The 120966-nt window shown below is 36.6% G+C and overlaps 1 long non-coding RNA gene and 1 pseudogene across 1 annotated transcript; both read right to left on the bottom strand.

Annotated features, from left to right (window-relative positions):
• Positions 1-32138: 32138 nt before the first annotated feature.
• Positions 32139-43216, bottom strand: LOC140604341 (large ribosomal subunit protein uL30-like; annotated as a pseudogene).
• A 17179-nt stretch (positions 43217-60395) lies between these two features.
• Positions 60396-117270, bottom strand: LOC140603361 (uncharacterized). Its single transcript, XR_012006339.1, has 3 exons — positions 117107-117270; positions 78635-78693; positions 60396-63041 (listed from the first exon to the last, which is right to left on the bottom strand). It is a non-coding gene; the product is annotated as an uncharacterized lncRNA (long non-coding RNA).
• Positions 117271-120966: the final 3696 nt, after the last annotated feature.

Below are 120966 nucleotides of genomic sequence, written 5' to 3'. Positions count from 1 at the left end.
GGGATCGAGTCCCAAGAGCCCCTTCTGTCTCTGCCATTCTGTCTCTCTGTCTCATGAATAAATGGATAAATCTTTAAGAAAATAAATAAACTCTGTGATGGTTGATTTTATGTGTCAATTTGAGTGAGCCATGGTATGTGTAGATAAAACATTGTTCAGAGTGTCTGTGAGATGTTTCTGGATGAGGTTAGCATTTAAGATTGCTGGACTCAATAAAGTAGACTGCCCCCCAATGTTGGTGGGTAGAACAAAAGGCAAAGGAAGATGAACTTGGCCCTTTCTTCCTGCCTCAATGTTTGAGCTGGGATATCTCATCTCATCTCATCTCATCTCATCTCATCTCATCTCATCTCATCTCATCTCATCTCATCTCATCTCCTGCTCTCAGACTAGGAGTTATTTCATTGACTCCTCTGGTTCTCAGGTCTTTGGACTCAGACTGAATTATGCCAATGGCTTCCCTGAGGATCCAGCTTGCAGATGGCAGATCATGAGGCTTCTCAACTTCCTAATTGTATGAGCTACTTCCTCATTCTCTCTGCCTCTCTCCTCCCTCCCCTCTCCCTCCCCCCTTTCCCCCATCTCCCTCTCCTTCCTCCCACTTTCCCTCTGTCTCTCTCCCTGTTTCTCTGGACAACTCTGACTAATATGAAAACTGTATAGCAATTTTCCACAAAATTTGTTCCCTAGCCTCTGAGGTCTGAAGGAAACTATAACATTCTATCTGGAAAAGAAAAGGTTTTGTTGTTTAATGAGTTTAGGAAACACCAGGCATCACAAGACAAAGAGGCTTCTTTACTTCAGCACCTTTTGGAGGCTCTAATAAGCTAACTGTGCATGGGGACTCTCATAGAGGGTAGATCTCATGTGCAGCATTCCCCTGGCTTCTTTTTATCACCAGAGTTTGAATAATGGGCATCTTACAGGAGTACTCTTCCTTAGAACACATTGTGGGAAAAGGCCGTTGTAAGGCCTTCAGAGAGTTAGTAGAGCAGGACTTACAGTGACATGCTTGTTTTCTTTTGGTTCAGACATTTAGATTCTCCAGTAGGTAAATAAATTCTGCAGCTCTAAATTTCTAAATTCATCTGCTCCACTTTCTTGTTTACTGCCAGCTCAAAGTTCCATATAAAAAAGTCATTATCAAAATGTCACATTCTAATAGCTTAAAGCAGTTCAGAAAAAGTCTTGTAAAACTATACACATTTTTAAGTTTGAAGTAGCCAAGAAATATTTAAAGAGAAATAAAGTTTCAAAAACATCTAATTCTACTCCTGAAACCAATATTACACTACATGTTAACTAACTAGAATTTAAATAAAAACTTGAAAAAAAACCAAACATGTATATGTATGTATGTATGTGTATATATATATATATATATATATATATATAAATTTTAAAAACAATATACCTTAATTATTTGCAAGTTATTTGAAATCATGAAGGTAATATCTGTGGTAATATTATGATCTCTAAAGTATATTTGGAAGAGTTTCACAATGGTTTATACAAAGAGCAGAAATGATAGCTCTTTAATTTATATTCCCACTAATGATGAATGTAGAGAGTGAATTGATATTTTCAACCTTAATGATTTTTGAAACAAGTCAAATAAAAAAAATCTGCATTTTCACAGTGAAACTCAGAAAGAATACCTACCCAGGTAACTTTTTGAGTTAGATTTTTTTCTTACTGAGAATTCCCTATAAATGATCTTTGCATCTTTACAAATATAAGCCCCGCTGCCAGATAGTTGCACTTTTTGGGAATTTTACTTTACATTTCATTTATTCATATATTCATTATTCATATGTAATGACATGCAATATGAATGAAAGTTTTATTAGTATACCTTCTTGGGAGTTCAAAAATAATCATTTCTATCAACTAGTGATAGCATAATTTCCTCTTCCTCCTGTGAGCTGAGAATTCTGAATTACAGAATAGGCACTTACAATCTTTTTGTGGCCTTACTACTACATTAAAAAAAATTTTAATAAATATAAAATTGTACATTTACAAAGCTTCAAGTAAATTGATGTTATATGAACAACAAAAGAAGATCCCAAACAGCTCTTATCCTTAACATCCCAGTCTTCAGTCAAGTTCTTCCTTTGGTTACAGCTGCCTGAGAGGGAGAGAATACTGCCCATCCTGTCCAGCCTGCTAACCAGTTCCTTGGCATGCCGCTGATGGATCACTCCTCTCTGCCTTACCTTCTCTGGAATCTCACTGTGGGAATCTCTTCCTGATGTGTAGGTGTTCACAGCCGGTTACATCAGTTGGCACATGGTCTTAGGAATTATTCTGTTCCTAGGATTATTGTATTATCTGCTCATCACGTACTCTTAACTCTCAGCAGAAATGAGAGGAAAAGTCACGGCTTCTGTCTCTCTAGATCACCATTTCACTTACAAGTTTAGATTTTATTTCCTCCTTTTTAAGTTCCTTCCTCTTCAACCATCTACTCTTTTCCGCCATGATATAATCATTTCTGTTTTTTGTTTCTTCAAAGGTATGATAGGTTAGCAGACAGAGCAGCCTTGGAATCAGGTCTGGACTTGAATTCCAGTTACAACTCTTACTAGCTAGTTGGTCTTCGAAAATAACTTGGAATTTGTTCCTTCTATGGCAGAATTATAATGATCATACGAATTTCATAAGGTTGCTGGGAGTATCAAATGAGATAAATATCTATTAAAAAACTCGCACAAAATTGGTATTCAATGCATATCAAGCTCCATGGAAAACTCTCTTCCTGTGCAAACTCCATACACTTTTCTGCAATTGTTTCCTACTTCCAGTGAAAATAGCAGTCAAAACTATTTGCTAGTCATTGCATTGGACTCTTCGGTGCAATAAAACAATTAGGAACTAATTTATTTAGCAAGTATTTAATGCAGAATCCTTGTGCATTGCACTGCCCTAGGGGGAGTATAAAGAAATTTAAGAAATGGCCTCTACTTTCTAGAAGAAGTACTTCACGTATTTGGTTAGGTAAGAAATGAAGCAGCAGAATATCAATTCAAAGTTATATATAATAATTGCAAAAATGAGTGCTGTGGAATTTTTTTGGTTAGACTAGAGTTCTCAGTGTAGGAATATTTGGAGAAGGCCTTTTGGAACTAGCTGAAAGCTAACCACCTACAAAAGGATGCTTATGATAAAATGATCCCACAAGACTATTTCTGTTTTCTGTTTCCAGCTTAATGTTTTGAAGTATTCCAGGTTTGATATTCCGAATATTTTCTTCAATTTCCTTCATGACAAAGTCAAAGGATTGTTTCACAGATGGCTTTTAATTCTATGGGAAAATAACCACCACTTTAACCACGAAATAAGAGATCGTTTTAGATATTGTTTAAGTTATATAACAGGCAAGAAGCTATAGTAGTTGGACATACAGTAGCTTTTAAATAACATTTTTAGGATAATTATTTTATAATGAAGTTATTTATTATTATAAGTTAGAAAGTATCATGTTTAATGAAATAACTCTAATTCCTCTTTGATATTTGAATTTGTCCACTCAATAGATACTAGTAAGTGTCTTTCATGAATCAGAGGTAGCTCCTGCCCTCCTGAAGCTTACAGTTTAGTCAAGGAGATAGGGATTTACATCCCAATATATAACTATGAATAATCACCAGTTTTGATGAATGATAATAGGGAACAATAATGGATACTTTGTGAAAGATAATAAAAAGAGGGACTAAACTTAGATATAGGAAAGTGTCACAGAAGGCCACTCAGGAGAAGTGACTGCTACACTAAACCGAAAGGAGAAGCAGGAGTGAACTACTGAAGAGTAGAGGATGGGAATTCCAGGCACAGGGAACAGCATGTGCAAAGGAGCTCAGTACAATGTTTGAAGACACTTAAACAGGTGACTTAGGATAAAGAAGATGTGATATATATGATGGAATACTATTCAGCCATCAAACAACGAAATCTTGCCATTTGCAATGACATGGATGACACTAGAGGATATTATGCTAAGTGAAATGAGTCAATCAGAGAAAGACAATTATTATATGACCTCACTCATATGTGGAATTTAAGAAACAAAACAGAGGATCATAGGAGAAGAGAGGAAGAATAAAACAAGATGAAATCAGAGAGGGAGACAAACCATAAGAGACTCTTTACTATAAGGAACAAACTGAGGGTTGCTGGAGGGGAGGTGGGTACTGGGATGGGGTAACTGGGTGATGGACATTAAGGAGGGCACATGATGCAATGAGCACTGGGTTTGTATAAGACTGATCAATTACCGACCTCTATCACTGAAACCAATAATACATTATATGTCAATTAACTGAATTTAAATTTTAAAAAGGTGACTTAGCTAATACACAAAGAGCAGGGAGGAAGGGTATGAGATGACACTGAGGAGGGTCTAGGGGTGCATGGCAAGGGGTTTGGGTCTTACTCAGGTAAAAGAGAAAGCCATTGAAAATTAATAGTTATCTTTATATAGTGACTGTTATGTAATAGCATGCAATAAATATAATATAGTAGCATACTGTCTGGTTCTTAGCAAGTGCAAATAAGTGGTGATTCATTATTATATCATTATCAACACGATAATGGATTAAATTGATCAAAGTATTTTAAATCTGGGAAATCAATTCTAAGGAATTTCTTAGAATTTTGTATTGCTATTTCTGAGCCTTCAATTCTACATGTTAATATGACCAATTATGACCTAGTTAAATTGAACCTTAAGGAACTAGTTCTTAAGAGAGTCCAGTATCCTCAAATCTCAATGTCATAGAGATACCAAGATTCTTCAGTAAGTCAAGAAATTATTTTTTTCAATGATAATATCAACTCTTAAAATACTTTGGGAGTATATTTTTTAGAATTCAAAAAGTTGAGTACTGTTATTATCAACTATATATATATATATATATATATATATATATATACTTTTTTTTTTAACACATACTCTGTCTTAGTACTTGAGCTGTAGAAGTATATAAGAAATAGTCCTGGAGGAGTTTGGAGTCTAAAAGATCATGTTAAAAATGCAAAGGAAAATATAGGAACAGATTGGCATGTTGCAGGAATTCAGACAGAGAGGTAGCACCAAGAATGGACACAATCTGAAATTTCTTTCTGGCAGGTAAATGAGCTTAGAACTGGAAAGAAATCCAGTCTTTCAAACAGTACAAGGGGATGTCCCTAAAAATACATGATGTTATATCACTGTAAGATATTAAAAATATTGGTGCCAAATGCATTATTTAGAGAAATGAGTCCCCTTCCTACACTTTTCATCAGTGAGAAAATCTAAAATTGGAGAAATTCACCCAGATCTAATTAATTAACTCAACAGAAATTCCACACTTTTATTAGAAGCAGCAGCAAACATGAGAGGATCTATTTTAGACCCAATTTTAGCATGAATAAAGGCAGAGTCTTCCAAAAATGACTTTTAAAAAAGGGTCCAGCAATGATAATATTTCATCAAATACTAGTGTTGTGTTTATAGCCACAGAATCGTTTAACAGGTTTTATTTTGCTTCAGTTTTATATAATTGTGTTAAATTCAATGGAGCTTTTCTCTTAATTTCCTAGATAGTAAATACATAATTGATGTTACCTGAAAATTTTTTTTAATTTTAAAAAAAATTTTATTTATTTATGATAGTCACACACACACACACAGAGAGAGAGAGAGAGAGAGAGGCAGAGACACAGGCAGAGGGAGAAGCAGGCTCCATGCACCGGGAGCCCGACGTGGAATTCGATCCCAGGTCTCCAGGATCGCGCCCTGGGCCAAAGGCAGGCACTAAACCGCTGCGCCACCCAGGGATCCCTGTTACCTGAAAATTTTAATTTTTTACTTACATTTTGAGTTTGCTCCATCTAAATAGGTATATATTTAAATTTTTCTAAGATTACTTTTTCAAATTTCAAGAGAAGTTACCTTATCTAGGCTCTGGTGATCAAAGTGACATCCCCTTTATTTATTACCTGATGGAATTTGCTCAGCCAATTCTGGGGAGAGAATATTGTCCACTAGAGAAAATATAAAATACATTATGGGAAACTTTTTTCAAGAATGTATTTATTTATTCTTTTTTTATTTTTTAAAATTAAAAAAATATTCATTTATTCATGAAGAGACACAGAGAGAGAAGCAGAGACATAGGCAGAGGGAGAAGTGTGCTCTATGCAGGGAGCCCAATGTGGGACTTCATCCCCAGACTCGGTCTCATGCCCTGAGCCAAAGGCAGACATTCAACTGCTGAGCCACCCAGGTGTCCCTATTTATTTATTCATTCATTCATTCTAGTGAGAGAGGGACAGAGAGAGAGAGAGAGAGGGCATGAGCTAGGGGAGGAGCAGAGGGAGAGGGACAAGCAGACTCCATGTTAAGTGCAGAGTCCAATTCAGGGCTTGATCTCAAGACCCCGCAATCACAACCTGAGCCAAAATCAATAGCCCAACACTCACCACCCAGGTGCCCTGACAATGGGATTTAATTGACTTTTTAATAAACAGACTCAGAGCTAAAAGGAGTCAACCTATTGTCATTTCATATTTAAAAATTAATAGACAATTTTTAAGAGCGTTTCAGGTTTATATAAAAAAAGTACAGGGAATTCCCATGTGGCTTTCCATCCTTCCCCTTCTCATACACAGCTTCCTCTATTATGAACTTCCTGCATCCCTGTGGTACATTTGTTACAATTGATGAGCCAGTATCGTCACATTATCATCAACTAAAGTCCATTGTCTATGTTGTGTCAACTATGAGTTTCGGCAAATATATGACAACTATCTCCTATTACAGTATCATACAGAATAGTTGCGCTGCTCTAAGCATCTCCTGTGTTACACCTATTCTTCCCTCCTTTCTTCCCTCAAACTCCTGGAAATTGCTGATCTTTTTACTGTTTCCATAGTTTTGACCTTTCCAGAATATCATGCAGTTGGCATTATATAGCATATAGCCTTTTCAGATTGGTTTTCTCACTTAGCAATGTATATTTAAGTTTCTTCCATCTCTTTTCCTGGCTTGATAGCTTAGTGCTTTGTATTGCTAAAGAATATTCCATTAGGAATGTTCTGCAGTTTGTTCATCCATTTACCTACTGAAGGGCATCTTAATTCTTCCAAGTTTTAGCAGTTGTGAATAAAGCTGCTACAAACATTTGTGTCCAGGTTTTTGTGGACACACACACACACAAACACACAGGTGTGCACATGTATACACAGAACAGTGCCTGATCCATAGTAGGTTCTCTAAAATGGCTAGTTCTTACTGCAATTCAACTCACAAACAATTATTTCACACACACATTATCAAGAAAATGTGTAAGGGAACCATTATCTGGAATCAAAGAAGCTTTGAATTTGGTTTGCTAAATCCTCAAGAAAATTACTTTACTCTTCTTTCTAGGCACACCCCCAAATCTGTTTCACGGTCTCCTTTGCAGTCAGGTGTGTGTAAATGCCTGGATTTTAGCCAATGGAATGTGGGCAGAATTGATGAGTGAAGCTTGCTGAATAAAAACCTTCCCCATGGGTCTCCCTCACTCCCCAGTCTTCTTTTTATGGCTAAGATGGCAACACCAAAACAATCTTGAAACTCTTGGAGTGGGCAGGTCAGCCAACAGTCTGAGCACCATATAGCTGTGTGTGGAGTTAATCCCACCAAACACAACACTTGAGCCAGACTGTTACATGAACAGCAAATGAGCTTCTATTGTATTTGACAAATTTGGGGGTCAAATTTGTTACAGCAGCTCATATAAGTCTAATAGCTGATTGCATTATCACCACCAAAAAAAAAATTGTTGTCATTTTATAGAAAGGGGCAAAACCAAAAGAAATTAATATACTTACAAACTACATGTTGTTTGGCTTGATGCTTCACAAAATGTCACTTAAGGAAACAATATGATTAAACACATTGTGATCGAATATATTAATGGTAAACATAGTTACTTGTATTTTTGTTTGCCGTTCAGTTTGGATTGTATATTAAATTTTAAGTAATTTTCAACAGAGTGATTTGATCTTTTTGAATTATGGTTTTGCCACTTAACAGAAACATTACCCGTATTCACATATATCATTTTAATAATTGCATAATCTTTTATTTAATTGATATCCCAATTTTCTTAGCCATTCCTTTACTTTTATACAGTCAGGTGGTTTCTGAAGTGTCATATAATAAGTATAGTGGTACAACAAATATCTTTTGACCTTTTTTCCTTTAGAATAAACCCTTAAATATAAATCATTAGGTCAAATTATAAGACAGTTTCTTGACTCTTGATATGTTTTTCCAAAATAATGTATTAAAAAGTTGTTCCAAATGACTACTTCACTCAAACAAGTTAGTTGTTAGACAATGTTCTCAGCCACTTCTCCAAAATTAGGACTTCAAATTTCAAAAGGAGTGAGATACATTGATCTGTGGTAATGACCATGAATATGAGGTCACATTTTTTGTATGTTCACAAGAATCAAAATTTACCTAACTCAGTGTCTGGTATATTAAAGTGCTCAAAGAATACTTGCTGAATGAATGCATAAATGAATGAGTAATGAATAAGTAAGTGGAGAAATATAAAAATGAGTAAATGGAGTCATTTGTTTTAGTTTTGATATTTTCTCAGTATATTAAATGTTCTGAGATTTTTTTTTAATTGTTCATTATGAGGATTGGATATGTCCTCATACTAACACCCTGGTTAAGAAAGTAGAACTGGATCTCCAGCAATCACATCTGATGTTGTTGTTAATCACTTGAGGCAATACAATGTAGGAAGAAACAGAAAAGAACATCTGAAATAAATTCTTTTCAAAAGAGCCAAGAGGGGAGCTGGAAGGCCAGTGATAGGCACTGAGTTGAAAGGCAGTTATATGTTCCTATGACTGTGACATCTTCCTCATTCCTGGGCACAGTTGATTGGTTTATGAGTGGACACATAAGCCAAGTTGTATGAAAGAATCCTTTTCAAGAGACTAGGGGGGAAAGAGAACATGAGATCAGTTTTTTTTTTTCCCCACTGGAAATTGTAGTTCTAAAAGTCCAGAAGTTGTGGGTGTATGACTGTTCTGTCAAGGGAAATATTATATAAAGGGATTTCAGGAAAATGGAGGAGCAGCTATTTGTTTCTTGAGAGGCTCCAAGTTAATTTCTGAGTTATTGCTACAGGAAAGCAAGTGAAAGGGTCAGCATACTGAAAGATAACTCTTGGGATGCCAGGCTGGCTCAGTCACTAGAGCATGTGGCTCTTCATCTCGGGGTTTGAGTCTGAGCCCCATGTGGGGTGTAGGGATTACTTAAGGTAAACTAAAATCTTTAAAAAAATATAATACAAGAGATAACTCCCAGTCAGATGTGTTTTAAAACTTTATTAAGTCCTTTTATTGTCTTGAGAAAAAAAATGCAATAATTTAATTCTTTGCTCATAGCTTCTCAGATTCTACTTGCTAGCTTATTCTCTTGTTTGAAAGATTCAGTTGGCATTCAGTTAAAACTTCCTCACTGTCTCATCAACTAGCTGTTTCAGAAGGAGAGGGTGGACCAAAATAGAATATTTATCATCACATGCTCTGGGTGTTTCCCATCACAGAATCTCCCTCTTGAGATAAACTATCTTTCTGTTTCATTCTCAAGATGATTGACAAAGATTTTAGTCTAATGGGTTATATATATCCCCCCCCTCAAATTTTGGTGACTCTTTCCATCTGGCTCTTGTCCACCAGGCTTTTCCTTGGTGTTCCTTCTTGTAGGAATCAGCCCAGAAGGGAAACACCTGGCTGTCTGGCTTTGGAGGGCGGTTCTCATCGGAGACAGGGGCAAATGCATCTACAGAACCAGCCAGGCAGAGCATCTACCCCGCATCCCCCATCCCTGAGGAAGCCCAGGTGACTCCAGCTGTTGCTACCCCCTGAGCACCTGTGCACTCTGCCTATTGAGCCCAGCCTGCAATTGACCCAACCCTCTGGCCTGTCATGGGGGCCCCCTGTGCTGTCCACCCCTGCATGGGGTACCCAGCTCCTTGGAATTACCCATAGGTGCCCATTGGCAGTCCTCTCTGGTTAGGGCATCCCCCTCCAGCTGCCCCAGCACCTTCAGTCTGGCCCTGGGGCTTCTCCAGCTTTGATCCCCAAGTGGGAAGCCAGCATCTGGCCACCATGGCCTCCAGGGGATTTCCTTGCATCTGGAGACCTCCACCCCCATGCTCCTCAGTTCCTCTGGCTCTGAGCAGGGATGCCTCTGGCTACTCTCCCCAGGTGGGGTGGCAGGCTCCTGCCAGCTCAGCCTTCCTGGCTGCAGTGGGGAGACCATCCAGAGGAGCTCCTCACTTGAAGAGGTGCCAAGCCCCTCCCTCAGAATGGGCTTCTAGGTTCAGCATTTGGGCCCCTGCACCACCCTCCAGCCCAGAACTCTGCCCCCTGCCCCCAGTACAAACTCTCCACCTGAGCCCTGCTGTCCCCACTGCCCTTGGCCACCCTGCAAGGCCTGCCGCTGCCTCTTCTAGCCCTGAGGTGTTGTTGGGCGCCACCCACTCCAACATTTAGGGACTATTCTTCCTGCTCTTGGCTATCAAACTTGTCATGGCTTGTGTTAGCCAATGGAATATGAGCATAGATGATGTATGCAAGATTATGAGAAGTAAATTTAAGAACAATTTTTTAAAATTTTTATTTATTTATTTTATTTATGATAGTCACAGAGAGAGAGAGAGAGGCAGAGACACAGGCAGAGGGAGAAGCAGGCTCCACGCACCGGGAGCCCGACGTGGGATTCGATCCCGGGTCTCCAGGATCGCGCCCTGGGCCAAAGGCAGGCGCCAAACAGCTGCGCTACCCAGGGATCCCAAATTTAAGAACAATTTTAAAGTTCTGTCATTGTTCTTTTCCCTTTGCCATGAGAATGGCACGTTCTAGGTATAAGCTACTCCTTTACCCTAGAACTTAGAGCAGGAAAGACACTGGGCAAAGCCATAGCTGACCTCCAGGCAACATATAATGCAGACAAGAAATAAACTTTGTTATTGTAAGCCACTGATACTTTGGAATTGTTTGTTACCCTAGGGAAACAGGGAAAGCTGAATATAGTATAGCCAGTGATCATTTTTTCCTTTCTCACTTGGGGCACTAGAGACAGTTTTCTATTCTATAATAGAGAGAGCACAAAATAGTTACATGCAAAAATTCTTAGGATATTGTGAAAGACAGAAACATTAAAAATATCCTATGCTTTTATTTTATTTCCCCTGCTATAGATTATCTAAATTATTTTCTACTATAATAGACCATCTTAATGGTGTTTTACCAATACCATATGTTCAAAAAAGAAGGAAATAGAGCCACATGACAAATAGCTTAAATCTCTCAGTCTGATATGGCAGGAATGGCCAAGAGACCACGGCATATTCCACATCTCAATTTTTTTCCTATTGATTGTGAACAGATGGGAGCAATCTATTTAAAGAATAGTAAATCCTGGTATTTGGCCATTATCCAAAGCAAAGTGAAAGAAGGAGGTGGCATTCATCTGGCTCAGTAGCAGAGACAACTAAAAATAGGCACCCAGCCCAATCACAGCGAGGCTGAGGGTTGCTAGGCAAGAGTGCACTTTCCTTAGCAGTTTAGGGTCATCCATTCACAAGTTTTAAATTGCCTACTAATTTGTTAAATATATTTGTTTCATTGTTATGTTCATTTAACATTCATTTTTATGTCCTCTCCATTTTATATTAATGTAAGATACAGATTAAGATGATTTACAAACTGAAACAAGTCCTATTTTTTTTTCTCAGCCCACTAAGTTCAAGTGCTATACTCCAAGTGTGATACTCTGTGATTTCTATCCAAATACTGTAACTTCAGTCTCAAAAGCAACATTTCCTTTAGTTATAAGTTACGGGTCTCTATAACTGAAGATGTGGTCCTCTGAGGGTTACTGATATTAACATTAGGTGCTTTAATTACGTTGTCACTCATTTCCTGAGCAATTAGAATTGGTAAGTCTTTTCCCATAGATAAGAGTCTGGCCTACTAGAGCAAAGCCAGATATTTCTATCTAGCCTGCAGTGATTTTTTACTTCCAATCAGAAGAGTAAAACAGGTCACTGGAGACTAGTGTATAGGTAAACATAGCGCTGATAAGTGAGACAGTGTATTTATTGGAAGATCAAAAATGTATTGGCCCTCCAAGACTTATAAGTGGCTGTTGTACCATTCTCAGCAGATCTCACTTCTTTATACACACTTGAGATGCTAAAAAAAATTTTACCCTAAATAAAATAAATAAGAACATGAAACCATATGGAGGAAACTCACAAATATAATACTGAACAAAATAAGCCAGATACAAAAGAATACATGATTACAATTCCATTTATAATGTACAAAGCCAGGTGAAAGTAATCTATAGTGTTAGAAATCTGATTGTATTTGTAGAGGAGCAGAGGCTAGACATTGCATAAGGACATGAGGCCTTCAGCGATAGTCATGTTTTATTTCTTGACTTGAGGGTAGTTACACAGATGTACTCTATTCTTGGTAACTCATCAAAGTATGTACTTCTAATTTGTGCATTTTTCTGTAGATATGTCATATTTGAATAAAAACAAAAAAAATCATACTCCAGAACTAAAGACACAGTCTTCAGGGTAAAGTCTTACTAATGTATTTTGGAATTTTTTTCTACTTTGTAAGTCCGTTAAATCAAGTTTTATTATTTTGCTAGCTATTTCTAATCAATTAAAAACCTCCATCCTTGAACATGGACAAAGTCTGACTCACAATTAAATGTTGACTGTCTATAGTTGGTCTCTGGTAATGGGAATTAAGTTTTTTTAGTTTGTTCAGAGAGCCTTGTGAGTGATTTCCAGATATGCTCTAAATAGGGATGAATGGCTTTGCTTTCCAGGTTCCGTAGATAGCCATGACCAGGGAAATTTTAATAAATTAAATCCTAATGGCAGCATGATCAAGATTAGCTTATCATAAGAACGAACAGGATTGGGGACCCAAACTGGAAAAGTAAAACTTTTATCAAATAGAAATTCTTGGTATCAAATAATTTGGTAATTTAAAGTTATATTTTTCTTGTACTTGTTCAGTTCCAAATATAGTTTTTCTTAGACTCTTAAGCATTCCTTCCCCCCCCTCCCAGAATTAACCAATAATTTGCCTTTTATTTGGTCAAAGGAAGTTTTCATTTTTATTTAATATTTTTGGTGAATCATAAAGTCATGGGTCTTTGATTTGATTTAATAAGTGAGGAACCTCATATTTATACTATTTTTCCAAAATCTTTGCTACTATTTTCACAAATCATATATTTTTTAAATAAATCCAGTAAACAAGTAAACTTAAATTTTATGTCCGCTTGGGCTTCAACAAAGAAATGTCTAAGTCTTTCATTTGTAGTATCTTCCTGGTAGTTGTGACAGAGTATGTAACTGGAATGAGGGGGTGATCAAGTTTATTTCCTTCAATTCATTTTTCCCTATCCCTGGGTCTTATCTGCTGGGAAGCAGATGATTAGGGAGATAGCACCATAAAGGCTGAGTCCATTAGGACTGGTCCCAAAAGGGAATTTTCATGAACAGACCCAAACCTGCCAACATTTCAGATTGGTGAAGATTTTGATCTGGGTCTTAAGCCATTTATTCAATAGTTCCATATGTCCATTGCTTGGAGGTGAGAGTAAGGTAGAAGTTTCATTTTATATTCAGATTATGCTCCCTCTCATAGACAATTCTAGTTGTGAAATCTATTCCCTAAGCAGTTATTTTGGGACCAGAGATCCCTAATATTTGAACAACATTCTACATAAGACTACTAATGTTGTCTGCATTAACCAGAAAAGTAATCCCATAACCTGAATGAGAATGACACACAAATCTATTTTTTATGTGGATGGCATAATATGTCCCAGAAATAGACATGCACGTATTGTTACACATATGGAAATATACTCAGCTTCATTCATGATAAGACAAATGCAAAATGCAACCAAATTGAGATGCTATTGTTTATATACAAGACCGGCAATGTCAAAATAGTTAATAACTTTGTCAATGAGGGATGGAGCATAAATTTTTACCACCTCTATGGAGTGTAATTTGGCAATACCTATCAAAATTATGAATGCATTTATACTATAACCTAGCACTTCTCTTTCCAGAAATTTATTTTATGGATGTGCTTGCACCCAAAATGATGTGTGTAGATGAATATTCATTAAAGTATTAGTGCTGTTGTAGTAAAAGATTAGAACAACTTAAGTGTCACTTAGTATGAGAAAAATGAAATGTGGAATGGTACATTCATACAGTGGAGCAACATGCAGTCATTTAAAAATTATGAGGAAGCTTTTTGTGTACTGAAATGGAATGATTTTCAAGATATGTGATATTAAAGCAAGATGCCAAACTGTGTGTGTAGTATATGACTGTTTATGCAAGAAAGGGGTGAAGCTAATAAATGTTTGCTCATGTAAGCATAAAACATCTCTGGTGAGCTATGGAGAAACTGGTAACACTGGTGGCCTCAAAGGTAAGGCGATGGGGAGCTGAGGAGCAGGAGAGAAGAGAGAGTTTTTATTTTATTTTTTTTTAAAGATTTTATTTATTTATTCATGAGAGATACAGAGAGATAGAGAGAAGCAGAGACCCAGACAGAGGGAGAAGCAGGCTCCATGCAGGGAGCCTGATGTGGGACTCGATCCCGGGACTCCAGGATCACGCCCTGGGCCGAAGGCAGGCGCTAAACCACTGAGCCACCCAGAGATCCTGAGATAGTTTTTAGTACATGTCTTTTTGTATGTTTTGAATATTGAAACTAGTAAATAACTCATCTATTCAAAATATAAATTCAGTTAGAAAAAATAAAGAAAAGAATGTAAATTTATTTTCCTGATGAGAAATCTCAATCAAGATTTAAAATACCATCTTAATATCAGAAATAATGCCAGGCTCAGGACACCTGTAGTGGCCACAGTCTCATTTAGCTTTAGCTTTCAACAGCAGGACCCATCAGTCTTCATATTAGACCAAACTGGCTATTTAAGGGAAGCATTAGTTGGATGGATAACCCAGTTCCTCCTTTTTTTTTTCTTCTTCAAATTTTAGCTGTGATTTCAATTGCTCTGGGTCCTGGTACAGTTTATTTGTGGTGGGGGGAGGCGGGATACTCATATGCTGTTATCCTTTTATCCTGTACAATATCCATGTTATACATTCAAACCAAAGCTCCTCTTCCTGCCATGTTACTATGAGCACACACTAAAAAAGAGGTATATCCACCCCAGGGAATACCTCTAATCCTCTACAGCCAACAACAAAAAAGTATAATTCAAACTCAGAATCCCTGCATCTCCAGCAGCTTCCAACACTTATCCTGGAATTAGTGCTTCCTCTGAACCTGTATCTTAAGGCTCTAAAATTCTTGTATTTATATTTTTTCTCCAAAATAGCTGGACTCTGGCATAGGAGTAGTGTCTTTCCAGAAAGAGTCGATACTATATATGGAGAAAAGAAAATTGAGCTATTTATCCTTTTCCTTAGGCTGCTTAGGTTAAATAGGATAAATTGAAATTTGTTTACCTTAGCATTCCTCCTTAAAGTTGGAAAAGAGTTCTAGTAGGGTTGATTATTAAACCACTTTGCCTGTTTCCAAGTTATGCACACACATGAAGTCTAGAAGAACATGCAAACCTTTAATTCAGCCTCAAGAATCATATTATTAGGGGCACCTGGGTGGCTGAGATCTTGATCCTGGGATGAAGCTTGCTGTATGAAGCTCGCTGTAGGGAGCTTGCTTCTCCCTCTGCCTATGTCTCTGTCTCACTCTCTCTCTCTCTTTTTCTCTCTATGTCTCTCATGAATAAATAAATAAAATCTTTAAAAAAATAAAACCACATTATTAACCCATACTGGGTGTACAGGAATTGCGCAGACTGGTGAGGTGGGGAAAAGATATGATAGGGTCTGGAAGTGGCTTTTCTGCTCTTTCAGTTTCAGGGCACATCAGATGAAAAAGCTAGGGTGGGTCAGGGATCATTGAATATTGCCGGTGGACTATCAAAATAATCATGCTTCCAACACTGAGCCTCAAGATGGTCTCTCATGATATGAAAACAGTCTTTTTCTTCCCCTGCCTTGGCTTACAATTCTAAATGCTGTTTTTCACTCAGTTTTAGTAGGTGGTAGGACTGGAGACAGGAGGAAAACCTCATTCTCTATCACTTTTTTAGGACAAAGAGGAATCCAACATTGAACCCTAAAGGTATGCTTGTTTAATCTAGAGTCAGATTAACTGGATATCTTTAGTTTTGGCTACCTCTGACTTCTCCCTGTTCCTGATACTTCTGTTTTGTTCAAGAAAAGTATCTATCTTCTTTACCAGCTTTTCCTTGACTCAGCTCCTTGCTTAATATGAATAATTAAAACTATGCAACTAAGAGTATCAGAAAGCACACAGTCAAGCTAATTTATTTTAATTAAAATTGGATTCACAGAATTCAAAGTGGTCCCACTAGGCAAAAATATGCAGCCAAATTCAGAAGATGCTTTGGGAGCCTGGAGAAGCTCAGTCAGCATTTCCAAGGACCAATACAGGTTTAAGATCATTAAAATGACCTTAGAGAAAGTAAATGTTAATTGTGAAACAGACACAGATATTTATGTATATTTCAGTGTTTGGTGTGGTGGGACCAAAGACTCCTCTGGGCTTCTAAGTTGATAGATATTGACAGGCCTGAAAAAAATCATCTATAAGTATCTAAAAAGTATGCACATAACTGTAAATTTGGGAGTCCAAATTAAGGTTAAGGTAAAAATGGGTATCCTGCATTCAAGAGCAGGAATAGTATGCCTTCATTACATAGAAAAGAGATGCCTTATTCTATCATTCTAATTCAACTTGAAAAGATCCATTTCTGTAGTAATTATATATCAGAAAATATCAGCCAGTTACTGAAGCCCATATTATAATAGTATCATGTTCTAGACTTTCCATTTATTTCATTCCAAATCCTTATGGTAATGTTAACCAGTCAAACAGCCAATTCTCTAATGCTCTCAGGCACTGCCTACTAGCTTAAAGCAGTTTATGATTATTTTAGGCCATTTAAAACTGTCCATAGTGAGGAAATCTTTCTCAGCGATGGCATGCCTTGTTAATTTGCCAGTGGCTGAGTAACACTGCATCTTCTCAAAATAGCTGTCTCCACCTTCGATTGAGTGGAATCTCCTAGGACTGTTGACTACATCCTATTTCGAGCAGGTTATTAGTGAAGGAAATGAACTAGATGTTGAACACTTGCCATTCCTATGGGCTTCATTACGATTCATGGCATACAGAAAACATTAAAATAATATTTCTTGCATGAGCACTGAATGAATAGTTGATGACAAGCATCTGTCAATTAGGCCTCTGCTTTATGACTTCTGTTTGACATTCTGCTGGACGCTGTGTCTATCCTTTGTATTTGCTACTGTTCTTTAAACTATTATAATACAGTTGCCATACCTTCCTTCCAGTGGGGATAGGACAGGATAAGAGAGAGAGACAGAGACAGATATCATAGCCACAAATTAAAATATGGATTTCCTGAAATTGCCACCTATGCAAAGTTCACATTTATATAAACCCCCACATGCTGTATTTTACTAATGAGGAAACACATAGTTGAGACATATATAAAGGAAAAAATAATAAGAGAACCAAATAAAAAAGGGAATTATGGTTAATTCATTTTTAAGCATTCTTCACTCTTGCAACATCAGAGAAAGTTCAGTCTTTAGCTCTAAAAAGGCTTTAAAGATTTTAACAAAGTTGAAATTATAATCTTTACTGAAATTTTCCATTTAGAAAGCCTGATTTGAGGCGCCTAGGTGGCTCAGTTAAGCGTCCCACTCCTGATTTCAGCTCAGGACATGATCTCAGGTCATGATATTGAGGTCCTGCTTCCAGCTCTGTGCTGTGTGTGGAGCCTGCTTAAGACTTTCTCTCTCCCTGTCCCTGTGCCCCTAAGCCCCCAACACACATGTGCAGGCTCTCTCTTTCTCTCTCTCTCAAACAAAACAAAACAAAACAAAACAAAAAACAAACAAAAAAAACCTGATTTACAGTTATATAAACTAAAAAGTTGCTACTGCAGGCTAGGTTGGTGTGTGAACTAATTTGGAGAAGACCTACCAAGTGGATTTTATCCCTCCAAAACCATACCTTGTTTAGGATAATAGATTTGATCTATCTACTTCACTTCAGTCCCAGGGCCAACATTATAACTTTTGTAGGTGCTCAGCATTTTTGCATATGTGGGTCTTTTTCTCCATAAAATATTTAAAACTCTGTTTTTCAACTGGTACAAAAGACAAATATGTTCGTATAATATATTAAAACAGTTTCTCAACCTAAAAATTATTTTTTTCCCTTCTAAATTAAAAAATAAATTAAACTCTTTGTGAGCCCCTAAAGGCATTATGGCCCTAGGGACGATGCTTACTATGCCCCATGGATGGTTCACTTTGTCCCTACCAGGGTGCCAGCTGGGAAGAAAGATTACTCAGAGTTTTGGAGCTAGAGGGATTTTCAAAGTAGAAGTTCAGGGGCAGACTGGGAGGCTCAGCAGTTTAGCGCCCCCTTCAGCCCAAGGCCTGGTCCTGGAGACCCCAAATCGAGTCCTACCTCAGGCTCCCTGCATGGAGCCTGCTTCTCCCTCTGCCTGTGTCTCTGCCTCTCTCTCTCTCTGTGTCTGTCATGAATAAATAAATAAAATCTTAAAAAAAAATAAAGTAGAAGTTCAGTGTTTTCTTAAGTTCTGGGCCAAATAAACACTATATTGAAACAAAAAACACTATTGGAACACATCTAATTTGTGCAATTCAAGGATGGACAGTCTATCTTCAGAGATCTTAAATTTGAATTAAAAGTCAGAGCTTAAAAAAAAAAGTCAGAGCTTTACAAAGGGTATGTGTTGACAAAATATCAACACCTTTACAGTAAACATTGTATTGAAATACAACATACATGCAGCAAAGTACACACATCAAAAGTGAACAGCTCAGTGAGTTATCACAAAGTTAACATTCTCAAGTAACGCTACCAGAAAATGCTACCAATATTTCAACATGGAGAATATACAAGATATTCTTTAGAATTTGGGGCTGCAAATATAAAAAGCATGGTTTAATATATACTTTCATTCTAAAAATAAATGACTAAAATGAATGTATAAGTGTTCCATTTTCTTTTATGTTACCAATCATGTTTATTACAGATATCCCTCGTCGTGTCTTGGAACTCCATTCCTAATTCTTGACCCTTACCTATTCCTGAGCTGTATATCATTTGTGACCTTCCCTCGCGTCATCACTGATGTGCCTAATCCTGAGACTTACCCTGTCATTCATTCATTCACAAATATTTGAGGACCCATAATGTACTCAACACTGTGTTAGGTATTGGGATATAGCAGTGAACAAGTCTAGACCATCCTGGAGCTTCGAAGTTAATACAAGAGTCATAGACATTTCATGAAAAGTTATTAAATTTAATTGTGATAAATACTAAAAGGAAAAATATAACATGCCATGAGAGTGAATAACAGGGAGACCTAATCTAATTTTGGTGGTAGTTTATTCATTCTTTCCCTTTTTATTAGACTAAAGATGGTAATGATCATACTAATGACTATGGCAGCCAGAATGAGTATGAGACTTTGTATAAGAGGCATAAACAGGGGCAGCCCGGGTGGCTCAGCCCTGGTGGCTCAGCGCCGCCTTCGACCCGGAGTGTGGACCCGGGATCGAATCCCGTGTCAGGCTCCCTGCATGGAACCTACTTCTCCCTCTGCCTATCTCTGCCTCTCTCTCTCTCTCTCGTGTGTGTGTCTCTCATGAATAAATAAATAAAATTTAAAAAAGAGGCATAAACAGTTTCCTGCTAAATAATGAATGAAATTGTTATAAACCGTTATGCTATATTTTTTTTGTTGGTGTTAAAATGTTCGGATTTTTATGCTTCAGAAATGCACCATCAAAACAATAGCATCTTTGTGTCCATGGTATCCAAATCACTGTGTCAAATGTCCTTTTATATGTTTGTTCTCTCTCTCTCTCTCTCTCTCTTACACACACTCACGCACCACTGCCCCCACTATCGCTGCCACCACCACCACAGCAGATCCCCAAATCACAGTTTTAAGTAATTTCTAGATCTCTACATTTTTTTCCTCTTGATTTCAACAGAAACACCAGTTTATTATTTTTATTTATTTATTTTTTTAACGATAGTCACACAGAGAGAGAGAGAGGGAGAGAGGCAGAGACATAGGCAGAGGGAGAAGCAGGCTCCATGCACCAGGAGCCCGACGTGGGATTCGATCCCAGGTCTCCAGGATCGCGCCCTGGGCCAAAGGCCGGCGCTAAACCACTGCGCCACCCAGGGATCCCAGAAACACCAGTTTAAAACACTTGGCCACTTAAAAATTTTTATGGATTTGTATCAAATGGAATCAGAAAGGGGAAATCATATCACTGCCTAGTTGATCCCTTTAGCCAACATTATTTATACGTGTCTGACAGGAGCTAGCTCACAAAATCACATATGCATTTCATCTGTTCTTGCGTGCCTAGGTTCTGTTTGTGCGTCAACTGCTCAGTGAGCAGGTAAGGCGGGCCAGTTGGAATAGTGCCACTTTCTATGCATATAGTCAGTTCCTTGTTCTTAGAGACAAATGTATTTTCAATTTTTCAATATATGTATTTTTCAATAGGCTAATGGGGTTATACTTTATCACATCCTCGTCTTGTTTTGCCTATATCAACATTCTCTGTTGAAATATTCTCCAAGTCTTTGTGGTTGGCATTCCGTGGTAAATACTCCTCTACCTCAGAGACATCTCTAGCCTCTGTTGACAGAGAGAGGATAGAAACCTACAAGAGATCAACCTAGCCACCTCTTTTCTGTATCAGGGTAATTCATTTCCTCGTCTGGCCTATCACACAATTTCTTCAAGCTGACTGCTGCCATTTGGGGATACTCCTTCACTGCCTATTGGGTCTTCTTTCTTCTCACCAAGCTTCCTACTTACAACTTTTCTTAATGATTTTACTTTTAGTCCTTGAGTATACGTGCCTTCCTGTTCAGTTTCAACAGGCTTAAATTTTGGCCCTAATTAAGTGAAAGACAAGTACATGACTCCACCATTCTCTGAGGCATAGCTGTGGCAGGGAATACAAACAAGTCCAGAAAATCAAGGAGGATTTAAGTACAGCCATGTCAGTTTCCCTTTTTTCACCAGATATGAAATTGAGGTGCTTGAGTTTGGGAATATTTGGAAATGTCTCTTTTTTCCCTATCACCTAGCCTAGCACCTGACAGCTAGCAGGGACTTAGCAAATGTTTGCCAAGCGAATGAGTTTCTTTTCTTTACTGTCTCATGTATTCCTTGGGCCAGCATGATTTCCTCTGCAGAAATAAGATGGACTTAGGTTAGAAGCTTACTGTGTGCAGTGGCTCAACCTTTGACAATGGTGCAATGGCTATCCTTTCTATAGTCTCCTGAGGAGGCTCTTCTCATCCCATGGAGAGGGTCTCATTGGCAAACTCTTTTCCTCTAGCATCATTGTATTTATGAAGAAAAGGATTTTGTTTTGTTTTTTTGCTTTGCATTTTGGCTAACATTTCAACTATTTCCTCCTTGGGTTAATTTAAAATTTTCAGGTAGCTACCATCTGGTCTTATGGATTTTTCTGCATTTAGTTTGTTCCTAATTTCCAGAATAGCCTGGGCATTTGCCAGTATTTTCCCAAGCTCCTTGTACCTGTATACTTCAAAAGCAATATGGGAGTGGATGACTTAACTTCTTTCCTAAAAATGTTGACATATAATTTGTTTACTCACTGTCATATTATTTTCCTTTAATAGGCCCTGCATAGCATGAATTTCAAGTGGTTGTTTTTTTGTCTTTAAAGATACAGCTTTTGAGGTACCTGAGTGTCTCAGTTAAGCACTTGACTCTCGGCTCAGGTCACGATCCCAGGGTCCTGAGATCGAGCCCTGTATCAGGCCGCACTCAGCACAGAGTCTGCTTGAGATTCTCTTTCCCTCTTCCTCTCCTCTCACTCCCTGTCTCTTTCTCTCTGTAAATCAGTAAATAAAATATTTAAGAAAAAATAAAGACACAGCTTTCATATTACAGTCCCTGCAAGGTCCTTTTTGTCTTCATTTCTCATTGATACCACACCACTTACATTTGAATGAGGTGAAGTCTTTGTACTTTGCCTAGATTTTTTTGGAAAAAGGAAGAGAATATTTCCAACATAACCCTTTTAAATTTTCCAGCTAAGGATGCCAGGTTTTTTGCTGTTGTTGTTTAAATATGTAGTCATTTTGATAATATCTTTAATCTCAAGATTCATATCAGCAATCTTAAAGAACTTCTAGAATTATTATAGATTAATGGAGCTTTATGTAGTTTCATTGAAATTTTCTACATATGTACCTTTATTTATTTATTTATTTATTTTAAAAATAATTTTATTTATTTATTCATGAGAGATACAGAGAGAGGCAGAGACATAGGCAGAGGGAGAAGCATGCTCCCTGCAGGGAGCCCAATGTGGGACTTGATCCCAGGACTCCAGGATCATGCCCTGAGCCAAAGGCAGATGCTTAACAGCTGAGCCACCCAGGTGTCCCTATTTATTTATTATTTTTTAAAAAAATATTTTATTTATTTATTCTTGAGAGACACACAGAGAGAGGCAGAGACATAAGCATAAGAGGTAGAAGCCAATGTGGGGAGGCCAATGTAGAACTCAATCCCAGGACCCTGGGGTCACACCCTAAACCAAAGGCAGACACTCAACCACTGAGCCACCTAGGCCTCCCTGTACTCTTATTTATCAAATACCTACTTACAGCGGTATTAATATATAAAATGGATTTGAACACGAAACATGACAAAATGTTTGATGGTATAAATATAAGCAAATAGAGCACTGGGATAGATGATTATCATTATCTGAATTGAGGAGTTTTAAAATGGAAAAATTGTCCTCCTACCTTGAACATAGCAAGCATGAAATAATTAAGAGATTGAGTCAAACTTGAAGAAGGTGCCTGGAGTCAGGCCACAGGGCTCTGTAATTGACTTTATGCTAACCAAGCAATAGTTCACAGGAAGAATTGATGTAATCTTGGGCTACAAAAATAGTAGTATAAAAAGAAAAAAAATCAGCCTGTGTTCTTATCACATCTATTGTGTGTTCTTTCTCCTAGGTATCAGGACATTGTTGTTTTTTTAATATAGGAAGGACACTGTCAAACTGTAGTATAATAGGGTGAGCAATACTAAATGCCACGTCTTGAAAACAATGATAAAAACAAGACAAGGTGGCCAATGAGGTAACATGAACCACGACTTCAAATATTTGTGGAATATCACATGAAATAGGGACTTATTCTAATTTAGCTGTAGAAAAAAATACCTAGGGTCAACACTTGGAATTTAAGAGGCTGCCAGCTTTAGTTCAATATGAAAAGTTTTTGAAGGTCATGCTAACACAGTAGTGATGTAGCTTTGTCAAACAGTAAGTTCTCTGTTGCCAGCTGTGAAAGCAGATGTTGGATAAAACTGTCAGAAATCCCATCAGACTAGATGTTAAAATAATTCACAGTTTTCTCCTCTAAATCAGCAAAGGTTCCAGTTTGGCTAATTTTGCTGTCCAAAACCAGAGAGGTAAGGCTGAATTTTAAGTGCTGAGCTCACCTTCCAAACCTATTCAGAGAAAACTCCCCACACTTAACCGGTCACAGTAATACCGGTGACCCAGATAGTTGTGGGCTAACATCCCCTGTGTTTTCATTTCTAGAGAAAATGTTAAGGAACACAACCTACCCACAGGAGCCTGAACCTGCACTTGTGAGATGGATGCTGGCCATCTTCCTTCTTTATCAGTAGATGTAAACATCTGCTGCAAGAGGGCCATTTATATAATTGGTAGTGCTAGGGAAGAAGTTGCGGGCAGGCACTTTTGGTTGGCTGACCCGCCTCTCATGAAAATGTTTCAAAATGAAACTGTTTCTCCTAACTTCCTTCTGGACTGTCATCAAATAGAAGCAGAATCCTTCAGAGATTCCCGGAAAAGCCTTTTCTTTCCTGATACAATCATTGCCACTCCCTCCTTCAGGACTGAATCATAAAGGAGGATTGAATCACTGTCCTGACAGTGGAGCTGCAGCAGCTAATGTATAGCCATGAGCAAAAGATTCTGGAGAACTCTAAAGACATCAGCACTATCAACAACTGAACAACAAACACTCCTTCTATTTATTTAAATATTTCTGCTCAGAATTTTTTTTTTTGTTGCCAGCACTTGAAAACGTTCCTAACTAAGTCATGATCCTTCATGATTCCCCTCTTGGCAATGGAACATTTCTAGTCGTGTGATTGCTTGAGTATCTTATACAACTAATTCCTTAAAACAACCTTCATTTGTAACCGAGAAGTCTGAGGAACATATTAGATGTTTATGGAATCATAGAATCTTGGAAGGAAATTTCAGAGCTCATTAAATTAGAAAAGATCACAAGTACAGGAGTTTCCTTCTAAAAGATCCCTGATAAATGGTCATTCATTAATATGGTAATTCATAAACTGTTTCTGGAGTGGCTACTATATTTGAATACCTTTATTAAGAGATCTCAGTACAAGGGTGCCTCAGTGGCTCAGTTGGTTAAGCGTCTGCCTTTGGCTCAGGTCATGATCCCATGGTCCTGGGATCCAGTCCTGCATCAGGCTCCCTGCTCAGTGGGAGTCTACTTCTCATCCCCTCCTCACCTCTCCCTCTACCCCCACTCATGCTCTTTCTCTCAAATAAATAAAATCTTTAAAAAAATTTTTGAAAAGAGTTCTCAGTACCTATCAAGTTAATCTTTGAATAGTTCTAATAGAAATCATTTCTTTAATGAACCAAAATACTTTGATTTTATGATGGATATATTTTTTATTATTGTTTTTAAAGATTTATTTTTATTTTTTTATTTGAGAGAGAGAGAGCCAGCACTTGATCAGGGCTAGGGGCAGAGGGAGAGGAAGAAGCAGACTCCCCTCTGAGCAGAGAGCCAGACATGGGGCTTGATCCCAGGGGTCCTGAGATCATGACCTGAGCTGAAGGCAGGCGCCCCACTCACTGAGCCACTCAGGCACCCCTAAAACTCTTGCTTTTATAGCATAATCTCTGAAATAGTTATTACTGTAAGTTACAGAATAACTTATTACGGTATAAACTACAAGATCTTTGAAGCAGAAGGTAACAGTTTATATGATCTGCTGACATTACTGTTACTACAGTATGACGTTGGGCAAGCTATTTGTGTTAGTAATTCCCTATTTGCCCTTACCTTTCCCAACCCTCCTTACTCTCTCTCTCTGTGCTGAACTTTGCAGAGTATGACACCCTAGGCTCCCTTTCCTTCTGTCACTGGGAGGGTCTGGCCAATGGGTGGCACCTCCAGGAGACTGGAGGGTGGGAGGAGACACAGTAACAGTAGAGAGGTCAGAAGCTATTCATTCCCTTACTAGACTTCCTCATTCCCTGTGGCTCTGCCACTGGCCGCACTGATCTGGAATTCATCTCCTACAGGATGACTTTCTCCCCTCACATCTTCATGAGGCTCCAGTAACATCCATCTCTCCCCTTTTCCTTTCGGATCTAGGTGTAAACATGACTTCCCACTGTTGCTGGTTCCTATCGCCATTATTGTACATCCTTTCTCTCTACTTTACCATCCTTCGTAGGTTTCCCTAGCCATTCCAAGCTTTGAAAATTGTCCTTTTCAAATATATCATCTGTTTCCTGTGGCCTCTCAACTGCTACATTTTTAAATCTCTCTGGACTTCAGTTTACCATGTACATGGGGATATTAATAGCTACCCCATTGAGTCCCCATGAGGGATTATATAATATTGCCTCTGTCATCTAGACCAATGTCTGGCACACAGTAAGTGTTCCATAAATATAAGACCTTATAAACATTACAGCTGAAAACATAATGAGCCTAGGAGGGTGTGCACCAAGATCATTCTTCCCATTTTTACCTACTTGCAGGAGCCTTTTTCTGATGCAAATATAGCCCAACATGCAGGAGTAGAAGGAACATGAAGTATTATCAGTGGCTGCAAGTGTAACAAGGAGCATTGCTTCTTTTAAGATCCTCATTCTCCCCTACCAAGCCCATCTATCTTTTTCTCCCTGGGTGTCTATTCAGTCAAGAATGAATAATAGGTAACACTCACAGGTTGAAAGTTGAAAGCAGTGCACTACATTCACTTTATGAGCAGTATAATTGCCTAAGAACAATTTAAAATACCATATCCCTATTGTTGATTCTGTTTTTATACATAACCAAATTAAGTGCTTATTAGCATGTCATATAAAGGAAATCTTTATGCACATTCTTTCTAATGTGTATCTTCTTTCCTTAGAATTAGCACATACTTCCACATATTGCTTATGAAATGGTTTTGTAGTTGGTTGCTTGCATATTGTTCTTCTCTGTGGCACATTTTTACCCATAGCACCTTGCAGAGTAGCCTGTCACTCAATAAATATTTGTTGAATGAATGGCACATATAAGTTAACAGGGACAATTGCTTTTATTTAGGATCCAGAATAAGATGCAGATGGCTTGGCAGATGGCATGTAAGGTCATGCAATGCCTTCCCAGGGAGTCTGAAGTAATTCACAGAAAGCCATTGCGTCACCACTGTGAGCAGCTTGAGCACTCCTGTGAATCTTAGCAGACACATTAGCTTGCGAGAGGATGATTAGTGGGGGGAGAGTGCAACATCCTGTCCCCTGTTTCCAAGAGACAATACATAAAAGTAAAAAATAATGGCTTGAGGATGCCAGCATTGGCCATTGAGAGAGCCATATCTTAAGTTGAACCACTGTCAGTGTCAACCACACAAAAAAATGATGTAGTTATTTCTTCCTGAGATCTTTCAGGTCAGATGTTGAATATGCTAAGTAATGGACAAACAAAAAAAGATGATTACAAATGATTTGAAGTCATGGTTGAAAATATGCCAGCAAACAAATCCAAGGTCTATTGAGAATTCTTTCATTGAGATCACATTCTTTTATACTGACTGCTGTCAGCATATTCAAAAGATATGCAGTGATTTAAACAGTATAGGTACTTGATTTTTCACAGTGCAAAGGAAATAGGATTTGTAGTCTTTACCCTGCAAGTCTTTGTTTCTGATGCAAAACAAAAACAAAAACAAAACAAAACAAACACTTTAGCATCAAATGCTTTGCAGCATAGTGAACATGACATGCTGGCATACTTCTTTATGGGCTTCAGCCACTGCTATACCCCTGTCTCACATACTTTCCTCTCCTTTTTATCTACCTAAATATAAATGTGAAGCCTTCCATGATTACATTAAGGACAGGATAATTACCCTTCCCATGTGCTTCCCCTATGAAAATACCTTTGCACAGTAGACTTTGTCAGTAAACTGAGTAAATAGCATCATCAGGCAAACTTACATATCGTTAGTTAACATTATTTTGAAATAGTTGTCTCATGAGTTTCCTCTGGTCTTCCATTATTTTTCCCATCACTCCCAGTAGAACTAGAGGTGCCCCTAAGAGATTGCCTGGCTCCATTTATACTCTTCCCTGTTCCCAATGTGAAACAGATACATTTCAGGGGATGTTTTGATGTACTCTATGAGACACGAAGAGTAGGCCTTATTCACCTAACTTCTGGTGGCACTACCAGCAGACAACCTCTACCTGTCAAGCCTCTTTAGAGATGGCTTCAACTGAAGACAGCCTCCTGGCACAGTTGGCTTTCTGTGGTGAGCCAGTTGTCTTTTTCCAATTTGGGACACTGTGAAGGGTTGTTCCATCTCCCCATAGGAGATGGACTCCCCATAGGATCAACTGAAGCTTTGTTTGAGGCTACATTGCTATTCTAATTCTCCATATGCCCAATTCTGTTTGTTTCCTTCCCTCACCCTTTCAGTGGTATTGAGACAAAGAACATCTCCTAATAAACCTCCTGTATGCAGATCTCTTCTCAGAATTAAGGAATTCAATCTGTGAATGGGATGAGATTGATGTCCTAGAAATCTTGAATTCCCAGATCTCCTTGCATCCTATGGGCCTTCAAAGAAAGGCTTATTTCTGTTAAAGACTATGTTCCTTCCTCCATTTGGAAATGATGCAGAACCTCTCCCCACAAAGACATGTGTCCTCCATTTCCCCAGGATCTGCCATAAGCTCCCATTTGTCCACCAGGTTATAACAAGGGTTGAATTATAACATAAACTCAGGCAGAGACCTGCCGAGCCCAATAAGGAAAGGGGCTGCATCTCCAAATTGCTACAGGGTCTGCTAACATGCACCTTTGGAACCTGGAGAGTACAGAGGCCTTGGATTTTGGGAGTGCTTGATCAGTGTAGGCAAAACATAAAGGCTGGGAAATGGAGGATTTATTTATTTATTTGAGATCACTTTGCTGAGATAGACAATTGAATACCTTGGCAAGGATTTGGGGAGATGGTGAGGACAAACTACTAGTCACTGAGCACACATGAGGTATGAATGCCAGAATTTCCAAATCATAGTGTGAGAAGAAATGAGAGAGCTCAGAGACGTGAGTGTGGTAGAGGGAATCTATTATGAATACATTATGCAAGGGCCAAAGTCTCATCAGAGGACTATCGTCCACGAAAGAGCCCAGAGGATATACTGTTCGCTGAAGCAATACAGACTGTCTTGGTGAGAGGGGTACCAGCATGAGTGCCAAGGTCAGAGGAGGGAGGCTGAATAGCAAGATTTGTGGTGGAGAGGCAAGGGCCTTAACACAGCAGAGTTAAATAGCAGCACTTAATGATTAGAAATCAGATACATTTTAATAAGTGGAAGATTTGGAAGGGCTCCTAAGTGGGGTCTGACTGTCGAGAGTCATGCAAGTGGTTGAGAGAACATGGTATCTCTAGGGGCAAATAAATGGACAGCTAGTAAAAGTACTACTTAAGCTGTGCAATTAAAGGAAATAAAAAATGAATGATTGGGAGCCTGAGGACAGTTGGCCCCCCAAAGTTACGATACCTTGCCTAGACCTGAAATAGCTGCTGGACTTGGAAACTACTGGCCAAAAAAGAGACTTGATTCCCAGAAGTAAGGACCTTGATGTACCCCAGCAAGTGTGCATATTATGATTCTTCTGGGTTTTTCCCAGTCCTTAGTTTTAAGCTGCTAAATCTGGGGGCAATTTGTAACAGCAAAAGATAACTAACACAGCTACTCTGGCTACTTTGTGCACAAGCCCACTGAATAGCACAGGGGTGACTGGGGGAAGACCCAGAGTGAATCATCTTTCCTCCTAATTATGAAACACTTTTTCCAGAGTTGGAGCCTTTGGTGACAAACATTACTCTTCATACACTGGATCTGGCCATAACATTTCCCCAAACTTGTTGGTCGCTGATCCTCACCTTTTTTTTTTTTTTTTTTTTTTTTGCCCCCAAGCCCAAGACCACCAAGTCAAACCACTAATTCTTTGCAAGATGGTGTAGTTCTTGATTTTGGAACAATTGTCCATTTAGGTAAAGAGAGCAAAGATGTCTACTGCCTAAAGTTTTGCCTACTGATAAGACTTACCTTATCCATTGCCTTTAAAGTGATGCTTAGTGTGGGTACAACTCTCCAGCAGCCCACTTTCAGTTGTTACCAGCAAACTGAGCAGAATTATCTCTAAATTACATGGTGGTGGGTGGAGGAAGAGAAGGTGGTATTCCAGGAGGAGACACACATGTCCATGCCTTTAGACAAGAACTTGGGGTTTGAGTATCTCATTTGTTTTTTCAGCTGACAAGTGTTGTTAACAGCCTACAATCTACTTCACCTTACAGTCATTCAATACCTCATGCCCCTCATATGCCATTGGTGATACTCACTTCTGAAACCTTGCCTTTGGTAGATATTTCATTCCAAGGGAACCCAGGAGATAGTTTTATTAGATGTTTTGTCATGGCAGGTCATGGGCGACCACTTTTCTGTTCCTGAAGAGTGACTGCATGTTCCCTACCTCCCAGATTTTTTGACAGTTCTGTGCTATAGAACCTGCTGGTACCATTTTTTATAAAGTCAGGATTCTTACTTAACTTAATCGACATTGGCTGAATTAAACTGAAAAATAATTTATTGAATAAATAATAGATTGCTGAAGAATTTTGGCAAAAAAAAAAACCAATGAAGCAGTCAGAAAATGGGCAAGTATGAAAGGGGATGGCATAGCCAGAATCAAAAAATAAAACCAGTTTTGAGAAGCAGACCAGTGAGAAGACTAGTAATAATGCCACCAGACATGAACGCTGCAGCTTACACCCACACTGTGATTGGCACTGGGCACTGGCTATCACCATGGTGATATTGCCAATCCTACTTCCAGACACTGATGTTTTTGCTGTCGTGTCTACAGCAGAAATAATTCCCCTGATTCTTGATGTCACTAGTTCCAGACTACAAATCCGAGTCAGATACATTTGATTGTCTGAGCCTGGTTCACAATCTCAACAGTAGCCTCCACAAGAGGCTCAGAAAGCAACAAACTGGCCTTTTTGGCTTTTATAGGAGAAGGACTCCAGTTCCTATTCACACTCCTGTTTAGAGAATTTCTGAAACATAGAAGGGAGGTCAGGTATTAGGGAAGCAAAAGACAAATGGCCTCTGTATAAGATCCCTCTGCTCTCTTGATCCCTGGTACACATCTCCCATTATATTTTATGTCCATTTTCTTCGGGAATTCATTTGTGATAGGATTTGAGATAATACATTTCCTTAACTTGAACATGCTAACTGAACTTCTGATGAACTACAAAGCTGAATAACAAAAAAAGAATTACATTTTTTTCAAATAAAGAAATTTGTACAAAAGAAACTCTAAGTTACAGAAACATGCAAATGTTTGAGAGTTATTTGTTTTAGTAACTAAAAATCCATAATCAGTTCCAGAGTATTAGAAATTGGCAATGTATTATATGCATACAAATGAGTTATGAAAAAGAATTGCGTCAGAACCATTAGAAATGAAGTTAACAAATTCAGATTCATAAAACTGAGTGAATATTTTGAAGGTATTAGACTCTGAACAGAAGGTCTTTCACAAAAGAGTGAATCATACCAAATGAAAAATAATTTTACATCTTCTGAGACAACTTCAAATGAAATGTTTAAATATAATTTGGCCTCTGGCTTCCTTTTCACAGATGAGCCTTGACTAAATACAGAGAAGACATGAAAACCTGAATATACACATTACAGAAGACAGACACAGTAAGTTTAAAAGACTCCTTTTACCCCATGACTGATGGCATTAATGACTAAAAGAAAATTGCCACAGACTTATCAAAAAGACTTGGACTTGTTTCATCATCCTATTCCAAAGACATATGTTAATGAAAGTTATAGGTAGGAAATTTTTTCTGTACGAATATGTGAAGTGGGTGGTTGGGTTTTGAGCAAATCTGGAAAGGTCATGGTGCCTGTCCAAACAATTGCAAACACCAAAGAGGGGGTCTGAAATACGGGTTCTAACAAGAAATATGCAAAGTAGACATGGATGTGCAGGAAACATGCTCCAGAGAACATGGAGTCTCCAGGATGATTCTTCAATCATCCTGGCCCAGACAAGCAACCCTCACCAAATTCACCTACCAGTGACACTTTCAAGTTGGTGTACTATCTATTCTTTAAAAGATTCTCTACTATTTTTTTTTACAAAGAAATTAATCACAAACAGAAGAAGTATATTATTTACCTTCATGCACCTTCATGAAGGTGCACCTTCATGCACCTATTTCCCAACTTCAAAAAGGATCAATATGTGACCATTTCCACCGTTCTCATATCATTTTGAAGCAAATACCTAACCATGTACTTGGATCTGCAAATGTTCTAGTACATATCTCTAGAAGTTAACAACTTAAAAAAATGACTGAAATTCCATTATTACAAATAAAATGAACATTTCCTTAGACTTATTTTTTATAAAGATTTTATTTATTTATTCATCACACACACACACACACACACACACACACACACACACACAGGCAGAGACACAGGCAGAGGAAGAAGCAGATTCCACGCAGGGAGCCTGACATGGGACTCCATCCTGGGTCTCCAGGATCACGCCCTGGGCTGAAGGTGGCGCTAAACCGCTGAGCCACCTGGGCTGCCCTTTCCTTAGCATTATTAAATATCCAGTCGGTGTTTTAATTTCCAATAATCTCATAGATGTCATAAATATAAGCATGTTCTCTTGGAAGGTAGTGGGATCAAAATCCAGATGAGGTTCATGCATTACGATTGGTTGATGTATTTCTCTAGTCTTTCTCCATCCATAAGTTCCCCCCCTTTTTTTCCCATTTGAAAGTAGTCATTTATTAACTGACCATATTACAAAAATAATCATGTGGAAACCTTAGTTCATCCTTCTAATAAGCCTATTGATCTGGTCTTCCCTGTTGCCAGCATCTCCACCTTCTACAAAATGGGTGGTCTTTTTCTTCATTCCCCTGCATGGAGAAGATAATTTGAAGGCCCATAAAAAGTTGTTTGCTTCTTTGAAACATTTTCCAACAGTATAGATCTCGTGAATCAGATCCTCCATGCAGATGATGCCATATTTATCAAGAGATCAGGCAATCAATGTGTTATGTGTCAGGACAATTTGCTTCTTGTTGATCTTGTCATAACCATACTTGTAGATCAATTCATTCACCTACTTCAGCTTTGGGTACCCCCATGCTACAATCCTTAGCATGTTAACTAGCATGAAGTAACTAGCATGAAGCCTTGTTGAGCTTAACAAAGGTGCCATTGAAGATCTGGCAAAGGCAAAGAAGCTGTAACACCTTTCGAACCTTTGGGCTCACATCATGGATACCTCTGATCCTGACAACAAATGCCAATTTGGGTTCTGCAGGCACGTAGAAGTTGCCTGCTTTTCTCGTCATCCTCGCTATTCAAATCACAGTTCTGTACATCTGCCTATATTCCTTGTGGTGATGTTCAGCTTCTTTTTTTTTAAAGATTTTATTTATTTATTCATGAGAGACACACACACACGCAGAGGCAGAGATACAGGCAGAGAGAGAAGGTGGCTCCATGCAGGGAGCCTGGCATGGGACTTGATCCCAGGACTCCAGGATCACACCCTGGGCCAAAGGCAGATGCTTAACCGCTGAGCCACCCAGGTGTCTCAACTTTTTTCATAGATAAGCTCCCTCCTTGCCTTTTGAAGCATCTTTTGGGCAAACTTTTTTTCTCAGACATTTGATCTTCAACTCTATGAAATTCCTTCGCTTTTTCTTAAGGGTTGCTGGCATAGTAGGAACCTTCTTTTTCTTCTCTTCTGCACCCTCATGGTTCTAGCCAAAAAAGAGGCCATAAGTTCCCCATTTATCTTTGTTTTTCTGTTCCCCCACAACCTCCACAACTTATTTGTGGAAGAAATCAGGTCATTTGTCCTGTAGAGTTTCCCAGTCTGGAGCTGTGAATTTCTGAAAACAAAAAATAGCAAGATAGGAAGTGTGACTATTCCCAGTTCTGTGCTCCTGGTCCCTAAGAGAAGTCTGACTGAGCCATGTAAATTCTTTGGGATTTTGTGCCACAGAGTCCATGCAATGATACAGAGCAATGAGGATGGGAAATTTGCCTCTAAAATTGACAACATATACTTGTCCTGGTGCAAGGAGGAAGGATTGAAGGTAAGAGACAGAAGAGGGAAAAAAAAAGAAGCACTGGAAAGAGATTCATCTGTGCCTGTGAGGAGCTGTAGATTGTGAGGTAAAATTGGGAAAAAAAGAGGCCAGGGGGAATTGCTGGTATTTCTATGAATAATGTTGAGGTCACAGAAACAGAGAGAAGCTTTTACTTTTTTATATAAGTTAGACACATGCTAATCTTTCCCCCAAACCTTTTGGTGTTTTTTTTAAGAAGCCAAAGAAATATTGGAATTACTTTTATTTGTGATTATTTTTTCATAAGACTGGTGTGTGGGGTTGTTTTGTTTTGTTTTAATGTGACACTGAGCAGAAGTTGGAACACATGAATTCCCAGTTCCTTCCCTTTGATCTATTTCCTCAGGGTTTTTCTTCCAGAATGAAGTGCAGGATGGTATTTTGCTAGCTGGAAGTCAATGTCTGTCCTTTCCCTCACTCCACTTTAGTAGGGCTTTTATCATTTGGTAAGATTTTGGCTGCAAGTAATAAAAACCTTACCTTGAAGTTGCAAAAATAAAGCAAATTTAAAATGTCATATAACAAGGAGCTGTGAGGTAGAGCAAATTCTTCATACACCTTCCATCTGTTTGCTCTCCAATAACTCAGTTTTGCCCTTCTTTAGCAACTCTTGGTTTTAAGATGGCTGCAACAGTTTTAACAATCCTCCTCAGCAAACAATTTCCAGAGGCAGGAGACATTTTTTTTTTCCTTCTCTAGTTCTCTTTCAACGCAAAAAAATCCTTTTTCAGAAAGTGTAGCTCATTTACCAGCCTTCCTCTCTTGTCTCATTCTCCAGAACTGGGTTTCATGCCTTTTCTTAAGCCAATGATTGGCAAGAGAAATAAAATTGCCATGATTCTATTGGCTAGGACTAATCAAGATCCACACTCTTTGGGCTGGGAATCGTAACACTTTCCATGAGTGCAAAGTTATGTGGAGAGCAAATATTAGAACAGGCTCTGTCACCATGGAAGGGTGAGGTGAGGGGATCCATTCCATAGTGTCTGCTATAGGCCTTATCAGGCACCACACAGGGGAATAAAAATAATACTGTAGAAATAAAGATATTCATAGAGAAGAGAAAGTTTCTTTTTAAAGACTTATTGGGCCCTCCTTTCCCCAAACTCCTGCTCCCAGATATCCCCCAGCTTCTCACCAAATACCCTAAAACTATAGAATCGAAAATATTTTATTTATGGGAATGAAGTGACTGAAGAGATTATGAAATGCCTTCACTTTTATCAGAGTAGCACTGCCGATAAGCCTCAGGAAAGCCTGCTAGGCTGGGACATGAGAAATTTCAGCTTTGGCAATATTTTTATTCTTTAGAATCATAAGGGTCAGAGCTGGGCTCAGAGGGGAGAAAGCAAAATTAAGATGGGTGATTCTCACTTCATATCATGCTCAGAATGGCAGGGATTCTGCATAGACAGTGTTATAGGAAATGGAACAGGTACATTTGAAAGGAGTATCTATTTTGTTTTATCTATTAGAACCTTGGCATAAAAGTTAGCAGTGGGATAAGAGAGAAAACAGGTAGAGAAACGGAGGAACTGAGTCTCCAATTCAATTGTCTAGAGGCTTCCTCAGAAGAGTGGCCAAGGGAGAAGGAAGAAAGTTTTAACAAATAGGCTTGATCATGTAGGCCTCTGGATTCTAGAAATAAAATTTAACATTTTATCATTCATTCATTCAACAAATATTTCAAACTCACCCCTTTACTCCTTCTGCTTTAGCTGTACTCAATCCTGTTAGCATAGACGAACCATAGACTATTTCAGCTATAATCTAGGAATATACTTGTATCTCGTTCTTCTCTATGTATAACATTAATTACCTCTTTGGTCTTGTGTAATCACATGGTGTATTGAGACACAGTTCAATTTTTTATCCCTACTGAGGCATTCAGACATGTACTAAATAAGATTATTTCTTCCACTATCTCTTTTCTCATGCTACAGGCTTTTCCTGAATAAGTTCACCTATTCCCAGTCTTTAAACTCCATTTACATTGATGACTTTCATCTTAGTATGTTCTGCCCAAACTTATTTCCCATTATTAAACCTTATACCCAACTTCTACTTGAATATGTAGATCTGAAAATCTCATAGGTTTCTAACATCATCTATCTCCACCAAAATGGATCTCTTCATTTTGCTCCCTGCTGAACCCTTCTCAGGTAATCCCAATATAAAACATTTGTTGACTCATTTATTCTACCAAGCCTGGTCCTGGGTACTTTGAGTAATCAAATGATGCATATGCCACAGTTCCCTTAAGATATTATTCCTTGGGGTTTCACCTTCTAATGAAATAGGAGAGGAAAAAAAAGTCAGTGACAACTCCTTTGTCTTCTAAAATTCTGCATTCTTGGTGACATATTTAAAGTGGTATATGTTTTAACAGTGTAGGTTTTAGAAAGAACACTTCTGCTTTCATTTCAATGGATGTGGCTGAAGTAAGGGATTGGGGTTATGCCAAATAAAGTAAATGACTTAAAAGCCAAAATGGCATGATGAAGCAATGTTATTTTTATCAAGATGATTGGTCTGATTGGTGGTGACCTTGAAAGCTTTCATGAAGGTTTTAAAATGACATGAATTAGGGGGACAAGATGGAGAAAGCAGTGACTCATCCGTATTAAATGAAAAAAAATGTCTTAGCAAGAGGAGAACTCAAGTGGACAGAAAATGAATTCAGAAAGAAGACTTGGCTCACATAATTAGCTTTCAGAGACTCAATCTACTTCTCATCTGATAAAATCTTTCATGATTATATGATATAAAAGTCTGTATTCTCTGTTATTTCTAAGTATAAAACGTTCCTGTAGTCTAATTTCTTGATGAAGATGATTTGAGAGTAATGCCTAAATTGTGATTTTTGTGAAATGTTTATACATATGGGTTAGTGATGATCATAATACTGACATACAAAAAAATTAAAATGGTTAATGTGGCTAAATAATCACTACTAAGAAAAAGTGAGTGTTTATTATGTGGTCCTTATGTTACAGATACTGCCCTTTAATCAAGCAGGTTGGAAATTTGTAGGGAAGTGAGTCATACGAGCTTCTTCTATGCGAGGTAAATATTGATAAGTTCTGCAAAATATAAGCACAGAGCTATGGGAATTCAAATAAAGAGAGTTCATATATAATAGTGCTAACAAGGAGGTCTTCACAGAAAAGGAATCCCTTGAGCAGGGTCTGCCTGCTAGATCATGATGCTGGTCTATGAAGTGTGGGGTAGCAGGCAGGAGCAAATGAGCATGAGGAGCTGGACAGTATGCAGTGGCAGTGTGAGATAGCAAATTCCATCTCTTTTAAGGCTAGGTGATAAATCAGGGTCATGATAGAAGAATAAAAGAAGGAACCAGAGAAATAAGTAGGGAGTATGGTAGTAAGCTGATTAAAGGGGGTCTAGATAAAAATAAAGGATAGATATTTGTGGTGACCTCTCTTTGGATCTCTGTGTGGGTTTCTATTACTGAGTTGTGTTTATTTCAAGAAGTTCAAAGACAATAGGTCAGAGATTTGTTTCAAATAGAAGGGTATGCATTATACCTAAATTTGGATAAAGACTTGACTGTCTTGAGAAGCAATAACAGATCCAGTTTAGCTGGTATTTAGTCTATGTTTAGAGAAAGAGAGATATTCAGACAGGACCCTGGAGGATAGTTGCATTTAGGTATTGGAAGGAGGAAAAAGAGCCAGAAAATAATCAAGCAGTGGTGAACTGTTGCAAATAAATATATACAAGAGATACACAAATGGAGAAAAGACCTTTGAAAGACCAGTTTCACTAAGGAAAAAGCTAAATTTCAAAGTGGATCCCTTCCACTGGGGATGTGCATAAGCATAGTAATTAATAATGCAACTCTAACTATGCTCACAACAGGAGCCATTTCATAATTCATCCTTATTTCATTCTTGATAGTTTCAAAATACAAAAGGGGGACACCTGGGTGGCTCAGCAGTTGAGCATCTGCCTTCGGCTCAGGGTGTGATACCTGAGTCCTGAGATGGAGTCCTGCATCAGGCTCATTAATGAGGAGCCTGCTTTTCCCTCTGTCTATATTTCTGCCTCTCTCTCTGTGTCTCTCATGAATAAAATTTTAAAATCTTTAAAAAAATACAGAAGGAATAGATTTTGCTAATTACTATATTTACTTGTTTTGAAAATGTTAACTTAGAAATTTAGGATCTTGGACAAAATTACAGATCATCCTTGCTCTGGAGCTCTCAGCCTGGTGGGAGTTAACAGAATTGATATATGGGAGTAGAAAATAGAACCATGGGAAATTTGCAAAACTAGGACTAGAAACAGGGAGGCAAAGATAGATGAGGTCTTTCAGTGTCAATATTATCTCCTTTATTTATAGCTGCATAATATAGCTCAAAACTTAGTGGCTTAAAATAACTACCATTTTATTCTGTGGGTTGCCTGGGCTCAGCTAGGTGGTTCTTTTGCTCCACATGAGATTCGCTGGGAATGCAGTCATCTGAGTCTATTAGATGCAACGTCTAAGGCTTTTATTCATGTGGCTGGAAGTTAATGCTGGCTCCCAGATGGGTGCTTACCTGGGGCTTTCAACTGGAATATTTACATATGACCTTCAATGTATTTTGAGTGTCCCATAGTACGGTAACTAGATACCGAGATAAAATGTCCCAGAACAAGCATCCCAAAAAGGAGGAAGTAGAATCAGCCACCCTCTTAAAAGATAGGCTTAGAACTGGCACAGTGTCATTTCTACCATGCTCTATTACTGAACAATTACAGGACCAGCTGTATTCAAACAGAAAAGAAACAAAGCCTACCTCTCGATGGGGAGAATGAGTAAAAATTTGCAGCTGATTTTAATATAGTACGTGCAAGAGAATCAATTAGGTAGTTAGAAAAAAACCAAGGCAGATAGCTGTTTTGCTGTGAATTTGTTTAGTGTTTATGTATATTATGTATGAGGGATTTACTGAGATATCCAAAAATGCATGGAAAACTCACTTAGGTAAATATCATATCATGCCTAAACCAGATTTGGTCAGGAATGGAAAGATGCCTGTACCTAAAGGAGCGGTTTTATTAGAAGAAAATATGAGGCTGGAAAAGAAAGTTTTTTCCCCACCACTAGAGGGAGGAAATCCTCAGAACAAAGATTCTCTGTATATAATAATTTGGCTGAGCAGATTGGGTCTTGGAATTATTTTAAGATTTGCTGTCAAAATGACGTTGAGAAGTGAAACAATATTTGATGTGATTTTTATATATGTATTTCATTTCTAATTGTGGGTTAATATTTTCTGCATGAAAGTAAGGCATTGCTATGGCAAATGCACTGAAGAACATTATTCAAATGAAATGAAACCATGAATAGAATGTTCCATGTGGGAGTAAAAATAATTAGCCATTAATAATGTCACCTTTTACCTTCTGCGTTTCATCATTAAAAATATTTCTAAGATTGAAAATTAGAACAGGAATTTTTTTTTAAATGGAAAGATCTACAAAACTCACTCATTAACATTTTTAATCTTTGAAAATATCTTCAGTAGGAAAGATCCAAATTCAAACCTAGAACAATTGAATCCTGAGACCTTCAAATAGTCAAGCTTGGGAATGAAGTCACAAAGTACATTGGTTCGGAAAGTTATCACAAAGATTTACCTCCAAATTCAGTAAGAAACTGAACTTTTCTTTTTCCCTCCCTCCCTTACTTGAAGTTTCAAGTTTTTATTGTGCACTATATTCCATGTACTGGACTAGCTCTAGGTGTACATTGGTGGGTGGAAAATAAGGACTTGTTTCCTGACTTCATAGAGCTTTTAGTCTGTGGGATTCAGGCCACAGAATCTGGATATGTTCTGGATATATATGGATAATAACACAAATAATTATAATTAAAATTTTATTTAAAAGGTCAGGCCCAATTTCAAAGGAAATTGTGTAAGAACCCCTAAAGAATGAAATTATACCTTTGCTTCCTTTTTAATCCTATTTCACACTTTGAAAATCTTAGAATGTTGCATTTGTGAGGACAGTGTTCTCTGTAGGATACCCAGACAGAATTTTTAAAAAGTTTGTCATCTTTGTTGCATTTGGAAATCTATCACCTCTTCAGCCTATCCTCTTCATTATCTAGAGTGCTTGACACCACCTCAATTTACTTAAGTGCATTTGTGCCACTCTTTTCCCTAATGACTCCACTCATTCTCTCTAAAACCTACAGAGCACTATCTGTTTATTTTTAATCATCCATCTATCTCATAGTCTTTAGGTGTAGTTAATAAGAAAGAAATGTGAGGAGCACCTTTAATTTGTCTGAATAGATGACTCTTGAATATTTATTTCCAGCTCACTTCTCCCCAGTAGTCCACTATAAATCCAGCTGCTTTTATTGCACATTTCCATCTGAGCACCTTGAACCCACCATTTTAAAAGCTAAGCTGACTTCTCTACAATACTTGTGGGTCTCCTAAGATTCACCAGGTATTCCTTGATTTTCTGCTGCAGTCTATGGAGTGTGCTACTAGGTTCTAATCAGATCATATTGTCACTGATGCATTACTTGTCAATCTCCATTTCTGTGCTCTGATTTAAATATCATTGATTTTCCAGATCCTAATGCAGATTAGGAGAGCACTAATATCTATGTCTTAAGGCTTTCTTGAAAACAAAACAAAACAAAACAAAACAAAGCAAAACAAAACAAAACAAAACATGAATGGTTCTTCAGAGCACTATTCCTCTGAAGGTTCCTTGCATTTATCATCTCCCCCACCCCTACTGTCTTCAGTATTCAAACTTTGCCATTTGCAGTCATCTTCAGTTTACATCTTCAGCATCTGTAGATCTTGCCTAGATCATCTATTTCTATAAGATTAGTAATTATGTTGATTGTTAAGTGTCTATTTTTTCTAATATTATATGGATATTTAGCAGTAGCTTCTTACAGACTAGATCACAGAAAAAAATGTTTAGCTACTCTGTATCAATAAGGGACAGGTGCTCCTAAAGTGTCTCCATGAAAATAGCTTTAAAAAATGTATCTTTAAGGGCCCAGTGTTGTGCAGGCCTATCCATACAGATGAAAACACAATCGTAAAGCCTAATAAATGACTGGAAGAATAACCCTACTTTCAAAATGTGATTCTCAACAGGCAAAATATAGAGAAATAGCAAGAAATTGGAAGCAATCACTGTTTGACTCGTAATTTCATGACTTACATAAAGGTAACTTGTTAAAGTTCTTATTTGAAATTCTTATTTAATTTGCTAAAGTTCTTCTTTACATACATTTACAAATGAAGTGGAAAGAATATTCTTTTCTTTGGTTTACTGGTCTATGATTTACTTGTTATCACTGAAGACTCTTCATTGACATCCATATTTGAGGAAGGATTGATTGCTTAATAAGAACCAAGGCTGCTTTTGACTCCCTGGCAAGATATATATGGAAAGATTTATAGTTTAGATCATTTACTCTGATTGTGAGAGAGTTAAGTGTCTTGGAAGATTACGCTGAAGACAATCTTTGGTACAATTTAATTTAACCTCTTTATTTTACCAGATTTAAAAAAGGAAATGAGGGCTTAAGTAATTAAGTGACTTATCCAAGTTGACCCAGCTTTATTGGAGACATGTGGCAGATTTAAAGTAGGCCATAGACTATGAAGTAGAAAGTATGCCTGTTTTACTCACTATTGAATATTTAGTGCCTGACATATTGACTTGTAGAGAATTACTATTTAATACATATACATTGGATGAATGAAATAATCAATCATTAGCGATATTGATCTTTTCTATACTTTTCCAAAGTTCCTAAGTATATGACGTCGCTAACCTCAAATATATGCATTTGTCCTTCTCTGCTTAATTAATTATTATAACTAAGGTTATTGGTTTTTTTTTAGCAAAATGGTAGAATAAAGGAAGCTTGGCCAAAACCTAGAGACTATTCAGACTGTATGAGGCAAATCAAGTGAGAAATAAGCCCTACCCACGGGAGAAGGAAGAGACCATTCTGTCTGCATCTGAAAATCCAGCAGTCAGTGGCACACGAGTGATGGGTGGGAAGGCAGTGCTATAGAAAACAAGTTTGAAGGTATTTTGCTTGGTAATGTGTAGAACATGATACAAAAGATATTTGAAACCATATGGTAGGGTAAAAGCCACAAACCCGGGTTATCAGCTGACTGTTCAGCTCCCTGGTCATTCTTCTGGTGTTCAGGGTCAAGAGTCACCTCCAAAGAACCATGGAAATCCCTGTGATTATCAGGGAAGATAGGAAATTGCAATTCTAGCTGATCAAACCAGGGCTAAGAATTGTGTGACCCAAACAGGGATTGAACTACTGAAAAATGATGAAGTTATTATTCCTGAACAAACTAAACGTGAAAACTCAAATTAAAAGTAGGTTAAAGTTTTCACATAAACTTTGGGCTCCTTTGGAACATTATTCTTTTTTGGTAGCATTTTCAACAGAACATGTTCACAGGAAGGAGCCAAGGTGTTACCCTTGGCATAATGTAATATTCAGTAAAGAGGAGATAAAAACTGGCAGATTGGTGCCCAGCATTACTGTTTTCTTCCTCCATTTATTCCTGTATTTATATCAAGGGTCCTCGTCAGATACCTTAAGAATTCAAAAAATTTTTATTTCTGTCATACATAAATTTACAAAACGTTTTTAAGACGAGAATCTTGCCACAAGAATTCTTTGAAAGACAAAATTAGAATGTTCCAAAGGAAGTTCTGTGCACATATTGTAAAATTTAATGCTTATGGGAAGATCAATTAATTTAAAACTATTAATTTATTGTCGTGGAAGACAGACAATAACAGAAATTGGATTGTAGATCCTTACTCATTCTAGAATAAAAATAAGCTTAGACACATATGCCAAGGCCTCAATTGAAGGGCAACAGACCAAATAGCCAAGCAGATTTTCCATTTTAGTTTTTTGGAAGAACTTGGGATATTAACAGTAAATTTCAAGGGCAGGAATTATATCTTTGAAATGGATTCATGTAGAGCTAGTACAACACACTATTAATATGAAGATTTACCAATTAATGCTGATTGTTGATGAAGTAAATGGCAGTGGTTGGTCTAATATGATCTAATAAGATGTCTACGAAAAGTAGAAAACTATAACAGAGATCCAAGATACAACAAAATCCCAACTTCACTGCTCCCTGATTATTATCCGATAGCTTAAGCAAGTTGAATGATATAATTCATCTACTTACTTTTCCACTCCACTTTGACGCCGGAGTTGCAGATGTAGGCTGGGCAAGAGTTTTCAGGTTAGCAGCATAGGAGAAATAAAAAGGAAGAGATTTACATGCTCTTTACCTTTGAACTCTGTATCTTCACAGATACCCCAATTATTCCCATCTTGGGCTTAGCTTCAAACAAGGTTCAGAGACTATTTCTCTGTTGTGATTTAAGGAACTCTAGCTCAGCATTTCGGTGGATAAGAATTCAACCAGCTTCATAGATAGGCCTGCTCTGACACTATCTCCAGCTCCAGAACTTAAATTTTCCATGTAGTCTTTGTGAATAAGCCCCCCACTTAACACTGTAGTTCTAAAGATACTAGTTCCTGTGGTATATCTGCTCATAGAAATAAAAGTGAGGGCCAAGGGACAGTAACAGGAACCATGATCTAGGGCAGGAATCATTTTAAGATTTTAAGGACTAAGGTGATATTCCAGTTGGTAGAGCTGGACATGATTCTGTCTAGGCAGAATTACTGGCATATTTTATCCATACTGAGTATCCTGCCTGAGTATTGAAAGGATCTTCTTTAATCCCTCCTGTGGTGAGGAATATAAATGGGGCATAAGACAGGATCAGTTATCTCAGTAGTGAGGGCAGGAGACAGTAGTTGGGCTGGTAGCCAAACATGCACTAGTATACTTGATACAATGCATATTTTCAATTATTTGTTGGGCTGGAAAGTGGCAAAAAGATTGGGAAAAATATTGGTATTATTCACCTAGGCTACGTAAGTCAGTGAAACATCAGTAAATGATTGAACATGAAGCAAACCCAACATGTCATGTTTTTAAAAGACTGCATAGAAATTTGGCATAGCCTTCTAGCCAGCAACCATGGGCATAGTTCTGAGACATCATTTTGATTGTGATTTCTAGAGTAGATTGTTTATGGACATGTGTGCATGAGCATGTGTGTCTCTCCTTGACAGAAATCTTTCATCTGAAAAGAGAGATTCTGTTTAGAAAAACTCTGAAAACTGGAATATCTTAAATCTGAGTCTTTTGATCCTAGATCTCTGCAGCTCTGCCTATCAAATTCTATGCACTGCATTTCCAGCCTGCCTTCTTCCCAGGCCTTTCTTTTTCATATTTCATGTATGGGTTTTCAGTAATTCAGAGAGCCCCCACATGTGGTTATAGTAAATGTTAAGTAATAAAAACAGTCTGAGGCCAAAAGCACTTAGGAAATGCTGGGCACAATAAAGTTGAACAATTTTCTTGTAGCATGTTGCAGAGACACAAATTTGCTAATAGCTATTAATCTCTGAGAAGAATGTTGGATCTTTATTTGAAAATAGACCCTCCTCCTCTATGTTTTCTCATCCATAGCTCTGGAAACTATTTTGTATTTGAGCGTATTTTGGGAAAAGCTGCTATGGAACACAAAGCAAAAAGCTATTTAAGCCTTTATCCTTTCAAGTTGATTCCTCCTTTGCTTCTCTAAAAAATCAGGAGGAAATAGTTCTTGTAAGTCAGATTCATTGAGATGAGCAAAAACAGAACTTCCTTAGAGTTTTAACTGTGCATTCCCTGTTCTTTTTTTCTGGCCCCGATTCCTTTGCTTTAGGCATGAATTTTCCTTTCCTAAAATAGAAAAGGTTGCTGTAATCAGTGAAGCACAATCATGGGTCTGAAAGGCATATTTTTAGATACTATTTGTATCATAGACATGACAGCTATATGCTTAAATCTACTGGAGACGTGTTTATAAAAAACAACCCTTGGCAAGGTAATATTACTAGATGTTGGACATATTTATTTTACTTACTAATAGTACATAAAGTAGTATATACAATAAATAACAAGGAGATTAAAGTGTATGGTATGAGCTATAAATTAATGTTAACTAGTTTTCATGGCAAGAAAGGGCATGCTTGTTTATAAACTAGTATAATGTAGAAGTATGAGAAGGTTATTAGGGATTTTTGTAGAATTCATAATCAAACTTTCCACTTTATTATTATTATACCCTCTAATCTTCTTTTTCCTTTTTTTAATAAATTTATTTTTATTGGTGTTCAGTTTACCAAAATACAGAATAACACCCAGTGCTCATCCCGTCAAGTGCCCCCCTCAGTGCCCGTCACCCATTCACCCCCACCCCCCGCCCTCCTCCCCTTCCACCACCCCTAGTTCGTTTCCCAGAGTTAGGAGTCTCTCATGTTCTGTCTCCCTTTCTGATATTTCCCACACATTTCTTCTCCCTTCCCTTATATTCCCTTTCACTATTATTTATATTCCCCAAATGAATGAGGACATACACTGTTTGTCCTTCTCCAATTGACCTACTTCACTCAGCATAATACCCTCCAGTTCCATCCACGCTGAAGCAAATGGTGGGTATTTGTCGTTTCTAATGGCTGAGGAATATTCCATTGTATACATAGACCACATCTTCTTTATCCATTCATCTTTCGATGGACACTGGGGCTCCTTCCACAGTTTGGCTATTGTGGCCATTGCTGCTATAAACATTGGGGTGCAGGTGTCCCGGTGTTTCACTGCATCTGTATCTTTGGGGTAAATCCCCAACAGTGCAATTGCTGGGTCGCAGGGCAGGTCTATTTTTAACTCTTTGAGGAACCTCCACACAGTTTTCCAGAGTGGCTGCACCAGTTCACATTCCCACCAACAGTGTAAGAGGGTTCCCTTTTCTCCGCATCCCCTCCAACATTTGTTGTTTCCTGCCTTGTTAATTTGCCCCATTCTCGCTAGTGAGGTGGTATCTCATTGTGGTTTTGATTTGTATTTCCCTGATGGCCAGTGATGCGGAGCATTTTCTCATGTGCGTGTTGGCCATGTCTATGTCTTCCTCTGTGAGATTTTTGTTCATGTCTTTTGCCCATTTCATGATTGGATTGTTTGTTTCTTTGGTGTTGAGTTTAAGAAGTTCTTTATAGATCTTGGAAACTAGCCCTTTATCTGATAGGTCATTTGCAAATATCTTCTCCCATTCTGTAGGTTGTCTTTTAGTTTCGTTGACTGTATCCTTTGCTGTGCAAAAGCTTCTTATCTTGATGAAGTCCCAATAGTTCATTTTTGCTTTTGTTTCTTTGGCCTTCGTGGATGTATCTTGCAAGAAGTTACTGTGGCCGAGTTCAAAAAGGGTGTTGCCTGTGTTCTCCTCTAGGATTTTGATGGAATCTTGTCTCACATTTAGATCTTTCATCCATTTTGAGTTTATCTTTGTGTATGGTATAAGAGAGTGGTCTAGTTTCATTCTTCTGCATGTGGATGTCCAATTTTCCCAGCACCATTTATTGAAGAGACTGTCTTTCTTCCAATGCATAGTATAGTCTTTCCTCCTTTATCGAATATTAGTTGACCATAAAGTTGAGGGTCCACTTCTGGGTTCTCTATTCTGTTCCATTGATCTATGTGTCTGTTTTTGTGCCGTACCACACTGTCTTGGTGACCACAGCTTTGTAGTACACCTGAAATCTGGCATTGTGATGCCCCCAGATATGGTTTTCTTTTTTAAAATTCCCCTGGCTATTCGGGATCTTTTCTGATTCCACACAAATCTTAAAATAACTTGTTCTAACTCTCTGAAGAAAGTCCATGGTATTTTGATAGGGATTGCATTAAACATGTAAATTGCCCTGGGTAACATTGACATTTTCACAATATTAATTCTGCCAATCCATGAGCATGGAATATTTTTCCATCTCTTTGTGTCTTCCTCAATTTCTTTCAGAAGTGTTCTATAGTTTTTAGGGTATAGATCCTTTACCTCTTTGGTTAGGTTTATTCCTAGGTATCTTATGCTTTTGGGTGCTATACCCTCTAATCTTGATTTGTTTTGAAAAATCTACTTATTTTATTTTCTATCAATGACAATAGTAGTTAAAATTCAATAGAACTTTACATATTCCAAGGAAAGGTAATCTTAGTTACTTCCCCAAACTCTGTGAGGTATGTATAATTATTAATTCCCTTTCAGAGATGAAGAGGATAAGTAAATAGCTCCATTGTAACCAACTAGAAATATGTCTTAGATCCACTTATTACAATATCAAATCCCAAGTCCAAGTGCCTTATCTGTGCTATTTGAATAGCTTAATAGCTCAATGTCTGTATTTAATGTATGGGATGATTATATGTGTAGTCCTCTGAATCTTCACCTAAAAATATGTGAGCAAAGCATCCAATTATATGATTGGCAATTACATTTCAATTAGGTCAATGGTAAATCTTTTAGATTAGGCTTATTTCAAATTTCCTCCTCCCTATTCCCCTTGGTTTACCGACTTTTTCCCCATTTCAGTGCACCAGAGACAAAGCAGTGAACATTCCACAGGAGATGATAGAGAAGGTATTCATCTAAGTTGCTTGTAGAATCTGCTGTGTAACTTCACAGAATACCAGGGTTACATATTGGGATGTCCAGCATTCCAGACAGCACTGGGAGAACCAAACACATATTTCTACAACAAATGCCAGAAACTTTCCAGGTATGGAAAGGTGTCATGCACCTGATTAGATAAGCCATTTTGTTATATATTTGGTCTCTGGTTGTATCTATCCTCCTTTAAAAGGATCAAACTTAACCCTGCAAGCCCATGTTAGGGCACCTAAAAATCCATTAGTGACAATTCTGAAATGAGGTATTGATACAAGCATACTAGGATCACCACAGTCGACCTACATCATATGGCTAGACATTAAAAATGTACTTTGGTTTATTTCAAGCAAACTACCACTGCTATGTTTTCTTCTTTACCACACATCCTTTTCCAAAGTTTTTCAGGGGCACCCATGAGATATTATTTCTTCCCATTCTGACTCGAGAATTTGATCTTGCATTTCTTCCTTTCCCCACTGTTGTTATAAATCCTTATATAAATGAGATGATGCTTTTCTTCCTAAAAATCTCCTGTCAATGACAGCATACTCTATAGTTGTTATTAGATCATAAATATACAGTTTGTTTTGAAATATTTCAAATGGACTCAAACCTACCAGGCTTACCTGCATCTACTAATCACAGTATCTTTTTTAAAGATTTTTATTTTATTTTATTTTATTTTATTTTATTTTATTTTATTTTATTATTTTATTTTATTTATGAGAAACAGAGAGAGAGAGAGAGAGAATGAGAGCACGCAGCAGAGACACAGGCAGAGGGAGAAGCAGGCTCCATGCAGGGAGCCTGATGTGGGACTCGATCCTGGGTCTCCAGGATCACACCCTGGGCTGAAAATGGTGCTAAACCGCTGAGCCACCCGGGCTGCCCAATATCTTTTTAAAGAGGATGTATATAATTTCCTGCCTACTGTAACTTCATTCTGAATACCCTCCCAGATGCTTAGTAAAAAATAATATACATTAGATTCTCTTCAGGATTTATTAGTTTTCATTATATTTATTCTGATTCTTTATAAGACAAAGACACTTGCGCCATAGTATATTTCCATACTTATCTCTAAGCATAATTTCACTAATTTAGAAGATATACCTTCATCAAGTGGCAAATAATTTTATGGATAAGAATCCATAAAGGGGTTAAGGTTAGCATAAAACCACAAAGCTTGAAATTTTTTCAAGGTAGAAACTGAATTTTTTTTCTACTTTTATATCCTTGTTCTGCTTTTGATGTTCTGATGTTTGACAGAATATGGGAAACAGGGTAAGAACAATGAGTACTAGACTTAAATTTAGGAGCCTTGAACTTGAATCGTATCTCTGCCAGTTACTAGCTGTGTAAAGGTGGCAAGTTATATGCCCTCTCTGGGCTTGTATTTCATTATCTGTATGCTGGAGAGAATGCAATTAATGTAGAGAGTTTGTAGAAGGATTAAGTGAGAGAGCATATGTGAATGCTCCTGGCATCAGGAGGCGCCCACTAGCTGCTAAGCAGTATTGGTAGATTTCCAATAAGCAGTTTCACTGATGGGAAAATGACACTATCTGCCTCATTTATAGATCTGACATTGGGAAAAGTGCCTCTCCCATCAATAGGATATGGGAGAGGCATTTTTACTTTAAGACAAGACTGACAGCATCCCAAGAATGTAATACTCCAGTATATGGAATCCTACAGTATCAAAACCATGCCCCATAAGGATAATGAGGTTGAAACTAGCAGAAAATTTGAAGTTCATCTTCCAGAGAACTGTTTCCCCCTAATCAGCTATTGCATCTTTCCAGACCCCACTAACAAATTCACTAGCTGTCTCTGCAGAAGCCAGGACTCAAGGTCAATTGATAATGGTGCTGATATGGTGATAGCTCAGGAACAAGCAAGGCTCTGCATTCCTTACCTAACACAAGGAATCCAAGACCCTATCCATTTATACCAGCTCTCAGAGCATGCCCATAGATCCTTATCCTTATCCTAAGATAACCTCCTGATGTCAGGGGCTAATTTTTGCCTCCTTTGATGTTAAATCCCCACCCCAAAATGCACATGGGATGTATGTTATATATATGTTTGCTCAATGCACATGCTCTATTTTTCCTCATGAGTAATAAGTTTCCCTACCCCTTTCATCAATATGTATATAATTTCCTACCCTGAACTTCCCCTTTAAAAAGCCTGCTCCTTAACTCAGAACCTGGAAGATGATCTTTAGACATCAGTCCCCCATCTCCCCAGGTTGCCAGCCTCTTGAATAAAGCAACTTTCCCTTTCCAACCAACACTTGTCTCTCGAGTATGGCTTTCAAATAGTGATCAGTCTTACTTGTGTTTCAGAAACAGTGAACAAGAGGAAAATATCTGTGCTAAAAACTTTCTTAATGTAGAGAAAATTGTCTGAAAAATCCACCCCAGGAAATGAGGCCAGTGCACTGAGCAATTTAATTATAGCCTCAAATAAGGAAGAGGGAAAGGAGAAAGGAAAACTCACAAAAACTCTAGGAGAAGGAGTACTTTTTGAATAAGGGAAAGAAATTGATAGAAACTGGATCGCAGGATGGATTTAAGAATAGGGGAGAGTCGGCCCAAAGAGAGAATTCAAAAGGCAAAATCCTTAGACAATAATATCAGAACAGACTGCCGTATCAGAGCAGAGCAGACTCTAAAGTGTTCCACTGTCTACACTGGAAACCTGTGGTGAGCTTCTAGTCTGCACATGCCCCCGCTGTTAGAGTTCTCATTACAAGGAAATGGCCTTGACTCAGGGGTTTTTATGTTGAAGTTTTACTGACTCTTCTGTGTCAAAAAGGTAAAAAGAATGTGAAAAACTGGTCTAGAAATATGGTCAGATTCCAGAGCAAGAGCAGAGAAAAATCAGAAATAATTAATTCAGAAAATTTATGTGTTAATTATTCAGCAAAACTTCCTTCTTCTGGGATTTGATAACAAAAGCATCTAATTTTGTTTCTATTGTGAAACTAAGGCTTGCATTGGTAGCATTTATAATATGGAAGTACGGTAGTTCCACTGGACCAAAAATTGGTGAGCAAGGGATTTTTTTTTTTTTTTTTTTTGAGCAAGGGATTGTTGATTGTGAGTCCTTCAGAGAGAAAACAACGAGAGATTGATATCAATGAGAGAATGACATCATCGCAATGTGGCATCACACTGTCATGGAGAATAAACCCCATTTATGCCAAATTGTACTTGAAGTTGTAAGAAAATCAGGGAAATCTAATCTGCTATTTAATCTTCAATAGAATCATGTATTGCTTCCTTTTCCTTTCATGATGTATTTTAAAGCCAAATTCAAACTATGAAGAAGTTGGAAAAACAACCCAAAATCCTATTCCCTTAAATAAATTTTATTTTAAGCAGGCATTTGCACAGTTCTGCAGCATAACCAACAATTTATATAATCTCTTGTGAGTCACCAAGGGAAGCTGGCATGATTGACCTAAATGCTTTTGATGTGCAGCAAGGGAGACTAGGGAAGTAATGGAAATGCATCTGGGACCCCATGGGAATGTTTACTATTTTGAGAGGATTCTCTCCCAGGTCTCCTCTGCAAGACTCACTTGACACTATATTGATCACATAAGTGACAATTAAGATTAAAATGAAACCCATTTTTCTCTGTTCTCTTCATTTTGATGTTTGGGAGTGCATTTATTAAGAGTATAAAGCAATGATGTCTCAAAGCTATAACAAAGGAATAGAATATAATAAATCACCCTATTTAAGGTGTATTCCTATAAGAATTTTTTAATTTTATTGTTTTCTCATTATTGCTTTTTGGTCCAAGGGGATGTCAGTTTTTTCGAGAATGCATAAACTTCCTTAATCTGACAGTTTGCAGGACCCTTAGGGATTATCAATTAGGAAGTACTACAAAAAAGATAAAAATTTTAAATTGTGATAGGTTTCCAAAAAAGTTACAACATTTACAAAGTTGTAAATGTTTCTTACAAATAATTTAAACAATTTTGAAGTATCCACAGTAAGAAGTGAAAATCTTGTCCTTAATCTCCTCATCTCTCTTGAGAGTGTGGTATGAATTCTTTAGGAAGTATTCTCAGTGTTAATCCAACCATATACAGTAGCTTTGTTGTTGTTACCAAAACTCAAAATAGATTCAAACTAGGTATTCATTTCTTCCCAGAACAACATAAGCTTTGAAATTGTTCCTTGTCAGAATAGAGAGAAACATCTTCTTCTTTTTAATGACTACAAAATATTCTGTAATATCAATCTACTATAATTCATTTAATTTATCCTCTTGTGAAAACCACTTATATTTTCTAAATTTTCTATTTTTTCTTTTTTCAGAAATAAATATTTTTACATATATGCATAAATAGTACTGAAAATATTTCTGTATGATAGATTCCTAGATGTGAAATTATTTAATAAAAAGATTATTTTAAATTTCGATAATTGTCCCCCAAAAGATTGTGTTGATTTGCTTTCTCATTCCAGTGTATGAGAATGCTTGTTTCCTCACCCATGCTTGCCTACTGTGGGTGATATCATTGTTCTTAATCTTGATAATTTAATAGATGATAAATGATATATCATTCCTGTTTTAAATTGCCACAAAAGAAACATCAATGCTTTTCTCTTTGCTTTATTCACTTATCCCTTCTCTTGATCAGTTCTCAGGATAGAATCATTTTATACCCACGTATTTTAAAATCTTGCTATATTCCCACTGGATGTATTATTATAGAATTGTAGCAACAAAATTGTTGCAACAGAATATTATAGAATTGTTCTCAGAGCAACAGAGAACTCATAATCTTCTGAGGCAACCTATTGCATCTTTCAATGGTCTTGCACTGTATGAAAAGATTTTTCTAAGGAGCCAAAAGCTCCCTCCCTGTAGTTTCCACCCGTTATAAAGCTCATGACCTTTTAATATGAAATCTAACGTGGGTGGTTCCCTCTTGCTCTAGCAATTTCACCTTGGAAGGGGGTACTTTTCCTAATGTTGTTTTGCATATCTAATAATTAGCTTAATTAATTGCTAAATAGAAGCCTTGCTTTCATTCTCTGGGACACTTCAAATATCTCAGATTAGAGGTTTATTTTCTTCTTAGGCAACCAATAGTTATGTGCTGTCTCCATTTCTATGCCTCCAATCATTCTTATTGTGACTTGAGACATGATAGCATCAATGTACACATTTTGTGAGATCAAGAGAATAAATATGGCATTCATAGAAAGCTATAAACTCTCTTCTAAATGATATCAGTTACAGTTAGATTTGTTACTTGGGGAGTGGATAAAAATTAGCTAGACTGGCTATGTTACAGAAGACCTAAGGGGATAATATTAAAAAATCAATTCTCAGGTTTGGTCTAGACTAGGAAGTAGGAAGACTTGTTGTTTTCTTTTTCTTTTTTTGGCATTTTAAATTCTGTGTATTTTATGTTTTCTTATTTCATATATTTAAAATAAGACATATTTTTATCTGGGTTGTCATTGCTTCTTGTTTTTCCCTTTTTTTATTTCCAAATTAAATTGGGGTATTTAACATATACATATTTCAGTCTCTATTCTTGGAGTCAAGGAAGGAGGCCTTCCTCTCACTTGGGAATCAAGTGGGAAGGGGAAGTGGGTGGTCCTAACTCTTTTTTTCCTTTTCTGAAAAGCAACTTTTGTCAACCAACTACAGGGCACCTGACTTGATAATTGTAGTTGTGAGTGTCTCCTTTTTCTGTTGCTTGCTTATGCCATATTCTAGGTGAGTGGATTATTATTAAACCTTTAGCATTGGATGAAACATTTTCAGATTTTGTCTGTTTTTTCTTTTTCTTTTTTTCAAATTTAAAAGCTACATAAAGGGAATCAGGTGGTTTGGAAAGCAAGCTCCTAGAGAAATTTTTAAATTAATTCAGTACTTCCAAGTTGCTTTCCGACCACATTTGGATCAATCTGTAAAAAGACTGCTTAGCTGGGAGAACAGGTGGCAAAGTTATTGAGATATAATGAAGTTTTTTAAAAAGCTATTTTAGATTTTTTCCTAAAGAAAGTAGGACTAGATTCCATTTCTATTGAAAAATCTTTTTATATGCATAATAGCAAGGTACAAAAACTCAAATAGAAAAGGAGCTTTATTTAAGCTTATCACTCTTAGAAATGCCTTCAGAAATAACCGTTTGGGAAAAAAAAAAAGACTTTCACATATTGTATGTGATGGTTAGTACTATGGATCAGTCAGAAAGTTTCAAATAAAATTTATTTATTTATTTTAATTTTTTATTTATTTATGATAGTCACACAGAGAGAGAGAGAGGCAGAGACATAGGCAGAGGGAGAAGCAGGCTCCATGCACCGGGAGCCCGACGTGGGATTCGATCCCGGGTCTCCAGGATCGCGCCCTGGACCAAAGGCAGGCACTAAACCGCTGCGCCACCCAGGGATCCCTCAAATAAAATTTAATACAGACTGTTTGGATATAGATATAGATCAATATTTAAGCTGTGTCACTTGTTGACTCTGTAACTTTGGAGAAGTCATTAGATGGACTCCTAGCCTTATTTTCCCTAACTTTAAGATGGAAATAAGGATAGCACTTCCTATAGGAAATTTTCTGGATTTGTGAGAATTAGAATGTATGGCTGTGAAGGCAAATGAGATAAATGATGTAAAAATAATAATTCTGATCAAGTTATATCAATGCTCAAAACAATCTAAAGATTTCCAATTATAACTAGATTAAAATTCAGATACTTTATCTTGGCTTGCAAGTTCCTATGTGATTTGGACCAAAGATAGTTATCCAGGTTTTTCTTTTATGTTTGTTCATGTTTCTTATAGTCCAGACATGCTGACATTTGATTTTTTTTCCCTGACAGTTTCTTGAACATAAAAACCTTAGAATCTCTGAATTTACCTTTCCATCTTTCTGCAATTTTTTTTAATAAATATTCCAGAATGGATTACATTTAAGAAATGACATAAATTCTGTCTCCTCAGAGAATTTTTCCAACTATTTAAAATAGTACCTGTACTTCTAAGTAGGAGGATAGACACAAGTGCCAGAAGTCTCTCTAGTACTGAATGAATTAGCTGCCAACCCAAGATTCCATATCCAGTGAAAATAGTTCTCAAAAATGAAGGTCAAATTCGTATGCTTTCAGATGAACTAACCCAACCAATTTGTCACCAGAAGTCCTGCATTAGAAACAAAACAAAACTTATTAAAAAAAAAAAAAAAGCAATATTCTAAAGAGAAATCTTCAATCAGAAGGAAAATAATTTCAGAAAGAAAATTAGAAATTTAAAAAGGTTATATTGTGTATAAACGTTGATAAATATTGACTATATAAAACATTAATTGAAATGTCTTGTGGGGTATGTAGGTGGTTTAGTTGTTTAAACATCCCACTCCTGATTTTGGCTCAGGTTGTGATCTTAGGGTCAGGAGGTTTAGCCTTATCATGGGAATCTGCTTGATATTCTCTCTCCCCCTTGTTCCTACCCTCCCTGCCTTCTCTAAAAAAGAAAAGAAAGAAAGAAAGAAAGAAAGAAAGAAAGAAAGAAAGAAAGAAAGAAAAAGAAAAAAAGAAAAAAGAAATGTTTTGTAAATTTTGTGTACAACAAAATATGTACAACAAATATGCATGTGATAACACAGCAACTACAGGAGGGGGTAAATGTTTTTTAAAAGTTTCAGTTTCTTCAAAATGAATATATAATTAAAATTGTATATATTTAATTAAAAGGAAAAAATAACAATTCCATAATCAGATTTGGAGATTTCTTTTTAAAGATTTATTTATTTATTTTAGAGAGAGATGGAGATGGTGGAAGGAGAGTCTTCAAGGAGACTCCCCTGCTGAGTGCAAAGCCAGAAAAGCAACTGCGTGTAAAAAAAGTGGGTGTAAGTTTGACTATTTCCATTTATAGGCAGCAAATGTTTGTGAAGTATTAGGTTAATTTTGTTTGCATTTCTTTGGGGCTGGATAAATGTGTTTATTTCAGAAAAGAAGGAAAATGTTACAGCACTTAAAGGATAAGAAATATAACACTCTTACATTGTTATGGCATCTTTTAGCATAACTATTTATTTACTTGCCCACATTAAGTCTGGTGCAAACTAACAATTATAAGACAATGCCTACCTGCAATCCTCTTTAGAAGTGATACTGCCCCACTAAACAATGGTGAAAGTCTGTCACATGTTATAAGAAGATGAGACGAATGTCAGATACAACTCTTCAGTTGTTTGGGGGCATCCTATTTACCAGGTCTAGGATTTGAGTTACAAAAAAAAATCAGGGTTTTTTTTTTAAGTATTTCTTTTCATAAGTTTGTGTAGGAGGCAACTGTGAACAGCCAAGGACTATTTCCAGATGAAAGTTATATTGTGGACTATAGAATAATAGCAATGTGCTTTGGTCTTCTGTCTCCATTCTTTCCCCTGCATATCAGATAACAGAAAATATCTATTTCTGGTATTTTGGTGGCTTGATGAATCTATTTTTACCTTCACAGGCATTTTGCTACTGATGTAGATCAAACTGGAAGCAAAGATTTGGGGAGCCATATATAAAAGGTTAAGTGTTAGTTGACATTTGGTTGCAAACTTGGGTTTCTCTTTTGTTTCATTAAAAATGTTTCAAGTAAATGCTCTTAGGTGTTCTAAGGACTTTGTTTAGTTTTCTTTAGAAATAAATGTACCAAACAGAAAGAAGGACCCTGGAAGCGCCTCCTTCTTCTCTGCTTTACTGCTCACTCTTCTCCAGCTCTCTCCTGCTGCTTCAACCTCCGCTGTCCTATTTGTGGACTCAGGGGACAAGTCCCCTGATAACAAAAATTATTTGCATTACCCTCTTTTTTACTTCTGTCAGTTTCAATGGCATTAAGAACGACAAAGTGAAAAAGAGGTAGGGGGGAGAAAGGGAGAGGGCCTTTCCAGAAATGGAGTTCACTCTTCACCTCTCCCAAAAGCAAATCCAGAAATTAAATGATTGGAAAAATATAATACATTTTCATAAATATCATCAAAGTTTTAGGATGATTTAGACATGAGTGAGTAGTCTTTTTTGACATATTGATTAGGCAGGTCAGAGTGGAGAGGAGGCGAAGGCAATTTATTGTGGATTTAAAAGAACAGAGTGAATGAGTTAGAACTGGATTATGATGTTGATAATGACAGCAATGAAAATTTATATATCAGTTACCATGTACAGCCTCAGTGTTAAGTGTTTCAACTGGAAAAAGTAAGATTGGGAGGTTAACATAACATGCTCAAGGCCATGCAGATAGTGAAGGTGGAATAAACCAAGCACTTCCTGACTATAATGCCCACATCCTTAAAGCTCAACTACAACTTAATACTACCTCTCTTGAGGCAGGGGGAAGTGGGGACACCATTCCAGATGGGAAAAGGCATAACCAATGATAAGGAGGAAATAGCAAATATACTGTGTGCAGAAACTGATGCATTTGCCTGTTTAAAAAGTAATTACTTACTGGAGTGTTATGGAGTCCAAACTACACCTTTCTTGTGAAATTCTCTCAGTGCTCTCACAGCCTGAAAATGTCTGAAAATGTTTTGTACAGGGGGAAAGGTTATACCAACCTGTATGATCTTTAAAAAGGAAAAAATTAAAAATCGACTTGAAGGTTGCCTGCAAAACTCTCTACTCTAGAAATTTCCCCAAATTGTACTTCTTTTGCTAAAGAGGAACTACTTTCTTTGGGGTTAGAGCTTGTCTCATGACATTAAGATGGTGCTCTCTTACTAACCAGTTATTGCCTGGTGTTCATTCATACGTATTCAAGAAAGACATTATTAATTTGGAAGTAAAGTTTGGAGAGGAGCTAATTTATTATCTAAACTTGAGTTTTTAGGCAATAAATTTTAGGTTATGGAGTATCTAAATTAAAATACCCTATGGACTACTGGGATTGTAGGAATAGACCACGAATGACAGATTCATAATGAAGATTTATATTTGAGAATCAGAGAAAAACAGCATTTCATTGCTTGAAGGGATCTTAGACAGCATCTGGTACAAACTTCTCAATTTACAGATTATGAAATTGAGTCTTAAAAGCTTAAATAACATGCCCAAGTCACAAAGCAATTTAGTGTAAGAGTTAGAACTAGCTCCCAGATTTTTTTGGCCATAAGCTGAGTTCAATATTCCTATCATGCCATCATACTATTTCCAGGATGGAGAAGATCACTAAAACTGTGAACCAAGTGAATCAAAGAGGAGTGGGAAAAATGAATTTAGAGAATTAATTTAGGAAAAGAATGCTGATTTAAGAGTTTTGGGGAACATTTATAATTAAGTTGTGTGTGGAGAAAGAAGAGCAGCATATGAGGAAGATGGGCGATTAGGGAGTTGGGAGGCAGGAAAATTCTTTTTCCAGAAATTAATCATGAAATGTTATGAAATCTTTCTCATATTGTGTTGTCTAGGAGCACAGAAGTGACCTGTCAATTGAGAACATTAAAAATGTAAGTTTTAAAAGAATAAAGAATGTTTTTGTGAATTTTGTTCACCCTGCACCTCAAGCACAAAGCAGAACATTAATAAATATTCATTGAATAAATGAATCAAAGTCATCCTTATGTGTCTAATTGAGTATTTTTTTGATAAATAAAACTCTTAATTGAATCATGATTTTGGAAAAGGTAACTGGAGTCTTTATTATAGAATTAAATTAATTTCTAGTTAGATCAAAAAATTTTTATATATTGCAGCCCCGGTGGGCAGCCCGGGTTGGTGGGGGAGAGCGGTGCTCAGCGGTTTATCGCCGCCTTCAGCCCAGCCCAGGGCCTGATCCTGGAGACCCAGGATCCAGTCCCACGTTGGGCTCCCTGCATGGAGCCTGCTTCTCCCTCTGCCTGTGTCTCTGCCCCACCCCTCTGTGTGTGTGTGTGTGTGTGTGTGTGTGTGTCTCATGAATGAATAAATTATATTAAAAAATAAAAGATTGCAACTGGCCCATTAACTTCAGAGTCAACTTGCATTATCCGCAATTGTATTGATAATTTGAGTTAGGGACTATTCTAAAATTAAACTAGAATAGTGAGAAAATAATTCCCTGGTGTGTAATAATATAGACTGCATTAAAGATGTAATATGCAAAAAAAAAGATGTAATATGCTATAAATATACATGATATACTTTGTGTATGTTAAATTACAGAGAATCTATTACTTGGATGCTTTTATATATAAAGAAATCTTCCTCCAGAGATTAAAATGACATATGGATTGAAGAAAAATACCCATATTATTAAGATCCAATTTTTGGGGGGATATAGGCTATGCAAAAAAAGTATAGTTATGACTAACATATTTAATATGAATAACATTGGTAGTTTGAACATCTAGAAATTCATCACATTTGTATGTAGTATTTAGATTTGTTGAATTTTAGGGTATGGAAGCATAGTCATGGATAAACAGAAACTTAAAAGGGGTATAATTTTATATAATTCAACATTGTTGTACATTATCTTCATAAATACTTATTTTTTCTGTATTCCTTCTCTTTTTTTTTCTTTTTAAAAAAGATTTGATTTATTTATTCATGAGAGACACAGAGAGAGGGGCAGAGACATAGGCAATGGGAGAGCAGGCTCCCCATTGGGAGCCCGATGTGGGACTCAATCCCAGGATCCCAGGATCACGACCTGAGCCAAAGGCAGATGCTCAACCACTGAGCGATCCAGATGCCCTCCTTCTCTTTTCCTAAAGTTTCCCCTTTTATTTAAAATCAGAATTTTGTGGGGATCCCTGGGTGGCTTAGCGATTTAGCCCCTGCCTTCGGCTGGGGTGTAATCCTGGAGTCCTCGGATCGAGTCCCGCATCATGGTCCCTGCATAGACCTGCTTCTCCCTCTGCCTGTATCTCTGCCTCTCTTTCTCTCTCTCTGTCACTCATGAATAAATAAATAAAGTCTTTTTAAAAATCAGAATTTTGAGTGCTAGGAAAGTGCAAGGATAACCTCTGAATACTTTTTATGTATTAATTCACATAATGTTCACAATATTAAAAAACAGTTCCTATTATTGTCCTTACATATGAAGAAAGCGAGGCAGAGTAAGTAACTTGCTAAGTAACTTGCAAGTTAAGTAACTTGCTCAAGTTTACACAAGTAAATGAAATAGCTATGATTTAACTGGAGAAATCTCTCACTGAAGACCACATTCTGAGCTCTTATACTGCCCATTTGTAGGGTAACTATTTAATCCCATTAGCCCTTACCCATTGGGGTTTACACTATTTGGGATTTGTTCAGCCTCTTGGATCTGTGTGCTTCTGAATATATGTTTTTTTGCCAAATTTGGTCATGATTTCTTCTTCCTTTTTTTTTTTTTTTTTTTTGCTGTCCTCTATTCTCTTGTCCTGCGATTCCAATTTTCCAATACATATAAATATATATTATGGAATTCATTAATATTCCACAGGTCACGGGGCTTGGTCCCGTTTTCCTCCTCGTACTTCAGTTTGAATAGTTTCTATTTATCTGTCTTCTGTTAACTGTCCACAAATCCATTCTTTTCCAGTGCCAATCTGTTCTTATATCCATTGATGGATTTTTCATTTCAGACTTGTTATTTAGTTCTAAAATTTCATCTTGCTTTTATAGTTTTATTTATCTGTTTTGATTTCTCATGAATTCACTCATGCTTTTGTTTTACATTTTAAAACATATTTCAATAGCCGTTTTAATGTCCTTGTCTGCTAACTCCAACATTTTTGTTATCTTGTGGTCTTGGAGAAAAGACACAGGAACAGCTTTATAATCAAAGCAAAGAGGCTGGACGTTTGTGTGTTCAGGGAGTGGTCTGACAAGAGAGTTGAATAGTCCATGTATACAGTGAATTTGTATACAGCCATGAAAATAAACAATCTAGAGCTAAACACAATAGGATGGACACATTTTTAATTGAATACTGAATAATAAAAGCAAGCCACTGAAGCCTTTTCACAATATCATACCTTATTAAAGAAATGAGGAACAAGTAACACCAAACAATATGTTGCCAAATACACACATACACTAAAAACCAACAGAATAAAAAACATTCAGTATAGTATTTACCACTTGGCAGGAGTTGGGGGAGAATAAAATAGGTAGATGTTAAGGGTTACACTTGATTATAGATTTGGCTAGTGGTTTTAAAGATATTTATATATTATAAAATAAAGAATTAAATTCACAAAATAATAAAGTAGGTTCACTATACTAATGATAATGATATATCGTGAGCAAAGACTTATGATTATGTATCTGACAATTCTGTATCTCTAAGAGCCATACCAAAAATTTAAAAGAAAATAGGAATAGGCAATGGGAAATGATGCTGGGAAGGTAAGAGATATCAATCTATTGTTTTCTCTGCCCCTTCTTGTCCTTTGAACTCACTGCTAACTTCATTTGAAAACATTAAGAAAGAGATTGCAGCTTCAGTGAATTTTTGGGTCCATCCTTTTTCTAGCAGAAAGTACTCCAATAATACTGGCATCCCAGTACTCCTAGAAGGGCTTCCACTTATGAGCTACCTTTATCTGGGATACAGGAGATTAGCCAGAACCACAGGACCCCTTAATTACCTGATACTACTAAAATCTTCAGCTCTCTGGGGTTACTCCACAAGCATATGTAGCTTCTATGTGCTCCTCTCCAGTTTTGTTTTCTGTGCTCCCAAAGATCACCACTCCTTTTGCCTCCAGACACACACACACACACACACACACACACACACACACACACACAGGCTACTTTGTTAGTCTTTGTTAGCAAATTCTTATCCTTCACGCATGGTCTGCTTTCTCATTTATTTGCTAGCCTGTGGCTCTAAGTCTAGAACTTGGTTCCATATCCTTAGTCTTGTGGCTAAGGTCACTGACGTCCATGTCTACCCTGTTGTTAACTGCCTCAAATATGATGCTCTCTGACCTTGCTCTCCACAGATTAACTCATTCTTGTTCAGCTTGGGTGTATCCTTCTCAGGGGAACCATTTCTACCTGATATGACTGACTTCTTCACTCTCCCAGCAGTGATAACTCCAGCAAGGAAATTCCTTCATATTTCTTTTATTCGAGGATTTGGTTTTTTAGTATGTGAACACTCCCAAATTGTCTTCACAGTGTTTTTTCAATTCAAGCAGGGTTCTTCCTTTGGCAACCCTTTCCCTGAGGTTTTTGTGGGAATGACTGTGACGAAAGGAAGAGACAGGCAAAAGTAGAAAGGCTGCAGCAAGGATCAGTTCCTAGGTTTGCTTTCATTATAAAAAATTCTTATAATTGGTTAAAAACAACAAAATTTGAAGACACAGAGAAAAACTGAAAATCAACCTGGCTATAATGGGGACAAATTTTTAAAGATTTAATAAAATAGGCTGTAAAGCATTTGTAGAGAAGGGAGGAATTTTAGTGGACATGAGAAGAAATATTTTCATAGCATTTTGCTATAGGATATAAATTGAATTCCTGGTAATGTTTTTCAAGAAGAGCATGTAAAGACTGGAATTACTCTTGAATTACTGTCAACTGCTTGACTTAAAAAAATATATTGGTCAGTAAGTGTCCTGAATTTTTTTGATATGCTGTATTTAAAATCATTTTTGGTCCTGTGATAATAAATATAGAACTACAGGCATGGATGTGTGCCCCCAACATCTAGGATATACCTTAGGTACATAGGTACTCAATAATCTTTGTTGCGCATACAAGTAAATTGTCTTTAAATTTAAGTTCCGGGAGGAATATGGATTTTGTTTTGGGTGCAGTGAAGAGGCAACAAGGGCTTTTTTTCTTTTTCCTTTTTCTTAAGTAATGAGACAAATATCTGGATTGGATTTCTTTTAGAATTGGTAACTATGGAAACAATGTAAAGGGTTACTTGGATATCAGAGGAGAGTGGAGGGAGGGAGACTTCTTGTGAGGCTAGAACAATAGACTGTGAAAGAGTTCTATGGGCTTGAACTGGAATCCATGAGAATGAAAATAAGAAATGAACACAAGAGTCAATGCATGGACAGAGTTGTAACAGCTGGCATCACTTTGTAGGTATCTTCAAGAAGCTTCTACTGATCTTTGCCTCTGCAATAGCATGTGAGAATTCCTTGTGCTTATATAGGATTAAGTCAATGGTTCCAAGGCTGGGAATAGGTCATGAGTTAAAGGGGCAGACAACAACACTTGTATGATGAATCTTAAAAATCAAAATGATGAAAAAAAAATATCAAAATGATGAAGTGGTCATTACTTGGGAAGAAAAGTGCAAAAGGAAGGAGGATGAAAAATAATGTGTTCTGTCTGGAATACTTTAATTTTTATGCTTTATACTGCAACCATGTAAGATGTACAGGGTGTCTAGTTTGGAGCTTAAAAGAGGTTTCGGCTTCAGACAATTTAGTTGAGAATTATTGTGGGCAGCCCGGGTGGCTCAGCGGTTTAGCACCTGCCTTCAGCCCAGGGCGTGATCCTGGAGACCTGGGATCGAGTCCCACGTTGGGCTCCCTGCATGGAGCCTGCTTCTCCCTTTGCCTGTGTCTCTGCCTTCTCTCTCTGTGTCTGTCATGAATAAATGGATAAAATCTTTAAAAGAGAGAGAGAGAGAGAATTATTGCCATGAAGTTAATCATGAGAATTATTAAAATGGTATTTTTGAGGGATAGATCATAGGGAGAAACATTATGTGCTGTTATAAGCTTTGGGGAGCATTATATTTAAATGTTGGTTAAAAAAATGTCAAAAAAGTGGAGTCAGAAGAAACTACAGAAAAACTAGGCCACTACAGATGGAAAGAATGCCAGTGGAGGAAAGAATTTTAAGGATGTCCAATAATGACGGATCCTACAGCGGTCAGTACAAGCTGAAGGGAGAGATTGGCTTAAGGAGAGGCAAGGAGCCAATGGTAGTTAGAGACATCAGTGGTGACCAGAATGGGTCCTGAGAAAAGTCCATTTAAATTAAGACATTAGTGAATCCTAATAAAGGAGACTGATTCAAGGTGGGGATAGTGCCCAGATTATAGGGCAAGATAGAGAATGAGAGAGAGAAGTTGAGGCAACAAATAGTGACGTTGTTTCGAGAAATTTTGTTGTGAAAGAAAGAAGCTAGCTAGCTTGGAGAGAAAAAGGAGTTGAAGAGGTAGATTTGAAGCTCTTTGTAGTTTTGAAGAAGGAAGGAAGTCGAAAGGGAGAATGTGAATACGTAAGGAAATGGAATAGACTGACACAGAGAAATTGTAGAGAAGTCAGGGACAACTGTAAGTTCATAGGAACAGAGCTCTTGAGTGCATAAATCCTTCTCAAGAAATAACATTTGAGGAGAAGAGAAAAGAGTCATATCAGATGACTTCAGTCATTTCTGAGCTATAGGGGTTCTAATTTTCTGCCAAGAAAAGGATTCTGGTAGTGGTTTAGGGTTTCATGGGGGATAGAAATTCAGATTATCTCTTTTTTGTATGTTTCTAGAACAGGTTGGAGGGTGCTAGCTTATCTTTGAAATTCTTTCAGATTTTTTGGAGTGTAGATATGTCATAGAGACAGAATATTTCACTTTATCATACTCCCCAAATGGATTTATAGCTTTTTTTTCACCTTGGAAAGTTGGAAGTTGTTCACCTTGAATCTGTATATTATGCAATAGCCATTGCAATCAGATTGTCCTCTCCAAGTGGCAATTAGCCTTTCATCAGTTTATTTTCTGCCTATGGCATTCTGCAGAGAGTTTTCTGTAGCAGCCCTGGGTGAGTGCATGTGGAGACAGGAACAGGAGCAGCTCCAGGCCAGGCAGCCAGCAAACTGTTTCCTCCCAAAATGTCAATGCATCTAGTAATCAAGTCTCCTCATACATCATTTTAAAAGGACAATTCTCTATAGATCAGATCAAAGTCAGATGATATTATTCTAGACAAATAGCCTAGTTACAATAGTCAGTGTATCCCTAGGAGTGTTATATATCTAAATGGACTATATTTATTTTTTTACAATGAATAATTCCAGCTAATGAAATCTTTTAAAGTAGGGTTGTACTATCACCCTTAAAAATTTTCATGCCTTTTACTCCATGTAGGGAATGGATTTCTGAGTGGTCCTGGCATTTGAATTAAAGCTTTGAGCATCATCAGTGTACTTGTCAAAAATCTGAATGAGTTCTGGTCTAATATAAAGGCTGTATCTTGTGTGGTAAATGAGATAGGATTCACTTCATCTGTGATTGATCAAACAAACAATAACAATAACAAAACAGTGGTTTAAAGAGGATAGAAGTCTATTTGTCTCTCAGTTAAAAATCTAGAGGTCTGTAAACCATGGTTAGCATGGCAGCTTTGCTCTGTGAATTCCTCAGAGATCCAGGCTCTGTCCAGCTCAATTGGGCTCTTTGTTTATATTCCAAACAGTATGACAGAAGAAAGCATAAAGAAGAAAGTAGGCAAGAGTTATTTGGGAGAGTCCCCCAGATTTGCCACATAGAACTTCTGCCAGAATTTAGTCAGGTCAGAATTTAGTTATATTGCCATATCTAGCTACAAAATAGACTAAGAAATACTTGGCTTTTTCCAGATGCTTAAATGCTCAACTAAAATTTGAAGTCTATATTACTAAACTCAGCGACGAGTCTTGGCCACAGTGGTACCTGCTATTCTTTGCTCTGGAAGGGAATATTCATAAGCATGGTTAATAAGGAGGCCACCTACTGGATGATATAAAAAGAGTGAAGAAGTCTAACCAGGAAACAAATGAATGCTAGCTCTATGTTCAAAGTGGGATTGAGGGTTCTTCACCATCCCTCTCTAAAAACAAATTGGTTAACACCCTCTTTGGTGCCATCCTCACTTTTACTCTTGTGTGTGTGGTCTCAAAATTCTAAGTATGATCACCAATGCTTTGAAAGGACAACCAGGGTTGCCTACATCCTGTTGGATAGTGAGTCAGTTCCTGAGGGAGGTGTTGAATACTGGCTCTAGAGTGACAACCTCATGTATGTAATTGTCAAGTTGAAAACATTTGTTCTACATATATTCATTTAGTATAATATAGAAGTTAAGACAGCTTAGTAGTTAACTTGAGATTATGAGCAAAAAGCATTAGCTTGGGGGATCCCTGGGTGGCTCAGCGGTTTAGTGCCTGCCTTCGGTCCAGGATATGATCCTGGAGTCCCGGGATCGAGTCCCACATCAGGCTCCCTGCATGGAGCCTGCTTCTCCCTCTGCCTGTCTCTCTCTCTCTCTCTATCTCTATCTCTCATGAATAAATAATAATAATAAAAAGTATTAGCTCCTAGGGATTAATATATTTTGTATGTTCTAGCATCTTCTGCCTTAAATATATGTTAAAGTTGTGACTCAAATTTAAATGATTAGTATTAGACCAATACTTAAGAACTGGATTCTATCAATTATACATGGAAAATTTGTGTCAGGAGAAGAACTCATTTACTATACTTCATACATGTTATTTCACTACCTCTTGGTCATAGTTCCCTATCATCCTAAAGCTAATGAGTCAGTTGATATTCATCAATTTGTGTAAAATATATTACAATTAGTAGAGACATTAGAAATCTTAAAACTCTATCATTTAGCATTTTGTTCTTTCATCATTATGTTCTCAGTCCTTACAATTGTCTTCGCAAATGACAAGAAACAGAAGAGTTGCTGAGTTTCATCTTTACAAGGATCATGGGGAGTGGAAATCTATAGTACTTGTCTTGCCATTGATTATTTTTCTGATCCTGCTTGGCAGCCTGCCTAACTACGCTGACAGTCACTTCTCATCGTCTCTAGTGGTGAACAGCAATAAGAAGAGGATCAATGACATAGTGAGCCTGCCTGCCTGCTTTCTTTCCTTTCTTCTTTCCTTCCTTTTCTTCCCTTTCCTTCTCTTCCCTCTGCACTGCAATCAAACTAAAAGACAGAAAATGCATTTGCTTGGTAGCAAATCAGACTTTGCAGTATAGAGATATGTCTGAATTAAACTTTAGATCTGAGTCTTTAAGATCTGGGTCTGTTAAAAGATGTTTTCATTGATTGCCAAATCAACCGAAGAGTCAGATAGTAGAAGAGAGCAAAAGAAAAGAGAAAGACTGACATATACAGAGAAGACAGCTTTTTTCTTTTATTCCAAGTCAGCTCCATACAATGACAGATCATGTAGTAATTTATAAAACTTTTGATAGTATATTTTATCAGTAAAAATGTTTGAGTTTTCATCTCCAATATATGCACATTTATAGTTTATCAATGATATTTTTGGCATTAAAATATTTTTAAAAGATATTTTAAAGGATTAGATACAAAATAAATATGAATGTATCTTTTCCTATAATCTTCCTACTCTTCAAATGGACTCCTTCTCTCTTTTTTTGCCAACTCACTTCACAGATCCTGAATACAATGCATTTGATTGAAGACGGCACTACAGAATCTTGAATTTCTTGAGTGCAAATGTATAAACAGTGGGTTGATTGATCGGGTTTTTGAATCTTCTGAGACTGTGTAATTGAGTGCCTGATAATATGCCCACAGATTCCCAGAACTCAACTGAATAATTTGGGATAGCAGTGGTTAACTGAAATGCGGTTCTTCAATTATTGTAAGGCAACAGGAAGGCTGGATGGTGGCATTTGTCTCCTGGGGTAGAGGATGGTGGGCTAATACCCTATAAGGCTCTGGATGTGATCAATTCATCTGGGAGAGTTGAACTCTCATGGAGTTAAGACTCCCAAGTGAAATTTGGTTATAATCTCTATGCATTTTGCACAGTAGGACTACCTGTACACAAAGTATTTAGAAAAACGTTGACGTGATTGACTCTTTCTGATAAATCCCATACACATTTGCTGTCACTTTCCATGTTTTAGGAGCTACAGTGGATGCTGTAGGGGTCACAAATAATTGAGTAAGTCACTGTAACATCTATGACTTCACAAGGAATAATGAAATTGGGTGTGAAAATAAAATACATTAAAATATGATGTAGTTATGAATAAAGTTCAAAAGAAGCAGATAAAATGATTAACTTAATGGAAAGATATTTAAAGAAAGTAATATCTGATCTTGATTTCAAAGATTGCAGGTTATAAGAACAATATAAGGGAAAACACAGAGATATAACATGACACAGTTTTGGCTTGGCCAGAATATTTATTTACCCGAGTGAGCTTCCATTTTTCTATCTTTAAAATGAGTCATTTTGGTTTTATGATTTTATTTCAACAAATCTACCTGTATACACATTGCATTTTAGAGGAAATAACAATGAATAAAATACAGTATGTTCCTTAAGGGGCTTTCAATCTACTAGAAGAAAGGAACAAGTAGACAAATAACTAGACTAAAGCAGCCTCTGTGAAAAATTTGTTAGCCTAGAGAGTCAACAAGGAAAAATTAAAGGATCACCTAGCAACAGGGAAGACACTTGAAGTTAGATCAGAGTTATCTTGGAATCAATGATGATGAAAAAATGATTACAACTAACATTTCTTGAGTAATTTTACGTATTAGCCCTACATGCATTGCTCACGTTATCTAATTACCTAATTCCCACAAAAAGTGTATAGGTTTAATATTATTTTTGGTATTATTATTATTCCATTTTGTGTGAAGGAAACTGAAGCTTGGGCAGATTAGATGATATATCCAAGTCACAAGGCAGTTAGAATCAAGGTGATGTTTGATTGCAGCCAAGCCAATGCCAAACTCTGAGATTGAAATCACACTATGTGACCTATTTTATCATGTTCCATCGCTACGTTTATGGGGACAAATCAGGGCTGTGGTTGAGAGCAGGAAGACACCATGGCTGACAAGTACACATCAGAGAAATTTGCAGTTAGTAGAGATGTAGCCACAAGAATTGGATGGAGGGTTAGGATATTAGATCCTCCATGGATTAAGGTAAGTTGGAGAAAGGGATAAGAAGAATCTAAGGTGGGGGGTGCCTGGGTGGCTCAGTTGGTTAAGTGTCTGCTTCAGCTCAGGTCATGATTCCAGTGTCCTGGGAGGGAGACCCATGTTGAGCTTCCTGCTCAGTGGGGAAGTCTACTTCTCCCTTTCCCCCTGCCTCTCCTGCTTGTATTTTCTTTAACTCTCTATCTCTCAAACAAACAAACAAACAAACAAACAAACAAACTCTTTTAAAAAAAAGAATCTAAGGTGGGGATATAGGCTTTACAAAAGGAACCAGAAATCCATTTACTGGAACTGGAGCTCAATGCAAGAATTAATGACCAGGAACAAACACAAACTCAAGTCTAGAAAAGAATACATCAGAGAAACAACAATGGTGAGTTGTGGTATAGGAAGGTTGTTGTTATGCCTATAAGTAGTGCTTGGGGGTTGACTAATTTTTATATTCTATGGGCAACAGTATGGTATATTGGATGAAAGTACTTGCTTCAAAATAGACAGATCTGTTTTGGAATGCCATTTTCACCACTTTCTAGCTGCGAGCAGTCACTTCATTTCTATGAGCCTCAGTTTTGCTACCTGTAAAATGGGTAAAATGATACCCACACTTCCTTAGTTACTGTATACATTATGCTATGTAGCATGAAAAGCATCTAGTATTGAACTTGGCACAAAGATAGTGTATTAGGAAGAATTACTTTGGCAGCAAGTGACGAAAACCCAAGATAATTATAGCTTAAATATGATAGAAATTAAATTTTCTCAGTGTGCACTTAAAAAGAATGGATATTCTGCTATTTTAGGATGGAATGTTCTCAATATATCTGATAAATCCATCTGGTCCAATGTGTCATTCAAAGCCATTGTTTCCTTGTTGATTTTCTGTTTGGATGATCTATACATTGATGTAAGCGGTGTGTTAAAGTCCTGTACTATAATTGTATTAACTATCACCTAATTCCTTTACCTTTGTTATTAACTGCTTTATTTATTTATTTATGTGCTTTCATGTTGGTCACATAAATATTTACAATTGTTATATCTTCCTGTTGGATTGTCCCCTTTATTATTATGTAGTGTCCTTCTTTGGGTCTTGCTACAGTCTTTGTTTTATTTTATTTTATTTTTTTTTCAGTCTTTGTTTTAAAGTCTATTTTGTCCAATATAAGTATTGCTACCCTGGCTTTCTTTTGATATTCATTTGCATGATAGATGTTTTTCCATCCCCTTACTTTGAATCTGCAGGTGTCTTTAGGTCTGAAATGTGTCTCTTGTAGGTAGCATAGGTCTTGTTTTTTCCTTTTTCTGTCACTCTATGTCTTTTGATCATAATGTTTAGTTCATATGTATTCAGAGTAATTTTTGATAGATATGTATTTATTGCTATTTTGTTACCTGTCTTATGGTTGTTTTGTAGTTTTTCTCTGGACATTCTCCAGAATAGATCACATATTAGGCCACAAAACAAGTCTTAACAAATTAAAAAAGATTGAAGTCATACCATGCATCTTTTCTGACCACAGTACTACAAAACTAAAAATCAACCACAAGAAAAAATCTGGAAAAAGCACAAATAAATAGAAGTTAAATAACATGCTACTAAATAATGAATGAGTCATCCAAGAAATTAAAGAAGAATTACATGGTAATAACTGAAAATGAAAATGTAATGGTCCAAAATCTTTGAGATGTAACAAAAGCAGTTCTAAGAAGGAAGGTTATAGCTATAGTTCTACCATAAGAAGCAATAAAAATCTCACATAAACAACTTAACCTTACACCTAAAGGAACTAGAGAAGGAAGAACAAACAAATCTCCACACTGGCACACGGAAGGAAATAATAAAGATTAGAGCAGAAATAAATTGATATAGAGACTAAAAACAAACAACAACAACAAAACAGAATAGATCAATGAGACCAAAAGTTGGCTCTTTGAAAAGATCAACAAAATTGATAAACTTCTAGCCAGACTCATAATGAGAGAGTGAGAGAGAGAGAGAGAGAGAGAGAGAGAGAGGGGACTCAAAATCATAAATGAAAGTGGAGAAGTAACAACCAACACCACACAAATACAATTGTAAGAGAATATTATGAAAAATTATATGCCAACAAATAGGATAACTTGGAAGAAATGGATAAATTCGTGGAAATACATAACCTCCCAAAACTGAAGCTGGAAGAAATAGAAAATTTGAAGGTTACCAGCAAAGAAACAGAATCAAAAATTCCCAATGAGCAAAAGTATAGGATCAGATGCCTCCAAAGGCAAATTCTACCTAACATTTAAAGAAGAGTTAATATCTATTCTTCTCTAACTATTCCAAAAAAAATTGAAGAGGGAGGAAAACTTCCAAATTCATTCTATGAGTGCAGCATTACCCTGATACCAAAACCAAATAAAGTCACTACAAGAAAAGAGAACTACAAGCCAATATCTGATGAATGTAGATACAAAAATCCTCAAAAATCTTCAGAAATAGTAACAAACTGAATCCAACAATACATTAAAAAATTCACTTACCACAATCAAGTGGGATTTATTCTAGGATGCAAGGGTGGTTTAATATTCACAAATCAATCAATGTGATACCTCACGTCAATAAAAGATAAAAACTATAGGATTATTTCAATAGATACATAAGAGGCATTTGACAAAGCACAACATCCATGTATGATAAAAACCCTCAACAAAGCACGAGTAGAGGGGAAATAGCTCAACATAATAAAGGATTTGTACGAAAAACCAGCCAACATCATAGTCAATAGGGAAAAACCAAGAGCTTTTCCTCCAAGGTCAGGAACAAGACAAGGATGTCCACTCTCACCACTTTTATTCAACATAGTACTGGAAGTCCTAGCCACAGCAATCAGATGACAAAAAGAAATGAAAGGCATATAACTTGGTAACGAAGAAGTAAAACTTTCACTATTTGCAGATGACATGATACTATATAGAGAAAACTCTAAAGACTTCACCAGAAACAACTAGAACTGATACATGAATTCAATAACATCACAGGATACAAAATCAATGTACAGAAATATGTTACATTTCTATACACTAATAAAAAAGCAGGAGAAAGAAAAATTAAGAAAATAAGCCAATTTACTATTATACCAAAAATAATAAAATACCTACAAATAAACTTAACCAAAGAGTGAAGGACTTGTACACTGAAAACTACAAAACACTGATGAAAGAAATTAAAGATGATAAAGAAATGGAAAGATATTCCATGCAAATGGATTGGAAGAACAGATATTGTTAAAATGTCTATACTACCTGAAGCCATCTACAGATTTAATGAAATTCCTATCAAAATACCAACAGCTTTTTTTTCCACAGAAGTAGAACAAACAATCCTAAAATTCGTATAGAACCACAAAAGACTCCAAGTAGCTGAAGAAATCTTGAAACAGAAAAACAAAACTGTAAGTATCACAATTCCAGATTTCAATTTATATTACAAAGCTGTAGTAATCAAAACAGCATGGTATTGGCACACATAGAGCGATGGAACAGAAAACCCAGAAATATACCCACAATTATATGGTCAATTAATCAACAAAGAAGGAAAGAATATGCAATGGGAAAAAAGTCTGTTCAACAAATGGTGTTGGGAAAACTGTACAGCCACAGCCACATGCAAAAGAATGAAACTGGACCACTTTATGTCACCATACACAAAAATAAATTAGAAATGGATTAAGGACCTAAAGAGACATGAAACCATAAAAATCCTAGAAGAGAGCACAGGTAGTAATTTCTCTGACACTGTCCATAGCAACATTTTTCTAGATATGTCTCTTGAGGCAAGAGAAATAAAATCAAAAATAAACTATTGGGAATTTATCAAGATAAAAAGGTTTTGAACACTGAAGGAAACAACAAAATTAAAAAGCAATTTATGGAATGTGAGAAGATATCTGCAAATGACTTACCTGATAAAGTGTTAGTATCCAAAACACATAAAGAACTGATACAACTCAATACCCCCAAACCAAATAATCCAATTAAAAATGTGCAGAAGACTTGGACAGACATTTCTCCAAAGAAGACATTCAGATGGCCAACAGACACATGAAAAGATTGTATATATATATATATATATATATATATATATATATATATATATATATAAAATGGAATATTATTCAGCCACAAAAAAGAATGAAATCTTGCCATTTGCAAGGACAAATGCAGGGATGGACCTACAAAGTATAATGTTAAGTGCAGTAAATCAGATGAAGACAAATACCATCAGATTTCACTCATTTGTGAAATTTAAGAAACAAAACGAACAAACAATGAGGAAAAGAGAGAGAAAGAGACAAACCAAGAAAGAGACTCTTACCTATAGAGAACATACTGATGATTCCCAGAGGGGAGGTGAGTGGGAGGATGGGGGAAATAGATGATGGGGATTAAGGAGTACACTTCTCATAATGGGCACTGAGTAGTGTATTGAATTGTTGAATCACTCTATTGTTCACCTGAAACTAATATAAAGTTGTATGGTAACTGTAATGGAATCAAAATTTCAAACAATAAAAAATGAAATTAGTTTTTCTCTTACTATAATGTAGGCAAGCTCAGGATTGGAATAGCAGCTCTAAAATCATGAAGGACCCAAGTCCCTTTTACAGCTAATGGTTCAAGATGTGTGTTCCAGCTACAGCCATCACTCTGCATTCCAGCCAGCAGGAAGGAGGATAAGGACACTTCTTGGAAATTTGTTGTTGTTGTTTTTTAAGATTATATTTATTTATTCATAGAGACAGAGAGAGACAAAGACATAGGCAGAGGGAGAAGCAAGCTCCCTATGGGCAGCCTAATGCGGGACTTGATCCTGGGACTCCATGATCATGACCTGAGCCAAAGGCAGACACTGAACCATTTAGCCACACTGGTGACCCTTTGAAAGTTCTATATACCTTCTTTTCTTTCAGTTTCCTCAGCCCAAATTAGTTAAACTAGTGATGAGAGCCTGTAAAATTTCTTAGTCAATATGAACATGCTCCAAGCTGAATATCAGTGAAGGGGACAATAGATATTGGCAAGTAGACAAGTAGCGTTTCTGGTACCTTTGTAATTCAGTCACTGAATTACGTAGTAGGAATCTTTTAGTAGTTTCAGTACTACATGACAGAGTACTAAGAAATTCCACTTGTGGGAATTAGATGAACATTCCAGACGGAATTTGGAGTTGGGAGCAGCCGGCACTGGAGAAGACCAGGTCTTCTTGTAGCTCGGACTTCTATGAGTCTTAGGAATTGAAGTCAGACTTTTGGAGCTAATGCTACCCAGCTAATTACTAAATCTGTTTTCTTACTGAATTCACAGACCATATTTTCCAGTTTCCCTTGCAGTTAGGAATGGCCATGGTATGGAGTTCTAGCTGATGAAATATGAGTAGAGGGATCATGCTCGTCCCAGGCCTGACACACAAAAACTTCCCATGCATGAGTTTTCAGGGTTTTTTTTTTTTTTTGAAGTGACCTATGAAATCACTCATTTGAGAAGACAGATCCCACCTTACTCTCCAAACATACTGACCCTGTGTCTGCTTCTGAGTCATGAGAAGCTCATCTCTATTTCAGAGCCCTGCTGCATGTCTTCTCTCATGGCTGGAACTCCTTTTTGTTCAGGCCTTAGCTCTAGAGCTCTCTCTTATTCTTGTACCAGTCACTATCTTTTTTTGCTACAACTTTTATTTTTCCTTGATTTTTATTGCTGATCTTTTAATCTCTATCCATCTGTCTAGTCTCCTTAAATTAGAATATAATATCCTTTGTGAAGGCAAGGACCTTGTCCAGTTTGCCCATAACTGTACTCCAGCACCTTGTAGGATTCTAAGCATTAGTCAAATATTTATAGAAAGATAAGGGAGCAAGGAGCAATTTTATTGCTTATTTTTGAAGCTGAAACTTTTCGAGTATCAAATATAGAAACTGATTCTCCTATATCATGGGATTTTAGGAACCATATCCTGGCAATAGACTGGAGAGTATATAGATTCATTTATGTGATATTTTCTATAAATGCTTGATAAATAACATAGATGTTATTTGGATACAATATACAGTGTACATATGTGTGTATATGTATATACACACAGTATATACATAGGTATAGTCTATAGTAATTGTGAATTGATATAAGATGTAGAAATTATCACATCCAGACTGTAAATTCCTTAATTTTGGTGGCCATTTTTTCTACAATGTTATACCTTCTTAGAATATTGTGATTAGACATTTGAGAAATTTGTTGATTAACTGAAGAAGCAAGCTTTACTGAAAGTTCTTTTTTTTTCTTGTGTGACTGTTTTAGCATACTTTCCACCAGAGAAACAATTTACTATCAGGTATATGGTAGTTACACTTTTCTCTTTTTCCTACTGGGATTAAGCCCAAGTCAAAATGGTATCCCTTAATATTTGCCTAAAGGGAGAAGGGAAGCTGATTATGGGGAGTTCTAGAGGTCAGGCTTCTATCTTAAGTGTATTTAGCTAGTGAGCAAGGAAAAAGATAATCAAGATAGACAAAAATATCTGTTTTTTAAAATAAGTAAATTTAACTGATTTTAAAAAATAATAAAAAGCTGCCCACAAAATAAGCCAAAAGGCTACCTACCAGATGCAATCCCAAATTACTAGCATATGTGCAAGAATCTTGCCAACTACCTTAGTTTTTGTGCACAGACTACTGCTTTCTTAGGCAAAACTACCTTTGGCACTCAGAATATAAAAGGATAGTTTAGGCAGTCTGGCTATGCAAATATTTTGTGATATATTTGGAATAGGATGTCTTAAATTTCAACCAACCAAGGAGAGGGCATAGAGGTCTATGATGTCCTTGTGGCTGCTCAGAGGTTGGCTTGTCTGAGGACAACATCCAACACTAGTCATTACTTTTGATGTTCCAAAGGGAACTGAGGTTAACCTAATATATCTTAAAATGTATGTTACTCTACATTGTTCCAGTGACTTAAAAAAATCTACACCTATCCAAACAGTGTATCTTGTACTATTAACAAGATGCTTGACACAGAATCAGCACTGAATTAACAATTTATGAATCAAATCTTGGAACCAGCCTGTTTGTAAAGGTTAAGACCAGTGAGATAAACCAGGTGGTCTCTGTACTTCTTAAATTTGAGAGTGCATATTAATCACAATTACAGGTGCTGACTCAGTAGTTTGGGGATGATGCCTGATGTTTGATATTTCACACAATTTCCCTGGTCATGCCAATGATATTAGCCCCCAAACAACACTCGGAGTAGCAAGTATCTATTGTTCTAGTTCTCAAACATGGCCACACATTGGAATGACTTGGGGAGCTTTAGGGAGTGCAGATGCTTGGGCTCCACTTCCAGAGATTTTTTTTGAAGGCTATTTATTTGGGAGACAGGGAGAGAGAGCACAGAAGGAAAGGGAGAAGGAGAAGCAGACTCCACATTTAGCAGAGAGCCCAATGTGGGGCTTGATCCCAGGACCTGGAGATCATGACCTGAGCTGAAGGCAGGGGCTTACTAAACTGAGCCACCCATGTGCCCCCAAGATATTTTTAGTTAATAAGTATGGGGTATGGTCTCATCATTGGGATTTGTAAAATCTCCTCATAACCCATCGATGTAGAAGAACTGAGCAAGATGTGTGTGACAGGAACACAGTATTGTTGGAAAAGTTTTAACATAAAAATTCTCTTCTTTAATGTATGTGGAAATTTACTGGTAAATTCAGAACATATATTGTCATTTCACCTTTGGATATGTCTGTTTTGAACAAGAATGGTTATCCTCTGTCAAGGCAACAGTGTCACCTGATCACTGGATTTGCCTCTGTTTTTTATTGGCAAAGCAGGTAATGTTCTCAAGCTCCTTGAGTCAAAAAAAAAAAAAAAAAAAAAAAAAAGAAGAAGAAGAAGAAGAAGAAGAAGACAGAAAACAAGTTCTCTAGGGTGCTTTTCCATTATATTTTTAAATACATAGTCATATGTTGCTCATCTAATTCTAATGACATGGTTTCCTGAGGGCTGTTTAGTTCTATGGGGAAACCGAACTGAGATTGCTCCTGAGATACATGCAAACATGTCCTTTTCTAAGGGGAAACATATGGTGGCTGAAGAAGGAAGCTCTAACTCATCTTTGATAGGCCCAAGGGAAGTCAATGTGTCATTAAGATGAAGAAAGATCTGGACTGTCTGGTAAAGGCAAAATCCTGATAAACCTCTATATAAAAGTTTAGCAAGTATCTGCTCTGGAAAGATCTTTCTAAGTATAAATGCAATATAAAGAATAGTGAAAAGGGGAGCCTGGGTGATGCAGTTGGTTAAGCATCCAACTCAGGTCATGATCTCAGGGTCATGGGATCAAGCCCCTCAGGGGCTCTATGCTCAGTATGTTTGAGTATGTTTGAGTTTCTCTCTCCCTCTGCCCCTCCTCACTCCCGTAATACACACACACACTCTCTCTCTCTCTCTTTCTTTCTCTCAAATAATAAATACATTTTTTAAAAAAATTTTTATTTATTATGATAGTCTCACAGAGAGAGAGAGAGAGAGAGAGGCAGAGACACAGGCAGAGGGAGAAGCAGGCTCCATGCACCGGGAGCCCGACGTGGGATTCGATCCCGGGTCTCCAGGATCGCGCCCTGGGCCAAAGGCAGGTGCCAAACCGCTGCGCCACCCAGGGATCCCAATAAATACATTTTTAAAAAAAGAATAATGAAAAGAAGTGAGCATAGCTCTGAATAGTTAATTGAAAAATATTCCTTGGGGCGCCTGGGTGGCTCAGTGGTTGAGTGTCTGCCTTTGGCCCAGGTCATGTCTCTGCCTCTCTCTCTCTCTCTCTGTGTGTCTCTCATGAATAAATAAATAAAATCTTTTAAAAATAAAAATATTCCTTGAAGATTACTGTCAGAAACATTCATTTATTCTATAAATTAAGGCCTTATTTTATTTGATGCAGGTGTTATGCTGGGCCCTGAATATATAATGATGAGTAAGATGGGCATGATTTGTGCTTCTTAGAACAGAAAGAACAAATAGAAGGAAGGGACAAACTTTGAAAAATACTTGAGAGACGGGCAGCCCCAGGTGGCTCAGCAGTTTAGCACTGCCTTTGGCCCAGGGCGTGATCCTGGAGACCCAGAATCGAGTCCCACGTTGAGCTCCCTGCATGGAGCCTGCTTCTCTCTCTGCCTGTGTCTCTGCCTCCCTCTCTGTCTCTCTGTCTCTCTCTGTCTCTCTCTCTCTGTGTCTGTAATAAATAAATAAAATCTTAAAAAAATACTTGAGAGAGAGAGATTCTGGGAACACAGTGGGACAGAACACAACTCTCTGTCCGTCTACCTATTTCTAAATCTATGGTATTTGCTTCTATTAATACAAATGGCTACAGGACTTATGGGCAGGTGGGTACAAACAATGCTCTAGGCCTTTCTGGAATCTTGCTGGAGAAAATTGGTTCTGGGATTTCTTCCCTAGAGACTGGGAGAATAGCTAAAGAATAATGTGAGTCTCAGTGTAAAGTCTTAGAGTAGTGGGTCCTGGTAAGACCTTGGCCCTTAGAGAAGTGTAGATGCTCATTAAGAAGGCTCTCATTGTCCTTAGAATCTTCCTGCAGAGGCCTCATCAACAAGTTGGCAGGCTGCCTATGTCTATACCATCATTACATGTGAGTAGGACTCTTTGCCTTCCATTACCTAGGAGAATGCTTTCACATAGGAACTTCAATGTTGGCAGAGCCCTCATAAGTAGATAAAGGGAAAAAACCACCCATCTAAGGGGACTAAAAGCCACAAATAGGAAGATTGATCAGAATAAATGGAATCCATCCCAAGTGAAATAGAGCTTCTGAAGGAGACAAAAAATAAATTGAAGAGAAAAATAAGAGCACTTTTTGGAGCTGAAACTTGATTTTTCATAACTATTCAATTCAGTATATAAATGAAGGAGAGGATGATTTCCACTGAAACCTGAATTATTAGCTTGAAGATCAAATTGAAGAACTATCCCAAAGAACAGAGGGAAATATAAATAGATTGAAGGTATAAAATGGAAAATAAGGGAGCTAGTGGATAGATCCAAGAAAATTAAAAGTGAAAAATGGGGATTGCAGGAAGAGAATGGGACAGATGTCAGAGAGTGAATAATCAAGCAAATAATAGAAGATTTTCTCCTGAGCTGAAGAAATATCTGCATTGCCAATTGAGAGGAGAGGACTTAATAAATTCTAGACAGGATGAATGAGAAAATGTACTCACGTAGGCAAATTCTGGCAAGACTTTCAAGTTTGCAAGCATCCATGCAGAAAAAAAATAATCTACAAAAGAACAGAAAATCAGATTGATGCTGGACATCTTATTCACAACTAAGTTGAAAGGCAGTGATATAGTATCTATAAATTACTAAGAGAAAAGAACAACACAAAAATCCAAACCCAACTAAGCTATTATTTGTTCATCAGAATAAAATACTTGGGGGACCTGCAAAGTTCTTGAATGATAGGACTCACTATCATAAAAATATAAATTCTCCAAAAATTAATATGTAATATTATGCAATGCCAATTAGAATCCCAATAAGTTATTTTTAGGGGGAAAATATTGGATAAAATAAATTTAAATATATATAATACATAAAATGTCAAGATGAGGCCAAAATATATTAATTAGAATGAGAGTATGGCTCTGCCTTATCACAGATCATAATGCTAAAAAAAAAAATAAATACTTTGTAATCATATCAACATATTGTCAACATAGAAATGGACAAATAGTAGAAAATATAGAAATTTAGAAATATATCTATTAAGGATACCTATTATAACATACCAAAATAATAGCTTAGTTCAATGAGAAAAATGGATTACTTAATTCATGCTGAGTTAACAGGTTATTCATTTTGGAAGAAATAAAATGACCCCACATTTTGTGCCATATGCAAACATTAACATTAAATACAAAACATAAATGTAAGAACATTAAACAATAAATATCTTATGAGAAACATTAGAAACTGTATATAAAACCAAGATGTAGGGACACTTTCTTAAAACAGAGAAAAAGACACATATAAGAGGAAGTAAACATTTTTGATTGCTTAAAAAGTATAACCTTACTAAGGCACAAATGCCACAAAAAATGTCTATATATAAATATTTGATTTGGAAAAAAATTGTAATGCATATAGCACACAAAGAGCTAAAATCTATAATATACTAAAAATCTTTCACAAATTCACAGAAATAAATGAAAAGGAAAATAGGCAATATATATGGATAGGCAATTACACAGGAGGATAAATCCAAATAGCCAATAAACTCATAGAAAGATTTCCAAGTTCATTAACAATAAGGGAAATGCAAATTAAAATGACCATAATATATCACTTTATTCTAATTAGACTGGAAAAAATTATAATACCTATTGCTGGTGGGCACATGGGGAAAATTAAATTCCATATATTACTTGTATAAATATAAGATTTTGCAACTTTTAAGAACTCCATCTGATCGATCATACATATTACAATGTGAAATATATTGTATTCCTATAAGTAGCATGCAACCCTTGGAACTTGATTTCTGGAAATAAAAGTATTAGTATGTTACATTTATTTTATATTTATATTATATATATTTATTTTATTTTATTGAAGCATTAGGTATAGTAACTAAAAAGTGACCACAGAGTTAATGGTCAACAATAGGTGAATAGTTGAATAAATTAGGATTCATCTGCACCATAGCATACAATATGGTCATTAAAAAAATGGGTATCAGTTGACTTAGAAGACTCTCCTATGGCTTTAGTTACTGAGAACAGCAAGATGCAGAAAGGTGCAAAGACAAGTTAAAGCTTGTAAAGGAAAAATAATTTCATATATATATATATACCCTTAGTATTTTGATAAGTGCTATGAAAAATTTCAGGAGGCTGGGAAGGCATATTAGATGTTTTCCCTAAGGAAGTAGCATTTAGAATAAGATATGAAGGAAATGTCAAAGTCTACTATATGAAGAAGGAGAAAACTGTTCTAGATGGACAGAATGGCACATGAAAAGGTTGCATTTTGGAAAGAGTTTCAGTTGCCACCAAGGAAAACCTAAAAAAAATTCTAGAACAATACGAACTTGATAAGGGAAGAGGAACCAAGCTCAAGATGATATTTGAAGGGAAGGCAGGAAGGCAGATTTCTAGCATAAGCACTGCAATTGTATCTCAGAAGCAATAAACAGCCACTGAAAAGTTTAAATAAGGCAGAAAACACCAGTATATTGGTGTTTTAAGAAGACCACTCTGGCAATAAGGTGGAGTTTCAATTATAAGGGTGAAAGTGAATGTAGAACATTTGGTTTAGAGGCTTGCAACATAGCCACTCAAGGATGGACTGACCCACCATGATGGCTGTGCTGTTTGAAAGAGAAAAGATTTAAACATAATCAATGATTCAGAGGAAAAAACTCACAAACATATTATGCTGTAGCGTTATCAAAATGGGTAAAACTGGAAATCATTTAGATCTGGAAAATAAATTTTAATATATCACTTTGACATACTATTTGTATTTTTTAAACACTAAAATAAAGGTAGCAAAAAAAATAGAATGCCTAGAAACATAGTAACATTTTCAAAGTCTGTAGTATATATTGTAATCCTAGGTTCAGAAAAGAAAAAAATGTGTGTGTATGCATGTATGACTCAGAACATGTATGTGTACCTTTCGGTGGGGATCCACCAAAACAAGTAGTTATTTTCTGTTTGGAGTGATCATGTGTCATTTCCCTTCTCATAATTTGTTGTAGTTTTCAGGTTTTCTCTAGTGACTACAAATTACTATTTTAATCAGAGATTTTTAAATACATAGGATAAAAGTTGTCAGAGAATTTTTTCTGCTTATTCAAATGCTAAATTAGCTAAATTAGCTTTATTCTCTTTATTTTAAATATTCCTTCCTCTGTATTTTGATTATGAGTTATTTTAATCACTATTTTCTTTAAGCCTTTAAATATGTAAAAAAAAACAACAACAAAAAAACCCTTAAATTCCCAGAAGTATAGGCAGATCTTAATTAACCTCATGAGTTTAAAAGCCATCATCATTTCTAGTTTGCTTGGCTGGAATTCTGGAAAACTAAGCAAATCCTACAGTTTATTATTGGTTAGGTATAGATTGCCATAAATACTTCAGTTGTAAAAGGTTCAGAAACAGCAAGAGAAACACTGGTGGGAGTGGGAGTCTAATAAACCACAATTATGTTTATGTGAATACTATACTTTTGTTCTTAATATAGAAGTGAAAAGATTAAGCTGATTGTATAGCGAATATAGAATTTCTATCTTAAATATCAAAGAAGGTCAGTTTCATGAGATAGGCTTTCCCAAAGTTTAAACAGGGCTGGGTTTTCATTGTAGGAATGATAAGTTGGTAATGTATATTTTCATTATGTGAAAAAAAGAGGAAATTATATATGTATGTATGCGTGTGTTTATAACATATTTAATAGATATTAAAGTATTACATATATTTAAAATAATTCTAAAACATCTTATTTTTCAAAGTTTTAAAGATATATTTATGTGAATTTATCCATTAAAGTTACTGAGAAGAAGAGTATTTTTTTACCTCTAAAGATAAGATAAATGTATGCATAAAGATATAAATTAACATCTTACTTTTATTTTGATATAGTAGGTATTCCATACTATTCGCTTTTTGTATCTAACTTTAAATTATATTTCTGACATCTCTTTCTAGTTTAAAACTGTGTATTTATAGTATTACACAGCAAAATAACATTCATATAGTATCCATATTTTATCTGCTTTTATATTACTTGGAAGAAGAAAGTTAATCCTCATGGTAAAAAGGTAAGCTATGAGAAACACACATAAAATATTTTTAGGTACAATCTTAGGAGAATATTTTAAGTATATATACACACACACATGCACATCTATGAGTATTTTAAGTATATTTAAATTTATAAGTATTTTTAATTTGTTATAACTATGTAAGTAATTATAATTACTATACTTTAAACATGTCTGTGTGGAATTAAATAAAGTAGTAGCTAGGCATAGATGCTGAAAAAAAGTTTAATTAGACAACTCCCTGTTTCTATGCAAATACTGCCTTTAAGGAATTTTTTTTCAAATTCCTGAGGCAGGTGGCTGTTCTTCACTTTTAAGCAGATTAAATGGCTCCCTTACTTGCACTATTGAAGCTTAGCAATTTTTAAAATATTTATATGAAGATATATTGAGGTGCAACCTGCTCAACTCCATGTCCCCAAATAATACAAACAGGAAACAATGAGATTTGGCTGAATTATGTATGACTTGGTTACACTACATTGGTTTTTTAAAGGGACACTTGATTCAATTAATTATCACCTGCATATGCAGTAAATGCTGGTGCCATAAAGTTAGACCGAAAGGAGAAATTCCAAAGGCAAAACTTTCCACTTGTTTACTTCATCTTTTAAAAATATTTTATTTATTTATTTATTTATTTATTTATTTATTTATTTATTTATTTGAGACAGAGAGAGACAGAGGCGGAGACACAGGCAGAGGGAGAAGCAGGCTCCATGCAGGGAGCCCAACCCGGGACTCTATCCTAGGACTCCAGGATATGGGCTGAAGGCAAGCGCTAAAGTGCTGAGCCACCCAGGCTGCCCTCCACTTGATTACTTCATATTTACAATTTCATACCCAAAACTAGTGGTTTAAATATATGAAATTAAATTCACACTATGTTGACCTGAGGGGATATTTTGAGAAATATGGTCTATGAAATGTTTTAAATTTTAGCTTACCCAGATTTAAGATGGTTCACCTTGATTTTGCGATAGATTATTCTACCCTTTATAGCCCAGAATATTTTAGTGGATTGGATGATGTGTTGTAGCTCCCCATCTTGTAGCCAAATGCACAGAATGGTACAACAAAGCAAAGCAAAACACCAGAAGAGAAAATCTTCTTATAAAGTTGTTGAAAAATGTAACTAACCCTGAAGATAGTGGAAGACTCAGATTTTACTTATAGAAAACATCCTGTTTTGTATTGGCCAACAGGCTAATAACTAAGAAACAAATTCTAGGCATCTCTATCATTTTTGCTGGTCATAGAAAATTATTTCCATTGGAGCAAAAACTCCAAAGTTCAGCACAAAGTTTGGAAGCCAGTGCGGTAGAAGAACATAGAGGTGAGAAAAGAGACCCTTTAGATGCACCAGCAATTGCTCTAGTTCCTTAGATGAACAGGCTAGACACTGTTCAATGGTTAAGTGTGAACCAAATCAAAGATGGCTGTGAGAATTGAATGAATGTGTTCTTAACTCTTAGTTTCATTTTTCTTTTGCAAACTCCTTTTGTTCCATTTTTTGAGAGGCATGCTCCCATAGATTAGCTATTCTCCATGTCAACGACAGTGGGCTACATTAGTGGCGACATGGTGAAATGATTTTCGATAGTAAACAGTTAACACTTACTTTAGTAGTTAAGTATTTATCTTAATAAGTTTTTTAAAAATACAAGTGGCACTCTGAATTGTGATTTTATTGACCTTGCCTAGGGTGAGGCTGATTTCTTCAAGCTGTTGATTTAATGTTGCTTTAACCAAAAGTACTATATACACAATAGTGCAGATGATCGACCTGCAGTAAGAAACTATGAGTAAAGTTTGTGAAATGCTGCTTTATAGTAAAAATGTCATTAGAACTCTGAGGACTCAAAGTTCTCTAAAAATCTAAATTATGGAGCCAAAATAACAACTGAAAGACTAACAAAATTGTTTACTTCAATTAACATGTGTTCTTTATTTTTGCCAAGAGTGTGCCTTTTTTTTTTTTTTTTTTTTTTTTTTTTTTTAAAGATTTTATTTATTTATTCATGATAGTCACACACACAGAGAGAGAGAGAGAGAGAGAGAGGCAGAGACATAGGCAGAGGGAGAAGCAGGCTCCATGCAGGGAGCCTGACGTGGGATTCGATCCCGGGTCTCCAGGATCGCGCCCTGGGCCAAAGGCAGGTGCTAAACCGCTGCGCCACCCAGGGATCCCAAGAGTGTGCCTTTTAAAAGAACAAAAGTGACTTCCTTTTTCTTGTGTAAATTGGTTGCCTCCCCTTCATCTCTTCATCACTTTGACTCAGACTCTCCTAATTTCCTTATCGGGCTAATGCAAAAGTCTTCTGTTTTCCTGCTTCTAGTCTTGTTCCTTCTAATTATTCTTTGCAGTACTCTGAGAATGATTTTTTTTAAAGAAAACCAATCTGATAAAGTAAAAAAAAATCTTGGCATGGCATTCTTTATAGAATGAAGTCATGAAGTCCAAGCTACTAAGCAGAACCCCTCTCTCTCCAATTTTCTCATCCTTCCCTCTCCTCTGGCTCCAGACGCCTAGAGAACTTTCTGTTTCCTGAATGGGCCCACTGTGCACATCTTCACCTACAGTGAGGCATAGCAAGCCTCAGCTCGTTCCTATTTTCTTTCCCTCATCATCAAACATCACTGAGTGCTCCGCATGTATCATGTATTGTGCTAGGCAACACGTATTACTGTTCTCATGGAGTTTACAGCTCAAAGGAGAAGAAACATTAAATAAGTGAAATGATAATTGCCTAGTTGAAATGTCATTAAATTCCATGCAGAAAAAAAAAAAACCCTCCGGTGATATAAAAGAGAATAAGAGGGAAACATTTGTATGAGTGCCCAGCAGCCTGCAGAGTTGACACTAAGGATGAGAACTGAAACCCGAAGTGTGTATTAGTTTCCTATTGCTGCTGCAACAAATTACCACATAATTAGTGCCTTAAAACAACACATATTTATTATGTGACAGTTCTGGAGCTCAGAAGTCTGAAATGGGTTTTGTGGGCTAAAATCAAGGTGGCAGGGCTGTGTTCCTTCTGGTGGCTCTGTTCTTTGCCTTTTCCAAAGTCTAGAGGTTGCCCTCATTCCTTCACCTGCAGCCTTCCTTCATCTTCAAGCCAAAATTCACTTCACTCTGACTTCTGCTTCTATTTTCACATCTTCTCTCTCTCTGCTACCCTCCTCTTTCCTATAAACAACTTTGTGATTAGGTTGGGCCCACCTAGATTATTCAGGATAATCTCCCCATCTCAACGTTCTTAATTTAATCACATCTGCAAAGTTCATTTTGCCATGAAAGGTAACATATTCACAGGTTCTACGCATAAGAAAGAGCATGGACATGTTTGGGGGTATTATTTTGTCTACCACAGTATCAACCATGCAACATCTCCTCTCAACTTCCTTCCCTAGTTCCTCCTATGGGGATGACATGGCACCTGGTGTCCTCTCTTAGGTTCTTATGCCATAGCCCTGAACCATATCGCTATGCTGTGTTTATGAATCTCCCCCCTCCAACTCTAAAATTCTGGAGGGCAAGATTATTCCTGGTTAATTTTCAGATTCCAGGAGCACATGGTACCTGGCACATTGTTGGCATTTCATAATTATTAGTTACAACTTAATATGTCTAATTTCTTTGAGAACATTGGGAATGCCATCACTCAGATGCTGACAAAAAAATAAGCATCATCTAGAATGGTCCATCACATGTAAGTTAATAAATAATGTTGTATATTGTTACAATTTTATCAGAACTTTTTTTTTTTTTTGGTTTAAAATAGTGGTTAAGGGTGGGTGTTGGAGTCAGACTGACTAGGCTGGAATTCCAACTCTCAATTACTGGATGATACTGAACATATTAAACAAAACAAAAACAAAACTTGATGCCTTAGTTTCCTCAAATATAAAATACTAATGGTGGCCCTGATTTCAGAGGGGTGTGCTGAGGATTAAGGGGATTAATAATATAAAAAGTTGAGACTGCTGACAATGAGTATTAGCCACTGTTATTAACAAATGTCTATTGAGTGGGGATTATAGTTAAGGCAGGGATTTGGTTGAAATTTCACCTGACAACTGTATAATCAATTAAGATTTCATGAGGCAGAGTAAAAATCTGAGATAAGGTCAGTACATTAACATCTGTTTCACTTTCAACACTTTGAGAACTCTGTTGTGCACAGAGAAGCACATGGGAACTGAAGTTCAGTTTTCACATTTACAATTTTTACTTACAAAATGGGGTTTTAAAAATATATATTAATAGCTGACCTGTTGCAAACTTTGGCATTTCCAGAGATGAAGAGCTTGTCTCTGTGACAATGGTCAAATGCCATATAGCCTTGGATAATTTCACTGAAACTAATTTCAGTGATAAAAATACAGGTTGTTTAGGGACAAAGTTTGATTCCTGGGGAGATGGGAAGAGCATTACCTTAACCACAGATGACAAGGCTTTCATTGTGTGCTGCCTTTCAAAGGTTATAACACTATTTCATTTTGTGTTCTATCCCCATATGAATGCTTGTTGGCACTCTCTTTTAATTGGAGGTATTATTCTTTTCTTATTTGTAGATAAATTACATTTTACTGTGGATGTTTTCCAAGATTTGTGACTAGGCTCTGTGGTTATTATGTGCTTTCAGTTTTTTGTCAGGTTTTATATCTTTTAATCTTCAGAATTTCAACAGATGGTGACTCTTTCCGGAGGTTAGATGAGCAATTAAAATGCTGTCTGGTTGCTTTGTGTCAGTGCATATGCTATGCACATTTCATGCTAAATGTGAACAAACCACACAGTCTTCTTTAGCCTTACTTTCCTCTTCGGGAATTTAGGAATAGAAATATTCACTCTTCCTGACTGCTGTGAGGAATGAGTCATAGGAAAGATGTGACATCTAGCTTGGTTAATATCCACCAAAGCTAGGCAAAACCAAAGATTCTCAAACCGGCTCCTGAGAGTAGTTTTACCAATGACTGTCCTCAACAGGAGTTCACAGCACATAGTTAAATGTTATAAAGGAAGGTCGTAAATTAACCTTCGGAACAAGAAATAAATTACCCAGAAGTACTTTTCTGTGTGCTTTGAAAACAAATGTGCCCTATTGTAGATCCTCTCCTCTATTTCGTTAAAAGTTAATACCCATTTTCAACTGTGCCTCATGTTATATGGACACCTATGTAGCCTTTGGTCTAGCTTCACTATCTGGAACCCTATTACAAACTAAATGAGATGTTAATTGTACTAGAACCATAAAGGTTTTTAATTAAATTCAACAAATTTATTGCACATCACATCTACAGTGGATAAAGTTCTATACTTAGGATGGAGGGTCAATCTTGGGAATCAAAAAGATAAATACAATCTTTGACTGGAAGGAACTTATACTACATTTAGAACAGTCAGAAATATATTGCTGTTGTCTCGAGGGCACTCAATAAATATCTATTAAACAATTGTTAAATGTCATGGAATGGGGGTAAAGGACTGGTATTAGAGTAGAGTAGGGATTGGTTGCGAGTGGGAATATTAGGGAAGACTGGTCAGAAAGGGAATATTTATGATTGACTTTGAACCAAATGCTTCTGAGAAGAAGGACTCTTGGTATTGGAATGGGTATATTCTGGGTTACAGACATGGGAAATCACCTAATATAATCAGGGGGCTATGAGTAACTTGGTGTGACCATGGAGAACAGAGGGAGCTGGAAAGGACATTGAAGACCATATTAAAGAAGCCTAACATGCTAAGAGTTTGACCTTTAGACAATGGGAAACACCAGAATTTAAGAATACAGGCTGTATTATGCTGCTAAACCTGTTCTCTAAATAAAATGCCTGATTTGTAGTGTTTACCAATTTTCATAGTGTAAATATTCCCACAATACTGATTTGAAGGTACCAACCTGCTATCCCTAAATTCAGAGCTGGGGGAAAAAATGCCTATCATCAGCCCTTGCTTGCCAGTATGAGCTGCCTCCAGGCACCACTGAGAGGAGCGGGCGTACTCTGATACCTGTTTTAGAAAGTTTATCATGGCATCTGGTTAGTGAATAGATTAGAGACAGGGGTCAGAGAACCAGTTGAGACACTAAACTATATATATAATTCAGATGAATGATGAAGAAAACTCAAGTGCAGGGTGTGGATGCAAAGCTGAGACAGATTAAGGAGAAAATGCTCAGAAGAGGCAGGATTTATAAGACAGAGTGTAAGGATGGGTTCTGAGACATCTGTGAAGTCCCTGAAACCGCATGTACTTTTTTTGTGTGTCTTTTGGGAGTGCATTTTTTATAAAAAGATTTATTTGAGAGAAAGAGAGAGAGCATGGAGGGGAGGAGCAGAGGGAGAAGGAGAGTCTTAAGCAGACTCTGCACTCATCGGGGAGCCCAGTGTGGGGCTTGATCCCAGGACCCTGAGATCACAACCTGAGCCGAAACCAAGTCAGATGCTTAACCAACTGTGCCACCCAGTCACCCCCGGGTATAAGTTTTTATTAGATTTTCAACTGGTCTATGACTCCCACTCCTAAAATTTGACAGAATTTGACTGGTTATATGTGGTATGAAAGGAACTCGGATAATGCAGAGTAAAATTGAAGATGATTTGGAGATTTGTAACTTGGGCAACTGGAAAGATATTAGACCATTTTTGAGACAGACAGTGAAAAACAGGGCCAAGATCCGAGGATTAAATACCCTAAATCAATGTGATATTTGAGAGAGAGAGAGAGAGAGAGAGAGAGAAAGAGAGAGAAACAGGTTTCATTCCCAACTCGGAGCCTAACATGGGACTTGATTCTACAACCCTGGGATCATGACCTGAGTCAAAATCAAAAGTTGGATGCCTAACTGACTGAGCCACCCAGGACACACTAGTAAATGTGATCTTTTTAAAAAAGATTTTTTAGAGAAGTTTTAGGTTCACAACAAAAATTAAGAAGGTACAGAGATTTTTTCATTTACCTTCTGTCCCCACACATGCATAGTTTCCCCCATTACTAATGTCCCTCACTCATGATTCATTTTTTACAACTGATGAGATTACACATCATCATAATCATCCAAAACCTATAGTTTAGAGTTCACTTTTGGTGTTGTTTATTCCATGGGTTTGGAGAAATGTATAATGATCTGTATCCATTGTTAGAGTGTGATACAGGGTAGTTTTACTTCCTTAAAAATCTGTGCTCTATCTATCCTATCTCTCCCTTAAATCCTGGCAGCTGCTGAATTTTTTACTATCTCCATAGTTTTGTCTATTCCAGGTCATACACGTGGAATCATACATTATATAGCTTTCTCAAATTATTTTTTTTTCACTTAGCAATACGCATTTAAGTTTCCACCATGTATTTTTATGACTTGTTAGCTCCCATTCTTTTTAGCACTGATTTATTTGCATTGTCTGATTGTACCACAGTTTGTTTACTCATTTACCTACTAAAGGGTCTTGACTGCTTCTAAGTGTTGATAATCATGAATAAAGCTACTATAAACATCTGAGCACAGGTTTTTGTGTGGACATGAGTTTTCAGTGCCTTTAGGTAAATACCAAGGAGTACGAGTGTTAGATCATATGGTGAGAATATGTTTAGTTTTGTAAGAAACTGCCAAATTGTCTTCCTAAGAGGCTGTATTATTTTGCATTCCCACCAGCAATGAAGGAGAGTTCCTGCTGCTCCACATCCCTGGCTAGCATTTGGTGTTGTCAGTGTTCCAGATGTGGGCCATTCTAATAGGTGTGTAACAGAATTTCATTGTCTAATCTGCATTTCTCTGATGATATATGTTATTATTTTACTTGCCTATTTCCCATGTGTATATCTTGTTTGATGATTGTCTGTTAAGGTATTTGGCTCTTTCAGAAGTACGGTTATTTTCTTATTGAGTTTTAAGTGCTCATATAATTTGGATAACAGACCTCTATCAGATCTATCTTTTGCAAGTATTTTCTCCCAATCTGTGGCTTGTCTTCTAATTCTCTTGATAGTGTCTTTTGCAGAAAAAACAAAAGTTTTGATTTTAATGAAGTCCAGTTTATCAATTATTTCTTACATGGATCATGCCTTTGGTGTTGGATCTATAAAGCCATCATTAAATCCAAGATTGTCCAGGTTTTCTCCCATGTGATCTTCTTAGAGTTTTATAAGTATTGTGTTTAACTATAAATCTGTGATCTATTTTGTGAAGGGTATGACGTTGTTCTTTAGATTCTTCTTTTTGCATGGGGACATTCATTTGTTGCAGCACCATTTGTTGAAAAGACTATCTTTGCTCCTTTGTCAAAGATCACTCAGGTCTGTTTATGTGCATAAATTTCTGAGAGTCAATGTGATATTTATGAGAGTTTTAGAACAGAATACTTTCCAATGCAGCACACAATACATGAAGCACAAGAAAATTAGGTGCTAATGTTAGCTTTAACACTAAGCTGGTAAACACAGATATAGTAACTCTGTACATATTTTGTTATAGAAAAAATGACAATTTTAATTATATCTTCAAGCCAATTCAAAGACCCTCTTCATGAGAAAGAGAGGGAGAAAGAAGAGAAAAAAGAGAAGAAGGGGGGGAAGAAGAAAAGAACAAAGAAAGTGAAGCTTTAGTTTAAGGTCTTTCTCCTTTTTCAAGCAATACATGGTAGCAGGTATCAGAGTTAAGAGGAAGTGCAGTATAGTGGAAAGAACATAGGCTAGAAAGTCAGAACTTTTTAGTTTCTATCTTTTTGGCTGTATAACCATCAGCAAGTAACAGTCTAATTCTCACTTTACTCATTTCTAAAATGGAAATATCTAAAATATAATTTTCAAATCCATTGTAAAGATTGGAGATAATGTCTATAAAAATCTGATAATAGGGCAGCCCAGGTGGCTCAGCGGTTTAGCACCACCTTCAGCCCAGGGTGTGATCCTGGAGACCCGGGATCCAATCCCAAGTCGGGCTCCCTGCATGGAGCCTGCTTCTCCTTCTGCCTGTGTCTCCCTCTCTCTCTCTCTCTCTCTCTCTCTCTCTCTGTCTCTCTCCCTATGTGTCTCTCATGAATAAATAAATAAAATCTTCAAAAAAAATCTGATAGTAATTATTCAAACTATTATTAAAGCAAGATGATTCTTTGGTATTTATTTTATGAAATCTGATGTGCTTAATTACATACATGCACTTTAACTTTCAGTATGAATAAAATATTAGAAGGTGTAGGGGTTTCTGGGTAATGCAGTTGATTGAGAGCCTCACTCTTGGTTTCTGCTCAGGTTGTGATCTCAGGGTCATGAGATCAAGCCCCATACTGGGCTCTGTGCTCAATGTGGAGTTTGCTTGAGATTCTCCCTCTCCCTCTTCCTCTACCCTCACCACTCTCAAATAACAAATCTTTTAAAAAAATTAGAAGATATGGTTAAGTAAAATTTTACTCCCATGGGACTTGGGTTTATTATGGCTTCTCTCCAATCAAGTGTTACCTTAATTTATAGATATATAAAAGAAATTAAAAGAAATTCCATGCAACTAAAATCAGTGAGACTCAAATGTATTCCTATTTATTAATGGGTTTTAATAAAAAATGACTTTGTTGGTTCATAATCAATATGCATTGAGCAGGAACTACTCTGGGGCTTAGAACATGAGTCATATCATTTTTAATAATTTGCCGTTGGCCTTCCTTTGTCTTGCTGAAAGATGCCATTTCAAACAAATCTTTGTGAATTGAAAAATGTCAGTTATTACCTTAAATGATAAAATGTAGTAATAGACTCTAAAAGTTTCTTCTTAACATATTTTAGAAAATTGAATTTAAGACATAAAGCAGCTTCAGTCATTTCCTAGGGCTGCTGTAACAAGTTTCCACAAACTTAGTGGCTTCAAAAAACTTAGTATTTTTCCAAAGTTCTGAAGGCCAGAGTCTGAAATGAAAGTGTCTACGCTCCAGCAGGAGAATCTATTCCTTGCTTCTGACTGCGTCTAGTGGCTGTAGAGATGATTTTGTGTTCTTTGGCTTGTGGCTGCGTGACTTCAATCTCTGAATCTTTCTTCACGTTGTGTGTGTGTCCACATGTTATGTGTGTGTCATCTCCCTTTGCTCTCTCTCATAAAAAAAAAAATTGTAGTGGCATTTAGAGGATGAGAGGATCTCATCTCAAAACACTTAACTACATAAAATCTGCAAAGACTGATTTTTCAAATATGGTGGCATTTAGTCTTTTGACTATGAGGTGATATTCACAGGTTCTGAAGCTTAGGAAGTGAATAGTATATTTTTAAGGATTTTTTTTTTTGGTTGTTTGTTTCAGACTACCACAGTGGTTGTCATAAATTTCATGTGAATAGAAACTCTGTTTAAAATAAATTCTTTTTAAAAATACTGCTAACAGTAAAACATAAAATATGTGAAGACACATAGAGACAAGAGACAAGATTCTTAGAGATAAGAGATTTGTACTTCACCTTGGTCATGCCTAAAGTCCTTATGTGTTGTTTCTTTTTACCATAATAGATAAGGATTGCTTTTGTCTATGTTCCTTGATTCCAGCTTTAGTTGGGTGAAGGAATCTAGTGATGCTATGGGAAGGTACAAAAAATGTACTGGGAGTTCACACAACCTGCAGAACTACATGTGCCTTTTACTTATTTGCTTTCCTCTTTGGAATATTTCAGTTTTCCCAGGGAGGCTGGGAATGGTCAGTACTCGTAGGTTCGTTTATGCAGAAGGTATTTAATAAATAGTTGATTCCTCTGTGAGACTCTAGCCTTTGCTTTGATAGTGATGTATCAACATTTTAGGTATAAAAAGCTAGCCTTTGAGTAAGAGTCTTGTTGTCAACCTAAAGGTAATTATTTTAAAGATCAGGTTGAAAAAAAGTCAACACACACAAAAAAAAAATGTGGAAAGGATAAAGAAATATAAAAACTGGTACTTTGTAAGGTACAGTAAAACAAAACTATGGCATCAGATAAGGAAATAGAGCATAAAATTTTTTGACATTGACCTTGAGGTAACAAAATCACAGATATGGAAGTAATTTTTAAACTGAGAGATTATTTATGCAATTTTGTGTAACTTTAAAAGAATATATGGCAAGCAATTTAAGGATCTAGAGAAAATGATTTCTCACTAAAATAAATACTATGGAAAATTGACCCAAGGAAAGAAAAAGTATCTAAATGGATCAATCACTATTAAAGATCCTACAAAGGTAATTGAAAATTCATCACTTGAAGAAGGTATAAGCCTGATTTTGTAGCTGAGTTTGAACTAATTTTTACAGAGAATACACTTCTCAGGCATTTAAACTATTTTAGACAATAAAATTCTTGTGAAGCATAAACTTAATACAAATATTACATTTAATATGAAAAAGAAAACATAGATCAAATTATTTATAAATATGTAAAAACTCTCATATCATAAAATTTAGCAATGAGTTGAGATTAATTCAACATAACCAAATAGGGTTCATTCCAAGAAAATAAATTTAAATCGACATTAAGAAATATGTAATCTTACTATAATTAAGTACATCTACAAACTATAGAAAGGGATTTCATGTTTATGTAAGTTGATAATAAAAAGGCTTTGATAAAATTTAATAAATATTGCCAGTGAAAACCCTGACTAGAATAAGAATGGAATATCATCCATGGTTAATTTTGTCGTATTTATAATAGTTGTGCTTTTCTCAATATCTTTTCATAAATTTTAAAATCCATATTTCAAATTAAAAAAGAACACAAGGACATATTTAAACATTATTAAGACTATTTGCTAAAGCCAAAAGCAAATATTATACCAAATAGTGGATGATAAAGTCATTTCCATTAAAATCAGGAATAAAACAGGAATATCCCAAATGATGTCTCTATGTAATATTAAAGATGATTGTGGCAAATGGAATAAGGAAAAAGTTTCAAAAACTAGAAAGAGAGAAGCAAAACTTTTGTTTGCAGAAGACATAATTATACACCCAGGAAATCTAAAATATTCATCAAAATGAATTTAAAATTAGTGAGGAACCTGTTAAATATTAACATATTAAAAATTCACTATAAAATTAACAGCATGTTCTCAGTACTGGGATAAATAAAAATATTGATAGAATATTAGAATCCTAAAATATATTTTTTAATGTATATGGAAACATTACACAGAAAAATTGGCATTCCAATACTGCAGGAGATAGAATGGTTATACTTAATAAAGATGGTAGTTAAAATGACATTTAATCTGGAAGAAAGGTAAAGTGGATTCCATCACATATCATATATAAAATTTATTCCAGATGGATTAAGGATTTAAGCCTGCAGAAAAAACTTAGTAGATTGTATATTTCAAATTTGGGGTAACTTTTCATTTATTAGGTGGAAAACTCAGAAAAATGAAAGCTACAATACTTGGGGACCTAAAATATAAATAAAAATAAAAGTAAAAGACACTATAAGCAATAGTAAAAAGTAAGTTTTACCTTGAGAAAAATATTTGCAACAGATATATAACTCTCAAAGGATTAATATCCTAATTATTTATTTTTATGAAGTTTTGAAGCAAAAATGACAAAAAATAAAAACAGGCAAAAAATATAAAGATTCAATCCCTCAAAAATACAGGTGGCCAAAAACATATGAAAAGATGCTCAACCTTATGAATAGTTAGGAAAAATCAAATTAGAGGTGACAGGCAAGAAAGAGATCCAGCTGATCCATTATGCTATTTCTGATGGGTCTTTTCTTCCAGAGGGGGCCCCTGGTGGTCACCCCAAGAAGTCACTCAAAGTGAGTTTGCTGACTCTGGTAATGTTCACTCTTATTCTATGTTAGAACTCATATAATTTAGAATACTTTCATACTTTCAAGTATTTGTCTGAATGTCTTCAGAAGCTCTGTCTAGGATAGGAATCACATACATATAATTTAGAATAAAGGGGTAAGTAGAGAAATGCTATAGATACTCCAAAGTCTCAAACTTTGCCTACAGAGGTCAAGGTGGGGAAGACCAGTCACCACACAAAGGTATTCTTTTCTGAGTCCATAGGTCATTAAAACTGCATTTCAGCTGTAGTTTAACAGAAGCTCTGTAGAGTCTGTAGTAATGTCATCACTCCTCCTCTTGCTTGTTTTTGTCTTCCTTCTTTTCTTTTCTGATCATCTGGTCAGTCTGGTTAGAGTTTTATCAAGTTTATTGATCTGTTTAAAGAATCAGCTTTAGATTTCATTGATTCTCTCTATTGCTTTTCTTTTTTCTATTTCCTAGATTTCACTCTGATCTTCATAATTGTTTTTCCTGCTTACTTTGGATTTAATTTTCCCTTCTATTCTTATAGTTGATTTAGGTGGAACCAGAGGTCATCGACTTGAGAACTTCATTCTTTTTTTAATAAAAGCATTTAGTTCTATACATTTACCTTGTGTACTGCTTTATCAGCACCTCATCAATTTTGATATCTATTGTTTTCATTTTCATTTATTTAAGAATATCTTTCAATTTCTTTTTTGATTTTTTTTCCCCCCCAGGAGTTATTTTGAAGGGTATTTAGTTTCCAAATACTTAGGGATTTTTTTTTCTGGGAAACTTACTGTTATTAATATAATTCATTGTAGTCAGATGACATATTTCACATGTCTTAAATTTTTCTGAAGTTCTCTGAGATTTCTTTAATGGCCTATAATATGGTTTATCTTGGTAATTGTTCTAATTTGCAAAGACTGCATTCTGCTACTCTTGGGTACTATGTCCATTGAGTGTCAATTAGGAAAATCTGTTAAAATCTAATTTATTCTTAATATGTCTCTATCCCTGATTTTCTCACTTTGTAAATTTAGTTTCTATCAATGTTGATAATTCTGAAAATATTGACATCTGCTCCTTAAGTTACTATGTACAATGACATATAGCTCCCTCTAGTGACTAAATTCAAACCTTTGTATTTTAAAAATCACTTGTTTCTGAATGTATTTCGTAACAATACTTTGGGATTAAAAATTATTTTTAACTATAGCTCAGTGTGATGAATTTAAGTGTTACATATAAATTTTTTTGTTGTATATATATCAAACTAAGTTTAAAAATCATTTTATCACTACAGAGGTCAAAACATCTATATTGTTTTTCTAATCTTTTTGTCATTTCATGTATTGCCTAGAACTTTTATATATAAGTTGTACAGTATAAACTAAGAGATGAGTCCCTTTACCACAAACATAAGAATTGATCAATCAGAAACTCTGTGTCCATACAGGTGCTATAAATTCTTCATTCCCCAAATCAATTATTCTACATGTAGTAACTAAATACCTATTATGTGCTGTTATGGGTTGAATTGCATCCCTCCATAATTCATGTTTGAAGCCTTAACTCCCAGTACTTTAAGAAGGTGGCCTTACTTGGGGATAAGGTCTTAATTAAATTAAAATGAATTGATTAGGTTTGTCTCTATATAATACTATAGGCTTCCTTATAAACAGGGAAATTTGGAAACAGAATGCATGAACCTACAGAGATCATCTACAAGCCAAGGAGAAAGCCCTCCAGCAGGTTATTTTTCTCATAGCCCACCAAAGGAATAAAACCTGTTAACACTGATTTTGGATTTCTGGCTTTCAGAACCATGAGACAGTAAGTTCTGTAATTTAAGCCACCTACTTTGTGGTACTTTGTAACAGTAGCCAAAGATATCTAAAACATGTGCCAAACACAGAATTTAGGACAAAGCATTCAAAGGTAAAGAGTGTTGTCCCAATGCCAAAAAATTCAATGTCTAGTAGAAAAACAGTCTTGTAAACTTTCAATGTATACAGCTAATTAAATTTATGTCACACAGGAGGGAGAGGAAGGAAATACACTCCAGATCTGATCATGGCATGGAGATCTTGTCTTTGAGATAGAGACCACTGAGCTAATTTGGAAGACAGAAACAGGGTTTGTACAGAAAAGGAGTAACATCTGCAAAGATGCCAAAGTAGTAGCCAACCTGTTAACACATAATGGACTAGGAGTTGGGAGTAAGTATTTGATATGACTGGAAGTTAAATTGTTCAGAGCACTTGTCAGAGAGGAGAGTGATATGAAAACAACAAATAAGCCTTCCATAGAAGCTGGCAATCTAGTTACAGAGACAAAATTTACATATGTGAAGAGTTCAGAAAAGGTAAATATGTGATTAAGTATAAATGAATATTAACTACAGAAAAGAATAGCAATAATAACTTGCAGGTTTAAGTAAATGTAGAATCAAATAATGCCACAAAAGATAGGAAGCATAAAAATATTATCAAATCCTAGTTGGGAAATGGTAAAAGTATTCATTTGTAACATATTCTAAAATGTCAAAGATATGTGATAATATGTAGGGTAATCACTGAAAGGTAATAAAAGAATATATACCCAACAAGCTAATGGAGAAAAATGTAATAAAATAAAAACACTTGATTAACCAAAAAGAAGGCAAAAGAGAGGAACAAGGAACGAAAAACAATTGAACAAATGGCAAACAGTAACATGGTAGAGTTAAATCCAACTGTGCCAGCCATTAATTTATAGGAATTGATTAATTATCCAATTAAAAGGCAGAGACTGGATTACTAACAAAAACAGAACAACAGCTACAAAACTTAAGGATATAATGCTTACAAAAGGCATACGTCAAATATCAAGACACAGGAGTTAAAAGCAGAACAGAAAAAAAGATCTACTACACGATTACTAACCAAAAGGAAATGATGTAGCTATGCTGTAATATAGATCCTAAAAAAGGTGTTAAGAAGGCTAACAACATAGCCTCACAATTTATAAAATGAAAATAGGCAGAACTAAATACGGAAATTGACAAATATTTCATAGTGAAATATTTCAGCACAACTCTCTCCATTGGATGGCCATGGTGTTTACATAATCATAGCTCCATGGTTTGACATTGCTGTTTCAGTGAGCCAACAAAAGGGAAACGGTTTACAAGATAGGGAGATTTGAATGAAAAATAATCTTTGAAAATATTTTCAGATTTATTTGAGAGAGAGAAAGCATGAGTGGGAGGGGCAAAGGGAGAGAGAATCTCAAGCAGGCTCTGTGCATTAGGGCTCTGTGGGGCTTGGCTTGATCTCATAACCTGAGCTGAAACCAAGAGCCAGACGCTTAACTGACTGTGCCACCCAGATAGATGCCCCTGGAAATATTTTAAAATACATATCCCAATTCACATTTTAAAGTTAAATAAACAAACTTCCCTTGCAGGTATAGTTAAATGAAATTTCTCAGATTCATTTTTCTAGTCAGTTGATTTTACTGTATGTGTGATCAAGAACTTATATTTTATCTTATGTAACAACATATCCAGAATTGTGAAGTGAATTTTAATTACTAATGACAAGAAATCTAAAAATATTTATGGCCTTAGGAAGCTCAGTTAAAAAAAAAAAAACCCAGGAATTTTATATTATTAAAGTTTATATGCCCTCAAAGTAAGGTTTGTTGACAGAGAGCCTTAACTTGCTTCCTGGAGAACATCAGAGATTCAGGTGGGGCAGAGTTACAGCAAAAGTTCTTTCTATTCTTTGTAATTCTGAGTTTCCATCAAGTACTGAGTAAGACAGAGTTGAAACGGGCCAAATACTTCTAAAAATAGAGACTGTCATTTTAAGGGAAGTGAGCCCAGTGAAAGCCCACACTTAGTGTATCACAGTTTGATTTTGCTCCTGAAGCAAATCTGGCTGTAATCTTCTTTTGGATTTCCTTTCCTTGCTACTCCTGTGCTTCTTGCATATTTTTTCCTTAATTCTGCATGCAAATATTTCTCCAGTAGACACTAGTTTCTAATGTTCCATGTTTTTAATTTCTGTGTGCTGCATTTTAAACAGATGGGCTTTCTTCCAGCTATTTTAAGATAGAGAAAAGAAGAGACCAGGGGAATTAAAAATAATGCCTATATTAGATGTGTATTTCAAGTTGCTTTGATTCTCTCAGGTGCTTTAGAGAGTCACGCATTCTTCTTCATCACTAGCTCTCTTGCGTCCTACTCACAGATCAATATTCATCGCTAGTTTTCTGGCGTCCTACTCACAGATCAATAAGCTCTGCTCTCAGGCATACTAACCTCTTGGCATAATCAGCTTTTCGTTCAAACATGCCATCTGTGCTTCACCAGGGCCATCTTTCTCTCATGAAACTGGCAATAGTGACAAAGTACATTTGAATTCCCGGTTCTCATAATCATCAAGCAGTCTGTGGTTCTCATTTGTAAATACAGCCTCCTCTATTTGGAAAACTCCTACAGCCTGTTACAGTAACTCAAAGTTCACATTTATTTTCATGCTGGAGAAAAAATGCCTCCTGGTATTTCTTTTAGACCACTCATCATTCTATAGTGTTTTTCCATGTTCCCCCAAACAGCCTCCTTCTTTGCCATCATGCTTTTTCCCCTCTAAATCCACCAACATGGAGGCTGAAGGAAATTGGATAGAAATCTCTATGGGAACTGTCAGACCATTCTTTAATCAGACCTACAGGTTGCTGCTCATGAGACATTGGTTCTCTGCCCAGACATTAAGTATGATTGCCCAGAGGCAATGTGCAGGGAAGCATGACAGCCACCCATGAAAACATGCTAACTCACCAGAGATTTATTTCCTCCTTTACTATCTGAAAACAACAAAACAAACAAAAATGGTAAGCCCTAATAACAGGCCAGCACTCTTGCTAGATCTAAGCATTTTCAGGACAGATTAGGATGCTGCTTATAAAAAGAGGTCTCAATCTGTTTTGAGGTTATACAAATTCCAATGGATTTTCTTTTTCTTTTTCTTTTTCTTTTTTACAAGAAATAAATGCCTGAATGCTGCTGAAAAGTTTTTTTCCTGGCTGGTTTTAAGTCTTCCAATATTTCCAGAAACAAATATGAAAAATTATGTCAATGGAAAGCATGTGAGATTAGCCTCATTGGATAGTCCCAGAGAAGCAAGAAAGATTAGTCAATTAGAAGAGATATTCTCTGGGGCTTTAGCAGTGACATAAGCAATTGTTTTTCAGTTTTGTAAATTTTGTACCATTTGTAAAGCATCGAAGAAGGCTTTAGCTCCACTGTAGATGAGCTAACATTTCCTTTGGCTACCAAATGCTTGTTAATTCCAGGATGTGAAGGTTAAGCCCAGTTTTGAAAATAGCAATTTAGGAATCTACAAAATGTTCATATTTCCCCCTAAATGTTTTTTTACAATAATATGAAAAAAATTGAATAGCTGGCTTTGTTTATTGTTATCACTTTTGGCTGATATTTGGTCAGAGAAATACTAATCAATTCTGAAACATTGAATAAATACCTCCTAAATGTCAGGTGCTATATAAAGCATTGATGTTGGAGAGGAAAAGCATGTATAGAAATGTACAGGACTATTCTTAGTATAGGTTTGCTGATTTATGGATCAGATATATTCCTAAAAAGGTATGTATAATTCAAATTATATAGAATTTTTAATATAAAAGTAGATATAGCTTATCTCTATTTCACACATATATTTATCTATATACTGCTCAGATATAGATATAGATATATGTATTGTATCAGAGTTTAGATCACCCTGTACCTTCATATGTAACTCCAAATATATAATATGCACACACACATACACACACACACACACTTATAACCTCTCAAATTAGATTGCAAGCTGGATTTTGAATTTTTCTCAAAATGTTGAGAGGAATGCAGTATGCATTGTAGGTGCTCAAAAAAAATTGGTTGATGTTAACATACCGATTCAATGAGAATAGATCATTATACAGAGACCAAGTAAGTCATCTTCAGCAGAAAGTCCTCTCCTAGGTACCTTAAAGCATATATTTTCTTTCTCTAGGGATGCACAGAGAATTTAAATACAAAAACAATATTCTATTCCACTGAGGTCCCAGCTATATTCACACTCCAAATTTGAAAGGATCATTCCCATTAGAATCACAGTGTGTAGATGTTAGTTTCAGTCCCCAGAATCTTATATTGTAAGTCTTTGTTTTCCTTATTTAGAGCCATAGAGTTGGGTTCAAGTCAGTGGGGGATAGTAACCAACTTTTCTGTCACAAGTTTGAATAATAGAAGATAAAGGTGTGCTCTTCATGAAGAATTGGTATGTAGTAGAGAAAAATATTTAGCGACTTGATACATGGCAAAAAATAACTCTTGCATGTGAGTGATTAAACACTGAGGAACAGAGGCATCACCAAGGCCTGTATGACTAGATTCAGTGCATTGTAGCAAACACTTGTATACACGTTTCTATTCCCTGCAAGAATACGTGCTGCGAGGCAGTGGGTGTTTGTGCCTTGTTCAGCTTTGTGGTCCATTTCACAACACACTGTGCAGCATTTGGGGATAAATGAGGGAGTCTTGGAACTTGAGGTGTGACTCAGAAGCTTCCTCTCCACACGTGATTGTGCCTAAGTCTTGGAAGAAGATTATGGTTTCTGCTGGGCTCGGTTTCCTTCCTCAATGCTTCCATAATAACACAATTTTATCATATTTCTTGAATTGTAGGTTTACTCCTGTATTATCAAAGGTGGGTCTATTTTCCGTTATCTTCATTTCTTTTTAAAGTCAAGTGCAGTGCTTGCACATTTGATACATGTTTGTGAATGAATGAAGAAAATGATACTTGGCTAGCTCTAAGGTTGTATGAGGTTCCCAGTTTATGTGTCTCTACAAACAATGTGTTTATTTTCAGAATCTTGATGTTTATCTGGGAAAACTAGCCACTAATTCCTAGGGATTAATTTACCCAGAGTAAATAATGATGTTCAGAGACATAGTCTTCCTGTGTATTGAATCCATGATGAAACTATGAAAGAAAATAAATTATCCAACTTCTTATTAAGTTGGGAAATTTCTGAAGGCACACAGAGCATAAGGTAGTGATGGAAATTTACTTTTAGTGCTCACATCCAATATAAATAAAAAACAAAATTCCAAAGAAGGATAATTTTGTTTCACAGGGTGAAAAAATAGGTATGTCTCTATTTTGTGTTGAATAAATAACTTTAAGTATTTAAAGAGACAGGAAATGGACTACAGTATTTCCCAGTAGAGCAAAATAGAATTTCACATTTTTTGTTATTTTATATGAAATGAATCTTTGGAGGTTACCTTAAAAAATGGCAGCTCCTAGTGCAGAATTATTATATACACACTTACTCTTCATTTAGTGTTGGGCAAGTCATTTTGCCCTCAGATGCTCAATTGCCTTATCTGCCAAATAGTTTGTGGAGAATTTATGAGGATTAGGAATAATTAATGTCAACTATCTGGTGAAATGTATCACATATATTTGATGCTCAGTAACTAATAGGTGTTTCATTATCACCATCATAATGATTGTTGTGAGTCGTTATTATGAAAATTAACTTAAAGTTTGAAACAGATTTTAAACTTACAGCACAAAATATTACCAATAGTTCACACTGCTAATAAACAGAATATACTGTGTTCTTCCCAAATCATGGTATTTTTCTTTAGTAGAGGGAATTAAATGACCTACCAAGTCATTGGCTTTATTTTTAACTGAACTAGAGGAAGACACACATAGTCGTATACATACTAAATTTCAATGGGCTCCTTGAAAATTTGTAATTTATAATTCTATCCTAGAGACCAAGAAAAATCTGTTCCTAATGAGTTTGCCAATTTCAATGTATTTCTTGAATTGTAGGTTTACTTCTGTATTATCAAAAGTGGGATGCATTGATTATGTGATTGTTTAGAATATTATGAAAGACTTCACACAGGATTATATAGAAAAACATACTTTAAACATACTTTAAAAACCTCATACTTGACAAAAAATAAAATTTATTTTTATGAATGGTGTTTTTAAAAATGATAAGACATCTTTGACACTTGTTTCAAAACTGATTGTTAATATATTTTTATGAAATTGGAAATTAGTATGGAATTTTTAGAGAGTAGTTTATGTGTAGGTCAAAAGTCACAAATTTGTCTTCCCTTGATCAAGCAAATAAAATTTTCAAAAGGTATTCTTAAAAACATAATTTTTATGCCATCTCCATATGGAGATGTGTGTTAAACATTTTCTATGTAGTGAAAGGGCAATAGTACTCATAACAACCAATACTTATGTAATATTTACCCTGTGCCAGTGATGCTTTAGATGCTTTATGTAGTCATTTCATCCTTACAGGCCTGCTCTTTGTTGTACAGATGAGGAAACTGGGGTGCAAAGTGTTTAAGTGAAATGCCACAGTGCAGCAGACATCAGACTGTAGATTTCATGCTCTAAGTCATTTTATTATTTAGCCTCACAAATAGAGAAAACAATCTATAATTTAGTAATACAGAAGAGATGATGGAGAATTTTAATTGGACAGAATATTATGCAACAGTTAAAATAGACTTATGGAGAATATAAAGCAATGTGGACTTTAAAAAATAAACTAGGGATGCCTGGGTGGCTCAGCGGTTGAGCACCTGCCTTTCATGCCCAGGGTGTGATCCTGGAGTCCTGGGATCGAGTCCCACATCGGGCTCCCTGCATGGAGCCAGCTTCTCTCTCTACCTGTGCCCCTGCCTCTCTCTCATGAATAAGTAAATAAAATTAACATATGGATATTTTTTATTTTATAAATTTCCTTTAATGTCCAAATATTTCTCTGGCAATTTAAAAAAATCTGGTAGTTTGTAGACATTATACTCTAGCAAGTATTTTAGCTGTGTACTCTAGCTAAGATTTGTAAACAGAGGATTTAGTTGAATCTTTCCCTTCCTCTCACACATAGGTACAATGCTAATAACCTCACCACTGAATTCTCAACGAAGATCCATATGCTGCCTTTAGCATGTCATCTCTTTCAGTATGTTTTTACTATCCTCACAGTAGTGTAGGATATTGACTACTCCTTCTTAAAGCAATGTTGATAAGTTCACAGTACAAGATGGAGATAAAATGATCTTTTGTTCATTTGTTTTAAATGCCATATGTTACAGAGATTACAAATATTGAGAGGTAGTGAATGATTTTTCTTTTTCTTCTATTTCATGGGACTATTTATCAGCGCCTATCTAACATTCTGTTCAGGAGATTGTAATGGCAGAGAAATCATAGGACACCAGCCCAGGCTGATGAGACCCTGACAACAAATTAGCTGGTCCTCCGATCTTACAACAATAAAAATCAGTTTGTGAATAGGGAAGCTTGTGTATAGATACTCATCTTTCCCCTTTCTCTCTAGAAAATTTTGGAGAACTCACCTAAATATTGACTGGGTAAGTTTAAGGCATTAGGTTATATTTTAAATATATAAACTCAGTGAGTGTCTATGATAAATCAATCAAAATTTTAGAAGTAAACCGATTTCTTATTACAATGAAACTAAAAAATCAGATATGGGATAAAGTGGAAAAATTGTATTAATTTCTCTTTTATTTAGTGTCAAAAAATAAACTGATTGATCTGGCTTTGCTTTTGGATTTTCTATGGAATTAATTTTTGTAGGATACTTATAAGTACTGTATTTACATTTGTTTTCTTTTTCTTTTTAAAGTTTTTTTTAAAGATTTTATTTATTTATTTATGAGAGATGCAGAGACACAGGCAGAAGGAGAAGCAGGGAGCCCGATGCAGGACTTGATCTCGAACCCCTGGGATCACTCCCTGAGCCGAAGGCAGAATCTCAACTGCTGAGCCCCCTCAGGTGTCCCTTAAAGTTTTTATTAATTTAAATAGTCTCTATATCCCACATGGGGCTCGAACTCATGACCTCGAGATCAAGAGTCATAAGCTCCTCTGACTGAGCCAGCCAAGTGCCCCTATTTACATTCATCTTCTAAAAAGCCTTGGTCACCATTCACAGATTCTTGTTCTAGCACTGAACAAATTTTAGCATTGCAGTTCTTGCTACCAAATTATCTTGGGGGTTAAAAGAATCCACTGCTATTGGAAAGGGTGTACCATGCCTATCTCTCTAAGCCGATATTCATCAATCTGTGCCAAATAGTAAAATGTCATTCCTATTAAACCATCAATAGTATGAACTTTTATTTTCCAAGCAGCAAAATTTATTTATGGATTGGACTGTATCCCAAATAAAAGTTATTCTGAGGGATTTGTAATAGAAAATGAAAAGAGATTCTACCAAAGAGCTTTGCAAACAGCATCACACAGTCATAAACTGTAAAGCACAATCAAACTGTGTCATAAAGCATGAAAACAATGTCATAAACCATAAACAAACTGTCCCGTACTGATACCAGGCCAGCTGGATGTTAATGAACTTCTTTTAGAAGGCCTTAATTTTTGCATTTCCTGTGACTCAGCCAAGCCTCCCACTCTCTGTTGAGGAGTCATGGATCATTTTGCAGTAGTTTGCAGCATGCACTTCTTATGCTTTGATGACATCAGAAGTAGTTATATTTAGTCACTAAAAGACACATATTTCCCATGAAACCAGCCATGGGCTCTCCTTTACTAAAATAAGATACCACTCTTCACCAAATCATAGCAGCTAACTTTTATTGGACATTCACTGTGGTCAGGCACTCTGCTGAGTATGTTGTAATCTTCTTAATGAGCATAATTATTACTCCCATTTTTCAGAGAAGCAAACTGAGGCACAGAAGCTGAAAGACTTGTTCCAGGTCACACAAAGAAGTCAGAATCCTAAACCAAGCAATCTGGCACCAAATTACCTGCAATAGTCTCAGTCCTTCTTGGCTTGCTCTTGCCCCAGCCATCAGCTCCTGGCAGCTTCCATGTCATCTGTGCTCCAGTCGACACTGGATGACTTTGTATTTCTCCACAATCCCGGTTTTTCCATTTTAAGCTAGACCTCCTTGTCATGCACTGCCACTGCCCCCCTGAGCTTGCTGGACTCTGGTTTCTCCGTGAGGGATATGTGCCGGCCTGCATTTAAACCAAGGCACTAAGTAGGCCTTGGGAGAAGCTCTGTAGAGGAGGGGGGATGTGTTACGGGACAATGAGGAAAGAGAGCTACTTCTTGTTACCTTAGTGTTTGTCTGCTTAATTTGCAGTGGTGGTTTGAGAAGGATATGGGAAAAAAACATTACAGTAAAGGTAGCTGGGATCCCAGATCTTCTTCTGTGCTAAGCATTAACCCCTTCATTGTCAGATAATGGAAAGTTACAAGGACTGTGGAGGGAGCTAGAGTAGGTAGGAGAGCTCTAGAGAAATTTGAGGGCATGATCTGTTTATTGATAAATATGATATGTTCCTTAAATATTTACATTTTTATTTATAGCCCTACCAGTGTGTCTTGGTTAAAGAGTCTTTCTTGGTAGCGCCTTGTGTTAGTGGTATAAGTGGAATTCTAACCACTGCACACACAACCCTCCCCCCGCCTCAAATTCTTTCTTCTTCCTCTTCTTCTCTTAGATCACACTGAAATATGATTTTGTTTAGTGACAATCCATTTATATTCTCCTCTCAAAGTGGAGCAATTCTTCCCTGTCTAGCTTTACTGACCAGAATACATTGAACTCTTTATTTCGTCTTGGAGCCAATATTAACAGGAGCCAAGTTCACAATATATTCCAAATTCTGTGCTCCCTGGTCCTATATTTTCATTTCTTTCAGAATTAAAACTTTCTTATTAGATATGTGCTGCTTTATCCTCCTGTTGGTGAATGGCAAAATTAATGTCATCTGTCAGGGCTGGGAGTTTAAGAACTGAAATCCAGATTTTAGAGAATGGATAACTCAGGATAACTCAGTTCCTACTCTGTTTTGCTTGGCCCCCTTCACTTTCACCTACTTAATACTCTCTCCCCCTTCAGGCACCTGGCTATTTTTGCATCATCCACATTACATCCTTTAATAGATGACTTCTAGCGGCATTAAGCTATGCTTTTGTATCTGTGATGTTAACAAATAACGAAGTATAACATCCCCATCATCCTCCAGCTTTGAACATCACAGTGAAACATCTCAAGAGAATTGTTGATACACACTGTTTCAATGTCACCTCTCACTCATTAACTTATTCTGATCTGCTTCTGTTTCTTCCATTTCCCCTGTCAGTGGCCTTCCTCCTCGTATTACTCAACCATTTGTCCTTCAGCTGCATATGTCATGGCTTCTCTGGAAGCAGTCTCTTCTCCAGCTTATGGGGCATTTTCCAGATTCTGTTCCTACTTCCCTGGCTGCTCCTTCTCAGTCTCCCTTGCTGACATTTCTTCTTTTTGACCTTACAAGTTGGTGGGCCTCAGGTCGGTGTCTGTGCTTGTTATTCTTATTTTCTCTCCCCTAAACTTTCTCTTTGCCTAATTACAAATGGTATACCAGATAGAACCATGTAAAAACTGGGGTCTGTGTAAATAAGTGAAAATGAGATGAATATCAGCCTAATATTTCTAACCGAAACCTCTTTCCTGAGTTCCATATCCACTGTTTACCTGACATATCCACTGGATGTCTAATAGGCATCTCAAACATAAAACATGTGTAAGATAAAATTTTTATCCTGCTCAATTTTAAGTTTTCTCTGTCATTTAATTCCACTACTAAAGAGTCATTTTTGATGTATGCATTTTCCTCACCTCCAAAATAGAATCCATCATCAAGTCCTTTCTCTTCTTTCATCAGTTTATATGTTGGATTTCTAGGTCCACTCTCAGCTACTCTAATCTAAGTGATCTTACATCTTAAGTGAGCACTATAATAATTCCCTATCTGCTTTTTCTGCTTCCACTTATTCTCCTATTACCCAATCTCTAGCTACCAAGTAAGACTCTTTAATCAAGACACACAGGTAGGACTGTAAATAAGAAACATCATATTTTATCAATTGAAAATATGTATACCAGACTCTCATACTAAACAATCAAGAAAACATAGGTAATAGCAACAAAGATACCTCCTTAAACATGTCCCAATGCATTTAGACTAATCCAAATCCTTACCATGGTTCATACTAAAGGTTAGAAAACTACAGCCTGCAGGCCATGTTGAATCCACTGCCTGTTTTTGTAAATGGTTCTACTGAGATACAGTCATGCTCAGTCAATTACACATAATCTAGGATTATTTTTGCACTACAGTGGCAAATTGAGTCACTGCAACAGAAATCATTTGGAGTGCAAAGCATATATTTACTATCTGAGCCTTTACAGAAAATGTTTGTTGGTCCTGGTTTATACTGTCTTGCACTATCTACTTCCTACCTAGCTCTGAACTTCTCTCTAGCTACTCTGCCTTTAGCTCACTTACAACTCTTCACCAACAGGCCTTGTTCCTATTACAGGACTAGAGCTAGTGCTTTATGCCATGTGGGATTTCTTGATATCTTTATAAGGAATGTTCTTTCTCTGGATCTTTGATTGGCTGGTACTTTCTCAATATCTAGCTCTCTCTTCCTAGGACAGAGGTATTCCTTGACATTCTATCTAAAGTTGCACCTGATTGCTATCTCATTGCAAATTTTTTTATTTCTTTCATAGCACTTATCACAGTAATTACCATGCAGACACTAGCCACAAGACAGCTAGTATAGTAAAATAATATTAGAAAACTAGACTTTATGGCAAGACATATTACTAAATAGACAAGACTTTACTAGGTATAGACAAGATTGTCTGGGGATATATAGATACCAGATGAAATAGGCTTTAAAGCAAGAGAGGAGGTTGCCTGGGTGGCTCAGCAATTGAGCATCTGCCTTCAGCTCAGGGCCTGATCCCGGGATCCGGGATCAAGTCCCACATCAGGCTCCTTGTGGGGAACCTGCTTCACCCTCTACCTACATCTCTGCCCCTCTCTCTGTATCTCTCATGAATAAATAAATAAAATCTTTTTAAAAAGCAAGAGAGAGTAATAAAAAAAAAACCTGACATTTCATAATCATAAAAGGTTGGTTCATAAGAAAAATCTTAAATTTGTATGTATCTAATAGCATAACCTCAAAATATATAAAGCGAATTTGGATAAGTTGCCCAGAGAAAAGGAAATATTCACAATCACATGGTTGAAGGTTTTAATACCATTATTTTAGTAGCTCACATAAATGCACAGATAAAATGTCAGTAATAGGTCCTATCCACTCCTACTGAATTACATACATTTCCTTTTCAGGTCTTGGTAGCCCACCCAATATATTTCCACGGCACCAATATCTACCATTCTTAAGGAAACTTTCTATATTCTGTTTATTTAATAGCCTCCCATACTTTCACACTGATTGGAGACAATTACTAAGCCTGTGGACAGGTAGATGAATTGAGACCCAAAGCTAAATAATTTATAGCAGGTCATGGAGAGAGTAATGAGGCCACGTGGCTAAAACATTCAAGCCTTGGTCTTTCTGACCTGTATTTTTTCCATGGATTATACTTCCTCCTCTGATGAATGAGTTAGCAATTTACTGTATCTTTTTCCTGTAATTGCTGTAAACCATTTTCTTCTTAATATTATACTCAGGTGGGGATTAGCAGAGATTAATGTCACCATTAACTCCCTAAAGGATGCTGGAGTGGTGTTTCCTACACCATTTTTGTTAAGTTTGCCAGTCTGGCTCCTGCAGAAATGGACAGACACTAGAGAATGACTATAGTACAGATTGCTTCAAGCTCATACAAGTAGAAACCCTGAGTGCAGTTGTTGTGCTCAATGTAGTATCATCGCTAGAACAGATTTAAAAAGCCTCATGTTCTCATGGTATGCAGCCATTGATTTATTGAATGCATTTTTCCTATTCTGGTCAGATAAGAGGATCAGACATAGTTTGCATTTATGTGACTGGCACAAACACATTCATTTATGCTTTTGCTTCAGGGCTATGTTAACTCTCCTGCCCTCTGTCATAATACAGTCTGAAGAGATTCAGACTGTCTGAGTTTCTCAGAACATTGCATTAATCCATTATATGACATCATGTTGATTGGATAAGAGGTGGCTAGAAAGCTGGAAGTTTTATGCTCTTCTAGTGATAGAAGATAAACTATATGAAGCATTTACTTTTAAAAACTTGTAAATTCTCTGCCCTTTTGAATTGTAAATCTCCCAGCCTCTTGCCAGCTTTAGTACCTAGGAATGTCTTTCTCAAAGACTTTCCCTTAGAAATGTAACCATCAAGAAAGATAGTTCCCAATTCCCCAGGCTCTGTGGGAGGGTAGCAGCCTAACTTGGGTAAGCGCCAATTAGCACACACAGATGGTCTAATCACATTGATCAGCAACACTCCCACCTCTAACCTCCAGTACTTTTCTAATAGTTCACCCCAGTGTTTAAAAATTCACCTTCAATCTCTCTCTCTTTCCTAATGCAATAGCATTTCCCACCAGGTTTATTGAGATATAATTGACATAGAACATATAAGTTTAAGGTGTATAATGCAATGATCTGATATATGTGTATATCGTGAAATGATCATTACAGCAAGTTAACATCCATCAATTCATAGTTACATATTTTTCTTCTTGTGATGAGAACTTTCAACATCTACTCTTAGCAACTTTTCAATATACAATCAGCATTGTTCACTTGAACATAGTCTTCCTTGTCTATTTAATTCCATCTATATAATCCTTCTTTGACTCAGGTTTCATGATGAAAAGAACTGGAGAAGCTGCTTTGGATGTATTGAGGTTTTCCGAGCTTCCCTTTAAGCCTCGAACCACTTACTTCTGGACCATGAAATGAGAGAAGAGCAAACATTTATCTTATTTGAGCAGCTGAATTTGTGTTATCTCTTTGTTGGAACAGCTTGGCCTATGTCATAAGTAATACAAGACCTATTTGACCAAGTTCTTTTAAAAAGAAGACAGGATGGAGTTTGAAAAACAAAACAAAACAAAACAAAAAGATATTTAACTTTTTTTTTCCCTCCGAGCATGAATATGGCACTGAACTTTGTTAAAAGTCAAAACTTAGGAAAATATAAAAGTACATGTAACATCCATCACCAAAAAATTGAAATAAATGTAATATTTAAAACTTGGACCAAAATTGTATTGTTCAGAAACAAAGAGATGAGTTTATAATATTTTAAGATTCAATTTGGCCAAGTTCTACAATGAATTATTTCTTAGAAAAACATTGCAGAGAGCCCACCTAAAACCCATTTTATTTACTCAATATTTAGATTGCTTTAAAAAAGTGAATAGAGGGGATCCCTGGGTGGCGCAGCAGTTTAGCGCCTGCCTTTGGCTCAGGGCGCGATCCTGGAGACCCGGGATCGAATCCCACGTCAGGCTCCCGGTGCATGGAGCCTGCTTCTCCCTCTGCCTATGTCTCTGCCTCTCTCTAGCACTCTCTCTGTGTAACTATCGTAAATAAATAAAAATTAAAAAAAAAAAGATCTGTGAAAAAGTGAATAGAATAACATAAATGTAGAAAAGGATACTTCAGTGTTATTATGTAATGCATATTTTCTGATTTTCTAATGAGCTTTTTGCTGTGTCCATATTACAGTTTTTTGGGATAAGGCTAATCTTCACCATGTCATTCATTGATGCCCTTTCTTCTTTCCTTTATTCTCTCCATTTGTAAATATTCTTTAAATTGATTCAGCACAAACTTGTGAATACATATATTGTTCCTGGAGCTGTTTTGGGTGCCAAAGTGCTAAAGAGAACCTCAACGGGAGTTGGACAATAAAGTACAAACAAGTCACAAAAACAAGAGAATATTTGTGATAAATCAGAGGTGGGCGTAGGAGAAGGAAAGTGGATGCTGCCAAGGAGACTAACTGGATGGGGAAGAAAGAGCTATGAAGCTGGCTGGGCATGTCCACTTGTGCAGAGGCAAGAAAGAGGATTCCAGACCCCGGGAAGTACAATTGCAAAGACCTCTGGCAAGGAGAAAGCTTGACTCCCCAGAAATGGTAACAGCTAAGGAAAGGGAATAAAGTGAGCAAGGAAGAGAATTGAGTTGGGATGAGGTGGAACTAGAGGAGCATGATTAGAGAAGTAACTTATGAGACAGCTAAGGAGGTTAAATTCTGTTCTAAGCACAAAGTAGAGTTTTAAGGGGAACAGTAATAGGATCTATTTACATTTGTCAGGAAGCACTCTGGCTGTGCCTAGATTAGAAGAAAGACTATCTTATCCTTCATTATTGAAGTCATAGGCTGCTGGGGGTGGGGATTCAGGAAAGTCATGACTGCCTTGCTTTGGGAACTTGTAATGAAATCTCTGGACACCAGAACACATTTGTATATTATGGACTGATTGGTTTGAAAACGTTTCTCGTTTGTATGCTAGTCAGACTTTCAGCCAGATGGCTTGAGGCTGAAAGGAAAAAAAATCTATCCAGCTAGGCACAGGTTTTTTTGTTGTTTTGGTCCCCTGTTTTTTAGTAGGACCTGAAGAGATGTGAGAATCAGGAGTCACAGAGTAGTTTGACCTCTGAACCCCACAGAGCTAAGAAGATGAGCGATGAGAGAGGAGAAGACAATCTCAGAAGACATGCGGATTTCTCTGGGGCATCCAAAAAACAAGCACCACAACACACATTCCCTCTAGCACTCTACTTTAAGTCTGCATCATGTTTATATTACTTACCCACTCATCTTCTCCACATCATGATTTAAGAAACAAAATAAAACCCTGTTCTTTAAACTTTTCAACACTATGAGTATCACAGTGAAGTTAAATGAGTTGGAATTAAATCATTCATGCGCTCATTTATATGCAGCAGAAAATCCAGAGTAACTGCTCTAATACTTGGCAAATTATTATTTAGGAGAGGAGCATATTTGAATAATTAATATAAATAATTAACATACTTTAAGACTATTCTTGCTGTAATGCCAATAGGCATTACGGGAAAAGGGATTTTAACCATCTGCAAGAAACTATATTGGACAAGTATCCTTGACGATGATTAAAACTCAACAATTTGATTTTTCTTTATTTTATGAGATGACTAAATGCATTTGAAATACTTCATTAACTAGAAAGTCTGCTTTATGCCATCCAGAGATGAATTTATACTTGTGAAATATGCAAATATTTTTAAGGTATAAAATTTTAACTGCTGTTGAATTCAACTGAAGCACCATGAAAATTGAAACATAGCTCATAATTCCATATTTCATTTTAACAACCTTGGCTAAACATTTTTTTCAGAATTGAGATTTATGAAGTAAATCAATTTTAGTGACTATGATCTCACTTCCCCAAGTAATGTCTGCCAGGCTTCGTGGGGTACAACTTCCATCCTCAGATTCCAAACAGGACTAGAGTGGGAGCCTGGCTGTGCAGGAAGTCAGGAGCCAGCCCAGCAGCTGCAAAATCCACCTTTACATATTTTCTTAGTCCTTTGTTTTAATCAATATCCTCTTCTAAGCTGTAAAAATGGGATTTAAAACTTGGCAGCATTTGTCTTGCACATGTTGGCTTTAAAAGATATTTAACATTAAGAAAATTAAGAAAATATAATGAAAAGGAAGATTTTGATTGCACCTGCAGTATTTTCATGGTAGGAAAGGTTTATTTTTATAGCCAATAAAACTATCTAGGTGTGTTGTCTGGGGTGCTCAGATATTAGTGAAAAGGGGATAGGTAGGGTGAGAGGAAGGGATTGTGAGAGGAGCTCCAGAAATTTGGAAACAGGAGAGAAGAGGCATCCATTGTTATCTATGGAAGGAAATCTGGCTTGGATGTCAGATCATCTTGATTTTTAGCTCAGGTTTATAAACAAAGCCATCTTAACCACCCCAGTAATAAGAGATCCAGAACAGATCCAACCTTTGTGTGAAGCTTATATATTTCTGGTGGAAAAAAATAATTAAAATTGTGAATACAAAATTAGGCATGGATCCCTAAAAGGGAATTATGTAGTGAGGAATCTTGAAGCTTATATTCTTAGTATCATGTTAAATTCTGCTCCAGGTAGAATGACATCTGATCAGGTAGATATCAGAATTGCTACCTTCATATGATATAGCTGAGATCCAAGGATAAGAAGTGGCTTCCAGCTGGTACCTGGTAAAGCTAAGCCTTGGACCTGGCTGGTCTCATGAAGTTGGAATCTCTGCTCCTTCTATCACACAGCAGGAGCTCCATATGTGACCTCAGGCAAGTTACTTTACCTCTTTGGTCCTTCAGTCCCATCTTGAAAAATGAAAGTCAAAGCAAAATGAACATAAAGGTCTTTCCAGTTTAATAAACATACTGGCCATTTATGCAGGTTTAAAAACAGCAACATTATCTTTGCCTCTTCTCAGAATCTCACTCCCCATGATCTGGCAGACTGTAACATGATGATGGGTAGTACTGCTGTGACATCAGCCTCCCAGGGTTGGATTGTTGGTCCTACCATAGAATAGCTGTGGATGCTCAGGTAAATCACTTCTATTTTCTCCTTTATAAAATAATGATAATAGTCCTGACAGCAAAATTTATAATGATTATTACATAACTTCATCCATAGTGCAGTAAAAATTAGCCATTATGTCTTGATCAATCGTCAAATCAAAAACAGTTCCTATTTATACCCTTGAGCCACCTTCTTCCCCCATCATTTTTCTCTTACCATTTCAAGAAGGATGCCTTCCCAGAATTCACCTCATATCAGGATACAACCAGGGTATAAGCATACCTGCCTTTCCCATTTCTACTCTGCTGTTTCCCCACATACTAATAAAAACAATGTAGGTGGGACACATTCTCTCAGTATTTAAGAGCCCACCGTCTTTCTGGGTTTCTTTGGCCATCCCTCTGCTAAACCAATATGCTTTCTGGAGCACCTGGGTGATACAGTCAGTTGAGGAACCCACTCTTGGTTTCAGCTCAGGTCTTGAGATCAAGCCCTGAGTTGGGCTCCAAGTGGAGTGTGCTTGGAGTTTCTCTCCCTCTGCCTTGGCCCCTCCCCTCCATGTTTGCTCACTCTCTCTCTATAAAGTAAATAAATTTTTTTAACAACGGGGGTGGCTCAGCGGTTTAGTGCCGCCTTCAGCCCAGGATGTGATCCTGGAGACCCAGGATCCAGTCCCATGTCAGACTCTCTGTGTGGAGCCTGGTTCTCCCTCTGCCTGTGTCTCTGCTTCTCTTTCTCTCTCTCTCTCTCTCTCTCTCTCTCTCTCTGTGTGTGTGTGTGTCTCTCATGAATAAATAAATAAAGTCTAAAAATTTTTTAAAAAGCAATATTTTTCATTTATTTTTTCTTCTAAAAGACCACATTATCTTTGGAGCTGCTCTTTCTCCTTTCTGTTACTTGTCCTCAGGGATTCTGTCTTTTTCTGCTGAGTGAGGGAGCTTTGAGTTATGTCTCCTTCTCCCAACCATTTCAGCTCCTCTGGTTAGCTGCAGACTGCTACAGTCACCAACTGGCTGGGGATGTGGTGAGGCAAGAGTTTGCCTCTCAAAGCCTTTGTTTTCTCATTCACAAATTGGGATCACTGTTTCTCCATAACTGTGGTATGGATTAAATTAACCAAAGCATATAAACTAGTTAGCACACTGTCTAGCACACTGCAAGCCCTCAAGAACTATTGACTCTTATTATCGTCACAATCATTATTATGAGAGGTTTGGTAGCACCCCATTTCCTTTTCCCCTGCAAAATACTTTCCAGAATGGTTCCAGTAATAGCACTATTTCACATTCTGGAAATAATGAGCAAAAGGCTAAATATGTTGGTAAGATCATCTCCTGATCAGGGATACTTTTTATGATTGTAGAATCCATTTTTATGCTGATATATAGTAATCATATTGCATTCTTTTGAACCTCTGTTTTCTGCAAAAAAAAAAATCTTAAATGATTAAACATTCTTAAGAGATATTTACTTATGCTGTGATTGAGACTGCATTTTACTTCCCTCAAAACAATCTTTTAATAAATAATTTCAGAAGACATGTTCAAAATAGGAATGCCATCAGGGAAATGTTGATGCAGATGGGATTTTTTAGAGCTCAAAGTAATTAAGAGTTCCTGGCAATGAGAAAAAAACCTTTGAAGAAATAGAATCCAATTCTTTATCCATGATAATTTAATGTTGTACCTTTAAACTGTCTTATCAGTATTTAAACTGTACTAATAAGACAGTTTAAATACTAATTTATGATCCACTCAGGTTTAGCATAATGTCATATAACTGAAAACCTTATGTTCTGGGTGCATTTATTTAAAATATTGATTGAGTCAGTGTCCTATTTCAAAACGTTCTACTTTAATGCAATAAAGATAAGCTACTATCTTTAAAATGTCTTTAAAAATGACACTGAGTTCTGGAATTACTATTTGGCAAGAAAAGATAGCATTATATAATAACGAAAATTTGTGGGCTCTGAAAGTCCTCTAGAGTTTCTTGCGTATTAGTATTATTGATTAGGCTTCTGATGATTGACTAATGGCTAAACGTGTTTGGTTAAATGCAAACAAGTCCCCTATCAATAAAGAGTAACATTTTGCGTAATGGAAAAATGAGAACTAACTGACGATTTGCTAAAGTAAATCATAACACATAGGGATTCAAAGCATCAAAATCTCAATTATTGTCATTATAAAACTAAAATCCTTAACTGTTATATCCCGGAAACTATAAATTCAAATTTACAGGACAATTAATAGAACATCCAACCATTCTTTACTAACTTATTCATTAAGCATTATGAGTATCAACTACATACGAAAACACACACTAGTAGCTGTATATGAGAATATTAAGAGACAAACATGGAAACTGAAGCCAAAAAATGAACAAAGGAGACAAAACAAAAAAATTATGAACTGTGACCTATTTGCAGTTTGAAACTTTAGAACTTTGAAAGAAACAAAGAGAAAGAAGTGTTAGAAAATAATAGGGGAATAAGAACTCAGAAAAGACAGCAATATTCTCGGAGGATAGAATATTTATGCTGAGGCCTAAGTGATTCCAGGAGAAAGACTGGAAGAACTCTAGCAGTAAAGTTCCCAACGTACCTGTTATTTGATAAAGAGGAAGGTTAGAATGGTCCAAGGCTAGTGATAGAAGAAAAAGAGGAATTGAGAGGATTTTGGACAGGGTGGAGTCAGATTACGCATATAAGTAGGACAGTTTGATTTTAGCAAATAGGCAATGGGGACCCTTAATATCTGGAAGGGAGTCATTTGACACAGAAGTTACACATTGGCTTCTTGCTACTAGATAGCAGATATTGTTTATCTTGAATCATAACAAATCAGATATTGTTTATCTTGAATCAGAACAAATCAGAATAAATCAGCAATGTAATGGAAGGAAATAAAGGAAAGGGAATATGGTAGGGAAGAATTATATAGAAGTGGAGGAGCACACTGCAAGTATGGGATTTTGAGACAAGGAGTAGCACAGCTTTTAATATTGATTTTTTTAAAAAGATTGTATTCCTTTATATCAGAGAGAGAGTGCGTGTGCATGGGCGCAGGGGGAGGGGCAGAGAGAGAGATTCTGAAGCAGACTCCATGCTGAGTGCTAAGCCCAACATGGGCTCAATCCCAAGACCCTGATGACATCATGACGAGAGTCAAAAATGAGAGTTGGAAGCTTAATCAACTGACTCACCTACATGCCTCAATATTGATTTTTAATATGAATACTCTCCTTTCCAGAGATTAGAAGCCTCAGTTTCTAATAGATGAACAATTCATTCAACAAATATTTATCATTTCATAAGTGCTGGGATTTTTCAATTTAACAAGATTTAATATAACCAGATTGATTGGACAATAATGGAAATCATGAATGAAGGATATAGAAAGTGAAAATCTCTCTGGTATAGATCTGCAGTTGCTTCAATTGAAGCAGTTGCTTCATTTGAAAATATTTTGTATACTGATCATATGAAACTATTAGCAAGGCTCTGTACAGTCTTTCTAAAGTTATACTAGATAGATTTACCATCAAATAACGTAACTGATGGCAGCAGAGCATTTCATGCCACTACGGATGTCTGAGATGGTACTGTCACTAAACTCAGACTAAAGATCCTTGGTCATTACAGGATCCTCACAGATCAGACCACAGATGTCAGCTGTAACTTAGTCACAGAGAGCCTGCTCTGAGGTTGGGACTTTTGCCTTTAGGCCATCTGCTTAAACTGTCAAGACTAGCAATAACAACCAAAAAGATTCTTATTTCACCCACAAGGTAAGCACAGACTCTTACCTTTTCTAGTGTTTGCTAAGCAATCCTTTTGATGGTTAGTTTTTAGATGTTTCTATACACCCCTTGAGACATCTGGTGTGCGGTCTCCATGGCTACTCTTTCTGAAGAGTTCTTTTGGCAACTGTACAACCGGCATGATTCAGGACTTTCATATTTTCAGTAGAACAATCCATCTTTATGATAAGGCCGTGATTGCCAATAAATTGGGTGTATCATAGGTTTTGAGTCTGATACTTATGTTAATGTCAGTTTCATTCTCAAAGCTTTAAAAAAAAACATTGATCTTTAAATCAGAAATCTCCTACATCACTATAGCAAGCAGATTCCCACAATATGGAAAGAAAAGCCATGACCCAGAGTCACTCAGCATGCTCAGCTGATAGAATATAAACTAGCACTCCCAGCTCCTGACTTCTATGTTGGCATACTGTCCATCTTTACTGCAGTACCCATATGAGAGTTTTTTTTGGGTGGTCTCTGCTTAACCTGAGTCATCAATCATCACATCATCATAAAGCCAAAATAGATGCACCTGTACAACTCACCTTGCTATGGACTGAAGGTTTGTGTCTCTCCAAAATTCACATGTTGAAACCCTAATTTCCAGTGTGATGGTATTTGGAGATGGGGACTTAGAGAGATAATTAGGTGATAAGGGTCTAAGAGCTTGCTTCCTCTTTCTCTCTGCCTTGTGAGAATACAACAAAAAGGTGTCCATTTGCAAACTAGAACTCCAGTTTGTCAGCATTTGTTGCTGGACTCCCTAGCCATTGGAGCTGTGAAGAGTAAATTTATGTTGTTTAAGATAACCACCCAAACTGCCATATTTTTGTTACAGCTGCCTGAGCTAACACACATCTAGAGTAATGGATTTCTTATTTAGGATTTATTAAGGAAATAATAGAAAAAAATTCTCTTAAACACCACCCCACAGAAACATAACTCAATTCCTCATTAGATATCTTTTCTCCAAGAAGTTTTCCCCAGTACCAGAATTCTCATTTTAGTCTCTGGATTGTGCAAGGAGATGCCAGATTCAAGAAAACATGGGTATGACTGTTTAAATTTAAAACATTTTTTGCAACCCTCGACAAGCTAAAACAGTAAACCAGGAGAAGTCCTGAGTGTTTCTACTTTCCCTTTTGCTTACAACATTTGGAGAATACATAAGCAATTAAGTTGAAATCATTTAATAAAGGGAGAAAAAAAGCAAGGTGAATAATAAACCAGCTAGAAGTTTAGCTCCTAAAAAACAGCATCATGAGCCACGTAATTTTCAAAACCCTTCTAGGATATGCCAATCTCATATATTTTATATATACATGTATATATGCAAATCCATTATCAAAATATTTGGGAAACTTGCATACTGCAGTTCTCACTTTGAAATATATTGACCAAAGTTCCAATAAGGTCAAACATAACAAATGCATTTAACTTGTTTAATTCAGGATGTCCCAAACTTAGTTGGGAAAAGGACTCATCTTCTTTTAGTTCCCGTTGTTATCTTCAAGAGCATACTTTGGCTCTAAAGGAGACAGCAAGCTGAGAATGGTGTTCACAGACCACTCTAGCCACAAGTCCTTATACGCTGACTGCTTGCTTTGAGAGCCCAGTATTTTGTCTTAAATTAATTGTTTGAATCACAACCTCCTGTAGAGCTGCCCCCCAATCACAGTGTAGTCAATTAATGAATGCTCACATTCACACACTTTCTGAAACATCCAGAATGATGAAGACTCAGCAGCACAGTGTGAGGACATGGCTCTGGGTGTCAGGAGACCAGAAAAGCAGGCTTGATGTAAATGTTTAATCCTGGGACTTTGTGCATCTGAACATTAAGGAGGTAAAAACAGTATCACTTCCTCCTCCAATCTATAATTCCATAATGCAGTCTCTTCCCATGGTCCCAAGGCAAAGATCTGAAATATTTGGTAGTCTCAGAGTTTAGTAAAGGTGTTCCCTGAGTTTTTGGGGTCTTTGGAGATTTCAGCAGCAAGAAGATTAAAGGAGCTTAAAAGGATAACTACTAGAGCTACTTCACAAAAAGATCTGAAGAAGCCCCTGCAATTTCCTGAAGAGATGAAAAGATTGTAAGAGGGAAGGAGGTTTCCAGCCAGTTTTCCAGTGATATACCACAAATGGGAATTTACTGGCAGATAATACCTCCAACTGAAATAATGGTGGCTGCTTTAACAACTAAATCCTTAAACATCAGCAGTTTATGCAAAGTTTTTTTCTTATTTATATAACAGTCCATTACAGCTGTTCCTGGTCAGCAGAAGTTTTTTTATCCAGACTGTGATCCAGGAATCAAAGCTTTCCATACTTTATAGTTAAGGGTCCTTTGCATCTAGCCCCAGAAAAAGAAGGAACACCTCCTACTTAAATGCTTTGTCCCAGTGACAAGCTTCTTAACCAAACAGGCCATGGTTCCCCAGAGGCAAAGAGCTGGAAAATGGAGCTCTGGTCTAAGCAGTATTAAAGACAAAAGGAAACGGGACTGGAGAATTCTCAGAGCAGACAAAACCACATAAGCCATGTAAGCAAAATGGGTAAAATTTTGGATAATTTGGAATTGTAGCAGCTACTTTGGGAAACATTTAACTTAGATAAGATAGATAGTCAACCTTACAGGGCACCCTTGAAAAGTGAG

This window comes from Canis lupus, chromosome 14 (assembly GCF_048164855.1).
Source record: "Canis lupus baileyi chromosome 14, mCanLup2.hap1, whole genome shotgun sequence".
In the NCBI taxonomy this organism is placed as follows: Eukaryota; Metazoa; Chordata; class Mammalia; order Carnivora; family Canidae; genus Canis; species Canis lupus.
The sequence above is the reverse complement of the archived record's forward strand: the minus strand, read 5'-3'. Positions and strand labels throughout refer to the sequence as shown.